At 45.5% G+C, this 144,179-nt stretch overlaps 1 protein-coding gene across 4 annotated transcripts; it reads left to right on the top strand.

Moving 5' to 3' along the window:
* Positions 1 to 34,069: 34,069 nt before the first annotated feature.
* On the top strand, positions 34,070 to 110,312 carry SLC4A1 (solute carrier family 4 member 1 (Diego blood group)). Of its 4 annotated transcripts, XM_069751493.1 has the most exons (22): positions 34,154 to 34,251; positions 41,336 to 41,424; positions 44,191 to 44,272; positions 45,934 to 45,985; positions 46,370 to 46,467; positions 58,476 to 58,555; positions 66,046 to 66,226; positions 66,300 to 66,435; positions 66,712 to 66,799; positions 67,147 to 67,213; positions 67,456 to 67,640; positions 67,802 to 68,000; positions 68,635 to 68,838; positions 79,094 to 79,242; positions 79,360 to 79,554; positions 80,000 to 80,167; positions 95,213 to 95,302; positions 95,384 to 95,559; positions 95,904 to 96,145; positions 100,215 to 100,384; positions 102,168 to 102,341; positions 109,172 to 109,991. In XM_069751493.1, exons 2-22 carry the CDS (start codon positions 41,407 to 41,409, stop codon positions 109,250 to 109,252), a joined length of 2,835 nt encoding a protein of 944 aa, XP_069607594.1. In that variant the 5' UTR covers positions 34,154 to 34,251; positions 41,336 to 41,406; the 3' UTR covers positions 109,253 to 109,991. The 4 variants fall into 4 exon arrangements, with proteins under 4 accessions (XP_069607590.1, XP_069607594.1, XP_069607592.1 ...); XM_069751489.1 differs by lacking the exons at positions 45,934 to 45,985; positions 46,370 to 46,467 and having other exon boundaries at positions 34,070 to 34,251; positions 109,172 to 110,312; XM_069751491.1 differs by lacking the exons at positions 34,154 to 34,251; positions 41,336 to 41,424; positions 44,191 to 44,272; positions 45,934 to 45,985; positions 46,370 to 46,467 and adding an exon at positions 54,819 to 54,858 and having other exon boundaries at positions 109,172 to 110,312.
* Positions 110,313 to 144,179: the final 33,867 nt, after the last annotated feature.

The following is a 144,179-nucleotide window of genomic DNA, read 5'->3' as shown; positions in this document are numbered from 1 at the left end:
GGGGCCGATTCATTAATTCTGTCTTGTTCACTTTGTCAATCTGAACGTGCAGCAGATTTTTGCATTGGTCAGGCGGTATGATGGATTCGTTACATGACACTGCCTATTAGTCCCATTGCACTAGTAGTTAACAACAGTTTTAACACGCAGTGCCAAATTTGAGATAAGGCTACTTTCACACTAGCGTTGTTAGCTGCACGTCGCAATGCGTCGTTTAGGAGAAAAACCGCATCCTAACATTAGCGACACATTGCGACATATGGCCACACATCGCAACCGTCGCACGACGGTTGCGTCGTGTTTTGGCGGACCGTCGGCACAAAAAAGGTACATGTAACGTTTTTTGCGCGTCATGTCCGCCATTTTCGACTGCGCATGCGTGGCCAAAACTCCGCCCCCTCCTCCCCGGACCTTACAATGGGGCAGCGGAAGCGTCGTAAGACTGCTTCCGCTGCCCACGTCAGGCATTATTTTCACAACGCGCGTCGGTACGTTGGGCCGACGCATAGCGACGGCCCCGTGCCAAAGCTAGTGTGAAAGCAGCCTAACTCCCACTTTCCAAACAAGCCCCATTCCTTCCACTAGGTTGCGCCCTTTCATGGAGCCAAGTGCCTAAAACACATAAAACTCTTACAAAGCAGGACCCCAAATATGCAGCCTATGCTTCGGCTGAATATATATAAAGTTTTTTTCTTCCCAGGATGCTTCTTAGGCCTCTTTTCAGACATCAGTATCATTGGTACGTGTGGTGACAGTTTCCACATGTACCGGAGACACTGACACACGTAGACACATTCAAGTGAATGGGTCTGTGTAGATGTCAGTGTGTTTCCATGGACCGTGTGTCTGTAGGCAAAACATGCTTACATGTCCAGTGTTTTACAGCAACACGGGCCGCAAAACGTCCAGCACACGTGCACTCTGATGACACACGGATGACATCTGTGTGTCATCAGTACCACACGTGCCAGCACCTGGGAAGCAGCAGTAGAGTTAGCGCTGTTCCTCAGTGCCAGATGCTGAAGGCTGTTCTCATCATTCTCCCCTGCTCTGCCAGCAATAAGCGTGAGCAGGGGAGAATGATGAGAGTTATATTCAACTGATAACAGCGAGAGCAAGTGGTGGCTGATGGGACTATTACTCTCATAAGCCTACATCTGCTGCCGCTATTAACAGTGAGAGCAGGAGCAGCTGATGGGAGTATTCATCAACTGCCGCCTGCACTATACAGTAAATAAATAAAACTGGCCTGGGTTCCCCTGTATTTTTGATAATCAGCCAGGCAAAACTGACAGCTTCAGGCTGCAAACCTCCACTGTCAGCGTTAGCAAGGCTGGTTATTAAGAATAGAGAGGTCCCCATGCTGTTTTTTTTTCTAATTATTTCAATAATTTTAAAAATGGTGTGGGGTTCCCCCATTGTTGAAAACCAGTCAAGCTAAAGCAGACAGATGGGGCTAGTATTCTCAGGCTAGTAAGGGGACATGGATATTGGTACCCTCAAGCCTAAAAATATAGGCCCGCAGCCCCCAGCAAAGACACGTCTATTAGACACTCCAATTCTGGTGTTTTGCCCGGCCCTTCCCACTTGCCCTGTAGTGGTGGCAAGTGGAGTTCATATTTGAGGGGCTGACGTCACCTTTGTATTGTCCGGTAATAAAAAGGGAATAGAGTGCACCTCCATATTCAAAACCGGTTGTTACTTACCGGTAATAGGATTTTACAGAGTCCACGACAGCACCCTACGAGAGAGAGGATCCACTGTTATGGCTGGCAATCAGGCAACACAGCGTGCAGTAATCAGCGCACATGCAGAGATCTGGCAATAACCAAAAACAATAGGACGAGCTCTGAGACGTGGAATCTCTGTAGACTGCAGTACCTGATCTATCCTCACACAACTATAAGCAGCAGTGGATTGCGCCTATAACTACCTATGCAACTCAACACTGCCTGAGGAGCTGACTAGCCTGCAGATAGAAATACAAGCCTGACTTACCTCAGAGAAATACCCCAAAGGAATAGGCAGCCCCCCACATATAATGACTGTTAGCAAGATGAAAAGACAAACGTAGAAATGAAATAGATTCAGCAAAGTGAGGCCCGATATTCTAGACAGAGCGAGGATAGCAAAGAGAACTATGCAGTCTACAAAAAACCCTAAAACGAAAACCACGCAAAGGGGCAAAAAGACCCACCGTGCCGAACTAACAGCACGGCGGTGCACCCCTTTGCTTCTCAGAGCTTCCAGCAAAAGATAATAGCAAGCTGGACAGAAAAAACAGAAAACAAACTAGAAGCACTTATCTAGCAGAGCAGCAGGCCCAAGGAAAGATGCAGTAGCTCAGATCCAACACTGGAACATTGACAAGGAGCAAGGAAGACAGACTCAGGTGGAGCTAAATAGCAAGGCAGCCAACGAGCTCACCAAAACACCTGAGGGAGGAAGCCCAGAGACTGCAATACCACTTGTGACCACAGAAGTGAACTCAGCCACAGAATTCACAACAGTACCCCCCCCTTGAGGAGGGGTCACCGAACCCTCACCAGAACCCCCAGGCCGACCAGGATGAGCCACATGAAAGGCACGAACAAGATCTGGGGCATGGACATCAGAGGCAAAAACCCAGGAATTATCTTCCTGAGCATAACCCTTCCATTTGACCAGATACTGGAGTTTCCGTCTAGAGACACGAGAATCCAAAATCTTCTCCACAATATACTCCAATTCCCCCTCCACCAAAACAGGGGCAGGAGGCTCCACAGATGGAACCATAGGTGCCACGTATCTCCTCAACAACGACCTATGGAATACATTATGTATGGAAAAGGAGTCTGGGAGGGTCAGACGAAAAGACACCGGATTGAGAATCTCAGAAATCCTATACGGACCAATAAAACGAGGTTTAAATTTAGGAGAGGAAACCTTCATAGGAATATGACGAGAAGATAACCAAACCAGATCCCCAACACGAAGTCGGGGTCCCACACGGCGTCTGCGATTAGCGAAAAGCTGAGCCTTCTCCTGGGACAAGGTCAAATTGTCCACTACCTGAGTCCAGATCTGCTGCAACCTGTCCACCACAGAATCCACACCAGGACAGTCCGAAGACTCAACCTGTCCTGAAGAGAAACGAGGATGGAACCCAGAATTGCAGAAAAATGGAGAGACCAAGGTAGCCGAGCTGGCCCGATTATTAAGGGCGAACTCAGCCAACGGCAAAAATGACACCCAATCATCCTGGTCAGCGGAAACAAAACATCTCAGATATGTTTCCAAGGTCTGATTGGTTCGTTCGGTCTGGCCATTAGTCTGAGGATGGAAGGCCGAGGAAAAAGATAGGTCAATGCCCATCCTACCACAAAAGGCTCGCCAGAACCTCGAGACAAACTGGGAACCTCTGTCAGAAACAATATTCTCAGGAATGCCATGTAAACGAACCACATGCTGAAAGAACAAAGGCACCAAATCAGAGGAGGAAGGCAATTTAACCAAGGGCACCAGATGGACCATTTTAGAAAAGCGATCACAGACCACCCAAATGACCGACATTTTTTGAGAAACGGGAAGGTCAGAAATGAAATCCATCGAAATATGTGTCCAAGGCCTCTTCGGGACCGGCAAGGGCAAAAGCAACCCACTGGCACGTGAACAGCAGGGCTTAGCCCTAGCACAAATTCCACAGGACTGCACAAAAGCACGCACATCCCGTGACAGAGATGGCCACCAGAAGGATCTAGCAACCAACTCCCTGGTACCAAAGATTCCTGGATGACCGGCCAGCACCGAACAATGAAGTTCAGAGATAACTTTACTAGTCCACCTATCAGGGACGAACAGTTTCTCGGCCGGACAACGATCAGGTTTATTAGCCTGAAATTTCTGCAACACTCTCCGCAAATCAGGGGAGATGGCAGACACAATGACTCCTTCCTTGAGGATACTCGCCGGCTCAGATAACCCCGGAGAATCGGGCACAAAACTCCTAGACAGAGCATCCGCCTTCACATTTTTAGAGCCCGGAAGGTATGAAATCACAAAATCAAAACGAGCAAAAAATAACGACCAACGGGCCTGTCTAGGATTCAAGCGCTTGGCAGACTCAAGATAAGTAAGGTTCTTATGATCAGTCAAAACCACCACGCGATGCTTAGCACCCTCAAGCCAATGACGCTACTCCTCGAATGCCCACTTCATGGCCAGCAACTCTCGGTTGCCCACATCATAATTACGCTCAGCAGCAGAAAATTTCCTGGAAAAGAAAGCACATGGTTTGAACACTGAGCAACCAGAACCTCTCTGTGACAAAACCGCCCCTGCACCAATCTCAGAAGCATCAACCTCGACCTGGAACGGAAGAGAAACATCAGGTTGACACAACACAGGGGCACAGCAAAAACGACGCTTCAACTCCTGAAAAGCTTCCATGGCAGCAGAAGACCAATTAACCAAATCAGCACCCTTCTTGGTCAAATCGGTCAATGGTCTGGCAATGCTAGAAAAATTACAGATGAAGCGACGATAAAAATTAGCAAAGCCCAGGAATTTCTGCAGACTTTTCAGAGATGTCGGCTGAGTCCAATCCTGGATGGCCTGAACCTTAACCGGATCCATCTCGATAGTAGAAGGGGAAAAGATGAACCCCAAAAATGAAACTTTCTGCACACCGAAGAGACACTTTGATCCCTTCACGAACAAGGAATTAGCACGCAGTACCTGGAAAACCATTCTGACTTGCTTCACATGAGACTCCCAATCATCTGAGAAGATCAAAATGTCATCCAAGTAAACAATCAAGAATTTATCCAGATACTCACGGAAAATGTCATGCATAAAAGACTGAAAAACAGATGGAGCATTGGCAAGTCCGAACGGCATCACCAGATACTCAAAATGACCCTCGGGCGTATTAAATGCCGTTTTCCATTCATCTCCCTGCCTGATTCTCACCAGATTATACGCACCACGAAGATCAATCTTAGTAAACCAACTAGCCCCCTTAATCCGAGCAAACAAGTCAGATATCAATGGCAAGGGATACTGAAACTTAACAGTGATCTTATTAAGAAGGCGGTAATCAATACACGGTCTTAGCGAACCATCCTTCTTGGCTACAAAAAAGAACCCTGCTCCCAATGGTGACGACGATGGGCGAATATGTCCCTTCTCCAGGGACTCCTTCACATAACTGCGCATAGCGGTGTGTTCAGGTACGGACAAATTAAATAAACGACCCTTAGGGAATTTACTACCAGGAATCAAATCGATAGCACAATCACAATTCCTATGCGGAGGTAGGGCATCAGACTTGGACTCTTCAAATACATCCTGAAAGTCCGACAAGAACTCTGGGATGTCAGAAGGAATGGATGACGAAATAGACAAAAATGGAACATCACCATGTACTCCCTGACAACCCCAGCTGGTTACCGACATAGAGTTCCAATCCAATACTGGATTATGGGTTTGTAGCCATGGCAACCCCAACACGACCACATCATGCAAATTATGCAGTACCAGAAAGCGAATAACTTCCTGATGTGCAGGAGCCATGCACATGGTCAGCTGGGCCCAGTACTGAGGCTTATTTTTGGCCAAAGGTGTAGCATCAATTCCTCTCAACGGAATAGGACACCGCAAAGGCTCCAAGAAAAATCCACAACGTTTAGCATAATCCAAATCCATCAGATTCAGGGCAGCGCCTGAATCCACAAACGCCATGACAGAATATGATGACAAAGAGCACATTAAGGTAATGGACAAAAGGAATTTGGACTGTACAGTACCAATAACGGCAGAGCTATCGAACCGCCTAGTGCGTTTAGGACAATTAGAAATAGCATGAGTAGAATCACCACAATAGAAACACAGTCTGTTCAGACGTCTGTGTTCGTGCCGTTCTACTTTAGTCATAGTCCTGTCGCACTGCATAGACTCAGGCTTACTCTCAGACAATACCGCCAGATGGTGCACAGATTTACGCTCGCGCAAGCGACGACCGATCTGAATGGCCAAGGACATAGACTCATTCAAACCAGCAGGCATAGGAAATCCCACCATTACATCCTTAAGAGCTTCAGAGAGACCCTTTCTGAACAAAGCCGCTAGTGCAGATTCATTCCACAGAGTGAGTACTGACCATTTCCTAAATTTCTGACAATATACTTCTACATCATCCTGACCCTGGCATAAAGCCAGCAGATTTTTCTCAGCTTGATCCACTGAATTAGGCTCATCGTAAAGCAATCCCAGCGCCTGGAAAAATGCATCAACATTACTCAATGCAGAATCTCCTGGTGCAAGAGAAAACGCCCAGTCCTGTGGGTCGCCGCGCAAAAAAGAAATAATAATCAAAACCTGTTGAATAGGATTACCAGAAGAATGAGGTTTCAAGGCCAAAAATAGCTTACAATTATTTCTGAAGCTCAGGAACTTAGTTCTGTCACCAAAAAACAAATCAGGAATCGGAATTCTTGGTTCTAGCATCGATTTCTGATCAATAGTATCTTGAATCTTTTGTACATTTACAACGAGATTATCCATTGAGGAGCACAGAGCCTGAATATCCATGTCCACAGCTGTGTCCTGAAGCACTCTAATGTCTAGGGGAAAAAAAAGACTGAAGACAGAGCTAAGAAAAAAAAATGATGTCAGGATTTTTTTTTTCCCTCTATTGGAAATCATTGGAGTGGCTCCTTGTACTGTTATGGCTGGCAATCAGGCAACACAGCGTGCAGTAATCAGCGCACATGCAGAGATCTGGCAATAACCAAAAACAATAGGACGAGCTCTGAGACGTGGAATCTCTGTAGACTGCAGTACCTGATCTATCCTCACACAACTATAAGCAGCAGTGGATTGCGCCTATAACTACCTATGCAACTCGACACTGCCTGAGGAGCTGACTAGCCTGCAGATAGAAATACAAGCCTGACTTACCTCAGAGAAATACCCCAAAGGAATAGGCAGCCCCCCACATATAATGACTGTTAGCAAGATGAAAAGACAAACGTAGAAATGAAATAGATTCAGCAAAGTGAGGCCCGATATTCTAGACAGAGCGAGGATAGCAAAGAGAACTATGCAGTCTACAAAAAACCCTAAAACGAAAACCACGCAAAGGGGCAAAAAGACCCACCGTGCCGAACTAACAGCACGGCGGTGCACCCCTTTGCTTCTCAGAGCTTCCAGCAAAAGATAATAGCAAGCTGGACAGAAAAAACAGAAAACAAACTAGAAGCACTTATCTAGCAGAGCAGCAGGCCCAAGGAAAGATGCAGTAGCTCAGATCCAACACTGGAACATTGACAAGGAGCAAGGAAGACAGACTCAGGTGGAGCTAAATAGCAAGGCAGCCAACGAGCTCACCAAAACACCTGAGGGAGGAAGCCCAGAGACTGCAATACCACTTGTGACCACAGAAGTGAACTCAGCCACAGAATTCACAACAATCCACCCACCATCAGGACAGGAACCTACAGGTTAAAAAGGGGCGGTCCCCCTCGCCTCCTCAGTTTGTGTTTCAGAGTATAAGGGACACCGCCGTCGAATTAGTACATAATAATTTCCACTTAAACAATACTAAGTACCATCACCCCTGCAGAGTGAAATCTAAAAAGCACACCTTCCGATAGAGTGCAGGAATCCAGTGATTAAATACAGGAGGGAATGTGTGGGTGCTGTCGTGGACTCTGTAAAATTCTATTACCGGTAAGTAACAACCGGTTTTCCTATCGCCACGACAGCACCTTACGAGAGACTTTCAGAGACTCTTCACCTGGGAGGGACCACAGCACTAAGTACTGATCGCCCAAAGTCTAGGCTGGAATTAGATGATAGATCAAGACGGTAGTGCTTATAAAAGGTGGAAGGAGATTACCACGTTGCCGCTTTACAAATTATGTCAATGGAGACATCCGCTTTCTCCGCCCAGGATGAAGCTATAGCTCAAGTGGAGTGGGCTTTGATGCCTTTTGGTGGCGCTTCCCCCTTGGCAGAATAGGCAAGACATATCGCATTTCTGATCCATCTGGCGATAGAACATTCGAACCCCTCCTTTGAGTCTGGAAAGAAACAAACAGAGCCCTACTCTGCCTCCAGCTTTGTGTTTTATCTAGATAATCTAATGCCGCTCTTCTAACATCTAGAGTATCACACTTCTGCCGCTGTAACTGGATTATCGTAAAAGGATGGCAAATATATTTCCTGGCTTCTATGGAATCTAGAAGCTACCTTTGGTAAATATGCTGGGTCTGGTTTGAAAACAATTTTATCTTGAAAGACCACTAGATACGGAGGGTCCACTGATAACGCCTGGATATCACTTACCCGTCTAGCAGAAGTTAAGGCTAACAAAAGAGCTGTCTTTAGGGTCAGAACCTTAAAGGGGACCTGTCACCCCCAAAATCGAGGGTGAGCTAAGCCCACCGGCATCAGAGGCTTATCTAAAGCATCCTGTAATGCTGTAGATAAGCCACCGATGTATCCTAAAAGATAAGAAAAAGAGGTTAGATTATACTCACCTGGGCAGGAGGTCCGATCCGGTGGGCGTCGTGGTCCAGTCCGGGGCCTCCCATCTTCATAGGATGACGTCCTCTTCTGGTCTTCATGCTGCAGCTCTCGCGCAGGCGTACTTTGTCTGCACTGTTGAGGGCAGAGCAAAGTACTGCAGTGCGCAGGCGCCGGGAAAGGTCAGAGAGGCCAGAATGCTTTAGATAAGCCCTGATGCTGGTGGGCTTAGCTCACCCTTGATTTTGGGGATGACAGGTTCCCTTTAATTGAGGCAGAGCCTAACGGCTCCAAGGAAGGCTGTGTTAATGCATCTAACACTAAGTTCAAATCCCATGGCGGCAATCTAGCAATATGAACTGGGTTACTACTCTCAGTAGCTCTAATAAATCTAGAGACCCATTTATTTCCCGCCACGTTGCTGTTATATAAAGCTCCTAAAGCTGAGACCTGAACTCTAAGGGTATTCACTGCCAACCCCAATTCTCGGCCCTTCTGCAAGAATTCCAGAATTGCCTAAATCGGAACATGATCTGTTAGGGGATGTTGATGGAACGTTAGAAATTTTTTCCAGACTTTAGAGTAAATCTTAGTAATGACTTCTTTCTGGCTACCTAACAAGGTAGAAATCAAGGCCTCTGAAAATCCTCTCCGCCTTAGTAACTCCCTCTCAAAATTCCACGCCGTCAAATGGAGACCCTCCACATTGGGATGACGGAATGGACCTTGAGAAAGAAGCCCCGGGCTCAAGGGCAATACCCAAGGGTCGGTTACTGACATTGCTCTGAGTAGAGAAAACCATGGCCTCTTGGGCCAGAAGGGGGCGATTGGAACTACCCTCACCTTCTCCTCCCTGATCTTCCTGAGAACTAGAGGAATCAAGCACTTTGGGGGAAATGCATACGCTAGGGGAAAATCCCAACGAACTTGAAGAGAGTCTACTATGAATGGCCTGTCCACTACCTGAAGTGATGCAAACTTCCCGACCTGCCTGTTTCTCCTTGTGGCAAACAGATCTATAACCGGCAAACCCCACAAACTGACTATCTGTTTGAATATTTGTTGGTCTAGAGACCATTCCCCCTGGTGTAGGCAATGACGGCTGAGAAAATCTGCTTCCACATTGTGTTCCCCTCTTATGAGGAGTGCTGATAGAGAAAGGAAGTGAGTCTCGGCTAAGGTGAGTATGTCTGCAGTGATGGACATCAGAGATTGTGATCTTGTCCCCCCCTGATGGTTGAGGTAGGCTACCACTGTCATGTTGTCGGTCTGTACCCGTACATGTGAACTCAGCAGGGATGGTAGAAACTGAAGGAGTGTATATTTGACTGCTGTGAGTTCCTTTAAATTTGAAGAACCTTGGGTTTCTAGGACTGACCACCGCCCTTGTGCCAGAACGTTCCCCATGTGAGCTCTCCATCCTACTGGGCTGGCATTGGTCGTGAATGTGTTGCCCGGATTTATTCCCCACTGCACCCCTTTTGACAAATGGCAAATGTCCAGCCACCACTTCAGGTCGCAGAGAGTGGCGGCTGACAATCTGAATCTTCCACTTAGGTGACCTTGAAGTTTTCTGTCTGCCTCGAGGATCTCGAACTGTAACACACGAGTGTGAGATTGAGCCCACCGAACGGCCGGTATGCATGATGTCAATGACCCTAGTAAGTACATTGCCTCTCTAAAAGTTAGATTTGGATTTCTTCTTACTGCTATGATCTTGTGAATAATCCTTAGTTTTTTTGTCCTCCGGTAGGAAACATAATTGATCTTCTGAGTCTAGAAGAATGCCGAGGAAAATCTGGCGCGTTGAGGGTTCTAGCTTTTATTTCTTTAGATTGATCAACCAAGGTCCAGCAGGGATGATATTATACAGTTTAGGCAGGCTCTACATTGGATAACCGAATTTCCTATTATTAGAAAATCGTCCAAGTAGGGTATAACCAGGGTATCCCGTTCCCTGATATAGGCCATTACCCCTGCAATTATTTTAGTAAATACTCTTGGGGCCATAGACAGCCCAAATGGCATTGCCGTAAACTGAAAGTGTCTGACCTGATAGATTAGCCGCACAGCCACTCTGAGGTATTGCTGGTGATCCTTGTAAATAGGTAGATGGTAGTACGCATCCTTTAGATCCAGCACTGTCATGTAACACCTGGGAAATAGAAGTTTAGCTGCCGACCTGATGGACTCCATCTTAAAGGCATGATATTGTAGAAATTTATTCAATTTCCGCAAGTTTATGATGGTCCTAAAAGACCCATCAGGCTTGGAAATTAAAAATAAAGGAGAATAAAACCCCTCCCTTTCTTGATCCTTTGTTACTTCTACAATAATTTCCTTCTCCCTTAACTGCTGAATTTCCCTTTCTAGGGCCTGCTGTTGATCTGGAGAATTAAAAGTTGTTGATACATAGAAGTTCGGAGGTACATTCCGAAATTCCAATTTTAGCCCTGATGCAACTGTACCCAAGATCCAACTATTGGACGTTATCTTGGCCCATTGGTCAAAAAAATATTTTAATCTACCCCCTCACTGGGAGGTCTGGTTTATCGGTAGTTGCGTCTACGTCTTGATGATGAAGAGCCACTGAAGTATGCACCTTTCTTCTTTGGCTGCGGCGGTTCCCAATCCCGGTCTGAATAAGTCTTCCGGAAGGGCATACGTCTCCTGAAGGCATTTCTGAAAGTAGGATTAAACGCTTTAGAACATCCCTTCTTTCTATCCTCTGCCTTCGCAAGGATATCATCCAGCATGGGGCCAAATAAGTACTCACCCCTGCATGGAATTGTACACAATTTTGCCCTAGCTTGAGCATCAGCCTTCCAGGTCTTAAGCCAGAGTGCCCGCCAGGCAGCATTCGAGAGGCCTGCCGATCTGGCTGCTAGTTTTAAAGAGTCTACTGATGCATCTGCCAGATATGCTACACCTTCACAGATCTGAGATAGAGAATCAAGCAGTTTGTCTCTAGGGATCTTAGCTTCTAGCTGCTCCTCCAGTTCACCCACCCAGACCATAACAGACCTGGCAGTGCAGGTGCTAGCGATTGCAGGTTTAAAGGCTCCAGACGATGACTCCCAAACCTTCTTCAAGAACATGTCCGCCTTCTTGTCGGATGGATCTTTAAGAAGGCCTACATCTTCCAGGGGTAGAGTGGCTGACTTTGATGTGGAAGCCACAGCTGCGTCCACCTTAGGGACCTTTACCCATTCAGCTAGTACTTCGTCATCAAAGGGGTATCTCCTTTTTGAGGATGATGGCAAGAACCCCTTATCTTGTTTATCCCATTCACGTCTAATAAGATCTTTAACTGTCTCAACAACTGGAAATGATTTACGATTTTTCTGACACAGACCCGCAAACATGATGTCTTGTGTTGATCTGTTCCTTATTATCTGCAACCCCCATGGTCGTGTGAACTGTGTTAACTAATATGTCCATATTCTCTACAGGGAAGCATGGTCTACCCTCCTCATCTAAGGAGGATGGCGATGAGGATCCTGAACATTCATCCCGCTGATCTCCTAAAGATGGGCTGGAATCTGAAGTTAAGCCAACACTAGGTTTTCCATGCCGTCTGCTTTTAAGGGAGCATTTAATCCCATCCCTGATAACTGCTCCTATGTCAGATGTACGGAGGGGAGCCTCTTCTTCTAAAGTTTGGCATATACAAGTGTGACAAAGCTTTTTAACATAGCTGTCTGGCAAAGGTACGGTGCATAAAGCACACTGCTTGTGTTTAGTTTTGGTTGCTTTTTTGACCTACAACAAAGCACAAAAACATGACAATTCAGCTACTAGGTGCACATCACACACTCACCCAAAGCTGTTCAATGGAGTACCGGTTCCGGAGGAGGTGAATCACCACGTGACGCTGGGATACTCGAGTGCTGCCGCCCCCGTACCACACCGCTGCCGCTTCTCAAGCGGCTACTACCACTGCTTTTTATGTGCTGCTCGAGCACCTCCACCTGTAGGTGCTCTGCGTCCCCCACAGAGGACATCTTGCTGCACGCTTTCCGCAGCCCCGGCTCCCTCCTAAGAAGGCCAGCCATGCCTCCTCCCCTGCCTCCCCCGGAAGTACCTGTGATCCACTTCCGGGTCACGAGCGCTTTGCCTTCCGCTCCTGGATGAGACGCCTGGATCACCAGCGCTGTGCTTGCGCGACCCAGGGCGGCATTCCCCGTGCCCTGGATTGCGACATCCATGTGTCCAGCTGAGGAGGGGTCTGCGTGCAGGACACCTCCCGACGCTGCTTCCAGTGCCCCCGTCTCTGCCGTTCCCACAGACACCGCGCAGAGGCTGATGGACCTGGGTAAGATCTTAACCTATATTCACAAAAAATTGCTCCACAACATGTGAACTAAAGCCCCTTCCATATGAGGGGTATAGTACCATCACAATAAATCTATCTCACATTAGCGTGACCACAAATAATGGATCTCCACTACGGTACTAATATAAACCAATATTTTATTAAAGAAACTGTGTCATAAAAGATGTATACAACATCAGTACTACATGCAAATAAGGGTACGGAAATCCAAAACAAGGGACTATTATGCCTTAGGTACTTTTAAAAGGTAATTTGGCTGATTGATGATAAGCATAGGGTACAAAATATTCGCCACTGAACAATACTAGATCATATGTAATGGTACAGGTTCATACATCCAACTAGTGTGCACATAATGAGACCCAAAGCCATATTTGCACTCAATAAATGGATAAACAATTGTGCCCTACCTCTTTGTAACACCTATACATAAAGATAATTACGGTATATGTTCAGTGCGAAGCGGTTGATTATAATTTAATTACCTTGCATACAGCCAGATGAAAGTACCTCGGCGTCCCTCTGCCCCGACGCGCGTTTCGCAATGCTTCTTCGGGAGGAGTCAAATTACCTTTTAAAAGTACCTAAGGCATAATAGTCCCTTGTTTTGGATTTCCGTACCCTTATTAGCATGTAGTACTGATGTTGAATACATATTTTATGACACAGTTTCTTTAATAAAATATTGCTTTATATTAGTACCGTAGTGGAGATCCATTATTTGTGGTCACGCTAATATAAGATCTTAACCTGTCTGTTCCCATCTAGGACAGGAACCCAAACTGAGGAGGCGAGGGGGACCGCCCCTCTTTAACCTGTAGGTTCCTGTCCTGATGGTGGGCGGATCGCCTCTCTCGTAGGGTGCTGTCGTGGCGATAGGAAAACACAATATATATGGAGCAGGGTGCCACACCATGCTTGGGAGAATAGCATGAAAAGACGAGACACTGCCATAATGGGCAGTCAATATGAAAAGAAGAGGTGCGGGGCAGAGCCCACACGTATCGCTATACAAGAAATCTTCATCTGGGAAAGTATAATTTTATATTTTTATGTGTTTGGGGTTTTGTAAGTTCCAGTGTTCCAATAAAATCATACATTTTATACTATTTATATTACTGAATTAGGTGTGCACACCAATCTTGCTTCTTTTCTTTGTATTGTCCGGTGACATAAAGCCCTCCGGGTTAGTAATGGAATGGAGTATATAAGACACCTATCTTTTACTAAAATCCTATAGTTACAGTGTAAATAAACACACAGCAAGTATAAAGTATTTTATCTAATATATAAAGCTGAGTGTGTGTGTGTGTGTGTGTGTGTGTGTGTGTGTGTGTGTGTGTGTGTGTGTGTGTGTGTGTGTGTGTGTGTGTGTGTGTGTGTGTGTGTGTGTGTGTCTGGGATTGGCATCTGCACCATCGCAGCTGCAGCCACAAAATTTTGCACAGTCACACGTCTGGACCCTGAGAGCTATGTTGTGAGGCAAAATTTTAACCCCGCGCTTTCCAATTCACCAAACAGAGCAGAGGACAGATATAAAGTTGGGTCAAAACCCCTGTGGGAGCTGTAATGGCCAGAATTATGGTTGTCACCCAGCTTTTCCTAGAGACAGAGACAGATACCTATTTATGTCATTATATATTTCCCTATTTGGGATCTATAGATACAGTACAGACCAAAAGTTTGGACACACCTTCTCATTTAAAGATTTTTCTGTATTTTCCTGACTTTGAAAATTGTACATTCACACTGAAGGCATCAAAACTATGAATTAACACATGTGGAATTATATACGTAACAAAAAAGTGTGAAACAACTGAAAATATGCCTTATATTCTAGGTTCTTCAAAGTAGCCACCTTTTGCTTTGATGACTGCTTTGCCCACTCTTGGCATTCTCTTGATGAGCTTCTAGAGGTAGTCACCGGGAATGGTTTTCACTTCACAGGTGTGCCCTGTCAGGTTTAATAAGTGGGATTTCTTGCCTTATAAATGGGATTGGGACCATCAGTTGTGTTGTGCAGAAGTCTGGTGGATACACAGCTGATAGTCCTACTGAATAGACAGTTAGAATTTGTATTATGGCAAGAAAAAAGCAGCTAAGTAAAGAAAAATGAGTGGCCATCATTACTTTAAGAAATGAAGGTCAGTCAGTCCGAAAAATTGGGAAAACTTTGAATGTCCCCAAGTGCAGTGGCAAAAACTATCAAGAACTAGAAAGAAACTGGCTCACATGAGGACCGCCCCAGGAAAGGAAGACCAAGAGTCACCTCTGATTCTGAGGATAAGTTTATCCAAGTCACCAGCCTCAGAAATCGCAGGTTAACAGCAGCTCAGATTAGAGACCAGGTCAATGCCGCACAGAGTTCTAGCAGCAGACACCTCTCTACAACAACTGTTAAGAGGAGACTTTGTGCAGCAGGCCTTCATGGTAAAATAGCTGCTAGAAAACCACTGCTAAGGACAGGCAACAAGCAGAAGAGACTTGTTTGGGCTAAAGAACACAACTAATGGACATAAGACTGGTTTCACACTTGTGTTTCAAAACGCATGCGTTTAAAAAAAACGCATGGTGAAAAAACGCATGTAAACGCGTGCAAACACTGCGTTTTTTTGACGCATGCGTTTTTGCATGTGGTGAAAAAAACGCGGCGTTTTGATGTGTTTACATGCGTTTTTTCATGCGTTTGCGTTTTTTAAACGCATGCTCAGAAATGTGTGACAGCTGCCAATCATCAAAATAAAGTAAAAAACCCACTATAAACAGAAATAGTTAGGGTTAGGGGTAGGGTTAGGGGTAGGGATCATAACCCTAACCCTAAAGGGATCCTAACCCTACCCCTAACCCTAAGCCTAAAGGGATCCTAACCCTAAAGGGATTAGGGTTAGGGGTAGGGTTAGGATCCCTTTAGGGTTAGGAGTAGGGTTAGGGTTAGGATCCCTTTAGGGTTAGGGGTAGGGTTAGGATCCCTTTAGGGTTAGGGTTAGGATCCCTTTAGGGTTAGGGTTAGGATCCCTTTATCACCTTTATGGTGGGGGGTGTGTTGTGAATTCTGTGGCTGAATTCACTCCTGTGGTCACAAGTGGTACTGCAGCTTCTGAGCTTCCTCCCTCAGGTGTTCTGGTGAGCTCGTTAACTGCTTCATTACTTAACTCCGCCTGATGCTGCTATCCTTGCTCCTTGCCAATGTTTCAGTGTTGGATCTGAGCTTCTCCTGATTGTTCCTGTGACCTGCTGCTCTGTATAGCTAAGTGCTTTTTGCTTTTTTGTTGCTTTTTTTCTGTCCAGCTTGTCTTTTGTTTTGCTGGAAGCTCTGAGACGCAAAGGGTGTACCGCCGTGCCGTTAGTTCGGCACGGTGGGTTTTTTTTTGCCCCCTTTGCGTGGTTTTGCTCTAGGGTTTTTTGTAGACTGCAAAGTTCACTTTACTGTCCTCGCTCTGTCCTAGAATATCGGGCCCCACTTTGCTGAATCTATTTCATCCCTACGTTTTGTCTTTTCATCTTACTCACAGTCATTATATGTGGGGGGCTGCCTTTTCCTTTGGGGAATTTCTCTGGGGCAAGTCAGGCCTATTTTTCTATCTTCAGGCTAGCTAGTTTCTTAGGCTGTGCCGAGTTGCCTAGGTAGTTGTTAGGCGCAATCCACAACCGCTTTTAGTTGTGTTTAGGATAGGATCAGGTGTGCAGTCTACAGAGTTTCCACGTCTCAGAGCTCGTTCTTGTATTTTTGGGTATTTGTCAGATCACTGTGTGCGCTCTGATCGCTAAGCACACTGTGTTTCTGGATTGCCTTCATAACACCTGTCATTAGCAAACATAACAGTACAAGGAGCCTAACTAATGATTCTCAATAGAGGGAAAGAAAAAGTTCTGACATCATTTTTTTTTTTTTTTCTGCTCTGTGTTCACTTTTTTTTTTTCCCCTAGACATTTGGGTGATTCTGGACACAGGTGTGGACATGGATATTCAGGGTCTGTGCTCTTCAATGGATAATCTCGTTATAAATGTACAAAAAATTCAAGATACTATTGATCAGAAATCTATGTTAGAACCAAGAATTCCTATTCCTGATTTGTTTTTTGGAGATAGAACTAAGTTTCTAAGTTTCAAAAATAATTGTAAGCTATTTCTGGCCTTGAAACCTCATTCTTCTGGTAATCCTATTCAACAGGTTTTGATTATTATTTCTTTTTTGCGCGGCGACCCTCAAGACTGGGCATTTTCTCTTGCGCCAGGAGACCCTGCATTGAGTAGTGTCGATGCGTTTTTCCTGGCGCTCGGATTGCTGTACGATGAGCCTAATTCAGTGGATCAGGCTGAGAAAAATTTGCTGGCTTTGTGCCAGGGTCAGGATGATATAGAAGTATATTGTCAGAAATTTAGGAAATGGTCAGTACTCACTCAGTGGAATGAATCTGCGCTGGCAGCTTTGTTCAGAAAGGGTCTCTCTGAGGCTCTTAAGGATGTCATGGTGGGATTTCCTATGCCTGCTGGTTTGAATGAGTCTTTGTCTTTGGCCATTCAGATCGGTCGACGCTTGCGCGAGCGTAAATCTGTGCACCATTTGGCGGTACTGCCTGAGGTTAAACCTGAGCCTATGCAGTGCGATAGGACTATGACTAGAGTTGAACGGCAGGAATACAGACGTCTGAATGGTCTGTGTTTCTACTGTGGTGATTCCACTCATGCTATTTCTGATTGTCCTAAGCGCACTAAGCGGTCCGCTAGGTCTGCCGTCATTGGTACTGTACAGTCCAAATTCCTTCTGTCCATTACCTTGATATGCTCTTTGTCGTCGTTTTCTGTCATGGCGTTTGTGGATTCGGGCGCTGCCCTGAATCTGATGGATTTGGATTATGCTAAACGTTGTGGGTTTTTCTTGGAGCCTTTGCGGTGTCCTATTCCATTGAGAGGAATTGATGCTACACCTTTGGCCAAGAATAAACCTCAATACTGGGCCCAGCTGACCATGTGCATGGCTCCTGCACATCAGGAAGTTATTCGCTTTCTGGTGTTGCATAATCTGCATGATGTGGTGGTGTTGGGGTTGCCATGGCTACAAACCCATAATCCAGTATTGGATTGGAATTCCATGTCGGTATCCAGCTGGGGTTGTCAGGGGGTACATGGTGATGTTCCATTTTTGTCGATTTCGTCATCCACCCCTTCTGAGGTCCCAGAGTTCTTGTCTGATTATCAGGATGTATTTGAAGAGCCCAAGTCCGATGCTCTACCTCCGCATAGGGATTGTGATTGTGCTATCAATTTGATTCCTGGTAGTAAATTCCCTAAAGGTCGATTATTTAATTTATCCGTGCCCGAACACGCCGCTATGCGCAGTTATGTGAAGGAATCCCTGGAGAAGGGACATATTTGCCCATCGTCATCACCACTGGGAGCAGGGTTCTTCTTTGTAGCCAAGAAGGATGGTTCGCTGAGACCGTGTATTGATTACCGCCTTCTTAATAAGATCACTGTTAAATTTCAGTATCCCTTGCCATTGTTATCTGACTTGTTTGCTCGGATTAAGGGGGCTAGTTGGTTCACTAAGATAGATCTTCGTGGTGCGTATAATCTGGTGAGAATCAGGCAAGGAGATGAATGGAAAACTGCATTCAATACGCCCGAGGGTCATTTTGAGTATCTAGTGATGCCGTTCGGACTTGCCAATGCTCCATCTGTGTTTCAGTCTTTTATGCATGACATCTTCCGTGAGTATCTGGATAAATTCCTGATTGTTTACTTGGATGACATTTTGATCTTCTCAGATGATTGGGAGTCTCATGTGAAGCAGGTCAGAATGGTTTTTCAGGTCCTGCGTGCTAACTCTTTGTTTGTGAAGGGATCAAAGTGTCTCTTCGGTGTGCAGAAAGTTTCATTTTTGGGGTTCATCTTTACCCCTTCTACTATCGAGATGGATCCAGTTAAGGTCCAAGCCATCCAGGATTGGATTCAGCCGACATCTCTGAAAAGTCTGCAAAAGTTCCTGGGCTTTGCTAATTTTTATCGTCGCTTCATCTGTAATTTTTCTAGCATTGCCAAACCATTGACCGATTTGACCAAGAAGGGTGCTGATTTGGTTAATTGGTCTTCTGCTGCTGTGGAAGCTTTTCAGGAGTTGAAGCGTCGTTTTTGTTCTGCCCCTGTGTTGTGTCAGCCAGATGTTTCTCTTCCGTTCCAGGTCGAGGTTGATGCTTCTGAGATTGGAGCAGGGGCGGTTTTGTCACAGAGAGGTTCTGATTGCTCAGTGATGAAACCATGTGCTTTCTTTTCCAGGAAGTTTTCGCCCGCTGAGCGTAATTATGATGTGGGCAATCGAGAGTTGCTGGCCATGAAGTGGGCATTCGAGGAGTGGCGTCATTGGCTTGAAGGAGCTAAGCATCGCGTGGTGGTATTGACTGATCATAAGAACTTGACTTATCTCGAGTCTGCCAAGCGCTTGAATCCTAGACAGGCCCGTTGGTCGTTATTTTTTGCCCGCTTCGACTTTGTGATTTCGTACCTTCCGGGCTCTAAAAATGTGAAGGCGGATGCTCTGTCTAGGAGTTTTGTGGCCGACTCTCCGGGTTTATCTGAGCCAGCGGGTATCCTCAAGGAAGGAGTCATTGTGTCTGCCATCTCCCCTGATTTGCGGCGGGTGCTGAAAAAATTTCAGGCGAATAAACCTGATCGTTGTCCAGCAGAGAAACTGTTCGTCCCTGATAGGTGGACTAATAAACTTATCTCTGAACTTCATTGTTCGGTGTTGGCTGGTCATCCTGGAATCTTTGGTACCAGAGAGTTAGTGGCTAGATCCTTCTGGTGGCCATCTCTGTCACGGGATGTACGTACTTTTGTGCAGTCCTGTGGGATTTGTGCTAGGGCTAAGCCCTGCTGTTCTCGTGCCAGTGGGTTGCTTTTGCCCTTGCCGGTCCCAAAGAGGCCTTGGACACATATTTCGATGGATTTCATTTCTGACCTTCCCGTTTCTCAGAAGATGTCAGTCATTTGGGTGGTCTGTGATCGCTTTTCTAAAATGGTCCATCTGGTGCCCTTGGCTAAATTGCCTTCCTCCTCTGATTTGGTACCTTTGTTCTTTCAGCATGTGGTTCGGTTGCATGGCATTCCTGAGAATATTGTTTCTGACAGAGGTTCCCAGTTTGTTTCAAGGTTTTGGCGAGCCTTTTGTGGTAGGATGGGCATTGACCTATCCTTTTCCTCGGCTTTCCATCCTCAGACTAATGGCCAGACCGAACGAACCAATCAGACCTTGGAAACATATCTGAGATGTTTTGTTTCTGCAGACCAGGATGATTGGGTGTCCTTTTTGCCGTTGGCTGAGTTCGCCCTTAATAATCGGGCCAGCTCGGCTACCTTGGTTTCTCCATTTTTTTGCAATTCTGGGTTCCATCCTCGTTTCTCTTCAGGACAGGTTGAGTCTTCGGACTGTCCTGGTGTGGATTCTGTGGTGGATAGGTTGCAGCAGATCTGGACTCAGGTAGTGGACAATTTGATCTTGTCCCAGGAGAAAGCTCAACTTTTCGCTAATCGCAGACGCCGTGTGGGTCCCCGACTTCGTGTTGGGGATCTGGTTTGGTTATCTTCTCGTCATATTCCTATGAAGGTTTCCTCTCCTAAATTTAAACCTCGTTTTATTGGTCCGTATAGGATTTCTGAGGTTCTCAATCCTGTGTCTTTTCGTTTGACCCTCCCAGACTCCTTTTCCATACATAATGTATTCCATAGGTCGTTGTTGCGGAGATACGTGGCACCTATGGTTCCATCTGTTGAGCCTCCTGCCCCGGTTTTGGTGGAGGGGGAATTGGAGTATATTGTGGAGAAGATTTTGGATTCTCGTGTTTCTAGACGGAAACTCCAGTATCTGGTTAAATGGAAGGGTTATGCTCAGGAAGATAATTCCTGGGTTTTTGCCTCTGATGTTCATGCTTCCGATATTGTTCGTGCCTTTCATGCGGCTCATCCTGGTCGGCCTGGGGGCTCTGGTGAGGGTTCGGTGACCCCTCCTCAAGGGGGGGGTACTGTTGTGAATTCTGTGGCTGAATTCACTCCTGTGGTCACAAGTGGTACTGCAGCTTCTGAGCTTCCTCGCTCAGGTGTTCTGGTGAGCTCGTTAACTGCTTCATTACTTAACTCCGCCTGATGCTGCTATCCTTGCTCCTTGCCAATGTTTCAGTGTTGGATCTGAGCTTCTCCTGATTGTTCCTGTGACCTGCTGCTCTGTATAGCTAAGTGCTTTTTGCTTTTTTGTTGCTTTTTTTCTGTCCAGCTTGTCTTTTGTTTTGCTGGAAGCTCTGAGACGCAAAGGGTGTACCGCCGCACCGTTAGTTCGGCACGGTGGGGTTTTTTTTGCCCCCTTTGCGTGGTTTTGCTTTAGGGTTTTTTGTAGACTGCAAAGTTCGCTTTACTGTCCTCGCTCTGTCCTAGAATATCGGGCCCCACTTTGCTGAATCTATTTCATCCCTACGTTTTGTCTTTTCATCTTACTCACAGTCATTATATGTGGGGGGCTGCCTTTTCCTTTGGGGAATTTCTCTGGGGCAAGTCAGGCCTATTTTTCTATCTTCAGGCTAGCTAGTTTCTTAGGCTGTGCCGAGTTGCCTAGGTAGTTGTTAGGCGCAATCCACAGCCGCTTTTAGTTGTGTTTAGGATAGGATCAGGTGTGCAGTCTACAGAGTTTCCACGTCTCAGAGCTCGTTCTTGTATTTTTGGGTATTTGTCAGATCACTGTGTGCGCTATGATCGCTAAGCACACTGTGTTTCTGGATTGCCTTCATAACACCTGTCATTAGCAAACATAACAGTGGTGGCATATCTGTGTGTTTTCTGTTTTTTTAAAATTAAAAACGCATGCGTTTTTAACGCAAACAAACGCATGTGCTTAAAAACGCATGCGTTTACATAGACATCAATAGTTTTTTTTGCCGCGAAAAAACGCATTCGCTTTTTTGCGGCAAAAAAACGCCGCAAAAATTACTACATGTTGCATTTCTGCAACACAACGCATGCGTTTTTTCTCTGCATGCGTTGTGTTGCAGAAATGCAACATGTAGTAATTTTTGCGGCGTTTTTTTGCCGCAAAAAAGCGAATGCGTTTTTTCGCGGCAAAAAAAACTCTTCAAAAACGCTTCAAAACGCATGCAAAAAAACGCATGCGTTGCAAAACGCGTCAAAACGCATGCAAAAAAACGCATGCGTTTTTAATGTTAAATATAGGGGAAAAAACGCATGTGTTTTTTTGCGTTTTTTACTAAAAAAACGCAAAAAAAAAAATGCAAATGTGAAACCAGCCTTAGACCAGTGAAATCTGCGATTTGATCTGATGAGTCCAAATTTGAGATCTTTGGTTCCAATTACCGTGTCTTTATGCGACACAGAAAAGGTGAATGGATGGACTCTACCTGCCTGGTTCCCACCGTGAAGCATGGAGGAGGAGGTGTGATGGTGTGGGGGTGCTATGCTGGTGACACTGTTGGGGATTTATTCAAAATTGAAGGCATACTGAACCAGCATGGCTACCACAGCATCTTGCAGCGGCATGCCATTTCATCTGGTTTGCGTTTAGTTGGACCATAATTTATTTTTTAACAGGACAAAGACCTCAAACCCACCTCCAGGCTGTGTAAGGGCTATTTGATCAAGAAGGAGAGTGATGGGGAGCTACGCGAGATGACCTGGCCTCCACAGTCACCAGATCTGAGCCCAATCGAGAAGGTTTGGGGTGAGCTGGACTGCAGAGTGAAGGCAAAAGGGCCAACAAGTGCTAAGCATCTCTGGGAACTCCTTCAAGATTGTTGGAAGACCATTCCCAGTGACTACCTCTTGAAGCTCATCAAGAGAATTCCGAGAGTGTGCAAAGCAGTCATCAAAGCAAAAGGTGGCTACTTTGAAGAACCTAGAATATAAGACATGTTTTCAGTTGTTTCACACTTTTTGTTAAGTATATAATTCCACATGTGTTAATTCATAGTTTTGATGCCCTCAGTGTGAATGTACAATTTTCATAGTCATGAAAATACAGAAAAATCTTTAAATGAGAAGGTGTGTCCAAACTTTTGGTCTGTACTGTATATCTGGAGCAGAAAACAAAAAGGTTCATTTTGCTTGGAGGAACCGCTTTGTCATTGATTTCAAAAGACACCATGTAATGCTTCATTTCCCCTGTAGAGGCGCTGTGGAGGAATTGAACACCTGTTGTCTTATTTCTCTATCTAATTTATAAATCTGAATGTGTGCGTGTGTATGTGTGTATGTCTGGGATTGGCATCTGCACCGTCGCAGCTACAGCGACAAAATTTTACACAGTCACACGTCTGGACCCCGAGAGCGTCTTAGGCTATGTTGTGAGGCGAAATTTTAACCCCGCGCTTTCCAATTCACCAAACAATTTTGCCCCTACCTACATAATGGGGAAAAAGTGTAAGGAAAAGTGTTGGAGGCAAATTGACAGCTGCCAGATGTGAACAAGGGGGACTTAAAGAATGAGAGCAATGGCGCCAAAGAGTATATACCGTACAGTTGCTAAGGTGGGGCCCCGACATGGGATACTCACCACACACAGGGATATGAACACGCACACAAAATGCGCCACACACTACCACGTGCTTGAACACATATACCACCCTCAGCACGCATTTCACCACACATACAGCAACCTCGCCACATAAAAGTCGAATCACAAAAGTCACCACTGAAAACTCGCCACGCGTAAAATTCGCCACATGCAAAACTCGCCACATGCAAAACTAGGCTCACGTAAAACTCGCCACACGTGCTAAACTCACCTCATGGAAAACTCGCCACAGGCAAAACTTGCACACGCGGAACAATTACCACATGCACAAAAGTTGCAACACATGCAAAAGTTGTCTCACACAAAACTTGCACATAATCAAAACGCACCACACATAAAACTCGCCACGCGCAAAACTCGCCATGCGCAAAACTTGCTGCACACAACTTGCTACACTAACCTGTCACATGCAACTCGACACACAAAAAGTTGCTACACGCATGTCGCCACACAAAACTCATCTCACAAAAGTCGCTACATGCATGTCGCCACACGCAACTCAACACACATAACTTGACACATGAAACTCGCCCTAAAACACACACAAGTCTGGTATTATCCTTCAAAAATAAAAATCTGATGAATAAGCAGACAAACTACAAGAGCAACAAATGTACCATATAGGAAATACGGCAGCTGTCAGTCACATGACCTGTCTATTATGTGTATGTGTGAGCTAATATATACTGCCACGGGGAGGGCTTCCTGTTGGCTGGGGATTTATCAGGCTGCCAAATTAGCTTACAAATACTGAGGCAAAAATACTGATGAAATAACGTGTGAATGAGGTCTAATACAGGAGGAGATGACATACAGGTACATACTATATACAGGGGAGATGACACACAGGTATATACTATATGCAAGAGCAGATGACACACAGGTATATACTATATATAGGAGGAGATGACTTACAGGTATATACTATATACAGGAGTATAGCACAACAAAAAGGGAAACTCTAAATACAAAGATACCCAATCAAGAGTATCTTAAGGAAAATGTAAATGTATTAAACACTAAAATCTGATATATATAAAATATAGCAGAGTACAGCTAACCAAGCAGGACAGGAAGGTACACATCCATGACATGAATCATGATAATAGAGCGTACTATATGGCACTATTTGTAATACCAAATATGTAATGAGAATATAAGCTCACTATTAAAAGCCATATCAAATAATAAATCAGGCTATTAAGTACCATACATAGATATACAAAAAGGGAATAGTATATACCATTGCTATAGGCAGTCCATATATAACCTCCTATGGCCAAAGGGAGGTATTATTTAAAGTCTACATATAATCAAATGCAAAGTGCAGAGGAGTGCTGAGCAAGGAATATGCAAAGTGCAAGAAGGACGCTATTAAGCTAAAGTGCATATCCAGTGCAAAAAATTAGTTAATGGGCAGAATTACCTACATGTGGTGAGAGACCTGAGACCCCAGCCTGCCGCCTCAACGTGCGTTTCGCCAATCTTCGTCTTCGTCACGCCTCCTGACGAAGATCGGCGAAACGCGCGTGCTATAACTAACCACAGATATTTATTATGCCCAGGCAATGCCGGGCTCTTCAGCTAGTTTGAAATAAAACACAACACACTTTTCCATTTTTATCTAAAAATAACAAACACAGTTATACTCACCTAACGCCTAAGGGTATGTATCCACGGGACGGATTACATCCGGATTAGCTGCGGATTGAACGCTGCGTACATCCGCAGCGTCCAGATGTTACAGCATAGTGGAGGGGATTTTATGAAATCCCGTCTCCAGTATGCGTGCGATCACGCATCCGGCGGCCCTGCGTTTACGGACATGCGGCTAGAACGCAGCATGTCCGTTTACTTTGCGGCGACGCTCCGTCGCCGCAAGGTAAATCACAGGGCCCTATGTATGGGGTGCAGCGAATCCAGATGTGTGCAATGAACACATCTGGAATCACCGCATGTACAGAAGGGGCGGCGCTTTGGGCGGAGCGGGTTTTCCGCTCCATCCAAAGTGCCATCAATCCGGAACGTGGACACAGGGCCTAATTCCACTGAATCTCTTGTCTCCTGTAATAAAATAAAAATAAAAAAACAACAATATCCCTCTGACGTTTTATCACATGCTATAATCTATGTCTGGGGATTAATAGTTTTCAATCTGGTGAATGAGCGGCTGTGAGCACAGCATCATTCACCAGCAGTGACAACATTGAGGTTATCTCCGGTCACTGAGGCTGCGTTCCCAGCTGGGCTGAACTGCAGTGACCTCAGTACCGTGAGGAAAAGTCATTGAGTTCACTGCAGTTCAGCTCAGTGAGTTCACCGCAGAAATTCTCATGGTGATCAGCGGTGAACTCACAACCTTGCTACCTGTACCGCTGCTTCTGTTGAGCCAGTACGTGTGGTACTAATGCGGCACATGGGCAGCACACAGTTGCCAGACGAGTGCCGCAAATATTACACACACACACGGACAGCTCTGGTACCAGAAATATCAGAACGTGTGAAACCGGCCTTAGGTGTTTTAGTATACAGTAATAGATAACATTTTTGGTTTTAAATCTTCCAGACCATATGCTGGATCATACTGATCAACATTACACCCCCAATTATTTCACAATTCTGGGCAAATTAGCTACTTAAATAGCCTCCACTGTAGTGCAGTACCAGACACAACCTATTAAAGAATCATAGAATCATATAATCATAGAATGATAGAGTTGGAAGTGACCTCCTCGGTCATCTGGTCCAACCCCCTGCTCAATGCAGGATTCACTAAATCATGCCAGACAGATGTCTGTCCAGCCTCTGTTTGAAAACTTCCATGGAAGGAGAACTCGCCACCTCTCGTGGCAGCCTGTTCCACTCATTGATGACCATCACTGTCAAAAAGTTTTTTGTAATAACTAATCTGTGTCTCCTCCCATTCAGTTTCATCCCATTGCTTCTAGTCTTTCCTTGTGCAAATGAGAATAAAGATGAGCCTTCTACAATGTGACAGCCCTTGAGATATTTGTAGACAGCTATTAAGTCTCCTCTCAGTCTTCTTTTTTGCAAGCTAAACATTCCCAAATCCTGTAACTGTTCCTCATAGGACATGATTTGTAGACCGGTCACCATTCTGGTCATTCTTCTCTGAACTTGCTCCAGTTTGTTGATGTCTTTTTTTAAAATGTGGTGCCCAAAACTGGACACAGTATTCCAAGTGAGGTCTGACCAAAGAGGAGTAATGACTTCAATAATGACTTCACGTGATCTAGACTGTATGCTTCTGTTAATACATCCCAGAATTGCATTTGCCCTGTTTGCTGCTGCATCACACTGTTGACTCATGTACAGTTTATGATCTATTAGTATGCCCAAGTCTTTTTCACATGTGCTGTTGCTTAGCCCTATTCCTCCCATTCTGCAAATGCTTTTTTCATTTTTATTGCCCAGATGTAGTACTTTGCTTTTTTCCTTGTTAAAAAACATTCTGTTAGTTGCTGCCCACTTCTCCAGTTTTTTTTATATATTTTTGAATCATCTCTCTCTTCTCTAGTATTAGCTATCTCCACTAGCTTTGTGTCATCAGCAAATTTAATCAGTGTACCCTCAATTTATTCACCTAAATCATTGATAAAGATGTTGAACAATACAGGGCCCAGGACATAACCCTGTGGTACCCCACTTGAGACATTCTTCCAACTGGATGTGCAGCCATTTACGACCACTCTTTGGGTCCAATCACTAAGCCAGTTATGAATCCACCTAACAGTTGCCTTGTCCATTCCATACAGTAATTTTTCAATAAGGATGGTGTCAGATACTTTGTCAAATGCTTTGCTGAAGTCAAGATATACTATATCTACAACATTTCCCTGATCCACCCAGTCAGTGATTCTGTCATAGAAGGAAATTAAGTTAGTCTGACATGACGTATTAGTTATAAACCCATGCCGACTCTGGTTAATCACTTCATTCTTATCCAGCTACTTACATACATGTTGTTTAATAATTTGTTCAAAGATCTTTCCTGAAATGGAAGCCTATATTTCACTGGGTCCACCTTCTTCCCCTTTTTGAAGATAGGAACAACATTTGCTCTTCTCCAGTCTTCTGGGACTTCCCCTATTCTCCAGGAGTGGTGCTGTTTCTGTGGAAAGCAAAAAGTAATATTTCTGTTTCTACATCTCATACAGACCCCTTTAAAACATTACCTTTTAATAATTAATTTTTTGACAGTTTTAGTCTTTGCTCCCCAGATCACAGAACTGCAGATAATACTATAAAGCTATAAAAATAAAGAAAAAAATTTTTTTTTTACTCATTCTCACCAGGACCAGCCCTGAGTCTCTGCTGCTGTTATTTTCTATATCTATGACATCATTTTAACAGCGCCACAGCCAATCAGTGAGGCTGCAGTTAGTGTAAAAAACAGCCAAACAGCCAATGACACTGGGAGCAGCGGTGGAGATCGTGTGCTGGACCTGGTGAAGGTGAGCTAATTGAGCTTTTTTAAAGTCAATCTTTACTTTACTCACCCTCCCCAGATCCAGCACAAAATCTACACCTCTGCTCCCAGAGTTCAGACTGTGCTGAAGCCAATCAGTGAGCTCAAGTTGACTTCACAAGCCACTCAGAGCCCCTGAGCTCACTGATTGGCTGTGGTGCAGTTATAATGATGTCATAGCTGAAGACAATAACAGCGGCAGAGACTTAAGGCTGGACCTGGGGAGGAAGAGTGAAGCACGTTTATTTATTTTTTTTACACTAATCTCAGCCTGGGAATAAGGTATCCAAAACCAGAAAACCCCTTTGACATGGCACAAGGAATACGTTGTTATGTAGCTGTTAATATTAAGAGCTTTGATTAATATTAATAGATTTTGGCCTCCTATGCATATGAAGATGATGACATCCTTTAAGAAATATTGGTTGGCGGCACGTTCCTATTATTCTGTGTGATTGGCATGGAAGGAGCGCGACTCTACAGCATTTCTTTTAGGATGACGGCAGGGAGGAGCTGCACGAACTGAAGCAGCAGAAACAGCTTAGTCACGTAACAGCAGGAGGACCGAGTGTTATATCAGCAAATGACAGATGCCGCCATATTCAATAGCATCACATCAAGAGAAGCAGGAGGGGACGGTGAATATCGCCTTTCCACAATGTCAGCGCATTTTTTTTTAAATCACCCTTACCTTAACCCTTTCCTTTAGATACATACTGGGCCCTAATGTCCTAGGCAAAATGAGCAATATTGCTGTGCCTTCCAGGGTAATGAAAGAATCATGTCTGTTTTTGCATCTACTTCACAAGAAGCTCGTCCTTTGTTGATTTTGATTATTAAAGTATTTTTGCACCATTCTTATTCATGAAACCTAAGCCCATGTCAAATTTTTACAAAAAAATTATTTTGATAAACGACTTGGGTTTGGATATGATTGGGATATTTTATTATCAGTTTTATTTATTTTTATTCAGATTTTTTTAATTATACTTTTATTTATTCATTTATTATTTAAGAGGGATCCTCAAAAGTTTAGAGAAGCCTTTTTTTATGCTTTCATATTTTTTTCTACTTCTTTCTTTTATTATTACTTTATAGTCCGCTATTTTATTCTATTCTATACTTTTTTTTTTGCAATATTTTTTGGGGCTTCTATCAAACTAAAGAAGCCCTGTGGACACTTGTAGGCTCTGTTCACACTCGTGTCTGGATATTCAGCTTGTCCATTTGTTTTTAGGAACAGACCAATGGAATTAATGGCCTAGATGGCTAAATTACAAAACTAATGCAATGAATAAAAGAAACCCCATCGATTATTATTACCTGGGTTCCGTTGTGTATCTGTTTTCAGTATGGAAGAGAGTATGGTGTATTTCTTCCGTTTTAGAAAAATTACAGCAAATGGAAACCAGTCATACCCTTATAATAGTCAGTGGGGTCCATCTGCTCTCATTTTAGTTATGTTATGGATCCGTTTCAGATCTCAATTCCATTTATCTGGTCCCAAAAACGTACACACACGTAATGTAGCCAAACACCCAGGCTCGGACTGGCCCATAGTAGAGCAGGAGAATCCTCCGGTAGGCCCCTGTGAAGGACTGCGGTGTTATTATACTTGAATCACAATTTGCAGAGAAAGATATCATCTAGTCATTCATTAAACAAGCTAGTCTAATTAATATTACATAGAAGCAATAGGAAATTTGTGCTAGGGTCATGTTATTTTTGCATGTAGCTGAACAGTGGGCCGAAGAATCAATATTATAGGTGGGCCTTTGCCCACCCAGTCTAACACGGCATATATGTTAAGAGAAGACCAAAACATGGCATGATCAATGCCTTACAAGGGGCTTATTGTAGCCCCTCCAGCATAGTCATGTGACTCTACCCCTGGTGAAATTGTGATTGCTCCGCCAGTCTATACACAGCTGTCATATGAGCACTGTATGGGCTCATGCATATGACCGATTATCTTGGATGAGTGCTATCCATGGTTTTCATGGACAGCACTAGTACCCATGAAATTCTAAGGGGCTGTGCACATGTCCTATTTTTTCCACGAACTGAGTGGTTTGCGTAAAAAAAAGTCAGAGGAATATCCAATTTTGATCAGGGTAGCAGATCAAAATTGGCAATGCAAGTCTATGGGTCCATGGAAATAATCGGACCGCAATTGGATATCCGATTTTCATGGACTGACAGAATGAAAATGGAGGAGAACCTTTTTTGTTCCTCTCCACGTCTGAGAAGAATTGATGCCACTCTGATCAAAGTCGGATCAGGATATTCGGACTATTTTTCTCGGAAGTGGAGAATCGGTGGTGTGACCCTAGTCTATATATGAGAGATTGGGAAGTCAGGAACCATAAAATACTATAGTTTCTTTCTCTTCTAGGTATCTGACAGTCAGACACTCAGTCCGAGGCTGCATGATCTCCCGTGCAACAGTCCTACAACGCCCCAGAAACACTGTGCTGTAGAATAAAGGTCAGTTACTGCCAGCCGTAAGCGGGTGTATGGCCCGTTATTAAAGTGGTTGTGCCAAGAAAAACAACACTGAGACCCCCACCCATCAGAAAAATTAAAAGGGTCTGGGTTGGTTCCAGAAACAGCACCACCTTTGGCTGTATCTGGAATTGCAGCTCAGCCCCATGAACTAAAATATTTGAATACCAGACACAACCTTCCGGATAAGAGTTTCAGAAATCAGTGCAGACGCTTATTTCTAATATCAGACAACCCCATTATCTAGTTTATGCTGAAAGTTCCCCTGAACTGCAGTACATTGGATGGCTACGTCATTGCTAGACTTTCCTGAGCCCATGGCAAAGATTCCATTTGCTGCCCTAGCCTTGTATTCAAAAGCCTCACACAAGGCAGAGTGGCCTGTCGGAATTGCCTGGCACCATGCCCCCTGTACGGTTAGGATGCACAAAACTGGTGGCAGACAGGCTACCATTGAACTCTGCCACTCAATTTGGGCAATAAGCAGAGTCACTACGTATCCTCTAATATTTGGATGTTCCTAAGGAGTGGGTAGTGCACTGGGTACCTTTGATACTAACTTTATTAACCAGCACCCCAGGAATACCATTTTATAAGTGTACCTGTCACACATACGCCCTAAATTATGTTTTCTTTTATTAATAGTCAGACCTGTTTATTTTGACAATGACGTCTAATGTTCAGCTGTATATGATAGAAGGAAGCCATAACTCAGCTGTAAACCAGGCTTCGCTCAGGGTCAGGCAGCTGCTGGTAAAGCTGAAGGCAATATGGTCAAAATAAAGGAAGTTATTCCATCTTTACTGAACTTGTGTCCAAACCTTTAAAGACCTTAACAGCGTTTTCTAGTTTAGAAAACTCATCGTCGAATGCTGTATTAGTACAGACGTGTTCCCGATGCATTTTTGCCACATGGTAAAAACATGGCAATTTTACAGCTTTTTTTTTTTTTAATCATGGAGGAAAAAATTTGCATCAAAAATGTAATATGTGAACAAGGTCTTATGGTAGAGGCGCAATAGATCTGTCATTTCCATACATCATTTATTTCAATATGGGCTGTGTAATGCTTCATTTCTCCTGTGGTGGCGCTGCAGTCACTGCCAGGTTTCACCAGAGACTGCGGCTGATAACTGCAGACCCCATAAGCAGGTGAGTCAGAATATTTGCAGAGAATACGTGCAACAATAAAACAAAAAAACTAAAAAAAAAGTAGATTTTAGATAGTGGAGAATTCCATTATCTACTTAATTGCATTACAAGTAAGAAATCAGTCTGATATATACAAAGTCTCTGCTCATTTATTAATATTCTTTGCAGGAATATGTCAATAATTGAAACAAGCAAGACTACAATAATGAACCCCGACATGCTGGATGCGGAACCAGGCTGCAGAGCTGACATTCAACCTGAAGCTGGGACAATGAGACACTGGAAGATACTGGTTAGTAGACATCTAGACCGAGTTTTGTGGAATAGTGAATGGGTTAAATGGATTGAAGAAGGATAGAAAAAGTCTGCTTTTTTTCCCTCAAAACAGCGCCATTCTTGGGCTGTGCTAGGTATTACATTAGTGTGAGTAAGGGCAACGGCAGATGAGAATGAAAAATTCCAACATGTACATGATCATATACAGCTTCCTAGGTTTTGTAATAGAAAACAATGTGCAAAAGTCGGATGGTCCGTGTGGGATCCAATTTTTTTCAAGCCCCCATAGACTTGAATGTGTGAGTCTTATCTGAGACTCGGATGAAAGTACTGCATACTGCAAGTTCTTTCTCAGAAAAAAAAATTGTTCATCTGAACAGCCCTATTGAATAACATGGGTCAGTGTGCTATCTAATTAACAACTGGATATAACACGTCCGATTGATACGGTGGTCTGCATCAGCCCATAAGCTGAGATGCTTTTCTACACACAGCCCATGGACAAGAGTTGTACTAATTCTGGAAATAAAGCAGACCCTTTTTTACTCCTGGATATCCCATACTATACTGATTTACATATAATGAAAACCTGGAGCCTAGAGAAGATGTGGAAAGCTGCATGTATTAAAATGAGATTTATCTTACCTCATCTGTTCTGGTTTTCAGGCTCTGCTTTTACGGCCTTATCATGGTTGATAAGTTGTCCATGAGATTCATTGTATAGAAGGCTATAAAGTAGAGACATCTAGTATCCAACATGCAAAATATTATGGAAGACAAAATCATTATTATGAATCCCACTAAGTCTTGGTTCTGACTCCGTATAAAGAGGTTCTTGAATTCTATGATCATCTTCATTCATCTTGTTACTGTTGACTCCATAATTTCCATCCCCTTTCTGCTGAGCGCCTCCTCATCTCCATCTAGCTTTCTGCTGATTGCCCCCTTGTCTCCATCCCTCTTGTGGCTGGTGGTATCTTGCTCTCATCTTTGTTGCTGCAAATAGCTACTTGCTTTCATCACTCTCCTTATCTTTATCAATGCTGTGGCTGGTAAACCCCTAGTCTCAATCCTTCTTATTGTTGGCTCCTTGGTCTCCATCCTTTTTTTATTAGTGGACCTCTGGTTTCCATCCTCATTGTTGTGGCCTCTATACTTTCTCTTGCTGATGTCTATCGTCTCCATTTCTCTTTTGGTAGTAGGTACCTCACTAGTCTCCACCCTTGTGGCTGGTTGACCCCTGGACTTAATCTTTCTAGTTGTTGGGGTCTGCCTTGTCTCCATTCTTCTAGTTGCAAGTAGTCCCCTGGTCTGCAGCCTACTTGTTATTGGAGGCACCCTGGTCTTCTTCCTTCATTTTGGCTTCCTGGTCTCCTTCCTTCTAGTTCCTGGTGACTCCATTGTCTACATTCTTCTAGGTCCTTGTGGCCCCCTGGTCTCCATCCGATTTGTTGCTGGTGGCTCCCTTGTCTTCATCTTTCTTGGTTTATTCTAATAAATTGAACCTTCTTATAATCACTAATAAGATTAATTTCATTCTGGTCATTTGCGCTTGATACAGGAGTTAATGTTTCATTTGGTCAAGGGTTCCATTGTTTGATCTCCTTATATTCATGAGATGAAAATACTTGTGAGGTGATCTAGAAAATGATCCAGCTCTGTATTATAGGGCGTACAGAGAGTGGATGTGTGCACAGGTGATCAGAAACAATAGCCAGATCTATAATTCATGATCTGTTTCAGTAGAAAGAAATCCTAAATGTTAAAGGTTCAGCTCTGTTTCATTGCCAGGGCTATGAAGATGGAGTGTAAGTGTGTGGAGAAAGCCGGGATAAATACAGAGCCAGGAGGGCCATGTTCTAGGGGGCAATAGATGTTATTAGAGATCAAATGTGTTATGTAGAAGTAAAATCATCCTAAGAAATAGATTTTGAATGGATTTTAAATTATCTTAAGAATGTTGGATTTAAAAAAAAAAGGATTGAAGACCTGAAAGATAAAAAACAACTTATGACATCCCTGTGCACATAAAAGTATAGCAGACCGAAATGTTAAGGACAATGAAGACCTTGTGTTTAGGCCCCAACCATTTGTGGGATCATTATTGGTCAATGAGGCTGTAATTGCCGTACTAGATTCCTAGAGACCCTCAAAATTAAGTACTTCCACCCCAAAATACATTATGTTAAGAGAGCCTCAATTTTAAGTAGAAGGCATTGGGAACTAGAGCACAGAAGAGGAGGGGCGAAGAGGTGGAGGTTTGAGGGAGCTGTGTGTATGGGGAGATAAGGCAAATTTTTGGCAGAGGGAGGAGGCTTAGTGACTTTGGTGACTCAGGGTTTTGGAAGAAACAGTTGGTCCCAGGAGAGCAAGACCCGAAGCGGGACAGGACCCTGCAAAGACTGGTTATCCAGGTAAGTTCCAAATGGGGAGTCCTGGGATATCAAGAGATAAATAGCTATAAATGATTATTATGTCAGAAAAGTATAACTATATATGATGAATTATTGAATGGATGATCTGGTCTGTGGGGTTTGAGATTGGACGTGAACCATAAATTCAAAGAAACATTGAAATCTAAATAACCTTGACCAAATCTCTTAAAAAAATTGGTCATAGACTGCTGAGCTCTGGATCTGTGTATAATGTGCATATATTTAGTCAATATTTAAGAAAATCCCATCTGAGCAGTCCATGAACCTCACGATTTGGGAAAGCTACTTGGGAGAGTGGTTATACATTTACAATTAATTGCATCCATGCTTGTCCATTGGTATTCTTAGTAGATAAAAAAAAACCTGTCACATTCAGTATCAATGAAGAAGAACATTTATAGCATGTATGACAACACCAACCAATTGCATGAATTCCCATTGGTTGTAGTATTATTTAGTACTAGACATAAGACTATTGATAATGGTTTTCCCACCTAACCATTGATGACGAGTCAACTAGGGGGGCACCAATAGCTGGGACTTCTATATAATAATTCCTCAGGTTTGTGGCACCTTCTACATGCAACTAAGCACTGTGCCCAGATCTGAAGCAAGGCGCCATGGTCCCTTCATTTTAGGTGTTAGTATTAGGTCCAGCAGATGGACCTCCAATAATCAGACAATGATGTTGAGAAACCAGTAGATGACATTTTATGTAACATGATCACATGGTTATTAGGATAATGATGATTGTGTTAATTACATGTTGGACCATGTGTCATTGAGAATGTTTGCCGCTCTAATTTGAATAATGCACCCATCACACATAGGTCTCCTCTCTCCACCTAACGTTTCTCCTCCCATATCTGCTGACCTTGCTCACGGAACATAGATTCTGCTTAGTGACTTGATCAGAGATACTGTTGGTATGCAATGTCTGTGCCCGGGTGATAGCAGCAGATCTGGGCATGTTTATATGTCAGGGTTGAGGGGTTAGGGGCTATTATTCTAAAATACTACTCATGACTAGAGAATATACAGTACAGACCAAAAGTTTGGACACACTTTCTCATTTAAAGATTTTTCTGTATTTTCATGACTATGAAAATTGTACATTCACACTGAAGGCATCAAAACTATGAATCCATGTGGAGTTATATACTTAACAAAAAAGTGTGAAACAACTGAAATTATGTCTTATATTCTAGGTTCTTCAAAGTAGCCACCTTTTGCTTTGATGACTGCTTTTCACACACTTGGCATTCTCTTGATGAGCTTCAAGAGGTAGTCACCATTCCCGGTGACTTTCACTTCACAGGTGTGCCCTGTCAGGTTTAATATGTGGGATTTCTTGGCTTACAAATGGGGTTGGGACCATCAGTTGTGTTGTGCTGAAGTCTGGTGGATACACAGCTGATAGTCCTACTGAATAGACTGTTAGAATTTGTATTATGGCAAGAAAAAAGCAGCTAGGTAAAGAAAAACGAGTGGCCATCATTACTTTGAGAAATGAAGGTCAGTCAGTCCGAAAAATTGTGCAAACTTTGAAAGTGACCCCAAGTGCAGTGGCAAAAACCATCAAGCGCTACATAGAAACTGGCTCACATGAGGACCACCCCAGGAAAGGAAGACCAAGAGTCACATCTGCTTCTGAGGATAAATTTATCCGAGTCACCAGCCTCAGAAATCGCAGGTTAACAGCAGCTCAGATTAGAGACCAGGTCAATGCCACACAGAATTCTAGCAGTAGACACATCTCTACAACAACTGTTAAGAGGAGACTTTGTGCAGCAGGCTTTCATGGTAAAATAGCTGCTAGGAAACTACTGCTAAGGACAGACAGCAAGCAGAAGAAACGTGTTTGGGCTAAAGAACACAAGGAATGGACATTAGACCAGTTGAAATCTGTGCTTTGGTCTGATGAGTCCAAATTTGAGATCTTTGGTTCCAACCACCGTGTCTTTGTGCAACGCAGAAAAGGTGAACGGAAGGACTCTACATGCTTGGTTCCCACCGTGAAGCATGGAGGAGGAGGTGTAATGTTGTGGGGGTGCTTTGCTGGTGACACTGTTGGGGATTTATTCAAAATTGAAGGCATACTTAACCAGCATGGCTACCACAGCATCTTGCAGCGGCATGCTATTCCATCCGGTTTGCGTTTAGTTGGACCATCATTTATTTTTCAACAGGACAATGACCCCAAACACACCTCCAAGCTGTGTAAGGGCTATTTGACCAAGAAAGAGAGTGATGGGGTGCTAAGCCAGATGACCTGGCCTCCACAGTCACCAGAACTGAACCCAATCGAGATGGTTTGGGGTGAGCTGGACCGCAGAGTGAAGGCAAAAGGGCCAACAAGTGCTAAGCATCTCTGGGAACTCCTTCAAGATTGTTGGAAGACCATTCCCGGTGACTACCTCTTGAAGCTCATCAAGAGAATGCCAAGAGTGTGCAAAGCAGTCATCAAAGCAAAAGGTGGCTACTTTGAAGAACCTAGAATATAAGACATAATTTCAGTTTTTTCACACTTTGTTGTTAAGTGTATAATTCCACATGTGTTAATTCATAGTTTTGATGCCTTCAGTGTGAATGTACAATTTTCATAGTCATGAAAATACAGAAAAATCTTTAAATGACAAGGTATGTCCTAACTTTGGTCTGTACGGCAGATGAAAATTCTCCATCAATTATACAATCATATTTGCTGCAAATGGAATCAATACCTTGTAAACTACCTGGCCGTTACCTCTTGCCAAGCCAGCTGTTGGCTATCTACCAGGTGTCATTTTAACAAGTCCAGAAGGGACAACTCATGTTGTAGGGCTGCACTACTGGAAGGAAAGTCTTTGGCCAAGAGTAGATAAAAATGTTTTTATTACTACGACACATTTCAGTGGCACACTGGCATGTTTTTCTCAAGTGAAAAAAAAAAACAAAATGTCCAAAACACATTTTTTTCACTTGAGAAAGACACCAATAAAGTGTTAAAAAAAGTTTTATTTACCACAACATGTTTCATCTAGTATTGGCCAAAGAGCTTCCTTCCAGCAGTGCAGCCTTACAACGTGAATTGTCCCTTGTGGCCTAAAATCTCTTGGAGGATCTAGCTCCCTAGCTATGGGCCTGCAGCAGCTGACACTTCACATTTACTCATGAGCAATACACTAGTCTGTCTAGTGAAATGATTCTTAAGGATTGTTTCATGATCATGTTGACCCGTCTAATGAGACTGCTAAACAACCATGGATCAGCTTGCTTGTGGCCAACCATCAGTCATTCAATGGCCATGGATGGCCAATGTAAATGCCTTCTTTCATATTAGAGCAAGTTGAGCTAACCCGCGGGACAGCCACTATCTTATGTCTATGGGCATCTGCTGACTCTCTTGAAAAATGATGGCAGAGAAGAGGATCGGGCATGTTGATTTTCATAGTTCCATCTCTTGTTCTCAGGGGTGTGTAGCAGTCACATATTCCACTTTGCCCATTCAAAATACATGAACACGTCAGAACAGTGGGGGAAGGGGTTGGGAAGAATAGATGTTTGTCGAACAAGTATCCAGCCAGCAACTATTCAAAATGCATGGGCTGCTTTAGGGTCCTTATAGGGAGGTCAACACCAGGAAAATGCACCTTATAATGTACTTAAAGCTCCAACTTGATAATTAAATTATGTAAAATAGAACCAGGGGAATGTCCAAGTGGTTAATCCTTAGCAAGTCAAGTGGTCATAGTCAATTTCTAAGCATTTTTTTTATTGAGACAGTTATGTGTCAAGGTGCTGCAAATAGCCGCTAATAACCATAGTTGACTTGTTTCTGTCTCACAGTAAAACAAGGTCTGAATGGGTCCATAGAAGCAGATACTGAAGGGGTTTCCTATGACCTCATGGATTATTCTGAACCAAGATATTTCAGATGTTGAATTCAGATGGTGACGAAGGTAGAGGATGAGTAGAGGCAATGCTAGGGTTCATCTCGATGCCTCAGTTGGGTGTGGTGGGGATTCCTCTGCCATCCTTATCTTTGGTGTCACGTAGTAGGGAGTTCCCCATTACGAGATCGTCTTATCGGCTGTAACAGAGCGGTCTTGGAGAAAGACGTCCAGTAGTGGACGTGAAGAAAACATGAAAAAAAAAGTTATCTCCTTATGCTGCTGTACAAAAAAATATGTATGACATGAGGAATCCCTTACTAGAATATGGGAAAAACAACATGACCCAGTGTAGATGTGACAGGAGCCAGATGTATTCCAAGTGTTGGATATCGGTCGGATGTCTCTCACACATCCAAACCAGATCTCCACTTTGCACTGACAAGGGGCAGTACCGCGAAATACAGTGTCTGCAAATTGAGATTCTGGTTTGGCTATTATCCTAAGTCATGTGACAAGGCTCGTTAAAGGGTCGACATTGACTTGTAGTATTGCTACTTCCAATAGGTGGCACTAAAGTTCTAGTTGTCTTCCTCTCTAAAGAGACAATTTGCATAATTAGCATATTTCCCAGAGGAATATTGCGGCTTTAAGTCTCCTCATCTTGACATGCTTAGCAAGTCAATCTCCGCAAGGAGAATCGATACTTCTTGGATATAAGTGTTGGATCATTACATTCAGAATTTCAGATCAAAATTTAGTTGGACCTGTTCATATTTGCACACCAGTTCACATATATAATTAATCTACATATATAATTTGTAGAGAAATATGGTGCGCACTCAGCGTTGATGAGTGGGTGCACGTTGAACTTGGAGAACCAAGTAGTAGATTTGTAGAAAATGAACCGCACTCAAATGAAGGATTTCAGTCTGATGCTGGGTTATTTAACACAATAGTTCACCATAGTGTTGGATAAGGGGATAGAAAAGAGACAAGTAGTGTTAGGCCGGGGTCACACTTGCGAGTGTGATGCATAAAACTCAGGCGAGTCTTTCGTATCAATACCCGGCACTGTCGCGGGCACTCAGGACCAAGTATGCGGCTGCACAGAAATACATGCAGCCGCACACTCCGGTCCCGAGTGCCCGCGACAGTGCCGGGTATTGATGCGAGTTCTCGCCTCACACTCGCAAGTGTGACCCGGGCCTTGGCTATACTGTATAATTCAGCACTCACTCTTATACTGATCTTGAGTTACTACTTGAGTTAGGCTATGTGCACACATTCCGGATTTTTTGCATTTTTTGGCATTTTTTTCGGCAGTTTTCCACTAAAAAAACGCTTACATTAAGCATCCCATCAAGTTTAATAAATTCTGCAATTTTTGTGCCCATGTTGCATTTTTTCCCCGCAAAAATAAAGCATCGCGGGGAAAAATGCAGAATGTTCATTAATTTTGTGGATTTTTTGCGTATTTGCCGCTATATTATTACATTGGGAACCTCCGGAAAAAAAATCAGAAAAAAAAAAATGCGCAAAAAACGGGATAAAAACGCAAGCGGATTTCCTGCGAAAGTAGTCCGGATTTGCTGAGGAAAATTCTGCAAACTTTCCTGGACGTGTGCACCAAGCCTTAGGCCGGTTTCACACGTCAGTGGCTCCGGTACGTGAGGTGACAGTTTCCTCACGTACCGGAGACACTGACTCACGTAGACACATTGAAATCAATGTGTCTCTGCATATGTCAGCGTGTTTTCACGGACCGTGTGTCCGTGTGCAAAACACGGAGACATGTCAGTGTTCGTGGGAGCGCATGGATTACACGGACCCATTAAAGTCAATGGGTCCGTGTAAAACATGTATCGCACACAGACGCTGTCCGTGTACAGTCCGTGTGCCGTGCAGGAGACAGCGCTACAGTAAGCGCTGTCACCCCCACGTGGTGCTGAAGCCGCCATTCATATCTTCTCTCCAGCAGCGTTCGCTGGAAAGAAGATATGAAAAATCCTTTTTTTTTTTTTTCGTGTTTTAAATAAAGATCCCTGTCCCCACCCCCCTCCCACCCCCTGTGCGCCCACCCGCTGTTAATAAAATACTCACCCGGCTCCCTCGCAGCGTCCTGTCCTCACCGCAGCTTCTCCTGTATGAGCGGTCACGTGGTGCCGCCCATTACAGTCATGAATATGCGGCTCCACCCCTATGGGTGAGCTATGCAGCTCTACTGCAGTGAATGTTGATGAGCTGCAACAAAACCTGTTTGCAGATGTGATGCTGATTCTGAAAGAAAAAAAGCTGATGACAAGTTTACTAATTACTTTCAATTACAACTAGCAGAATTGTGATTGATGCTCCGAAGTATAAAAATGTGATGCGACTCACGATCAGCACAAGATCAGAAATATACTGTATTTTAAAAGTTATGATCCTAATAATTATTCAGATTACTATATAACTATTATAACTATAAATTAATTTACAGGTTAATAGTGTTCTAAAGTTCTCCAGCCACAACACTGAAAACACGGCTGCCGGTAGGAAATTACCTTTATTAATTCCTCTCGGCATTCTCCTCTGGATTTCAGTCATAGGGGTGTGGCTTTAGTCAATGCTCAATACACAGTGAGCGGAAGCTGTAACCATGCCCTGGCCCTGACTGACAGCCGACTCTACAATGCATCAGTGCTGAGCTGGCTGTGAGACATTGCTGGGATGTGGTTACAGCTGCTGCTCACTATGTACTGAGCGGTGACTGAAGCTGCGCAGGCTGCACCTCTATGACTGAAAGCTGGAGACTGCTGGGAGCAATAAAGCTAATTTCCTCACAGTGTTTGGGCCTTCAGTGTGACGAATGCAGTGCTTTACTACGTTATTAACTCCATATCTGCAGGTTAATAGCAATTTATTAAACTTTAGGTCGTACTTTCCCTAAATATGTTTTCTGTCTCTGTCTACCATTATAGCCTATATGTTAATTCTATCCACACCATATCCCACAATGATAAGTTACAGAGGAGCGAGGACATAATAATAAGGACACCAAGGTTAGGCTGAAGTAAGACTCACAGCTAATTGAAAAATCAATGGTATATGGTAGATCCGACTTGTAAGATTGAGTAAAGGGTTAATTGAGTGATCAGGAAGAGATGTACACGGTATATTTTGCTAACACCATTGTCTTACCCAAATAGGTCCCAGGCCTTGTGTTATGGTCACCACTCATTGGATACTGGAGCGGGCAGGGAAATAACCAGTGGACAGAATGACGTCTAAAGGAGAGGTAAGAAAAGTCAGGTCTTCACTGTCCAAGTCAACAGAAATGAAGGACCCGACTCCTTATTGCATGTTCAGCTTGAATAGATCTCAAATAGTGGCTTTTTAATTAGCAACAAATTTGGTGATTTGGGCCTTTGTTTAAAATTGCCCTTGGTTGTTTAGCTAACTTTACAACAATGTGGCTTATTCAGATGTTTTAGACCGATTCCTCAAATTTGACTATTCAAAAGGTTCCAACATTTTTACATAACTGTACTCCATGTACTCCAGTTCCCCCGGAGTTTATATTATTATAAATATATATATATATATATATATATATATATATATATATATATATATATATATATATATATATATATATATATATATATATATATATATATTATTTTTTTCACACTCCAAAAATTTTTGTTCACATTTTGCAGAATACAGCACATCTTGCTCCAAAAAGGTGTAAAAACAGTTAAACATGAAAAAAGATTGCACACAATATTCATGAAGCACGTGCACTATTTTTTAAGATTTTCATGCAAAAAATGGCAACAAAAACCACAAAACAAAAAAAGTGACAAAAAATGCATGTAAAGAATCAGTGGCCAAAGGGTATTTCCCAAAAACATACTGTATATACAGTGCCTTGCGAAAGTATTCGGCCACCTGGAACTTTTCAACCTTTTCCCACATATCATGCTTCAAACATAAAGATACCAAATGTAAATTTTTGGTGAAGAATCAACAACAAGTGGAGCACAATTGTAAAGTTGAACGAAATGTATTGGTTATATTAAATTTTTGTGGAAAATCAAAACTGAAAAGTGGGGTGTTCAATATTATTCGGCCCCTTTACTTTCAGTGCAGCAAACTCACTCCAGAAGTTCATTGTGGATCTCTGAATGATCCAATGTTGTTGTAAATGCCTAATGATGATAAATATAATCCACCTGTGTGTAATCAAGTCTCCGTATAAATGCACCTGCTCTGTGATAGTCTCAGGGTTCTGTTTCAAGCACAGAGAGCATCTTGAAGACCAAGGAACACAACAGGCAGGTCCGTGTTACTGTTGTGGAGAAGTTTAAAGCTGGATTTGGATACAAAATGATTTCCAAAACTTTAAACATCCCAAGAAGCACTGTGCAAGCGATCATATTGAAATGGAAGGAGTATCATACCACTGCAAATCTACCAAGACCCGGTTTGTCCCTCTAAACTTTCATCTCAAACAAGGAGAAGACTGATCAGAGATGCAGCCAAGAGGCTCATGATCACTCTGGATGAACTACAGCTGAGGTGGGACAGTCTGTCCATAGGACAACAATCAGTCATACACTGCACAAATCTGGCCTTTATGGAAGAGTGGCAAATAGAAAGCCATTTCTCAAAGATATCCATAAAAGTGTTGTTTAAAGTGTGCAACAAGCCACCAGGGAGACACACCAAACATGTGGAAGAAGGTGATCTAGTCAGATGAAACCAAAATTGAACTTTTTGGCAACAATGGCAAACGATATGCTTGGCGTAAAGGCAACACAGCTCATCACCCTGAACACACCATCCCCACTGTCAAACATGGTGGTAGCAGCATCATGGTTTGGGCAAGCTTTTCTTCAGCGGGGACAGGGAAGATGGTTAAAATTGATGGGAAGATGGATGGAGCCAAATACAGGACTATTCTTGAAGAAAACCTGTTGGAGTCTGCAAAAGACCTGAGACTGGGATGGAGATTTGTCTTCCAACAAGACAATGATCCCAAACATAAAGCAAAATCTACAGTGGAATGGTTCACAAATAAACGTATCCAGGTGTTAGAATGGCCAAGTCAAAGTCCAGACCTCAATCCAATCGAGAATCTGTGGAAAGAGCTGAAAACTGCTGTTCACAAACGATCTCCATCAAACCTCACTGAGCTCGAGCTGTTTGCCAAGGAAGAATGGGCAAGAATGTCAGTCTCTCGATGTACAAAACTGATAGAGACATACCCCAAGTGACTTGCAGCTGTAATCGCAGCAAAAGGTGGCACAACAAAGTATTAAGTTAAAGGGGCTGAATAATATTGCACGCTCAGTTTTCAGTTTTTGAATTTCCACAAAAATTTAAAATAACCAATACATTTCGTTCAACTTCACAATTGTGTTCCACTTGTTGATTCTCCACCAAAAATTTTCATTTGGTATCTTTATGTTTGAAGCATGATATGTGGGAAAAGGTTAAAAAGTTCCAGAGGGCCGAATACTTTCGCAAGGCACTGTATATGCACCTGGAGTGTAGCCATAATCACACTATACACTCTTTGGACACACAGGAAGACATATTGCACATGGTGTGTTGTAGGAGGCTCTTACAGATTTTATGTCGGGGCCCAGGAATTTCAGGATAGATCTCTATGTATCATCTGTTGTCCAGTGTTGGCCAATGAGTTGACCCCTGGACCTGACCCAAGAACATGTCACATCTACACATAGTAAACGACAGGGGTAACTATAGTGAGTGCAGTTATGGTCGGGTCCTGGAGCCTAAGGAAGTCTTAAAAGGTCCCTGTGACTCATAAAAAGATGAATACTAGCGAAAACCCATGATAGTCGGGGGTCTTGTTGGAGATTTCACATTGCAGCTGATGAGCACCAATTATACCACTGTAGTCAGCCTTTACTAGATCTATAGAAACCACAGCCTCAGGCCTGTAACATGGGGGGGGGGGGGGGGTAAGAATTCTTCCAATACAGAATTATTGTTTGGGTTACACTTTTTTAATTATGTTGTTGTCTTTAAGTTCAACTATGATAAAGACTTGGAAGAAGCACTGGATACTGCAGGCTTCGATGATCCAGAGGAAACCTTAGGCAGTGGAGATCGTAAGTAACAAGCACATTTACAATTACATACAGACAGAAATCCAAATAAAATATACTGGTTTTTTGAAAAAAACTATTTAAAAGAGATTGTCCACCCTTGATTACAATTTTTTTTCTGGTGCCATTTCATATACTTTTCTAGTGTTTTGAGCTCTCTTTTTGTAACAGAGATCCAAAATCAATGCACATATGAAGCAGTAAATGATATTCTGGTTTCCAGCAGCCACCACTAGGGGGAGCACTGCATACTATTGTATTATAGAACTCTTTGTATTATCTTATGCAGTAGGCTCCTGAGCTCCCTCTAGTGGTGGCTGCTGCCAACCAGAACTGTACATGTTCCACGGCTGCTTATATAGTCTATAGTGCGCCAATGGATACCTGGTGGGTACGGAAATCAAGCCTTGTATGTTAGTAATGGGACACCCCAGCATCTAAAGGAAGCACTTGTGACAATGACACTTTAAACTTGTCTTGATTTTTGAGTCACTTTCCTAACATATATTTGTAGAGGTTTCCCATATCCTTCAAGAGATTTTCAACTTTAGACATTTTTAGCTTAATCACAGGAAATTATTCATTTCCGATAGGTGGCGGTTGGGTTAGTCTGACCCTAACTTATCGGAAAAAGTGGGAATCCCAGATTCTCAAGCAAGCTGCTTTGCAGATTCCATTACTCCCATAGACTTCAGTGGAGAAAGACTTCTTATATGGATGCTTGTTCTTGCCATCGATTAGAGGGGTAACATGCCTTCAATGTCTAAGAAGCATCAATCCTTTCAGTGCAGCATTGTAGGTGCTGTAAATTAACATCTGTATAGTCTTTGATGCATCTTTGCTTTTTTGGATTTTATGAATAAAAGTCCATAAAAGACCTAGCAAAGAGAAAAGGAAAAAAATTAGGGGAATCCATTTCATTTTTCGTCACCTCTCCTGACATGTCCATTTTAGTGAATAATTGTATTCCCAAGAAAATAAGTATCCTGGCGCATATTATCTTTGTTCCCTGTTATTCCTTCAAGAAATGTATGAAGAAATTGACAACTGGGTGTTACCAATCGCCTTGTCAAAGGGGTGTATCCCTGCCAAGTCTGATGTCTCAGCATTGATTGGACGGTGTGAGACTGTATGGACACGCCCCAGCTGGTAATACCCAGGTATAGTTGTCATAGTCATCAACAACACAACACAGAATTATAACAAAAGATGTTCTACAAATGATATTTGCTAAAATAGTCATGTCAGCAGAGCAGACTGTTCTTTTCATGCTGTATCTTTGGATGCTTGAAGAAACCAAGACAAATTTAGCATATCCATATGGATGTAAAAATGGCAGCACATAACGTTTTATCCCATAGGGCTCCTTCACACATCTGAAAAGGACCCATCAGTTTTTAATATCAAAATTATATTATTTCTGTACTGCAGTAAGACCATCAGTACAATACACTAGAAAGTAGATCAATGCAGAGGAGCCATATATTCTATGTTACCAATATTGGTAGAGCCAGACTCAAGAAGAACCCCAAAAATGGAAGTCTGCCACCTTGATTGACTTTGTTGTCAGGACTGTCTGAGGCCATAAGGGTATGATATTATAGAAGACGGTCAGTGGTTCTCAGGAACAGGAGATATTATAGCATAGTCTTTGCTTTGTGTAGGACAAAGTCAACAGGAGGAGAAGAAGAAGTCAAAACTTTACAAATTCATTAGGTGAGTTTGCATGACAATTTTAGGACTAACCATGACAAAATATTCCTCTAGTCACAAGCCACTCACCAATTCTTGGTGAATCATTGATACCAATGTCCCCTAAACTAGGATCCATGGTTGTCTACAATGGACGACTCCTACACCCCACTCCCAAGTAATGTCATAATTACCTGTGTAATTTTTACCATATTGGCCACCCATAGTGATCATGCCCAACAGAACTAAGATACTTCCCTCAATCCTAATCTGAGTAGAATGTATGTAATACAATCCAAAGAATCATATGCCTTAAAATGGTTTAAAAAAAAACAGATTGGGGGGTCCAAACGCAACAAAATGAGATATTACAATCCCCTGCTCTCCTCCTGCGAGTCTGTTTTTCAGACGGTCAATAGATTGGAGGATCCGAGGATCATATAATCTGGAAAGGAGGAGGCAGAAGGAAGACAGAGGGAAGGGAGGACGATACCGTGGGAGAAGAAGTAGGTGACTTCTATCATTTGGTCTTCTGTCCAGAGTTCAGGTTGAGTCACTTATTGCTTGGCAGTGAGCAGTGAGCCTCAGCTTTAATTAGCATAACATAAGCAGATAGCGCTTATTTTGAGTCACTACCACATCTCACACTGCTATCACAACTACCTTTAGGTTCCAATTTTAATAGGATTGTAGCTCATTGTTAGATGCTCCTAGGCCTTCAACCCATGGTTCTGCCTCTTATTAGTGTAAAATTACATTGGTAAATGGGTTATGTATGCACCAGTAAGAAGAATCCTAAATTGCAGCATATGTCCTATGAATATACAAGCCACTGACTTATTGAGAAGATCCTAGAAACATGACCTGGGCACACTATAGGCCCAGGGGCAGGATTCAAAATTAACGGTTTACAGAGTAGATGGGTAATCTTAGTGTACTTTAGGTAGCAATTGAGTTGCATAAAGCCTGGCAAAAAGCAAAGCCAATAAATACATTGAGTACCCCAATCTGGTACAAGTCGGAAGCCTTCACTAGGGCAAAGCCATGAAAGATGCTGCAGGAGCCACCACAACCAAATCTGGGCTGGAGAATAGGATCAATCATTTGGTGATGGCGGAACATTATCTCATATCTAGGACCATTCATGAAGCCACTAGATATGGAATACAGATCTGTTATTTATCAGATGCCTATTTCTATTGGTTATAAGTTGCTTAAAGCTGTCAACAAAACCAGACTCCAGTTTTTGGAGGAATCTGCTCGGATTCTGATCCTTTTCGAACACCAAACCCTCAATCTGACCAGACAAAGTGATGGATACTTCTGATATCCCCATTATCATGGACTTATTCCATGCTGACTCTATGAAGGAGATGTGTAGCTTCAAAACTTACTTCAATGTTTGTCAAGATGGAAGCAGCAGAAATTGCCATAAAAAAAATCTTCTATACTCACGTTTGGGTTGGTCACAGCTTGAATCGGTGGCCAATATAACAACTTGTTTTTGAGTTTCTCTTCCGATTATTACAATATTCCCACCCATACATTATTCACTTAGTTATCAGTCTGGATGAGGTGGAAGGTAAAAGTAGATTGAGGGTCTTGCTATATCGTGTACCTCTATCCTAAAGCCTCCTTGCGTCTCAGCGTATAACCTCCATATTCTACAGATTAGGGATTTGACACCCAGAAATGTCTACTGGCTCTTCGTGCCTCAGACTTCTTATTAGGAATACAGAGGTTTCCCACGTCCCATCAGATTCCCTATTATAGAGATCTTTGTCCCCAGAAGCGATGTAGGAGGCGAGTCCTCGGAGCTGTAAGGCTGTGTTCACACTGGTGGGATTCTGCAGTGAAATCTAACCATAGTCTGCATCCAATAAATATGCACAGGATTTCCACAGCCCGTGTAATGCAGAATTTATTCACTGATTTTGTGGCGCGGCTGCAGAATAAAAAAAATTCAGAAATAAGTTGCATGCTAATTTTAAGCGTTTTCTGCACAGAAATAAAAGAATTGGCCGCATTGAATGACGACGAGCCTAATACTCCTGTGGCTCAGAAAAAGTGAAAACTGCAAATCAGCAGCAGAAATCTGAGGATCAGCAGGGATTACGGATTTATCCCCCCACAACTCAGCCTCAGTGACCATTACAGAGCTCCTCCTAGGCTACTTTCACACTAGCATTAACTGCAATCCGTCACAATGCGTCGTTTTGCAGAAAAAACGCATCCTGCAAAAGTGCTTGCAGGATGCGTTTTTTACCCATAGACTTGTATTGACGACGCATTGCGACGGATTGCCACACGACGCATCCGTCGTACGACGGATGCGTCGTGCTTTGGCGGACCGTCGGGAGCAAAAAACTCTACATGTAACGTTTTTTGCTCCTGACGGACCGCTTTTTCCAACCGCGCATGCGCAGCCAGAACTCTGCCCCCACCTCCCCGCACCTCACAATGGGGCAGCGGATGTGCCGGATAAATGCATCCGCTGCCTCCGTTGTGCAGTGCGTTAAACGCTAGCATCGGAATCTCTGCCCGACGCATTGCGACGGGGAGATTCCGACGCTAGTGTGAAAGTAGCCTTATTAACGTCCATGTAAACTCGGGAACAGCGCCCCCTATAGGTCATTTCATTGAAAAGTGCTCAAGTTGTGTATATTGTTTATTGCTACAATGAGTATTAGGAAACTGAGGACTAGCAGAACAAATATGGCCTCGGTCCACCAGCTTATGAGATGTGGTGTGTATACAGCATATATACTACACATATATCCAGCACGTTCCCCCACTTATATGCTGTATACGTATACACATAGTCTGTTTATACAGAGCACATCATAATCCAATGGTTTTATGAGCCGCCTGCAGGTAACAGGACAAGTGGAATGGTCGCCCAGGGCCGAGCTCAGGTGACCCGATCACTTACCTATCCTTCTCCCAATCCATTTATCAGGGCTCCAAGGGTAATCAATATAATACGTCACAATGGCAGCTGCACGGACAGGTATGTTATATCAGGGGCAGACATGTAGCCTGTGAAGCTGCACAGTAAAAGAAGTTGCATATGGCCCCAACCAGTGCGCTGGGTAGCCTCTGCCCCCCAAGGGGAGAGATTAAAGTTCGCCCACTTGGACCCAACGCCATCCGTAAAACGGGGCTTTCAAACGTCTCATCTGAATGGAGCAGAGGTCGAGCATGTTCACCCCCCTCCATTCATTCTCAGTGGGACCACAAAACATCGCCACACTCCGACCATCCACACTTCTCACACATGGGGCCTATCTTCCAATGTAATATACAATCGTGATGCTGCTAACATAGGCAATGGCGCAGACAAATTGAACTCGGTGTAAGGATTCATCCTATGGCTGCTGCAAGGGTTAAATGCCCTTTAAGGTTTCTGCACCCATAAATTAAAATTGGTTTAGTGCATTTTTTTCTTTTTTTTTAGAAAAAAAAGCAGCATAAAAAAAATTCCCCCAAAACTCACCGTGGGAACATAGCCTTACTACTTATTTCGGCCTTCACTTGTTGGGAGCTATACTAACCTTATACAAGAAGCCGTGCACGGCCATTAGCAATAAGTCATTCCATTACACTGCGTTTCTAATAATCCATTTGAAAGCTGCTGAGACTTCAACCAGGGGGGCCCAAAAGGTCCTTCTGCCCCCACGTGGGGAGAGCAGAACTACAGTTATGAGGTCCGGGTACAGATTCTGTATTGGGGCCCAGGAGCTTCACATCTTAGCGTATTTCTATGGCGGATGGGTCTCCACTGTCATTCTGCCCCTCAGTGTGTTCCCGTATTACACAAGATGAAATTACACAAAGTGACAAGCTTGTGGATGCCTCAGACTTTAGTTTCTAGCCCAGTGTCTGTTCCATGCATGGTCATGGGTGGAGTTCAGGCATGTGGGCTCTGGTGTCATCAATTAATGCAGATTGCTGAAAATGCAATATTTGCTTAAGGCTGTGTTCACACATAGCGGCCAAAACTGCCTGCAGCTAAAAGCTTTCATTATTAGTGGCCACTTGGCTATTTCAGCTGTTAACAAGAAGCTGCATTTTTTTTTGCAAATGTTGGCCATCGCCATGTTTGCATGGTTCCTGGCTGCATGCAGATGCAATGTGTGACTGCAGCACTTAGGCCAGTGCTTCCATGAGTAATGACCGCCTGAGAAAACCCACTGTGATACGGGGGTGCGTTATATGTGTATATATAATCTAGCAACTGCAAAAAGAAAGCCTCAGCACATCGCATTCAAAATGTCGCTGTGGGATCTCAGATTTAGGCCTCGTGCAGATAACAATTTTTTTATTTTTTGCGTATGAGAAAAAAAGTATCATTTTTAATCAATGCGCTGTTTCTGATTTTCAGCCATCTTTGGTCCTTATGCCCATTTTTACAATTAGTGTAACATCATTTTTTTCTCATATCCAAAATAAAGAAACGGACACCCCCACTCGAGTGGTCTTTGTTGTCCTTTCTCATTCTCGAGTCCTCTACCAGGGCTCTGTGCAGGATCTTATCTGTTCCCAGCATTGCGCATTTCTGGACAGAGAGCTCAGATGTTGCTCCTGGGATCTGTTGTAGCCATTTTCCCAACTTAGGGGTCACTGCTCCAAGTGCTCCTATCACCACTGGAATCACTGTTGCCTTCACCTTCCACATCTTCTCCAGTTCTTCTTTGAGGCCCTGGTATTTCTCCAGCTTTTTCTGATGTTGCTGTCACTTGGCACTGCCACATCTATTATTATTGCTGTCTTCTGATCCTTGTCTACTATATCACTGTCTGGTTGGTTAGCCAACACCTGCTTATCCGTCTTGATCTTGAAGTCCCACAGGATTTTAGCCCTTTCATTCTCCACCACTTTTTCTGGGGTCTTCCACTTGGACTTAGGGGGACTTAGCTCATATGCTGTGCAGATCTTCCTATATACAATTCCCGCTACTTGGTTGTAGCGTTCGGTATATGTTGTTCCTGCTTGCATTTTGCAACCTGCCACTATGTGTTGGACGGTTTCTGATGTTTCTTCGCATAGTCTGTGGAGCATCCACCGGGGCCTAGGGATACTCGGTACCGGGCCGGTTCTTAAAGGGATGTGTCACGGTGGCAGTGACCCAGTCCGTGGCATTGGGCATCCAATAAAAGGGGTAGCAGTAAGTGGGAAATAAAGTTTGTAAAGTTTGTTTGTGACGCTACTTGTGGTATTGGTGTACAGGAGACCTGCAATCTGCTGTCCACCGGTTTCTGCCTTGCGGCATGAAGTAACCCCCACAATCTCGGTCTTCCGGCTACCGATATCTGCGCTTCAGCGTGGAGGAAGCTCAGTCGCAGCTTCCATCCAGCTCTTTACTTTCCTGCGCTCCACTTCCCCTTTCAGTCTCCTACTGACTGCTCTGTTCTCATTCCTTCAAGGAGCTGCAGCACTTCACGTGGCTGCACGGCCCCAGCTTTCTTCTCAGACTCCGTCTGCTTCCACTCTGCTCTGTCAGACTCCTCTCTCTGTCTCTCCCTCCGACAGAATGACTAACTCTTCCTCCAGACCAGAATATATATTATCTAGGGAAGCTCCCCTGAAACCAGGTTCAGAGCTCCCCCTTCTGGCCTGGAGTCCGAACAGTGTTGTATGTGCTGAATACCTGATAAAGGGATCGTTCCTCACTTCCAGGCATGACATCACTCTCCCTGTTAGGAAAGCAATGCCACTGTAACAACCGGTTACCTGGGGTGTTACATCTGCACCTTGTGTCTTGTCTTGTGTGGTAGATTCCTGCTTCAATGGATCTGGTACTTAGTGCTTGCTCTTGTGCCACTATGATTAGTGCCTCTGTGTTGTCTCGGAGTCCTTGCATGTTGCTGCTTTCCTTGTCTCCTCTTCATGGTCACCGTATCCCTGTGGGATGCCGAGGTACTTGTAGCATGTCTGTACATCTGCTATGTGCCCTGCTGGTAATTCCACTCCATCAGTCTTGACTACCTTGCCTCTCTTTATTACCAACTGGCTGCACTTCTCCAGTCCGAAGGACATCCTGATGTTTTGGCTGTAGATCTTTGTCAGGTGGATCAGTGAATTGATGTCTCGTTCATTTTTTGCATATAGCTTGATATCATCCATGTAGAGGAGGTGGCTGATGGTGCTTCCACTCTTGAACTGTAATTATCTGAGGGGATTCAAGCCTATGCAGAACAGCAATGGGGACAGTGCATCACCTTGGTATATGCCGCATTTGATGGTCACTTGCGCTAGTTGTCTTGAGTTGACTTCCAATGTTGTTCTCCATAGCCCCATTGAGTTTCTGAGGAAGGTTTTTAATTTCCTGTTGACACTGTAGAGAGCCAAGCATTCACAGATCCATATGTGTGACACTGAGTCATAAGCTTTCCTGTAGTCAATCCAGGCTGTGCTGAGATTGGTCTGTCTGGACCTTGAGTCTTGAGCGACTCCTCTATCTACTAGGAGCCGGTGCTTAGAGTCTCTGGTGTTGGCCCCAATGCCTTTCTGAGCTGGATTTATATACTGGTTCATATGTCTCTGTAGCTTGGTGGCTATGATGCCTGACAGGAGTTTCCATGTTGTTGTTATGCAGGTTATTGGGCGGTAGTTGTATGGAACTGTTCCTTTGTGAGGATCCTTCATGATCAGCACTGTTCTACCTTGTGTTAGCCAAGCTGGGTGGTGGCCTGCTTCTAGCAGTTGGTTCATTTGCTTTTTAATTTCTTTAGCCAGTAGGTGTGGATCATGTCTGGGCCACGTCCTGTCCAGTTCTTCATGTTCTTGACCGGCTGTTGGATGTCTGCTTCTGTAATTGTGACTGGTTCTTGCTCTAGGGGGTTGTTGTGTTTCTTTCTCAGATCTTGCAGCCATATTGCACTGGTGTTGTGTGTTTTTTTCCTTCTCTCATGTGTTCCTCTATTATTGTTCAGTCTCTGCTATTGGTGGAGTTGTTGCCTTTGTGCTGTTGCTCTGTAGTTGGAAGTACACCTTAGGCTACGTTCACATTAGCGTTGTGCGGGGCAGCGTTGGGCGCAGCCACGGCGACGCATGCGTCATGCGCCCCTATATTTAACATGGGGGGCGCATGGACATGCGTTGTCTTGCGTTTTGTGATGCATGCGCCATTTTGGCGCAACTGTCAGGGTGCAGAGGATGCTGCATGATGCAGTTTTTTCATTTTTGCAAAAATGAACGCATGCGTCACAAAAAGCTGCGTTGTGCATGCGTTTTTGCATGCGTTGTGTGTTGCGTCGCCGACGCTGCCCTGCACAATGCTAATGTGAACGTAGCCTTAGATGGTTCTTTGGAGAATAGGGCATTTATCTTCTTGGCCTCAGCTTCTCTAGTGTATCTCCCTAGTCTTCCAGCGAGTGCTGTAAGCCTTTGTTTAGCAGTCTCTAGGGCTTCAGTTGGGGTCAGGCCTTTGTGTTTGAGTTATGGTGGTGGTAGGTATTGATGCAAGTGCTCTATTGGCATCTTCTAGCATACTGTCTGGTGGTGTTTCTTTGCTAAGCCTTGGCAGTCGATCTTTAGTATTGATAGTATTTACTTTATCTAAGATCTTTTGTTTCAGATCAGCTGCAGGGCTCTGTAGGTGCAGGAGTGGATAAGGATTTTCAGGGGGTTACACATGTTGTTCTTCCAGGTCTTCATGTGGGGTGGATCTGCAGTGCAGTTGGTCCATCTCAAGTTGTGATAATAGCTATACCTATACAGACTTGTGATCAGCCCCATAGGGCACATACCCGTTATGGTCTATCAGTTAAAACACGCATAGAACATGGAAGTGAAAAACTGACGTCTGAATGAGGCTCTATGTTAGGGCTCCTTCAAAGTGGATTTGTTGTGCTAATCCCAAAATTTGGCTTGCAGGCTTCACTGTTGAACACTTCTTGTAAAATTTACACTGGGGCTCCGACAAATTTGACCACAACATAGGTTGGAGAGAACCAAAAATCTGTCTTTGGCAGTGTAATGAAGGTGAATCAGGGTACTTTGCAACCCCTTAGGTGACTGCGACTAGCAAGTTGCACACAGATGGAACTAGTTTAATTTTCTTGAAACTTGCCTGTACCCTAGGGGTTGCAATGTGATCCCATTTACCTGGATTATTATGCCATGTAGCAGCGGTACAGAACATTGTTTTGCTACCTAGCACCAGCCTTAAAACCACAGCAACCAAGGGTTAGCGTTACCTTATTGAATATGCAATGTAATTTATAGTGCAATATCTCTCATGCCAAAGGGCTCTATCCATCCACCCGTCCATCTATCCAACTATCTACCTGTCCATCTTTCCGTCTATCTACCCTCCCATCTATCTATTATCTATCTATCCCTCGTCTACCCATCCATCTATCTTCCTGTCCATCTATCCATCCATCTATATGTCCATCTACCTGTCCATCTTTCCATCTATCTACCCATCCATCTATCTATTATCTATCTATCCCTCCATCTACCAATCCATCTGCCCATCCATTTACCCCTCCATCTACCCCTGAATCTACCTGTCCATCTATCCACCCATCTATATGTCCATCTACCCGTCCATCTTTGCATCTATCTACCTGTCCATCTACCCATCCATCTGTGTGTCCATCTATCTATTATCTATCTATTCCTTTATCTCTCTATCTAGGCATTTAATGAAGGGTAAAGCAGTGAAACGCCACCACTTTATCACGCGTGTTTACAGTCAGCAGGGTGAATTGCTGAGTAATTTAGTGTAAACAGTGGCTGGATGAGTGACAGCATTACCCGGTATTGAGAAAACTCTGTGACGTGCGCCGATAGGTCAGGGTATGGAAGGAGAAGGGGTGTCACCGAATAAAAGACGCAAAGTGTCACCCTGTCTTCTTCGTCCCATCGCCCCTGAGGATGCAGAACAGGTGAGATTAGGATGTCAGTTAATTCTTGGCAATTGTTTCTCTGGTCTTAGCTCATAGGCTGCATTCTAATAATTATGGATAGGTTCACTATGCAATGTACCTGGGGTCAGCGAGGAAGAATCTGCTTCTATCTATCTAGAGATAGAAAAATAATAGCAGCACTTTTCGTGCAAAGCCCCCAAGGTAATTACCAAAATCTCTTACATGCAAAAACTCTAAAATATTGGGTCTGCACTCCAAAGCCAGATGATGAAGAATTGGACTTTAATCAGTCCAGGAGACATTTCTGGCTTTCTCAAGTGTCTGTCTATCTACAATTGTGTGTAATTGGAAACTTTTGGCTTGAGTTTATGCTGTCACTCATCCAGCCTAAGTCCTGTCAAATATAACGCTTTTTGGTTTTTTTTAAAGCGCGCCACAAGGTTTATTGCCATCCGGTTTATTTTAACCGAAAAAGTTTTATCTTTTTTTCAATACCCCAGATTTTGCATTACAAACTGCACCCATTATTAAATAGATCTTTTGAACTTGATGAGGCTGGTATGTTCATTCTGAAAATCCATATCACAATGGCTGTGTGATCTCTTTTGAAAGTTTTCCCACCTGATATCAGAATGAGTTCAGCTGCACCAATAAAATGCTAATCTAAACACTGGGATTATACAGTCATCTTGACGTAGATTCTCAAAGTAAGCACACCAGCATCATTAGGCTTATGAGATCTATTTAATAATGTATAGAGCTAGTGTTGAGAAATCTGAAGACAGATTTACTTAAAGGCTTTTCGATGACTTCTTCATAATTCCGTGCTTCCATCCATCTATTTCACAGTCGTCCTCTAGTCTGACAATTTTTTAAAGGTTTTCCAAGATTATTAGACACATCCAATCCCTTTAAGAAGCCTGAACATTTTTTTTTCTACAGTCATGCTAAAATACATAAGGAAGGAGTGTGTCATTTAAAGGGACAGTACACCTTAAGATTATCCATTCTCCTGTCCTGCTGATCAATTGATATACAGTTGATCCTCTGTACTGTATCGTGGATCACCAGTCACACGACTACTACAAGTCACTGTCAATGGCTCGGGCAATGGCCAAGTGGGAAAACCTCTGTGGGCAGATCTGTTTCTGCCTTTCAGGACTCATCAGCTCGCAGCAGAAACTTAGCGCCACGTATTTCGATTTCCTTAGAAGAACTTGTCAGTAAGGTAGTGAGAATTCTGCCAATCTTTTAACTACTTCTGCATTGTCTTCCTGTTGCCACAGTGGAACTACAAGTCTCATCATAGCTATAGTTAGAAGTAGTTCACGTTCAGACTTCTGCTTCCTCCTTAAAGAGAATTTCTCACTCAAGATATTTTTAACCTATCCACAAGAAAAATGTAAAGTTTTCTGTAAACCCGGCTGCTAGGATCCCAATAACCAGAAGAACAAGGGTCCTGTGTCCTCGTTTCCTTTACCACCAACCCATCCAAATCCATACTCATTGTGGTTGGGTGTTGAGAGGAAGGAGGACTCAAAACCCTGATTCTGTGGACAAGTAAGGGTCCTATTTGAGGGACCCCAAGGGTTCATACATTTATCCTGTTTCCATTCATGGGAAATCCCACGTCTATGGGAGTTTAGGACAGAGCCAAGGGTGCTGTACACATCAGGGTCACATTGATTGTTACCAGGGCCGGTTTTAGACAAAGTGGGGCCCTAGGCGAAAGTTTAAAGTGGGGCCCAAATGCTGACATATTGCCTTATCACACAGAAACATTTTGGTTGTATTTTGGTTGTATTTGCATTCGCTGAGTTCAGACTGTTAAATGAGAGTGATCGACAATATTGAAGTCGTTCAACGCTTGTTTCCCGGCCTCTTTACACCGCCTGAGGAAGAATAATGGGCACAGAACAATCTCTAGTAGATTAATCTGTCCACATACAGTGTCATGTTATCAGCAGCATATCTGCAGTTTTCATTGGGCGATGTGCTGCTGAGACCAATGATTTATGTTCTGGCATAAACAATCTAATCACTTGTTGAATAGGCAGCATTTTGCTCGTTTAGTATAATGTGCCCCATAGTCCTCCATATAGTACAATACACCCCATAGTCCTCCATATAGTACAATGCAACCGCCACAGGAGTATATTGCAGCCCCACAGAAGTAAAATAAAGGCCCCACAGGAGTATAATGCAGCCCTCACAGGAATATAATGCAGCCCTCACAGGAATATAATGCAGCCCCACAGGAGTATAATGCAGCTCCATCGAGTATAATGCAGCCCCATAGAATATATTGCAGACCCACAGGAGTATAATACAGTCCCATAGGAGTATAATGCAGCCCACACAGGGGTATAATGCAGCCCCATAGAGTATAATGCAGCCCCATAGGAGTTTAATGCAGCCCCATAGGAGTATAATGCAGCCCCATAGGTGTATAATGCAGTCCCACAGGTGTATAATACCGCCCCACAGGAGTATAATGCAACCCCATAGAATATAAAGCAGCCCCGCAGGAGTATAATGCAGTCCCTCACAGGAGTATAATGCAGCCTCATAGGAGTATAATGCAACCCCCCATAGAGTATAATGCAGTCCCATAGGAGTATAATGCACACCCCCCATAGACTATAATGCAGCCCCATAGGAGTATAATGCCCCATAGAGTATAATGCAGCTCCGCATAGAGTATAATGCAGCAGCCCTACAGGATTATAATGCAGCTCCCCTAAAGTATAATGCAGCCCACAGGAGTACAATGCAGCCCCACTGGAGTATAATGCAGATTTATAGAATATAATGCAGCCCTGCAGGAGTATAGTACAGCACCATAGGAGTATAATTCAGCCCCATAGAGGTATAATGCAGCTCCCCACAGAGTTTAATGCAGCCTCAGAGGAGTATAATGCACCCCCCTTAGAGTATAACGCAGCCCCATAGGAGTATAATGCAGCCCCCCATATAATATAATGCAGCCCCTCATAGATTATAATGCAGCCCCATACAAGTAAAATGCAGCTCCCTCATAGAGTATAATGCAGCCCCATATTACTCTAGTATTAAGGCCACCAAGTACTCTCTGATTTAAAAAATAAATAAATACATACTCACCTCTTCCCGTTCCCCGCTGCAGCGTGTTTCCTCACCTCAACAGCTCTACTGCCCGGCACAGCGTGTTGCGCAATGAAGTTATGTCATCGTGCCCGCTGGGGGATGATGGGAGAGGGAGCACCACGTGACAGTCTCACCTCCATCATTGCTTTCAACTGTATTGGCATCTAAGATACAGTTGTGCGATGCAGAGGGGGTGCTGGCACCGGACCCCATTGAATCATGGGCCCCATAACGACCACGTGGTCTGCTGCTATTAGCAGCACACCACTGGCTGGGGGCTCCTGGAGTAAAGGGGGCCCTAGGCAGATGCCTAGTCTGCCTGCCCCTAACGTCGACCCTGATTGTAACGTACCCAAGGGTTCTGCTCTCTAACATGTGCTTCTTCAGGGGGCTGTGACACTACTACTCCCAGCATTCTGTAGCAGCCATAGTAGATTTGAATACCACTTTGATTGTGCTCAATCATTTGATAGCAAAGTTATATAATCATATAACTGTGTCTTTTCTAGATTCCATCTCTGAAACTCCTGCCCCACTCTTCCCTCCTGCAGCTCCATCCTATATCCCACCCAGACGTGACGTTGACGAGGTGAGACCTTTCTAACCTGTTATAATTGATGCCTTTTACCATGTCCACTATTTAACAGAAATGTGTTTATTTCACCTCAACAAATGCAAAATGTGCTGTAATCCATTTCCCAGCATAATGCATTGCCCTGTATGGACATAGAATGACAACATTCTGATTACCTTCTGCCACCACTAGGGGGAGCTGAGGATGTGAGTTATAAAAATAAATCAATGATAACATAGTAAACTCTTCTACTCCCCCTAGTGGTGGCTGCATGCTGCCTGAATTTTATCTTTTACCTCAGCTAAATGACAAACTCAAGTCAGCTACATCCAGCAAACCCATATTAATTTTCTAATAATGACATTGTATATTTCTCAGTTGTATGCTTATTACCTTGCAGGGCTTTTCTATATTAATGTCATGATTCTCAAAGCCTCCCGTCACATTCATGAAGGGTGTGTGCAGGAATGGCAGCATGTGTTTACAGATAACATAGCTCCTTGCAGAGTCGTTAGTTGTTCTCAAGTCACGAGCCGGGCCAAGCTGCCTCCCGTCTGCGGGCACCAGCAGTATTTGAGTCTTGTTCTTCTTAGTAGAACTTTTTTAAAGTTAAAATCCGTTTCTTTTGCCTGTTAGAAATGTACAGATGTAACAGAGTTGAGTTTGTCATTTGGAGCAAATCATGTGACTTTGTGTCATCCTCAGTGATTTTCCATAGGACTGCAGGTCGACCTAGAGTTATCTCTGAGAACAGAAGGAGCGGTTCAAGGTGGAAGCCTTGATCTGACTTCATCTACCATTGATATCCAGATTAAATTGGCTAGAGACCACCAGACCCCCTCAGAGACTAATTGGCGACCTCCGATGCTACATTCTGACTACATTGATATAAATGGCTTTTCTATGGGGGTCACTTTTAATGAAATGATCCTTATAAATGACTAACCCAGCACTGCTACATCTGACTTACATTTTGTGCTGAAGTAAGGCTAAAATATCATGTATTAAAGATTTTTGGATCTTTGGCCCTGCAGCTGTAAAGTTACTGTATTTAAGAGGAGCAGCAAACATTGTTCTGATGTTCTGATCTTGTGGCAGGCAGTGACCTGTGTAATTTGTAGGGGTATTCACTTACTAAGCCTAGCAAACACTGAAACATTCTTTCCTCCAAACTGTCACCACTGGAAGTAGATGAACCACAAAATTATTAGGTCCCCTAGGAAGAAAGTTAGAAAAACTATACATGGGGGTCTGTGTAAAAAATAGAGTCCGCACTACGTAGCATGACAAAAAGTTGAAAATATTTATTCCATGCCCAGTATACAGTGTGTCCGTAAAGTCATGGTGCACTTTTGAGCAGTCACTGGAAAGCAACAAAAGACAATAGAAATGTGAAAGCTGCTCCAAATAAAAGAAAAACTCTCCCAGTTTCATGCCTATTCAGTGCAGTTCGATGTGGGCTCCATTTGTTGCCCTACACACATCTAAACGATAGTGAAGTTCTTGCCACACACGGGTAAGGACGTCTGGTGTAACAGAGTGAATAACGTCTGTGATTCTTTGTTTTAAGTGATTAATGTCGTTGAGACGTTCAACGTACACATGTTGCTTCACATAACCACAAAAGTAAAAGTCTAAGGGCGTCAGATCCAGGGATCGTGGTGGCCATGGCTTGGCAGAACCCCTGCCTATCCACTACCTGGGGAATGTTCCATCCAGAAACTCACGAACAAGGGTGGCGTAGTGTGGAGGAGCGCGGTCCTGTTGAAAGATGACACCTTCTGGAAATTGTGACATTGCATACAATTCCAACATGTCAAGATACGTGTTTGCCGTCACAGACCGCTCCGTGAAAAAAATGGGCCTATCACGGGGTTTCTCCACCAAACTGCAGGTTTCCTTCAACTGCTTATCCCACTGATTAATGTTATTCCTATGTGGTGGCGCTTCGTTATAAACGCACCGATATTCACGTAGCATTTTGGTCACGGATTCCAATTTAGCGAGCCACAGAACACACTGAACTTTCCTCTGTACCATCCACATCTCCACTGGCATGGAAAACCGCACAGCTGGCATAAGCGTGTGGTTGCACGATGTCACAGACCTGGCAGTGTATTAATCAGAGTTCAGTTTATCAGGGGTTAATCTGACTGGGGGCTCAGCAACCGCTTAAATGTGTTTGTGTTGTTTGATTGGTTCCTGTTATCTCTCCTCATGAACAGGTCTGATATGATTGGGCCAGAGAAAAGGCGCCAAAATGTAAACTATAAATAGATCCTGTGACTGGTCAAAAGTGCACCATGACTTTACGGACACACTATATATAGTACAGTAGTGATTTGTATACTTTGGGCATGGAATAAATCTTTTCTTTTTTTTTTTGTCAAGCTACATAGCTCGGCCCCTATTTCTTCCATATTATCGTTATCCAAGATCTGGAGGATTGTACCCATACTCGAGATTGTCGCTGCTTTACTTTTATCTATCTATCTATCTATCTATCTATCTATCTATCTATCTATCTATCTATCTATCTATCTATCTATCTATCTATCTATCTACAGTATCTATCTATCTATCTATCTATCTATCTATTATCTATCTATCTTTCTATCTATGTATCTCTCATGTCTATCTATCTATCTATCTATCTATCTATCTATCTATCTATCTATCTATCTATCTATCTATCTATCTATCTATCTACCTCTGTCTATATATTTATCTCATATCTATCTATCTATCTATCTATCTATCTATCTATCTATCTATCTATCTATCTATCTATCTATCTATCTATCTATTATCTATCTATCTTTCTATCTATGTATCTCTCATGTCTATCTATCTGTCTATCTATCTATCTATCTATCTATCTATCTATCTATCTATCTATCTATCTATCTATCTATCTATCTATCTATTATCTATCAATGATTGATAATCAATCTATCTATCTATTTATCTATTTCATATCTATCTATCCATTTATCTATTTATCTATCTATCATCTATCTATCTATCCATCTATCTATTTATCTATTTGTCTAGATGTAAAAATAAAGTAAAGCAGCACCAAGCTCAAGAGTATGGGTGCGATCATCCAGATCCACCGCCTCCTGAATTATATATATATATATATCTATAATATAACGCTGGGAGCGTCACTCTGTCCGAAGCCTTTATAGACTGCGCAAGCGCCGGCGCAGTCTGGGCCTCACAGAGTAACGCTCCCAGGAGATCGCGGTATGCGTAAACACTGAACGTACACCGCGATCTCCACCGGAGAGTCAGGGACCGCCAGGAGGGTAAGTATATTCACCTGTCCCCCGTTCCAGCGCTGCGTGCGGCTCCGTCTCCCGGGTCCTCTGCTGTGACGTTCCCAGTTCAGAGGGCGCGATTACGCGCTTAATGCGCGCCGGCACCGCCCTCTGACTGAACAGTCACAGCCAGAGGAGCCAGAAGATGGCGGCGCGCAGCGCTGGAATGGGACAGACAGATGAGTATAGCAAGTGCTGGGGGCCTGAGCTAGCGGTGACTCCGGCACCTGACCCCCACAGCGCGCCGGTGTCCCCGCCTGCTCAGGCCCCCAGCACTCGGCGCCCAGCGACCATAGGTGAGTATGGTATTTTTTTTTTTTATATATATATGGCAGCAGCATACGGGGCATATATAATGGAGCATCTTATGGGGGGCATATAATACAATGGTGGCGCAGGATGGGAGCAGCACATGACAGAACGGGGGCGCAGGGTGGGAGCAGCACATGACAGAACGGGCGCAGGATGGCAGCAGCACATGACAGAACGGGCGCAGGATGGCAGCAGCACATGACAGAACGGGTGCAGGATGGTAGCAGCACATGACAGAACGGGGGCGCAGGATAGGAGCAGCACATGACAGAACGGGCGCAGGATGGCAGCAGCACATGACAGAACGGAGGGCGCAGGATGGCAGCAGCACATGACAGAACGGGTGCAGGATGGTAGCAGCACATGACAGAACGGGGCACAGGATAGGAGCAGCACATGACAGAACGGGCGCAGGATGGCAGCAGCACATGACAGAACCGGCGCAGGATGGTAGCAGCACATGACAGAACGGGGGCGCAGGATGGCAGCAGCACATGACAGAACGGGCGCAGGATGGTAGCAGCACATGACAGAACTGGAGCGCAGGATGGGAGCAGCACATGACAGAATGGGCGCAGGATGGTAGCAGCACATGACAGAACGGGGGCGCAGGATGGCAGCAGCACATGACAGAAAGGGGGCGCAAGATGGGAGCAGCACATGACAGAACAGGGGCGCAGGATGGGAGCAGCACATGACAGAACGGGGGCGCAGGATGGTAGCAGCACATGACAGAACGGGGGCGCAGGATGGCAGCAGCACATGACAGAATGGGGGCGCAAGATGGGAGCAGCACATGACAGAACAGGGGCGCAGGATGGGGGCAGCACATGACAGAACGGGGGTGCAGGATGGGAGCAGCACATGACAGAACGGGGGCGCAGGATGGCAGCAGCACATGACAGAACGGGGGCGCAGGATGGGAGCAGCACATGACAGAACGGGGGGCGCAGGATGGGAGCAGCACATGACAGAACAGGGGCGCAGGATGGGAGCAGCACATGACAGAACAGGGGCGCAGGATGGGAGCAGCACATGACAGAATGGGGGCGCAAGATGGGAGCAGCACATGACAGAACGGGGGCGCAGGATGGGAACAGCACATGACAGAACGGGCGCACGATGGCAGCAGCACATGACAAAACGGGCGCAGGATGGGAGCAGCACATGACAGAACGGGGGCGCAGGATGGCAGCAGCACATGACAGAACCGGCGCAGGATGGGAGCAGCACATGACAGAACGGGGGCGCAGGATGGGAGCAGTACCCTGACAGAACGGGGGCGCAGGATGGGAGCAGCACATGACAGAACGGGGGCGCAGGATGGCAGCAGCACATGACAGAACAGGGGCGCAGGATGGGAGCAGCACATGACAGAATGGGGGCACAGGATGGGAGCAGCACATGACAGGATGGGTGCAGCACATGTCACAATGGGGGCGCAGGATGGGAGCAGCACATGACAGAATGGGGGCGCAGGATGGGTGCAACACATGACAGAATGGGGGCGCAAGATGGGTGCATAACATGTCAGAATGGAGGCGCAGGATGGGTGCAGAACATGTCAGAATGGGGGCGCAGGATGGGAGCAGCACATGTCACAATGGGGGCGCAGGATGGAAGCAGCACATGACAGAATGGGGGCGCAGGATGGGTGCAACACATGACAGAATGGGGGCGCAAGATGGGTGCAACACATGGCAGGATGGGGGCGCAGGATGGGTGCAGCACATGACAGGATGGGGACGCAGGATGGAGCAGCACATGTCAGAATGGGGGTGCAGGATGGGAGCAGCACATGTCAGAATGGGGGTGCAGGATGGGTGCAGCACATGTCAGGATGGGGACGCAGGATGGAGCAGCTCATGACAGGATGGGGATGCAGGATGGAGCAGCACATACCAGGATGGAGACCATATACCAATATAGATGCTAGCCACCCGGGCGTAGAACGGGTTCAATAGCTAGTATATATATAATACTAGTGAGAGAGAGAAGAGAGCAGTGCCATCCTTCTGCTCTGGTCAAGTCTGGTATTGCAGTATTTACACAGCTCCAATATCTCACAAGCCATAGACATTATAGGGGGCGCTGTCTCTGGGAAACACTGACTGTTTCTTCTAATTACCCGTATCCCTTTAAAATACAGTACCTCCATTTGATGCACATCATGAATATTGGAGTTTTGATAAAAAGCAGCAGAGAAGCCATTTATTTTTTTCTTCTAAAATAATAAAATGTCCACTCAGTACTTGTCCTTGAGTCATTTTCCACTCTTTAGTTGTAAAATTCCACCAAGCTGAGGTTTTTTTTTTTACAGCTGTTTATTTTAACCATTTACATCTACCATTACATCTCCCATAGAGAAGGTCATTCGGCTTTCCCATATTCCTGAATGGCAATTTTGACAAGTTATGCAAGCAATCTTAAGGGAGCAGAGGATAGATATAAAGTTGGGTCACAACCCCTGTGGGAGCTGTAATGGCCAGAATTTTGGTTGTCACCCAGCTTTTCCTAGAGACAGATTGATAGGAATGGGATATACCTATTTATGTCATTATATATTTCCCTATTTGGGATCTATAGATATATCAGGAGCAGGAAACAAAAAGGTTAATTTTGCTTGGAGGAACCGCTTTCTCATTGATTTCAAAAGACACCATGTAATGCTTCATGTCCCCTGTAGAGGCGCTGTGGAGGAATTGAACACCTGTTGTCTTATTTCTTTATAGAATATATATGATTGCAGGGGGTCCTACAGTGTGACACCCTGCCAAAATGTGTTTTTTTTTTCAGAACTATACTAACAAATGGGCATTAATCCTTTTGATAAAATTTAGAAGAGTTAGAGTGACTGATCCGGCTCGTGTCCTCAAACCCACCCGCATTATCACACATGGCAGTGCAGAACAGACTGATTTTCAGGTTTAGCCAGAATTATCTGTGCTTTCTTACCCCCCTCCTACTTTTTCCAACACTACTTTGACTCTTGCGATAAAACAGTACTTCTCCTAGCAATGTCTTCCACAATTTCCGGGGGACACAAGTCCTTACCCATCTCTCCGTCCTGATACCTGAGGTTTTATGGGTAAGATATGCAGCGACAAGGTGGAGGGCGGGAGTGGAATGCTGAAGCGAGTGCGGCGTGTGCCGTAATGGCTTTATATAGACAAGTCATGTTGATATATACACAATGGCCGGGGATGTTTCTGGTAGTTATATATATTGTCTATATACAGATATAAAAGCTCGCTGTGTACTGTATGTACGCTAAACACAAGCTGAACTGCTTCTGATCGTTTAGATCTACTTGTAAATGAGATAATGTGCCGTAATTTCATGTAATACTGTATATTTTTATTTCTTTACATCAGATATAGCAGCGTAGAATTTACATTTTGCATGGTTTAGATAATCCATTAGCTTTGCCATCCGTCCTATGAAAAGCTACAAATAACCCCCGAAATCCAAAATTGTCCGTGACAAAGGACCAGCTCAACCCTGCTACATCTGGATGCAGCCACACGTCTTCAGTGTAACATGACACTATATCATTAGAGAAGGTTCACAACTTTCTCTCTTTCAGAGATGACCTGACAACGCACTAATTTTTCTTGTCACTTTTTGTAGGACTTATCTATGAGGTGATTATTTTTGTCTGTACCCATGGGGGGTAATTTCGTAGGTCAAATGCCTACATTAGTGAACGCCATTAAACTGATGGGTTAGCTTCTAATCAGTTCCACTATGGTGACCTCAATGTGTGTAGCTAATGATGAGTGTCCTTCACTTGGTCCCATGACTATCCCTTTTTCATTGTGGTTCTTTGCTATAGATTGTTCCAACTTTTTGACCTTCCCTTTCCACCAGACCTACGTGGAGTTACAGGAGTTGGTCATGGACCATACCAATGAACTGCATTGGGTGGAGGCAGCCCGTTGGCTAAAGACTGAAGAAGACTTCCAGGATGATCTAAAGTGTTGGGGAAAACCTCAGCTCTCCTACCTCACCTTCACAAGCCTCCTGGAGTTACGACAGGCTTTAAAAAATGGTAAGGGCTTCTACACTATGGAATATGTTGGATTACAATGGTTCTCTCTTATCTAACCGTTTATTTACCTTAGGAACAGTAATTCTTGACCTGGCCGAAAAGACTCTACCTGGAATATCTAGCCAAGTCATTGACCAACTTATTTATGAAGGACATGTTCGACCTGAGAACAGAGAAGAGGTCTTGAGGGCACTTCTACTGCGACACAGGTATTGCCCAGTTGTCTTATCATATTTCCTCTATGTATTATGTAGAGTCATGAACAAGTAGATACAGGTCTGTCTTAACTCAAACTCAGGGCTCAAAGTCACACTCCCATTTATGATAGCCAGTACAGCTGACTGCTGAGGGCAACTCAGTGTGTCACCAAACCACATGATCTCTTATAAAGCCGCCAAATATAGTTTTCATTATTTGTAAATTAAAGTTAATTCATAAATTCCCAAGAAATGTATACATGATAATAAAAGTCTTCATTTCTACAGCCACGCTGATGGAGAAAAATTAAAAGAGGACCCCGAGAGTGGACAACCTCTCCTACATCAGCTACAAATGAAACCTCTCTCAGAGAAGGCAAGAAATGGTTCCGTAAATCTGAACAGTAATGTAAAATCTGTAACAGCTTTCCAACCCACCTATCAGGTCCCAATCATAATACTGGTGTGTACCTATGTGGCAGAGAGGCCTTTAGATGGGAAGAGGTTGCAAGGGTCACAGAAAGTATATTGAGGGGAAACCCATCATCAGGCCCTTCTGTCTTGAGTGGCAAACTTGGCAATACAATGGGACCCCATCTCTGTCAGTTACACCACTGATGCCACCCCTTGATCAGCTTATGCAGTCTGGTTGTATAATAGTTCTTGTTTTTTATACTTTTAATGAGATGTATATTTCTTACAATGCACCCTCAAACCCAATAGGAACCTCTCACGGGAAATTTAACAGAGCGTGTACCAGAAAATGCTGAAGCCTCTGTGGTTTTGGTGGGTAAGTAAAACTGTCTAGGTGGGTTCTTCTATCATTGATTTTTGCTGAAGAAATTTGTTATCACATATATGGTTAATTCTTGGTTTTATGTCTCTTTTTCACCATCTTTCATTGACCACATTACCAATCCTTCTTTTAGGCTCCTATACCTCTACTCGTCTTATCATTCCTTTTTTGTAGACCCTTCCAATTTGCCATGCTTGCCATCCCATCTTCTCTCTCACCATGTTCCAACTCCACAGGTAGTGCACATTTCCTGGAGATCCCCACACTGTGTTTTGTTCGTCTGAAAGAAGCTGTTCTCCTTGAGTCAGTCATTGAGGTTGCTCTGCCTATCAGGTTCCTTTTCATTATCCTTGGACCTAGAGATACCTACAAGAGTTACCATGAAGTTGGAAGAGCTGTGTCCAGCATGATGGCTGAAAGAGTGAGTAACACTATAAATGGGATGCATATCTGGAAGTTGTCTCTATAAATTGGTATGGGCAATGCAGAATATGGGAATCTGAAAAAAAACCAATTGTTCTAATTGCAATCTTTGATTTCTTTTTCATTGCTGATCTTGGTTTCCTAAATATGCTTCCTCAGGTCTTCCGAACTGATATGTACTTGGCTGGTGGGCGCCAGGATATCTTGAAATCCCTGGATGACTTCTTAGATTGTTGTATAGTCCTGCCCCCCTGTGATGCTACCAATGAGCAGTTACTTAAGGACCTTCTACCAGTCCAACAGAACCTGCTGAGGAAGAGGTATCAAGAAATCAAAGTGGTTCCAGGTGGACACAAAGGTAAAGCTCACATGTTGCCAGCATGACATTATCACATATATATTATCACACTAATAACGGATGAATTAAATCAGTTCATCCACTTTTAATACGGCGGAAACCTTTTATTATTAATTTTTGGGTTTTTCCACTTTCCAATGGAGGACGTTTAAAGAGCAGCAATCATTTTAACTTTTCTTTAAAACAAACCAAGAAGACTCATGAAAATAAGCTGTATAATATATTTTAATAGGGAAATATGCTTCTTTCTCCTCCTGGACTGATCACCTGTCTCCAGTGGTACGGATTTTCTTATTACTCAGTTATGGTGCTCATAAAGTTCTATGGAGATCTTTAGCTGTCTACCAGGAGAACTTGCATCAGAATGCCTGCCTCTAGTTCCTCCCTCCATAGAAGTTTAAAAGCACCAACGGTCATCTCCAATTTCTGTCATTGGAAAATCTGTCTTCAATAAATACAGATTTTTCCCATGAATTGAGAGAAAAAGATCAATCCAGTTGGAGAATTTCTCTGATAAGATATATTACAAAGTTGCTTATCCTCCTGCGCACCATTGATTTAAGAAATAAATCTTAAAACAGTGGTCGCTCTATTAGTTGTCTGCTATTAATCTATCATTCTGTGTATTCCATAGATGAAAAGCTTAAAGCAGAACCACCTGAAGATCCTTTACGAAGAACCGGAAAGCCATTTGGGGGCCTTGTGCGTGACGTCAAACGGCGTTACCCAAAGTATCTCAGCGACATCCGAGATGCTCTTAGTCCACAGTGCTTGGCCGCTGTCATCTTCATCTACTTTGCTGCCCTCTCTCCGGCTATTACATTTGGTGGTCTGATGGGTGAGTACCTACCAACATTGGGAAATACTTATGATTATAAAGTCAACTAGATGGTGGCCCGATTCTAACGCATCGGGTATTCTAGAATATGCATGTCCACATAGTATATTGCCCAGCCACGTAGTATATTGCCCAGCCACGTAGTATATTGCCCAGCCACGTAGTATTTTGCCCAGTCACGTAGTATATTGCCCAGTGACGTAGTATATTGCCCAGCGACGTAGTATTCAGCACAGAGCTACGTAGTATATTGCCCAGTCACGTAGTATATTGCCCAGCCACGTAGTATATTGCCCAGTCACGTAGTATATTGCCCAGCCACGTAGTATATTGCCCAGTCACGTAGTATATTGCCCAGCCACGTAGTATATTGTCCAGTCACGGACAATATACTACTGCTAAGTCTTCTGGGTAAGTTCGCAATGCATCTCTGGAAACGGAAGATGGCAGCCGGCGTGAGCGGCTCAGTGGACAACGGAGGTTGAGTATAGCAGGTTGTTTGTTTTTTTATTATTTTTAACATTACATCTTTTTACTATTGATGCTGCCTATAGCAGCGGATACGGAGTGCGTTACCGGTGGCATAACGCGGTCCGTTACTGCTGGCATTAACCCTGTGTGAGTGATTACTGGAGGGGAGTATGGAGCGGGCACTGACTGCGGGGAGTATGGAGCAGGCGCCGGGGACACTGACTGCGGGGAGCGGTGAGTATGGAGCGGAGCGCCGGGGACACTGACTGCGGGGAGTATGGAGCGGAGCACCGGGGACACTGACTGCGGGGAGTATGGAGCAGAGCTCCGGGGACACTGACTGCGGGGAGCGGGGAGTATGGAGGGGAGCGCCGGGGACACTGACTGCAGGGAGTATGGAGTGGGCGGCGGGCACTGTGACTGTAAGGGAGGGACTAATCGGACTGTGCCCGTCGCTGATTGGTCGCGGCAGCCATGACAGGCAGCTGCCGAGACCAATCAGCGACGCGGGATTTCCGTTACGGAAGTTGAGGACAGAAAGACGGAAGTTCCCCTTAGACCAGGGGTCCCCAACCTATAGCTCGGGAGCCACATGTGGCTCGTTGTCCCATGAATTGAGGCTCGCGGCTGTCTGTCAGCTTGGTGCATTAGCTCCAGTTCTAGTAAACAGGTATGAAGAGCAAATCTGAAAATGATGAATTTTGTGAATAGCCCTGCACAGAAGAGCAGATCTGGACGCTCATATAATGATCTTAGGGGTTTTGAGATGATATAAGTATGGTACGCTGGAGACAAGATGATACCACCTGTCAGAGATGTGTGAAGCCGGATGTGACAGTGTCTTGGGAGTGCTTTATAGGAGAAAACTGAATGGGGGTATTGTGGGAACCCCTGGATCTTTGTATACTGCTTTGGCGTGATTTTTGTGGAAAAGCTTTGGTTACCATTATGCCTGTAATGGGGGCTTTGGTTGCCACTATTGTGAGGGGGGCGGGAGCTGAATGTGGCTCGCGACCCTTTCTCAAGGCTGGATGTGGCTCCCGACCCTCTCTCAGAGCTGAATGTGGCTCTCAAGGTCAGAAACGTTCGGGACCTCTGCCTTAGACAATTATATATATATATAGATTTGCTGCCTAACAGCTATACCGACCTTTGCTCTGATTTTAATCATTGTCCTTTTGATTCCTAAATACAAGATTTTGCAACTCTCTAAACTATCTTCATTATTCATTAATATTTTCTTACCATTTTGCCGCAGAATCTGTCACAGAGCTTAGAGCAGAGCTCAGTTAGATTTAACAGCACTCTCAGCTCTGCCTCCCTTCTGTTAGTCTTAGAGATATAAGTAGCGATGTAGAGGGGAGGCTTATTGTAGATCACTGTGAAGACAGGGAATGCATCAAGTTATTAAGTAAGAACAGCTCTGGTTAGCGCATAATCCATCATCAGCTATAGAAGGGGAAATCATCCCAGGAATGAAGCTGGACTGAGGAATCTAGTGAAGATCGCAGCATTCTGATCACCCAGATCCAGCCTATATTACTGGGAGACACTCCCACAACAAAAAAAAGTCTATAACTAAGATCTTAGCTGCAAACTACCTATAAGGGAGGGGGATCTGTAATTGAAAGAAGTAATGAAAATTACAGGCTGAAACATAATGCAACTTTTTTTTAGCTAAAAGTAGCCACGAACGTATGTAAAGGTCCTGATTACTATGTCAAAAAAACCGAAAGTCTTTACTTAAGTAAACTCATTATAAGGAATGTCACCAGGTTTTTTCTATCTCATCTGAAAACAATAAAATGTAGGGGCAGCTTATTGCGGTTTTGATAAAATCCCTGTTTTATCTGCTGGAAATCTACCAGTTCTCTGAATTCTGCTCTGTATAACCCCACTAGTCTTCTAGTGATGACCTGCTGCTAATAAAACAGAGATGTAATCAAAACTAAAGCAAGCATCCCAGTAAGTCACACATCACTAGATTCCGGGTCTGTCCCCACACTATGCTGCTGTAAAATTAGGTGGCAAAATCCTGTTGACAGATTCACTTTAAGAGGTTGTCCACCGCATATGACCTATTAGTTAAAAGGGTCCCCCAACAATAAGGTGATTACAGGTGCCCTGCTGGTGGAAACTCCAGCAATTAGCTGTAATCTCGAGAGGTGTGTGGCTTCAAGTGTTCGTGTACCCTGCAGAGCCTCTAGAGGAGAAATAAAGTATTACATACTTCCTATTGGAACCAAAGGGACATTCAGTGGTGTGAAAAAGTCCTTGCCCCCTTTGTGATTTTTTGTTCTTTTGCATATTTGTCACACTTAAATCTTTCAGATCACCAAACAATTTTAAATATTAGACAAAGATAACACAAGTAATCACGAAATGCAGTTTTTAAATGAAGGTCTTTATTATTAGGGGAAAAAGAAATCTAAATCTATGTGGAAAAGTGATTGCCCCGAAACCTAATAACTGGTTGGGTCACTCTTAGCTGCAACAACTGCAATGAGTATATGACAACTCTCTGTAGGAATTTTGGCCCAATCATCTTTGCAGAATTGTTGTAATTCAGCCACATTGGAGGGTTTCTGAGCATGAACGGCCTTTTTAAGGTCATGCCACAGCATCTCAATCGGATTAAGGTCAGGACTAGGCCACTCCAAAGTCTTAATTTTGCTTTTCTTTAGCGATTCAGAGATGGGCTTGCTGGTATGTTTTGAACAATTGTCCTGCTGCTTAACCCAAGTGCACTTCAGCTTGAGGTTGCAAACAGATAGCCATATATTCTCCTTCAGGATTTTTTGGTAGACAGCAGAATTCATGGCTTCATCTACCACAGCAAGTCTTCCAGGTCCTGAAGCAGCAAAACAATCCCAGACCATCACACTACCACCACCATATTTTACTGTTGATATGATGTTCCTGTTCTGAAATGCTGTGTTACTTCTACGACAGATTTAATGGGACATACACCTTCTAAAAAGTTCAACTTTTGTCATGTTAGTTCACTGAGTATTCTCCCAAAAGTCTTGGGTGTCATCAAGATGTATTGTGGCAAAACTGAGTCAAACTTTTATATTCTTATTGCTCAGCAGTGGTTTTCCTCTAAGAACTCTGCCTTGCAGGCCATTTTTTCCCAGACTCTTTCTTATGTTGGAGTCATGAACACTGACCTCAACTGAGGCTAGTGAGGCCAGCAGTTCTTTGGATGTTGTTGTGTTGTCCTTTGTGACCTTTTGGATGGGTCGTCGCTGTCCTCTTGGGGTAATTTTGGTCGGCCGGCCACCCATGGGAAGGTTCAACACTGTTCCATGTTTTCACCATTTGTGGATAATGACTCTCACTGTGGTTCGCTGGAGTCCCAATATTGAGAAATGGCTTCATAACCTTTTTCAGACTGATATATCTCGAGTACTTTGTTTCTCATTTGCTCCAGAATTTCTTTGGATCGTGGCATGATGTTTAGCTTTTCCGAACGTTTTGGTCTACTTCACTCAGTCAGGCATGTCCTATTTAAGTGATTTCTTGATTGGGAACAGGTGTGGTAGTAATCAGGCTTGTGTAAGGCTATGAAATTAGAACCCAATTACCCAAAGATGTGATAAACCACAGTAAATTTATGTTTTAAGGTGGGGGGGGGGGGCAATCACTTTTTAACAAAGGTTTGGATTTCTTTTTCCCTTAAAGGGAACTTGTCACCCCCCCAGGACGTTTTTAAGTAAAAGAGCCACCTTCTGCAGCACTAAAGCTGCATTCTGTGAAGGTGGCTCTTATGTTTCTGATCCCTAGTAACACTGCAATATTGACTTTTATAAATTACGCCCCATACCTGTATTGAGTCCCAGAGGTATGGTGTCTTCCCCCTGTTTCAGCCGCCTCCCAGCCTTCCATCATCCCCCTCCTTTGTCTGTGCTCCGCCTCCTGTGTTGCTGTTACATGCCCGGCGCCTGCACTGTCTAACAGTTCTCGGGCATGCGCAGTGCGCGCTGCCCAGGAACTGACATCAGGCTATCGAGCCTGTGTGTTGCGGAGGCCCCAGATCCTGCCGCGAGATTTTGGCACTATCTTCAATAGAGCTCGGTGACCCGCTCCACTGCACAGGCACCAGATCATACATCATAACACACTGCGGGGTGGGATCTGGGGTCTCCACAACACGCAGGCGTGATAGCCTGATGTCAGTTCCTGGGCAGCGCACACTGTGCATGCCCGAGAACTGTTGGCACAGCGCAAGCGCCAGGCATGTAACAGCAACACAGGAGTCGGCGCACAGACGCAAGAGGGGGATGTTGGACGGCTGAGAGGCAACTGCAACAGGGGGGAGACACCATACCTCTGGGACTCAATACAGGTATGGGGCGCAATTTATAAAAGTGAATATTTCAGTGTTACTAGGGATCAGAAACATAAGAGCCACCTTCACAGAAAGCAGCCTCAGTGCTGCTGAAGGTGGCTCTTTCGCTTAAAAACACCCTGGGGGGGAAAGGGGGGGTGTGACAAGTTCCCTTTAATAATACAGAACTTCATTTAACCCCTTCGCGACATGCGCCGTACTAGTACTGCGCTGCCGGCACTGCATTTGTGCCAGCAGCAGTACTAGTACGGCGCACCGATCACCGCGGTCTCGCGCTGAGCGCCGCGGTGATCGGGTGCGAGTGTCAGCTGTATATGACAGCTGACACCCCGCAGCAATGCCCACGATCGGCGGTAGCGCCGATCGCGGGCATTTAACCCCTCTGATGCCGCTGTCAGTAGTGACAGCGGCATAGAGGGGGATCGCACAGGGACGGGGGCTCCCTGCGCTCTCCCACCGGAGAAACGCGATGAGATCGCGTTGCTCCGGTGACCCGGAAGGAGTCCCCGGATCCAAGATGGCCGCCGGACTCCTTCCGGGTCATGAAATGACTTGGCTAGCCGGCGCCTGCTGAGAGTTGCTGAGAGCAGGCGCCGGAAAGCCACCTAAGCTTGTCTGTCAGATCGTTGATCTGACAGAGTGCTATGCACACTGTCAGATCAATGATCTGATCTAATACAGTGATGTCCCACCCTGGGACAATGGTAGAAAGTAAAAAAAAAAAAAAATAGAATGTATAAAAAAAATTAAAAAAAATCGCCAAATAAAGAAAAAATTTTTTTCCCAGTAAATCCATTTATTTATGTAAATTAAAAAAAAAACAATAAAAGTACACATATTTGGTATCGCCGCGTCCGTAACGACCCGCTCTATAAAACTATCCCACTAGTTAACCCCTTCAGTGAACACCGCAAAAAAAAAAAAAAAACAAGGCAAAAAACATTGCTTTATTATCATACAGGCGAACAAAAAGTGAAATAACACGCAATCAAAACGACGGATATAAATAACCATGGTACCGCTGAAAACGTCATCTTGTCCCGCAAAAAAAAAGCCACCATACAGCGTCAGCAGCAGAAAAATAAAAAAGTTATAGCTCTCAGAATAAAGCAATGCAAAAACAATTATTTTTTTATATAAAATAGTTTTTATTGTGTAAAAGCGCCAAAACATAAAAAAATGATATAAATGAGGTATCGCTGTAATCGTACTGACCTGAAGAATAAAGCTTCTTTATCAATTTTACCACACGTGGAATGGTATAAACGCCCCCCCTAAAAGAATTTCAGGAATTGCTGTTTTTTGTTCATTCCGCCTCATAAAAATCGGAATAAAAAGCGATCAAAAAATGTCATCTGCCCGAAAATGTTACCAATAAAAATGTCAACTCGTCCCGCAAAAAACAAGATCTCACATGACTCTGTGGGCCAAAATATGGATAAATTATAGCTCTCAAAATGTGGTGATGCAAAAACTATTTTTTGCAATAAAAAGCGTCTTTTAGTGTGTGACAGCTGCCAACCCTAAAAATCCGCCAAAAAACCGCTATAAAAGTAAATCAAACCCCCCTTCATCACCCCCTTAGTTAGGGAAAAATAATAAAATGTAAAAAATGTATTTATTTCCATTTTCCCATTAGGGTTAGGGCTAGGGTTAGGACTAGGGTTAGGGCTAGGGTTAGGGTTGGGGTTGGGGTTAGGGTTACCATTGGGATTAGGGTTAGGGGTGTGTTTGGATTAGGGTTTCAGTTAGAATTGGGGGGTTTCCACTGTTTAGACACATCAGGGGCTCTCCAAACGCGACATGGCGTCCGATCTCAATTCCAGCCAATTCTGCTTTGAAAAACTAAAACACTGCTCCTTCCCTTCCGAGTTCTCCTGTGCGCCCAAACAGTGGTTCCCCCCAACATATGGGGTATCAGCGTTCTCAGGACAAGTTGGACAACAACTTTTGGGGTCCAATTTGTCCTGTTACCCTTGGGAAAAAAAAAACCTGGGGGCTAAAATATCATTTTCGTGGAAAAAATATATATTTTTTATTTTCACGGCTCTGCGTTATAAACTGTAGTGAAACACTTGTTGGTTCAAAGTTCTCACAACACATCTAGATAAGTTCCTTGGGGGGTCTAGTTTCCAATATGGGGTCACTTGTGGGGGGTTTCTACTGTTTAGGTACATCAGTGGCTCTGCAAATCAACATGATGCCTGCAGACCAATCCATCTAAGTCTGCATTTCAAACGGCGCTCCTTCCCTTCCGAGCTCTGCCGTGCACCCAAACAGTGGTTCCCCCCAACATATGGGGTATCAGCATTCTCAGGACAAGTTTGACAACAACTTTTGGGGTCTAATTTGTCCTGTTACCCTTGGGAAAATAAAAACGTGGGGGCTAAAATATCATTTTCGTGGAAAAAAAAATATTTTTTATTTTCACGGCTCTGCGTTATAAACTGTAGTGAAACACTTGTTGGTTCAAAGCTCTCACAATACATCTAGGTAAGTTCCTTGGGGGGTCTAGTTTCCAATATGGGGTCACTTGTGGGGGGTTTCTACTGTTTAGGTACATCAGGGGCTCTGCAAATGCAACATGACACCTGCAGACCAATCCATCTAAGTCTGCATTTCAAACGGCGCTCCTTCCCTTCCGAGCTCTGCCATGCACTCAAACGGTGGTTCCCCCCAACATATGGGGTATCAGCGTACTCAGGACAAATTGGACAATAACTTTTGTGGTCCAATTTCTCCTGTTACCCTTGGCTAAAACATCATTTTGTGGAAAGAAAAAATGATTTTTTAATTTTCACACCGCTACATTCTAAACTTTAGTGAAACAATTGGGGGTTAAAAGTGCTCACCACACATCTAGATAAGTTGCTTAGGGGGTCTTCTTTCCACAATGGGGTCACTTGTGGGGGGTTTCCACTGTTAAGGCACGTCAGGGGCTCTCCAAATGCGACATGGGTTCCGATCTCAATTCCAGCCAATTTTGCATTGAAAAGTCAAATGGCGCTCCTTCCCTTCCGAGCTCTGCCATGCGCTCAAACAGTGGTTTATCCCCTTATATGAAGTATCGGCGTACTCAGGACAAATTGCACAACAACTTTTGGGGTCCAATTTATCCTGTTACCCTTGGGGAAAAAAAATTGGGGGCAAAAAGATCATTTTTTGTGAAAATTAATAAGAATTTTTTTTTACGGCTCTATATTACAAACTTCTGTGAAGCACGTGGAGGTTCAAAGTGCTCACCACACATCTAGATTAGTTCCTTAGAGGGTCTACTTTCCAAAATGGTGTCACTTGTGGGGGTTTCCACTGTTTAGGCACGTCAGGGGCTCTCCAATCGTGACATGGGCTCCGATCTCAATTCCAGCAAATCTTGCATTGGAAAGTCAAATGGCGCTCCTTCCCTTCCGAGCTCTGCCATGTGCCCAAACAGTGGTTTACCCCCACATATGGGGTATCGGAGTACTCAGGACAAATTGTACAACGACTTTTGTGGTCCAATTTCTCCTGTTACCCTTGGTAAAATGAAACAAATTGGACCTGAAGTAAAAATGTTGTGAAAAAAAAGTTAAATGTTAATTTTTTTTTAAACGTTCAAAAAATTCCTGTGAAGCACCTGAAGGGTTAATAAACTTTTTGAATGTGGTTTTGAGTACCTTGAGGGGTGCAGTTTTTAGAATGGTGTCACTTTTGGGCATTTTCTGTCATATAGACCCCTCAAAGTCACTTCAAGTGTGAGGTGGTCCGTAAAAAAAATGGTTTTGCAAATTTTGTTGCAAAAATGAGAAATCGCTGGTCAACTTTTAACCCTTATAACTCCCTAACAAAAAAAAATTATGTTTCCAAAATTGTGCTGATGTACAGCAGACATGTGGGAAATGTTGTTTATTAACTATATTGTGTGATATAACTCTCTAATTTAAGGGCATAAAAACTAAAAGTTTGAAAATTGCTAATATTTCATAATTTCTGACAAATTTTTGTTTTTTTCACAAATAAATGCAAGTCATATCGAAGAAGTTTTACCACTTTCATGAAGTACAATATGTCACGAGAAAACAATGTCAGAATCATCAAGATCCGTTGAAGCGTTTCAGAGTTATGACCTCATAAAGTGACAGTGGTCAGAATTGTAAAAATTGGCCCTGTCACTTAGGTGAAAACAGGCTTTGGGGTGAAGGGGTTAAAACTGCATTTTGTGCTTACTTATGTTATCTTTGTCTAATATTTACATTTGTTTGGTGATCTAAAACATTTAAAGGCACCGTCACACTCAGCGACGCTGCAGCGATATAGACAACAAGCCGATCGCTGGAGCGTCGCTGTTTAGGTCGCTGTAGAGACGTCAAACACAGTAACTCCAGAACGATGCAGGAGCGATCCAGTGACGTAACGGCGACTCATTTATCGTTCTCGCTGGTTGTTAGCTCCATGTAAAACATTGCTGGCATCGTTGCTTTTGATGTCAAACATGACGAATCACGCCGACCTGACGACGAAATAAAGTTCTGGACTTCTCCGACCAGCGATGTCACAGCGGGATCCAGATCGCTGCTGCGTGTCAAACACAACGAGATCGCTATCCAGGACGCTGCAACGTCACGGATCGTTGTCGTTCTCGTTGCAAAGTTGCTGAGTGTGACGGTACCTTAAGTGTGACAATCATGCAAAAAATAGGAAGTCAGGAAGGGGCAAACACTTTTTCACACAGCTGTAAATCATGAGCTTAGGTGCAACAATCTAATTACAATGCTGACTGAGGTAGTATAATGCAATTTTACTCTTATCTTCCTTGATGCAAATGAACTTTACTGAGTAAATCAACTTTTAATTATTTATTTATCTTTTTTTTACCTAAATGAGGCAGCAACTGCACATACAATGGGATGAATGTTGTTCCCAAACGCCAAAGACCTGCAAATATCTGTTGGGTAATATCGTTTTAAAGCTGTTCGCCTGCCGCACTGAAAGCCTGGCTACCGGGAGGAAATTAAGTTTTTTCCTCCCAGCTGCCTTTGCTCAGTTCATTGTAAGTGACAGCTGTAGCCACTCCCCGACACTGCCTGACAGCCGGTTCTACACTGGTCCACTGCTGTGCTGGCTGTCAGTCGGTATTGGGGCCTCTATGACTGAAAGCTGGATGCTGCCGGGAGGAAACAATTTCCTCCTGGTAGCCGGGCTTTCAGTGCGACTATTAACCTGTAGATTAACCTCATATCTGCAGGTTAATAGCATTTGGGGACATTGCAGGTTCCGCTTAAAGTTTACTTTCTTAATGATGAAAAATGAATGTGTTTAGTTTGTCGACTGTAAAGTTCCTGACAGATTCCCTATAACATCTAGAGATTTGTAGCATCTCTACAGCATAATAGTGTAGACTTGGATATTTCAGACAAAAAACAAATGGTAACATACATTTCACTTATGCCTTAGCTCAGAAGACCGATAACTGGATGGGGGTCCCCGAACTGATGGTCTCCACTGCCATCCAAGGTATTGTCTTCTGTCTCTTGGGAGCCCAACCTCTGCTCATTCTTGGATTTTCTGGACCTCTTCTGGTGTTTGAAGAAGCTTTTTATAAAGTAAGTTATGATTCACACCTTTGATAAATTTGTACCTTGTATGTACCGTCATGTCACCTGCCAAATTTACTTGTATTTGATGCTTTAAGAAGAAAGCTATACTGTCTTGTTTTTCAGTTCTGTAAAAGCCAAGAGATTGAATACATTGTGGCACGTGTGTGGATCGGATTCTGGTTGATTCTCCTTGTCATCATAATAGTGGCCATTGAAGGCAGCTTCCTGGTCCGCTTCATATCCCGATTCACACAGGAGATCTTTGCCTTTCTTATTTCACTTATCTTTATCTACGAGACATTTGCCAATTTGGCCAAGGTGAGCTTTAAAGTTTACAGAGCTAAACTGGTTTTGTACTATTTCAGACCCAAGAAACGTATTTTAAATGATTTGAAAGAATTAGATATTACCATGATCCTGATGAATTATTGATGAAGCACCAAATCCTAATTAAATTGGGAACTTGATGTCTATTTCCAATGCAAATTAAGAGGCCGGGAGGCAGCAGCTTTAACAGAAAGCTTCTCCACTCTTCCTTCTATAATGCTGATCAATGCGTACTAGGTTATGTTCCTCAGTCAGGCTAAGTTCCATCTAAAGTCCAAAGGGCAGAGGGAGTTCTCCAGAGAGAAGGACACTTTTTTAAGCTTGACAATTATTAGATGGGAGATTTTGTTTTCTAATAGGCTAGATGATAGTGACAACTCCTTTGTAAGAATATATTTTGCATTGATAATTTTAAATAATTTTATTTGTTTTCCAGATTTTCATAGCACATCCTCTCATGGCCCATTACAATGCATCGAGTGTCCATAATACAGAATTACCTCAGCCAAACACAGCTCTGCTATCGCTGGTGCTGATGTCTGGAGCTTTCTTCATCGCCTACTTCTTGCGTCAATTCAAAAACAGCAGCTTCTTTCCTGGAAAGGTAACGTTGTTGTGGTACTGTACAATTACAACATGCCCTAGAATGTAATTTTTAAATCATTGCGTGCTATATTTTGAAAATGAAATCAGTCCCAAGCTTAGAAGTCTCAAAGATAATAACCAAAATGGACCAACTGGTTGAGGCATATCAGTTATTCTGATGAAAGAGAACAGGACACTTATTCATCGTTAAGTGGAGTTACACAAGGGAGAATACGACAGGAGAAAGACTTGGATGTTTTGGTTCAATAAGCTGAGCAGCAGTACTCAATGTCAAGCAGCAGCCACAAAAGCAAATAATTTAATAGGGTGCATAGAAGGAGAGAGAAAAACCTGTGATCCTAGTGTTTTAAAAACCCTCTTTAAATCCTTGAATATAGGATTTAGTTTTGGGCTCTGCATTCTAATAAGAATAGTAGAAATCTAGAGTCCATTTAAAGCCAGGCCAAGCCAGGTCCATTCTTGGTCCGATTTATACGACTGTCTGACTGTGCCCTTATAATGAGAGGTTAAAACCATTGTACTTGTTTAGCTTAGAAAAAATATGCCTTTATGGTGATATAACTTAGATGTGTGGTCAATACAAAGAACTGGAATAACTTACCGTATATACTCGAGTATAAGCCGAGATTTTCAGCCCAAATTTTTGGGCTGAAAGTGCCCCCCTCGGCTTATACTCGAGTCACGGTAGCGGTGGGGTCGGCGGGTGAGGGGGTGAGGGCGCTGAGGCATACTTACCTAGTCCCAGCGATCCTCGCGCTGTCCCTGCCGTCCCACGGGCTTCTGTGCTGCAGTTCTTCCCCTCTTCAGCGGTCACGTGGGACCGCTCATTACAGAAATGAATAAGCGGCTCCACCTCCCATAGGGGCGGAGCCGCTTATTCATTCCTCTAATCAGCGGTGCCGGTGACCGCTGATAGAGAAAGAAGCTGCAGCGCCGAAGACAGGAGGGGACAGCGCGAGGATCGCCAGGACTAGGTGAGTATGTTATATTCACCTGTCCTCGTTCCAGCCGCCGGGCGCCGATCCATCTTCCCGGCCGGCGCCTCCATCTTCCCGGCGTCTCTGCTCTCTGACTGTTCAGGCAGAGGGCGCGATGACGCATATAGTGTGCGCGGCGCCCTCTGCCTGATCAGTCAGAGCAGAGACGCCGGGAAGATGGAGGCGCCGGAACGAGACGCCGGGAGCTGCAATCAAGGGAGGTGAGTATGTGTTTTTTTTTCTTTATTGCGGCAGCGGCGGCACAAATTTATGTGGAACATCTATGGGGCACAATGAACGGTGCAGAGCACCGTATATGGCACAGCACAGCTATGGGGCACAGTGAACGGTGCAGAGCACCGTATATGGCACAGCACAGCTATGGGGCACAGTGAACGGTGCAGAGCACCGTATATGGCACATCTATGGGGCACAGTGAACGGTGCAGAGCACCGTATATGGCACATCTATGGGGCACAGTGAACGGTGCAGAGCACCGTATATGGCACATCTATGGGGCACAGTGAACGGTGCAGAGCACCGTATATGGCACATCTATGGGGCACAGTGAACGGTGCAGAGCACCGTATATGGCACAGCACAGCTATGGGGCACAGTGAACGGTGCAGAGCACCGTATATGGCACATCTATGGGGCACAGTGAACGGTGCAGAGCACCGTATATGGCACATCTATGGGGCACAGTGAACGGTGCAGAGCACCGTATATGGCACATCTATGGGGCACAGTGAACGGTGCAGAGCACCGTATATGGCACAGCACAGCTATGGGGCACAGTGAACGGTGCAGAGCACCGTATATGGCACAGCACAGCTATGGGGCACAATGAACGGTGCAGAGCACCGTATATGGCACAGCACAGCTATGGGGCACAGTGAACGGTGCAGAGCACCGTATATGGCACAGCACAGCTATGGGGCACAGTGAACGGTGCAGAGCACCGTATATGGCACAGCACAGCTATGTATGGGGCACAGTGACCGGTGCAGAGCACCGTATATGGCACAGCACAGCTATGGGGCACAGTGAACGGTGCAGAGCACCGTATATGGCACAGCACAGCTATGGGGCACAGTGAACGGTGCAGAGCACCGTATATGGCACAGCACAGCTATGTATGGGGCACAGTGACCGGTGCAGAGCACCGTATATGGCACAGCACAGCTATGGGGCACAGTGAACGGTGCAGAGCACCGTATATGGCACAGCACAGCTATGTATGGGGCACAGTGAACGGTGCAGAGCACCGTATATGGCACAGCACAGCTATGGGGCACAGTGAACGGTGCAGAGCACCGTATATGGCACAGCTATGGGGCACAGTGAACGGTGCAGAGCACCGTATATGGCACATCTATGGGGCACAGTGAACGGTGCAGAGCACTATATGGTTCACACCTATGGGGAAATATGAACGGTGCAGAGCACTATATGGCACAGCTATGGGGAAATAATGATCTATTTTTATTTTTGAAATTCACCGGTAAATGCTGCATTTCCACCCTAGGCTTATACTCGAGTCAATAAGTTTTCCCAGTTTTTTGTGGCAAAATTAGGGGGGTCGGCTTATACTCGGGTCGGCTTATACTCGAGTATATACGGTATTCCTTTCATGGATTTTGGAAAAAAAATAGGGGGTATTCACTACATGTGGAGGAAAGGTGATTCTGGCATTTAAATAGGAAAGGGTTCTTTAAAGTTAGGGTAGCCAGACTGTGGAATGCCTGATCACCTGAAATGGCAGATACTGTATCAGGAATTTAAAAAAGGGTTGGATGCTTTTTTAATAACTAATGGTAATAAATAATCTAGCAACAAATAGATAATTGGTCAAAAAAAGCTTGAACTTTATGAACCTTTGTCTTTTTTTTCAATCTCTTTTGTATGATAACAAGTTTGTGGCCATAGCCATAAGAAGGCTGAACTTCACATGAGGGCAGAAATTAAAGGGAATAGGGTTGAGCGACCTTGACCTTTTTAGAGTCGAGCCGTGTTTCGCGAAACCCGACTATCTTAGAAGTCGAGTCGAGTGGAATCGGCCGATTATCGCGAAAAGTCGGGTATCGCCCGAAACACGAAACCCAATGCAAGTCAATGGGGGAGCATAGTCGGCAGTGAGTGGAGGCCAGGAAAACACCTACACTGCCCATTTTAATGGCAAAAACATCCATTCTTGTTAAAGAAGCTTGTCAATCGTAATTTACCTTATAATAATTGGAAGGCATTTGAAATTGGGGGTCATTTGGCTAAAGTTGTGGGGGGTAGGGCTGGTTCAAGTAATTAGTGGGCCCAGTAAATCTGGACCACGTCACGGCAGTGGAGCAGGGAGAGGTAAGTATTTCAACTTTGCAAGTGCTGTGATCCTGAGCAAGCAGGGGGGGCCCACTCGTTGGCATTGGCACTGGCACAGGGCCCCTCAAAGTACAGCGGTGTGTTTGCACGGCGGGGGCGCCTCCCACCGGCAGCAACACTTTTGCGTACTATGAGAGGCCCTGTGCCAGTGACGTCGCCAACTAGTATTCCTCCCCCCACCTGATGAAGGAACCTGCACTTTCATCTGCACCTTCCTCTTTGTCCCCGTGTAAGGTGGTATGGTATGCGTGAAGAGGAACCTGACTTTCAGCAGGGTCACAATCTTGCTGTGTAGCGTGCACGGGGAATTTTGCGTTATGGGTCAATGTACCAGCAGACTCATCTATCACTGGCTGGGCAATGGGCAGGATGAGGAGGAAACACAGATATAGGCCCAAAGAATAAAGTGGGCTAAATGCAGTTCAAAATTGGTAACACAGGACTAACCAGGGGGCATTGCAGTGGAGGACAACTGGAATGAGAGGCTGACACAGAGAGTAGGCCCAAATCAGTAAGTAGTCGACATGCAGTTCAAAATTGGCAACCGTAGTAAACAGGCGGCCCAGCTTTGTTCAGTTGAGGAGAACAGCAAGGAGTGGCAGACACCGATAGTAGGCCCCAACCCAACTAGTAGGCCAAATGCAGTCTAACATTAACAACTACTTAACAAGAGCCTGAAAATGGAATTTCAGGACAGGAAACCAGGAGAACAGCAAGGAGTGGCAGACACCGATAGTAGGCCCCAAACCAACTAGTACGCCAAATGCAGTTGTTCCATTTAACTACAATTTAATGAGAGCCTGAAGATAGAAGTTCAGGAAAGGCAACCTGGAGAACACCTTGGAGTGTAACACACCATCTCTCTACACCCCATACCCAATTTGTAGGCCTAATGCAGTGTAGTTTTCAACAACTACTAAACGAGAGTCGGAAGATCGAAGCAATGTGGACGAAACCTGGGGAACACCTTGGAGTGTAACACACCGTCTCTCTACACCCCATACCCAATTTGTAGGCCTAATGCAGTGTAGTTTTCAACAACTACTAAACGAGAGTCGGAAGACCGAAGCAATGTGGACGAAACCTGGGGAACACCTTGGAGTGTAACACACCGTCTCTCTACACCCCATACCCAATTTGTAGGCCTAATGCAGTGTAGTTTTCTACAACTACTAAACGAGAGTCGGAAGACCGAAGCAATGTGGACGAAACCTGGGGAACACCTTGGAGTGGAACACACCATCTCTCTACACCCCATACCCAATTTGTAGGCCTAATGCAGTGTAGTTTTCTACAACTACTAAACGAGAGCATGAAGATCGAAGCAATGGAGAGGAAACCTGGGGAACACCTTGGAGTGGAACACACCATCTCTCTACACCCCATACCCAATTTGTAGGCCTAATGCAGCGTAGTTTCCAACAACTACTAAACGAGAGCATAAAGATCGAAGCTCAGGAAAGGCAACCTGGAGAACACCTTGGAGTGGAACACACCATCTCTCTACACCCCATACCCAATTTGTAGGCCTAATGCAGCGTAGTTTCCAACAACTACTAAACGAGAGCATGAAGATCGAAGCAATGGAGAGGAAACCTGGGGAACACCTTGGAGTGGAACACACCATCTCTCTACACCCCATACCCAATTTGTAGGCCTAATGCAGCGTAGTTTCCAACAACTACTAAATGAGAGCATGAAGATCGAAGCAATGGCGATGAAACCTGGGGAACACCTTGGAGTGGAACACACCATCTCTCTACACCCCATACCCAATTTGTAGGCCTAATGCAGCGTAGTTTCCAACAACTACTAAACGAGAGCATGAAGATTGAAGCTCAGGAAAGGCAACCTGGAGAACACCTTGGAGTGGAACACACCATCTCTCTACACCCCATACCCAATTTGTAGGACTAATGCAGCGTAGTTTCTAACAACTACTAAACGAGAGCATGAAGATTGAAGCTCAGGAAAGGCTACCTGGAGAACACCTTGGAGTGGAACACACCATCTCTCTACACCCCATACCCAATTTGTAGGCCTAATGCAGCGTAGTTTCCAACAACTACTAAACGAGAGCATGAAGATTGAAGCAATGGAAAGGAAACCTGGGGAACACCTTGGAGTGTATCACACCATCTCTCTACACCCCATACCCAATTTGTAGGCCTAATGCAGCGTAGTTTCCAACAACTACTAAACGAGAGCATGAAGATTGAAGCAATGGAGAGGAAAACTGGGGAACACCTTGGAGTGTAACACACCATCTCTCTACACCCCATACCCAATTTGTAGGCCTAATGCAGCGTAGTTTCCAACAACTACTAAACGAGAGCATGAAGATTGAAGCAATGGAGAGGAAACCTGGGGAACACCTTGGGGAGGCAGACACCGTTAGTAGGCCCTACCAAAGTTGTACACCCAATGCAGTTTTAAAATTCCTAGAGGCTGAAAACAAGACTATTGACGCTCAGCTTTTTTCAAAGGAACACAGCTGAATTGAGTGGCGCAGACAGACACAGGTAGTAGGACTCAAACCAAAAATGTGGCTCACTGCAGCAGAAAAAAGTTACAGGGGTACACAAGCTGCAGTGCTCTGGGCAGTGGAGGACAATTTCAATAGTGAACCGCAGACAGACTTTGTACGCCTACTATTAAAAAAAGGATGCTCTATGCAATTATAAATAGGTTCCAGGGGTACACGGGCAGCAGTGGTGTGGTCAGTGGAGGCCTAGTGGAAGGAGTGACCGCAGACAGGCATCGAAGGCCTAAAATAATAACACATGGCTGTAGGCAATTTTAAATTGGTTCCAGGGGAACACGGGCAGCAGTGGCCTGGTCAGTGTAGTAGGAGTAGAAAGAACGGACCGCAGACAGGCATCGAAGGCCTAAAATAAAAAAATTGGGCTGGCTGTAGGCAATTTTAAATTGGTTCCAGGGGTACACGGGCAGCAGTGGTGTGGTCAGTGGAGGCATATTGTAAGGAGTGACCGCAGACAGGCATCGAAGGCCTAAAATAATAACACATGGCTGTAGGCAATTTTAAATTGGTTCCAGGGGTACACGGGCAGCAGTGGTGTGGTCAGTGGAGGCATAGTGGAAGGAGTGACCGCAGACAGGCTTCGAAGGCCTAACATAACAAAAATGTCAATACAATGGTATTGTCAGTGGCAGGCATTGAAGGATGTCAGCGCATAGACTAAACATTGGTGGAGCTGTGAGATAATTTTTCAAGTGGTAGAGCACTGTTTGAGCTGGGGGGGGGGGGAACTGTCTTGTGCCGGCGGTACAGGCCCAGGGCCCCTCATATTACAACGGTGTGTCTGACGGGTGCGCACCACCACCGCCAGAGACACTTTATTGTACTAGGAGGGACCCAGTGGCAGTGCCATCGACCAAAAGCGGGCACACCCACCTCTTCAGACAAACAGCACTCTCACGGGTGCTGGCACCAAGTGTCGATACCACGGCCCCGTGTGGGGAGTTTGGCCATTTAGTGAGGTGTAAACATGTCGTATGCTGGACAATCAGGTGCAGAAAATTACGAGATTGGAAAAGTCATTCAGAATAGTCCACAGGCAAGACCTTTTCATAGGAAAGCTAGGTGTCAGCCGGGCAAGGTGGGGCAAAAGATTTCGAAATCCAGTTGTGGTTCATTTTAATGAAGGCTAGATCATCTACATTTTGGGTAGCCAGACGAGTCCTTTTTTCTGTTAGTATGGAACCTGCAGCACTGAATACTCTTTCTGATAGGACACTAGCTGCCGGGCAAGCAAGCTCCTGCAATGCATATTCTGCCAATTCTGGCCAGGTGTCTAATTTTGATGCCCAGTAATCAAATGGGAATGACGGTTGAGGGAGAACATCGATAAGGGATGAAAAATAGTTTGTAACCATACTGGACAAATGTTGTCTCCTGTCACTTTGAATTGATGCTGCAGTACCTGTCCTGTCTGCGGTCATAGCAAAATCACTCCACAACCTGGTCAGAAAACCCCTCTGGCCAACGCCACTTCTGATTTCTGCCCCTCTAACTCCTCTGGTCTGCTGGCCCCTGCAGCTCGTGTGAGAACGATCACGGGCGCTGTGTGCAGGGAATGCCAGAAGCAAACGGTCAACAAGAGTTGATTGTTTGGATGCTAATATTAGTTCCAAGTTCTCATGTGGCATTATATTTTGCAATTTGCCTTTATAGCGAGGATCAAGGAGGCAGGCCAACCAGTAATCGTCATCGTTCATCATTTTAGTTATGCGTGTGTCCCTTTTGAGGATACGTAAGGCATAATCCGCCATGTGGGCCAAAGTTCCAGTTCTCAAATCTGCGGTTGTGCTTGGTTGAGGGGCAGTTTCAGGCAAATCCACGTCACTTGTGTCCCTCCAAAAACCAGAACCCGGCCTTGCCGCGCCAACAATTTCCAGTGGCCCCGGAAAAGCTTCCTCATTAAAAATATAATCATCCCCATCATCCTCCTCGTCCTCCTCTTCGCCCGCTAACTCGTCCTGTACACTGCCCTGGCCAGACAATGGCTGACTGTCATCAAGGCTTTCCTCTTCCTCAGCTGCAGACGCCTGATCCTTTATGTGCGTCAAACTTTGCATCAGCAGACGCATTAGGGGGATGCTCATGCTTATTATGGTGTTGTCTGCACTAACCAGCCGTGTGCATTCTTCAAAACACTGAAGGACTTGACACATGTCTTGAATCTTCGACCACTGCACACCTGACAACTCCATGTCTGCCATCCTACTGCCTTCCCGTGTATGTGTATCCTCCCACAAAAACATAACAGCCCGCCTCTGTTCGCACAGTCTCTGAAGCATGTGCAGTGTTGAGTTCCACTTTGTTGCAACGTCTATGATTAGGCGATGCTGGGGAAGGTTCAAAGAACGCTGATAGGTCTGCATACGGCTGGAGTGTACGGGCGAACGGCGGATATGTGAGCAAAGTCTACGCACTTTGAGGAGCAGGTCGGATAACCCCGGATAACTTTTCAGGAAGCACTGCACCACCAGGTTTAAGGTGTGAGCCAGGCAAGGAATGTGTTTCAGTTGGGAAAGGGAGATGGCAGCCATGAAATTCCTTCCGTTATCACTCACTACCTTGCCTGCCTCAAGATCTACAGTGCCCAGCCACGACTGCGTTTCTTTCTGCAAGAACTCGGACAGAACTTCCGCGGTGTGTCTGTTGTCGCCCAAACACTTCATAGCCAATACAGCCTGCTGACGTTTGCCAGTAGCTGCCCCATAATGGGAGACCTGGTGTGCAACAGTGGCAGCTGCGGATGGAATGGTTGTGCGACTGCGGTCTGTGGACGAGCTCTCGCTTCTGCAGGAGGACGAAGAGGAGGAGGAGGGGGTGCGAACGGCTACAGCCAACTGTTTCCTAGACCGTGGGCTAGGCAGAACTGTCCCAAACTTGCTGTCCCCTGTGGACCCTGCATCCACAACATTCACCCAGTGTGCCGTGATGGACACGTAACGTCCCTGGCCATGCCTACTGGTCCATGCATCTGTTGTCAGGTGCACCTTTGTGCTCACAGATTGCCTGAGTACATGGACGATGCGCTCTTTAACATGCTGGTGGAGGGCTGGGATGGCTTTTCTGGAAAAAAAGTGTCGACTGGGTAGCTCGTAGCGTGGTACAGCGTAGTCCATCAGGGCTTTGAAAGCTTCGCTTTCAACTAACCGGTAGGGCATCATCTCTAACGAGATTAGTCTAGCTATGTGGGCGTTCAAACCCTGTGTACGCGGATGCGAGGCTAAGTACTTCCTTTTTCTAACCATAGTCTCATGTAGGGTGAGCTGGACTGGAGAGCTGGAGATCGTGGAACTAGCGGGGGTGCCGGTGGACATGGCAGACTGAGAGACGGTGGGAGATGGTATTGTTGCCGCCGGTGCCCTAGATGCAGTGTTTCCTACAACGAAACTGGTGATTCCCTGACCCTGACTGCTTTGGCCTGGCAAAGAAACCTGCACAGATACTGCAGGTGGTGCGGAAAATGGTGGCCCTACACTGCCGGAAGGGATGTTGCGTTGCTGACTAGCTTCATTGGCCGAGGGTGCTACAACCTTAAGGGACGTTTGGTAGTTAGTCCAGGCTTGCAAATGCATGGTGGTTAAATGTCTATGCATGCAACTTGTATTGAGACTTTTCAGATTCTGTCCTCTGCTTAAGGTAGTTGAACATTTTTGACAGATGACTTTGCGCTGATCAATTGGATGTTGTTTAAAAAAATGCCAGACTGCACTCTTTCTAGCATCGGATACCTTTTCAGGCATTGCAGACTGAGCTTTAACCGGATGGCCACGCTGTCCTCCAACACGTTTTGGCTTTGCCACGCATTTTGGGCAAGATACGGGCCCGGCAGATGGAACCTGTTGCGATGTTGATGCCTGCTGCGGCCCCTCCTCCTCCGCTTCAGAACTGCTGCCGCCTGCACCCTGTTCCCCCAATGGCTGCCAATCGGGGTCAAGAACTGGGTCATCTATTACCTCTTCTTGTAGCTCGTGTGCAACTTCGTCTGTGTCACCGTGTCGGTCGGTGGTATAGCGTTCGTGATGGGGCAACATAGTCTCATCAGGGTCTGATTCTTGATCATTACCCTGCGAGGGCAATGTTGTGGTCTGAGTCAAAGGACCAGCATAGTAGTCTGGCTGTGGCTGTGCATCAGTGCACTCCATGTCAGATTCAACTTGTAATGGGCATGGACTGTTAACTGCTTCACTTTCTAAGCCAGGGACGGTATGTGTAAAGAGCTCCATGGAGTAACCCGTTGTGTCGCCTGCTGCATTCTTCTCTGTTGTTGTTTTTGCTGAAGAGGACAAGGAAGCGACTTGTCCCTGACCGTGAACATCCACTAACGACGCGTTGCTTTGACATTTACCAGTTTCACGAGAGGAGGCAAAAGAGCTAGAGGCTGAGTCAGCAAGATAAGCCAAAACTTGCTCTTGCTGCTCCGGCTTTAAAAGCGGTTTTCCTACTCCCAGAAAAGGGAGCGTTCGAGGCCTTGTGTAGCCAGACGACGAACCTGGCTCCACAGCTCCAGACTTAGGTGCAATATTTTTTTTCCCACGACCAGCTGATGCTCCACCACTACCACTACCCTCATTACCAGCTGACAATGAACGCCCCCGGCCACGACCTCTTCCACCAGACTTCCTCATTGTTTTAAAAACGTAACCAAACTAACGGTATTTGTTGCTGTCACACAACTTACACGGTGAGCTATAACTTCAGTATGATTTAGCTACCCCTTTACAGGTGAGTGAGACCACAACGAAAATCAGGCACAATGTTACACACTCTGTTGTTGGTGGCAACAAATGAGAGAGATGCCACACACGCAGGACTGTCACTGAAGCACAAATGTAAATATTAATCTCCCACTGATTTGATTTTTTTTTTTTTTTCAGGGAGACTTTAGGAAAAAAAAATAATAGAATAAAATGATTTTTTCAGGAAGAATTTAGAAACCAAATAAAATAAAATGATTTTTTCAGGGAGAATTTAGAAAAGAAATAAAACAAAAAAAGGCTTTCTATGGCCCACTGAGTGAGAGATGACGCACACAGGAGTCAGGAGTGGCACACAAGCCCAGAGGCCAATATTTATCTCCCACTGATTGATGTAGTGATTTTTTCAGGTAGATTTTGGAACCCAAATCAAGCTAAAAAAATAATAGGCTTTCTATGGCCCACAATTGGAGAGAGAGAGAGAGATGGCACACCCAGGAGTCAAGACTGGCACACAAGCAGAAAGGGCAATATTAATCTCCCACTGATTTGATTTTTTTTTTTTTTTCCAGGGAGACTTTAGAAAAAAAATAATAATAAAAAAAAATGATTTTTTCAGGAAGAATTTAGAAACCTAATAAAATAAAATGATTTTTTCAGGGAGAATTTATAAAACAAATAAAACAAAAAATAGGCTTTCTATGGCCCACTGAGTGAGAGATGACGCACACAGGAGTCAGGACTGGCACACAAGCCCAGAGGCCAATATTTATCTCCCACTGATTGATTTATTGATTTTTTCAGGTAGAATTTAGAACCCAAATCAACCAAAAAAATAAATAGGCTTTCTATGGCCCACTATTTGTGAGAGAGATGGCACGCTCAGGACTGGCACACAAGCCCAGAGGCCAATATTAATCTCCCACTTTTTTTTTTTTTCAGGGAAAATTTATAAACCCAATAAAAAAAATAATAAATAGGCTTTCTATGGCCCACTATCTGAGAGAGAGAGATGGCACGCTTAGGACTGGCACACAAGCCCAAAGGCCAATATTAATCTCCCTTTTTTTTTTCAGGGAGAATTTATAAAACAAAAAAAAAATAAATAAATAGGCTTTCTATGGCCCACTATTTGTGAGAGAGATGGCACGCTCAGGACTGGCACACAAGCCCAGAGGCCAATATTAATCTCCCACTTTTTTTTTTTTTCCAGGGAAAATTTATAAACCCAATAAAAAAAATAATAAATAGGCTTTCTATGGCCCACTATCTGAGAGAGAGAGATGGCACGCTTAGGACTGGCACACAAGCCCAAAGGCCAATATTAATCTCCCTTTTTTTTTTCAGGGAGAATTTATAAAACAAAAAAAAATAAAAATAAATAGGCTTTCTATGGCCCACTATTTGTGAGAGAGATGGCACGCTCAGGACTGGCACACAAGCCCAGAGGCCAATATTAATCTCCCACTTTTTTTTTTTTTTCCAGGGAAAATTTATAAACCCAATAAAAAAAATAATAAATAGGCTTTCTATGGCCCACTATCTGAGAGAGAAGATGGCACGCTTTGGACTGGCACACAAGCCCAAATGCCAATATTAATCTCCCTTTTTTTTTTCAGGGAGAATTTATAAAACCAAAAAAAATAAATAAATAGGCTTTCTATGGCCCACTATTTGTGAGAGAGATGGCACGCTCAGGACTGGCACACAAGCCCAGAGGCCAATATTAATCTCCCACTTTTTTTTTTTTTCCAGGGAAAATTTATAAACCCAATAAAAAAAATAATAAATAGGCTTTCTATGGCCCACTATCTGAGAGAGAGAGATGGCACGCTTAGGACTGGCACACAAGCCCAAAGGCCAATATTAATCTCCCTTTTTTTTTTCAGGGAGAATTTATAAAACCAAAAAAAATAAATAAATAGGCTTTCTATGGCCCACTATTTGTGAGAGAGATGGCACGCTCAGGACTGGCACACAAGCCCAGAGGCCAATATTAATCTCCCACTTTTTTTTTTTTTTCCAGGGAAAATTTATTAACCCAATAAAAAAAATAATAAATAGGCTTTCTATGGCCCACTATCTGAGAGAGAGAGATGGCACGCTTAGGACTGGCACACAAGCCCAAAGGCCAATATTAATCTCCCTTTTTTTTTTCAGGGAGAATTTATAAAACAAAAAAAAAAAAAAATAAATAGGCTTTCTATGGCCCACTATTTGTGAGAGAGATGGCACGCTCAGGACTGGCACACAAGCCCAGAGGCCAATATTAATCTCCCACTTTTTTTTTTTTTTCCAGGGAAAATTTATAAACCCAATAAAAAAAATAATAAATAGGCTTTCTATGGCCCACTATCTGAGAGAGAGAGATGGCACGCTTAGGACTGGCACACAAGCCCAAAGGCCAATATTAATCTCCCACTGATTGATTTATTGATTTTTTCAGGTAGAATTTAGAACCCAAATAAAGCAACAAAAAAAAAATAGGCTTTCTATGGCCCACTGAGTGAGTGATGATGCACACAGGAGTCAGGAGTGGCACACAAGCCCTGAGGCCAATATTTTTCTCCCACTGATTGATGTAGTGATTTTTTCAGGTAGATTTTAGAACTCAAATCAAGCAAAAAAAATAAATAGGCTTTCTATGGCCCACTGACTGAGAGGTGGCACACACAGTAGTCAAGAGTGGCACACAAGCCCTGAGGCCAATATTTTTCTCCCACTGATTGATGTAGTGATTTTTTCAGGTAGATTTTATAACCCAAATCAAGCAAAAAAATAAATAGGCTTTCTATGGCCCACTGAGTGAGAGATGGCACAGACAGGGATGGCACTCTAGCAGAAATGTCAATCTTAATCTCCCACAAAAAAAAAACAAACAAAAAAAAAAACAGGGAGTGTCCAACAATTACTATCTCCCTGCAGTAATCTCAGCCAGGTATGGCAGGCAGCAATAAGGAGTGGACTGATGCACAAATTAAATAAAAAGTGTGGACAAACAAAAAAGATAGCTGTGCAGAAAGGAAGGAACAAGAGGATTTGTGCTTTGAAAAAAGCAGTTGGTTTGCACAGCGGTGTACACACAGCAATGCAGCTATCAGGGAGCCTTCTAGGGCAGCCCAATGAGCTACAGCGCTGAGGGAAAAAAAAAATGTAGCTTCCACTGTCCCTGCACACCGAAGGTGGTGTTGGGCAGTGGAAATCGCTACAGCACTAGCGGTTTGGTGGTTAATGGACCCTGCCTAACGCTATCCCTGCTTCTGACGAAGCGGCAGCAACCTCTCCCTAAGCTCAGATCAGCAGCAGTAACATGGCGGTCGGCGGGAACGCCCCTTTATAGCCCCTGTGACGCCGCAGACAGCAAGCCAATCACTGCAATGCCCTTCTCTAAGATGGTGGGGACCAGGACCTATGTCATCACGCTGCCCACACTCTGCGTTTACCTTCATTGGCTGAGAAATGGCGCTTTTCGCGTCATTGAAACGCGACTTTGGCGCGAAAGTCGCGTACCGCATGGCCGACCCCGCACAGGGGTCGGATCGGGTTTCATGAAACCCGACTTTGCCAAAAGTCGGCGACTTTTGAAAATGAACGACCCGTTTCGCTCAACCCTAAAAGGGAAGCTTTTGGGTCGGATAACGCTATTAACCTCAGGGCTAATCTTCAGGTTACTAGAGTTGGGAAAGCACCTGGCCAGCACATCGAAAGTGCGGTACCCTGGAGAAAATGGATGTTATTCCTCCCATGAGCTGCTGGCTTTCAGTCATACAGGCATGCCAACACAGCTGCAGTCATCATTCACAGCACTGTGAGCACTGGCTATAAGAATCTCACAGCATTTGACTTACAGCCAGCTCTACAGCGTGTATGTGCAGAGTAAGCTGTCAGTCACAGTCCCACGGAGTGCTTACAGCCGCTTCTCACAGTGCTGTGAATGGTGACTGTAGCTGTGCTGGCACACCTGTATGACTGAAAGCCGGCAGCTGCTGGGAGGAATACCGTTCAATTTCTCCCGAGAGCTACACTTTCAGTACGGCTGTAGGGCACTTTGCTAATGCTATTAACCTGCAAATTAACTCCATATCTATAGGTTAATAGCGTTATTCGACGTTACAGGTTCCCTTTAAGTCTTCAACAGATTTTCGGTCTTGGTTTTCAAATTTTTGAAGTGGAGTTACTGGTTCCGTCTCTGTAAGCTTCACTATGACTGTAGAATTCCCTCTTCTATACGTGTCATAAACCCCTCATTTAAGATAACACTAGTGTCAGGCTAGACAACATCAAGTAATAAAATAATGCACCTTAACAATGTAATAAAAAATTATAGAAAAATGAAACATCAATGGATACTGATTGGGACAGATAGTTGTTTTTTTTTCATATACTAACGTGCTATGATGGCAAGACCAAGATAGATGTTGTGGGAATTCCACCCTTAACCCTCAATAATTGTTTTCCAGCTCCGTCGTATAATTGGAGATTTTGGCGTTCCCATTGCAATCCTTATTATGGTTTCGGCCGACTTTTTTATTGAGGATACGTACACAAAGGTCAGTATATTCCTACTAATATACCAGATTATATCTGTCATTTTCATATACACTAATTACATATGCCTCATCCATTTCCAGAAACTCGCACTCCCCAAAGGTATTAGCGTCTCCCTTCCCGCAAACCGGAGTTGGTTCATTTCACCCATGGGGCTAAACCCAGAAGTTAAGCCTTTCCCTGTCTGGATGATGTTTGCGTGTGGGGTCCCAGCAATATTGGTCTTCATCCTGATCTTTATGGAATCCCAGATTACTACGTAAGGATTCTCTATAATTAGTTGTGATATTGTCATTTCATTTTACTTATATTTCTACATAAATGGCTATGACAATCTTTTATGCACAATTTATAAATAAAAATTTGCATTTTTTCCCAACAGAAATGACACCAATCTTGTCTGGTATTGCAGTTCAGCCCTATTTACTTGAAGGGAGCTGAGCTGCACTACCAGACACAGCCCATTGCCAAAGTGGCGCTGTTTATGGTCTAAGAAATAACTCTACCCATGGATGAAATGTTATCATTATTTCTGCCCATGGATGAAATGTTATCATATATATATTCCCTGTGTTCAGATGCTGACTTTACTCTGTCCTTCAGGCTCATCGTCAGCAAACCAGAAAGAAAAGCTGTGAAAGGTTCTGGATTTCACTTGGACCTTCTGTTGATTGTGGGCATGGGGGGCATATGTGCCCTCTTTGGAATGCCCTGGCTCAGTGCAACCACAGTCCGTACAGTCAGCCATGCCAATGCTCTCACTGTCATGTCCAAGGGAGGAAAACCTCAAATAGAGCGCGTTATTGAGCAACGAGTCAGTGGTCTCTTGGTGGCTGTTCTCGTGGGTACGTATAAGACTGAATGATGTCTTTATGCCTCAATGGGGGAGATTTAGGAAACTGTCAAAACGAAAAACTATTTTTATTGTCAATAGCAACCAATCACAGTGCACCTTGCATTTCTCATGGTGCTTTTAAAAATGAAAGCTGTGCTGCTATTGGTTGCTATTGCATTGCTATGGGCTATTGGTTGCTATGGGCATCTTCCCCATATATTTAGTTATTTTACTCAGTGCTGAAATGGTACTGAAACTTAGGAAATAAGAATCAGAATATCTAGTACATCGCAAAGGTCCCAATGGAGAATCTGTAATGGGCCCCCACCTTACATGCGCCATTTACTATACCATTGGTTTATGACACTATTGGGCCCCATCAGGCACCAGGGCTGAGACCGCTGCATGGTAGATATCCCATGTGATATTAAAGGGGTTCTCCATGAATAGAAAAGAAAATACAGAAATAAAATAACATTATAAATTCCAAAATGCCTCTAAACTATGAACCAACCCATTGGGTGGGGGTGGGGGCGGAGGGAATGCCTCTCATGAAGGGGGAGGGAGCCATATCGGTGTCATTCCAACAATGTCATCACTTTGTCTCTCGGCAGTCACGTGACTAATATGTCAGACGGCCATATTTTCGGTTCGAGTGCCATCCAATAAAACGTCAGATTGCACTTGGACCAATGTTAGTTTATGGTGCCGCGCACATGTCCGATTCTTTTTTTTCTTCTCGGACTGAGTCTGTTCAAGAAAAAGTATGCATGATTAGCATCCGTAAATCGTATCGCACTGGGCCATGCAAGTCAGTGGGTCCACCAAAAAAATAGGACCACAGATCTGAGTGCGGTATGATTTTCTCAGACTGACAGAATGGAGAAGATGGAGACTTTGTTTTCGCATCTTCTCATCATCTGAGAGAACCGGGTCACACTCTGATCAAACTCTGATCTGTGTGTGATAAGATTTTCTCTGCTGGGAGAAAATACGGTCATGTGATTCTATAGAGTTTTTCAGCATTGGGAGTCAGAAAACCTTATGAACTTGCCATATGTGTCCTCGCCCTTGAGAGCTTGGTAACGAGGGGCTACTGAACACCACGGTGGGTTAGGTAACCATTCTGTCTTGCTCAGGGTATCTGGATACAGCAGTAGGATAGTCAGTTAAATGTTTTCCCTGATTAGGAAGGACCTAGCTAGAACTTTATTTCCAGGAGTCTAGGTTGGACAACCCCAGTAATGGTGACCACCATCTTCCTGCACCCACACATCAGATCATCATGGTCTTGAGTCACTAGCTACATATAGTGGAACTGATTGTTATGATGGACGCGGCAGGTACTGAATGAAGAGCTCATTAGATATATAGTCAGGTGAATGCTTCAGTTGTGGCATAGAAATATATGTAATGCTGCACGTATAAAGAAAACCTGTGTTAACCTTTTAATTACATGTCCGCAGTCCCATCCTCATAATGCCATAAATCACATCCTGCTTGTAGCTACAAAGTGTGACGTCCAGTCCTCATATTCCATTGCTACTGACAACAAACAAGATGAGCTGACATTGACCCTGGGGGTATTCAGCTATAGCGAATGTGCAGCGCCAGGGATGGGGGAGGATGTGGAAAAATGGGTCAGGCATTGAAAGGAAGGACGCAAGGAGTATGAGATACATAGAGGACACACATACTGTACAGGAAATGGAGGAGAGGTTTGAGGTCATGCAGTGTAACAAGTACGGTAATTATCTATGAAAGATGGCACTGACACTGCAGAAAAAAAAATCTGAAGTAATTTGATATTTTCAACACCCCAAGCCCGTATAGGACTGTAATATTCCATTATATGCTCCATCGCTATATGTGTACACGTATTGGGGGCTGGTCAAGGTTTGTGGGCTCATTCCCCTATATTTTTGAAAAGGAGAATTCTATAGAAATTGGGAACCTGCTGTACAGTGGGTACAGAAATTATTCATACCCCTAAATTTGTCACTCTTTGCTTCATTGCAGCCATTTGGTAAATTCAAAAAAAGTTCATTTTTTTCTCATTAATTAATTAACTCTGCACCCCATCTTGACTGAAAAAAACAGAAATGTAGAAATTTTTGTGAATTTAATTAAAAAAGAAAAACTGAAATATCACATGGTTATAAGTATTCAGACCCTTTGATCAGACATTCATATTTAAGTCACATGCTGTCCATTTCCTTGTGATCCTCCTTGAGATGGTTCTACTCTTTCATTGGAGTCCAGCTGTGTTTAATTAAACTTTTAGGACTTGATTTGGAAAGGCACACACCTATCTATATAAGACCTCACAGCTCACAGTGCATGTCAGACCAAATGAGAATCATGAGGTCAAAGGAACTGGCCAAGGAGCTCAGAGACAAAATTGTGGCAAGGTGCAGATCTGGCCAAGGTTACAACAGAATTTCTGCAGTACTCAAGGTTCCTAAGAGCACAGTGGCCTCCATAATCCTTAAATGGAAGAAGTTTAGGACCACCAGAAGTCTTCCTAGACCTGGCCATCCAGCCAAACTGGGCAATCATGGGAGAAGAGCCTTGGTGAGAGAGGTAAAGAAGAACCCCAAAGTTGCACAAAGTAAACTGTCACTGCAGCCCTCCACCAGTCAGGCCTTTATGGCAGAGTGGCCTGACGGAAGTGTCTCCTCAGTGCAATACATATGAAAGCCCTCATAGAGTTTGCTAAAAAACACATGAAGGACTCCCAGACTATGAGAAATAAGATTCTCTGGTCTTATGAGACAAAGATAGACCTTTTGATGATAATTCTAAGCGGTATTTGTGGAGAAAACCAGGCACTGCTCATCACCTGCCCAATACAATCCCAACAGTGAAACATGGTGGTGGCAGCATCATATTATGGGGGTGTTTTTCAGCTGCAGGGACAAGATGACTGGTTGTCATTGACAGAAACATGAATGTGGCCAAGCACAGAGATATCCTAGATCAAAACCTCTTCCAGAGTGCTCTGGACCTCAGGCTTGGCCAAAGGTGCACCTTCCAACAAGGCAATGACCCTAAGCACACAGCTAAAATAACAAAGGAGTGGCTTCAGAACAACTCGGTGAAAATTCTTGACTGGCCCAGCCAGAGCCCTGACCTAAACCCAATTGAACATCTCTGGAGAGACCTGAAAATGGCTGTCCACCAACGTTCACCATCCAACCTGACAGAACTGGAGAGGATCGGCAAAGAAGAATGGCAGAGGATCCCCAAATCCAGGTGAGAAAAACTTGTTGCATCATTCCCAAGAAGACTCATGGCTGTACTAGCTCAAAAGGGTGCTTCTACTCAATGCTGAGCAAAGGGTCAGAATACTTATGACCATGTGATATTTTAGTTTTTCTTTTTTTTATACAGATTATTTGCAAAACTTATTACATTTCTGTTTTTCTTACAGTCAAGATGGGGTGCAGAGTGAAAAAAATGAACGTTTTTGAATTTACCAAATGGCTGCAATGAAACAAAGAGTGAAAAATTTAAAGGGGTCTGAATACTTTCAGTACCCACTGTATATAAGAAAGTTCTATCCAATAGCACAATCCAATCACAGCACATTGTAAGGACTGGGTTCAGATTGCATAATGAAAACCTGTTCATTGCGGGCCACCAGGGGCCAGTCACCCTATTGCTCAAGCTTAAATCAGTTATAATCGGATTAATAAAAACATGTTATTTTCCAAAATGAATGCCACACCTTTTCATAGGTAATATGTGGTATTACAGCTTGGTCACATACACTTTACTGGAGCTGAGCTGCAGTATTGGACAAAACCTGTAGACAGGTGTGGTGCTGCTTCTAGTAGAATGGCCATGTTTTTTGGAATCTTATAAAACCCCTTTATTTTGGCCTTGATATGTATGATGGGCCTGGAGCACTAAAAATAAGGCGCATCAGAAGATGAGATCTCAAGTCTCTTTAGTTTCATGTATATTTCTATACTAGAATGGGAGATGGTTTAAGAGACCATCGTAATCCCATGTATGAATGTGATATCTGGTGAGGTGATGAGAGAATTTTCATCTATACGTATGTCTCTTTCCAGGTGTCTCCATATTGATGGAGCCAGTTCTGTCCCTCATCCCGCTGGCTGTTTTATTTGGCATTTTCCTGTACATGGGGGTCACCTCACTGAATGGAATACAGCTTTTTGACCGGATCCTACTCACCCTGAAGCCACCAAAATATCATCCTAAGGAACCCTATGTAACACGGGTGAGTAGTACCAGGAGAAAAACGTAATCTTCGAGATTTGAATAGTGGACGTCCTTGTGATTAATTGGAAGAGACTTGTGCTAAATTGGAGGTCCCTCTTACAGATTTTACATTGAGGTATAGGTGCTTCCTGTGATGCTTTTGGCTATGGCAGGTCTTAGTAAAAAAAAAAAAAAAGGTCATGGAAGCAGATGGAGGAAGTAGCAATGACATGGGAAAAGAAGCAAGTAAAATTAAAGAGGAATGGTCAATTGCAATAAATATGTTTGTTTTTTTCCCATGGTGTAAATGCTGCTGCTTCTTCTTCTGAACATGATATTTTTTATTCTCGCTCCTCCTTGTTCCTGAGATATCGCCCTGAATGTAAAGCTAGTCTTTTATCTAATGCATCTGATCCTCATCAAAAGTCCCAATAGATTTGAGGACCACACCTAGTTAGCTATCCTGAAGGATGACACCGGAGAGATCACACAGAATCCCACCGCTGCCACCACATGTGATGAACCCGGCCATCACCACCCCTTCCGACATTGCTATTTCGTCAGATGGATCACATATTGCGGTCTCCTCTTCAACGTGATGTTCTGAACCCCATTGAGACACAGATGGTCAGCTTGGTACAGCTTTACACAGACGCCTCCTGTCCATTCGGACCCAGGGAGGCACAGGGAGTGAGATAATATGGCCCACACAGTCACTGATGTGGCACCACACTCACAACCCTGACAGGCTGAGAGGCCCCTTTCACTAGCATCAGTGAAGCAGAGCGCTGCCAACCCAGTAGGACTGCCACAAGTTCTTCATTAGATATAAGCCCAGTCCTTTAATGCAGTTATATCGGGCCAGACACCAGCCCCGATAGCATGGAAAGTTAAGCCGAGAAATGGACGTGTGATTTGTGGATTGAGATAAAAAAGTAGCCTAAGGTCAAATTATATATTTAATCGCCTTATGTGCACACTAGAAAATGCACGATACACACAATGGTTATACATATACAATGGTCAGAAATGCAAAAACAAGAGTGGAACGACAAAGCTATAAGCAGACGGATCATGTCAATTACCCGGTGATGTTCGATCATGTGTGCACTGGGCAGCAGGGCATAGGCTGCCAGCTGGCTCCTAGGTCCTTCAAAACACGTTACCCGACATGGCCCCCTTCCAGCCCTCTGGGCTGAACCTAAATCCCCTCCCCTTGCCTCTTCAGATAAAAACTCCAAATCCTAAGATGGGTCATAATTCCTTAATAGATGGTCCTAGGGAGGTAGTTTTGGCACCATTGGATGCGGCCGGGCCCCTGCTTTCAGTTAAGACCAAAAACACCTTTGCTATCTGGCTTCTACTAGCTGGTCTGTGTATCTCCATACCCCTGGGTGCTAGAATGGTCCGCGACCCAGGCGGGCATTCGCCATGTTCTGGGCATCTCAGAAATATACACGATGTATGGCTAGGATGTATAATATCTCCATAATTCCTTATGAAATTATGTTTCTGGAATGTTCTAGGAGGTGTCTGCAGCAAGACTCTATATTGCAAGCAAGCCTTTATCCTGCTTTGACCTTGTCAAGGTGTAACATCTGTCACTCAGAACCCAGGACCCCAGTGCTGCAGTGCTAACCACTGAGCCACTGTGCTGCCCTCATATTCAGTTCCCCTGCAGCGCCATCCCAGGGAAAATAAAGCATTACACAGTTCCCTTATAATTAATGGACCGCGGGTGTAAATCAGGTACATGCCATTGTATAGACATTGAAAATTATATGTTTTATTTTTCTTTGCAGGTTAAGACTTGGCGTATGCATGTATTCACCCTAGTGCAGTCGATCTGCCTGATTGCTTTGTTTGCTGTGATGTTCACTCCTGCCTCCCTGGCACTTCCCTTCGTCCTCATCCTCACTGTGCCTGTCCGCCTGTTCTTGTTGCCTCACATTTTCACAAGCCTGGAGCTCAAATGTGTAAGTATTCAAGAAAGCCATATAATGAGCAAACTGGATTAAAGATATCCGCCGATGTTACAAATGATTAGTGGGCTTCCACCTACTGCAGGTACATGGTGCCACCCTGAACAATACTTTCTACAGTGACCCTATGTAAACCAATATGATGGGGGGCCTCTAAGACAGCTAGACAAATGTGTGTTGCACAAAACTGCAAATAGATTGTAGCCCATTAAAACTCGTTTTTTTTGTTAGTACCATAATGTTGGAGCTCTTTCATACTGACAAAATATGGTCACCATATTGATCCTGCCTGGTGTCAGTGTAAGGAGATGGACATACTGCCCACGTTCCCCCTTGATGACACAAGTATTGTTATGGTGTATAATCTGAATTAGGTTTTTAGCTGGACTGTTAATTGTATATTTTTTGTATAGTTGCGGGACTTAAGGTACCTTCACACTCAGCGACGCTGCAGCGATACCGACAACGATGTCGATCGCTGCAGCGTCGCTGTTTGGTCGCTGGAGAGCTGTCACACAGACAGCTCTCCAGCGACCAACGATGCCGGTAACCAGGGTAAACATCGGGTTACTAAGCGCAGGGCCGCGCTTAGTAACCCGATGTTTACCCTGGTTACCAGCGTAAAAGTAAAAAAAAAAAAACACTACATACTTACCTTCCGCTGTCTGTTCCCGGCGCTGTGCTTTCCTGCACTGACTGTGAGCACAGCAGAGCAGAAGCACAGTGGGGGACAGACAGCGGAATGTAAGTATGTAGTGTTTGTTTTTTTTAACTTTTATGCTGGTAACCAGGGTAAACATCGGGTTACTAAGCGCAGCCCTGCGCTTAGTAACCCGATGTTTACCCTGGTTACCGGCATCGTTGGTCGCTGGAGAGCTGTCTGTGTGACAGCTCTCCAGCGACCAAACAGCGACGCTGCAGCGATCGTCACTGGATCTGGTACTGTGTGCAAGCGGGTGGGCTCAATCAGTGTCACTGGTGCATTGCCGCAGTGGCGGAGGTCGCCGCACGGCTCCGCTCCGTTAGGGCGGTAGGACCCACTACGAGTTTTGGCGTGACGTGGCCGTGGGCATCATACAGTCTGATCAGAATTTTACACTAAGAACCTCATGTTAGGTTATATAAATTTTTGCCTAGAGGCTTTAGATCAACGTATGATTTTTGGAGGTGCGGTCCGTTCTCTTTTTTTCAGCATAAACATACTTCTGACCACATTCCAACTAGACTTCTGTTCTCACTCAATTCACTTGTATTGGGCAAGGGCTGCTCATGTCTAGTCCGACTGTAACAAGGTGTATGCATATCGCACATGACCACCCACTCCTAGCACTGAAGAATCCTGACAGTGAGCATTGTGAGGATTCACAAGTCTGCAGTCACATAGACTTTCATTCCAAACCTGGACAACCCCTTTAACCCCTTAGCGACCGCCGATACGCCTTTTAACGGCGGCCGCTAAGGGTACTTAAACCACAGCGCCGTTAATTAACGGCGCTGTGGAAAAAGTCCATAGCGCCCCCCAGAGGCCGATTTTCTCCGGGGTCTCGGCTGCCGAGGGTAGCCGAGACCCCAGAGAACATGATTCGGGGGGGTTTTAACCCTCCCCGCATTTGCGATCGCCGGTAATTAACCGTTTACCGGCGATCGCAAAAAAAACAAAAACAAAAAAAAAAGCGATCTCTTTTTAATTTCTCTGTCCTCCGATGTGATCGCACATCGGAGGACAGAGAAAAGCGGTCCCAGGTGGCCCCCCAATACTCACCTAGCTCCCCCGATGCTCCTCGTGTCTCCCGGTGGGCGCCGCCATCTTCAAAATGGCGGGCGCATGCGCAGTGCGCCCGCCGGCCGGCACCGGGAGAATCTTTGGGGTCTCGGCTGCCGGGGGTAGCCGAGACCCCAAAGAGCATGATCGGGGTCGGTATTACCGACCCCTGTTTTGCGATCGCCGGTAATTAACTGTTTACCGGCAACCGCAAAAAAAAAAAAAAAAAAAAAGTAAAGTGTAATTCTCTGTCCTCTGATGTGATCGCACATCAGAGGACAGAGAAATAGGGGGATTCGGGGACCCTAGCATACTCACCTAGGTCCCTGGATCCTCTTGCTGCTCCTCCTGGCCGCCGGCAGAAGAACATGGCGGACGCATGCCCAGTGCGCCCGCCATCTGTCTCCATCTGCCGGCCGGCAGGAGAACAGCAGTTGGGGCTAAAATTAGGGTTAGGGGTAGGGTTAGGGTTAGGGGTAGGGTTAGGGGTAGGGTTAGGGGTAGGGTTAGGGTTAGGGTTAGGGGTAGGGTTAGGGGTAGGGCTAGGGTTAGGGCTAGGGGTAGGGGTAGGGTTAGGGCTAGGGTTAGGGCTAGGGTTAGGGCTAGGGTTAGGGCTAGGGGTAGGGTTAGGGCTAGGGTTAGGGCTAGGGTTAGGGCTAGGGTTGGGGCTAAATTTAGGGTTAGGGTTGGGGCTAAATTTAGGGTTAGGGTTGGGGCTAAATTTAGGGTTAGGCTTCTTTCACACTTACGTCGGTACGGGGCCGTCGCAATGCGTCGGCCCGACATACCGACGCACGTTGTGAAAATTGTGCACAACGTGGGCAGCAGCTGTAGTTTTTCAACGCATCCGCTGCCCAATGTATGTCCTGGGGCGGAGTTACGGCCACGCATGCGCGGTCAGAAATGGCGGATGCGACGTACAAAAAAACGTTTCATTGAACGTTTTTTTGTGCCGACGCTCCGCCAAAACACAACTGATCCAGTGCACGACGGACGCGACGTGTGGCCATCCGTCACGATCCGTCGGCAATACAAGTCTATGGGCAAAAAACGCATCCTGCGGGCACATTTGCAGGATCCGTTTCTTGTCCAAAACGACGGATTGCGACGGAATGCCAAACGACGCAAGTGTGAAAGTAGCCTTAGGGCTAGGGTTAGGGTTGGGGCTAAAGTTAGGGTTAGAGCTGGGATTAGGGTTAGGGTTTGGATTAGGGTTGGTATTAGGGTTAGGGTTGGCATTAGGGTTACGCTTGGGATTAGGGTTAGGTTTGGGATTAGGGTTAGGGTTGTGATTGGGGGTGTATTGGGATTAGGGTTAGGTTTGAGGTTAGGGTTGAGATTAGGATTATGGGTGTGTTGGATTTAGGGTTTTGATTAGGGTTATGGTTAGGGTTGACATTAGGGTTGTTTTGGGGTAAGGGTTGTGATTATGGTTAGGGTTAGTGATTAGGATTATGGATCAGGTTGGGATTTGGGTTAGGGGTGTGTTGGGGTTAGGGTTGGAGCTAGAATTGGGGGGTTTCCACTGTTTAGGTACATCAGGGGGTCTCCAAACACGACAGCCAATTTTGCGCTCAAAAAGTCAAATGGTGCTCCCTCCCTTCTGAGCTCTGCCGTGCACCCAAACAGTGGGTTACCCCCACATATGGGGCATCAGCGTACTCGGGATAAATTGGACAACAACTTCTGGGGTCCAATTTCTCTTGTTACCCTTGTGAAAATAAAAACTTGGGGGCTACAAAATCTTTTTTGTGAAAAAAAAAATATTTTTTATTTTCACGACTCTGCATTCTAAACTTCTGTGAAGCAATTGGGCATTCAAAGTTCTCACCACACATCTAGATAAGTTCCTTGGGGGTCTAGTTTCCAAAATGGGGTCACTTGTGGGGGGTTACTACAGTTTAGGTACATCAGGGGCTCTGCAATCGCAACATAATGCCCACAGACCATTCTATCAAAGTCTGCATTCCAAAAAGGCGCTCCTTCCCTTCTGAGCTCTGCCGTGCGCCCAAACAGTGGTTTACCCCCACATATGGGGCATCAGCGTACTCGGGATAAATTGGACAACAACTTCTGGGGTCCAATTTCTCTTGTTACCCTTGTGAAAATAAAAACTTGGGGGCTACAATATCTTTTTTGTGAAAAAAAAATATTTTTTATTTTCACGACTCTGCATTCTAAACTTCTGTGAAGCAATTGGGCATTCAAAGTTCTCACCACACATCTAGATAAGTTCCTTGGGGGGTCTAGTTTCCAAAATGGGGTCACTTGTGGGGGGTTACCACAGTTTAGGTACATCAGGGGCTCTGCAATCGCAACATAATGCCCACAGACCATTCTATCAAAGTCTGCATTCCAAAAAGGCGCTCCTTCCCTTCCGAGCTCTGCCGTGCGCCCAAACAGTGGTTTACCCCCACATATGGGGCATCAGCGTACTCGGGATAAATTGGACAACAACTTCTGGGGTCCAATTTCTCTTGTTACCCTTGTGAAAATAAAAACTTGGGGGCTACAATATCTTTTTTGTGAAAAAAAAAATATTTTTTATTTTCACGACTCTGCATTCTAAACTTCTGTGAAGCACTTGGGCATTCAAAGTTCTCACCACACATCTAGATAAGTTCCTTGGGGGGTCTAGTTTCCAAAATGGGGTCACTTGTGGAGGGTTTCTACTGGTTAGGTACATCAGGGGCTCTGCAAACGCAACATAATACCCGCAGACCATTCTATCAAAGTCTGCATTCCAAAACGGCGCTCCTTCCTTCCGAGCTCTGCCGTGCGCCCAAACAGTGGTTTACCCCCACATATAGGGTACCAGCATACTCAGGACAAATTGGACAACAACTTTTGGGGTCCAATTTCTCTTGTTACCCTAGTGAAACTAAAAACTTGGGGGCTAAAAAAATCTTTTTTTTGGAAAAAAAAAATATTTTTTATTTTCACGGCTCTGCATTATAAACTTCTGTGAAGCACTTGGGTATTCAAGGTTCTCACCACACATCTAGATAAGTTCCATGGGGGGTCTAGTTTCCAAAATGGGGTCACTTGTGGGGGATTTCTACTGTTTAGGCACATCAGGGGCTCTACAAACGCGACATGGCGTCCGATCTCAATTCCAGCCAATTCTACATTGAAAAAGTAAAACGGCACTTTCTCTTCTAAGCTCTGCGGTGCGCCCTAACAGTTGTTTACCCCCACATATTGGGTATCAGCGTACTCAGGAGAAATTGCACAACAACTTTTGTGGTCTAATTTCTCCTGTTACCCTTGTGAAAATAAAAATTTGTGGGCAAAAAGATCATTTTTGTAGAAAAAATGCGATTTTTTTTTTTCACGGCTCTACGTTATAAATTTCTGTGAAGCACATGGGGGTTCAAAGTGCTCGCCACACATCTAGATAAGTTCCTTAAGGGGTCTAGTTTTCAAAATGGTGTCACTTGTGGGGGGTTTCCACTGTTTAGGCACATCAGGGGCTCTCCAAACGCGACATGGCGTCCAATCTCAATTCCAGCCAATTCAACATTGAAAAAGTAAAACGGCGCTCCTTCACTTCCAAGCTCTGCGGTGCGCCCAAACAGTGGTTTACCCTCACATATGGGGTATCGACGTATTCAGGAGAAATCGCACAACAACTTTTGTGGTCTAATTTCTCCTGTTACCCTTGTGAAAATAAGAATTTGTGGGCGAAAAGATCATTTTTGTGTAAACAAAAGCGATTTTTTATTTTCACGGCTCTACGTTATATACTTCTGTGAAGCACTTGGGGGTTCAAAATGCTCACCACACATCTAGATAAGTTCCTTAAGGGGTCTAGTTTCCAAAATGGTGTCACTTGTGGGGAGTTTCCACTGTTTAGGCACATCAGGGGCTCTCTAAACGTGACATGGCGTCCGATCTCAATGCCAGCCAATTCTGCATTGAAAAAGTCAAACGGCGCTCCTTCACTTCTAAGTTCTGCGGTGCGCCCAAAAAGTGGTTTACCCCCACATATGGGGTATTGGCGTATTCAGGAGAAATTGCATAACAAAATTTATGGTTACGTTTCTGTTTTTACACTTGTGAAAATAAAAAAAATGGTTCTGAATTAAGATGTTTGCAAAAAAAAGTTATATGTTCATTTTTTCCTTCCACATTGTTTCAGTTCCTGTGAAGCACGTAAAGGGTTAATAAACTTCTTGAATGTGGTTTTGAGAACCTTGAGGGGTGTAGTTTTTAGAATGGTGTCACACTTCATTATTTTCTATCATATAGACCCCTCAAAATGACTTCAAATGTGATGTGGTCCCTAAAAAAAAATGGTGTTGTAAAAATGAGAAATTGCTGGTCAACTTTTAACCCTTATAACTCCCTAACAAAAAAAAATTTTGTTTCCAAAATTGTGCTGATGTAAAGTAGACATGTGGGAAATGTTATTTATTAACTATTTTTCGTGACATATCTCTCTGATTTAAGGGCATAAAAATACAAAGTTTGAAAATTGCTAAATTTTAAAAATTTTCGCCATATTTCCGTTTTTTTCATAAATAATCGCAAGTAATATCGAAGAAATGTTACCACTAACATGAAGTACAATAGGTCACGAAAAAACAATCTCAGAATCAGCGGGATCCGTTGAAGCGTTCCAGAGTTATAACCTCATAAAGTGACAGTGGTCAGAATTGTAAAAATTGGCCTGGTCATTAAGTACCAAATTGGCTCTGTCACTAAGGGGTTAATATACATTTTGGGGGTAGCAGACTCCCAAACAAAGAAATATATAAAATGAATTCTAGGATTCTGCAAAGTGGTCACAAAATCGGAAAAACATGGCTTCTTTTTTTTTTTTTTTTCGAAAACAGCTCCATACCTGCCTACAGGTTGTGCTTGGTATTGTAGTTCCATTAAAGTGAATGAGACGGAGTTGGGATACCAGTCACATCCCATAGAGTTCTTTTTTAAAGAAAGCAGGCATGGTTTTTCTACCCCTGCACAACTCCTTTAAGTAGTTGGTGTTGTTACCCAGCTCCACAGTAGGATCCCTATTAATTTATTAAATGTCTACCATCGATATTACTCTTTTCAGCTGGATTCAGATGACGCTTCTGTCAACCTGGAAGAAGAAGACGGTCAAGATGTCTATAATGAAGTCCAGATGCCTGTCTAACCGAGTGCTATGTCTTGAGCCAGAGTAATGCTGCCATCACCTATAGCCATTTTCTAAAAGACCATCCTTAGAGCCCACGGGATCATGTAACACAAGTATTGAGAACCTTGAGGAGTTCTCCGTCCATAGCTATGCAACTTTTTGACCGGGATTTTTTAAATATGTTTTATTATGCACTATTTTCATATGTGACTATGAAAAAAAAAAGGGGCAAAAGAACCTGTAATTTTAGATTTTTACAAATTATTGTTTTTATTTTCTTATTGAGAACTCTTTATTAATTTATATGGAAAACCTAGCCAAGTTCTTTCCGAAACATCGCCGCTCTATAGACTGCTTCTGGTATTTTACCCAAGCTCCATGTAAATAATTGGATGTGTTGCCATACCAGGCATGTCCTAAATACAAGAGTGGCGCTGTTTCTGAAAGAAAAGAGCTAGTTTTTTTATTATTTGCTTTTATTTTTTACTATTATTATTTTTTTTTAAATCCCTCTTAGAATCCTATTGCTTATTTTAATGCTGCTTTTCATTTAAAGGCACACTGGGCACAACGTATACATGGGGTTATGCCTAATGCGGAGCCTCAGAGGGTGAAGCATGACACAGGAAGGCGAAAACCCCCTTTAGCCATTATTACGCCTGGTATATATGTATCATTTGTCTCCAGTGCTCCTTTAAGGTTAATGTGCTTTGCTTTAAAAAAAAAAAAAAAAAATAAATAAATAATAATATACAAATCTGTAAATATGCTTAAAATATTATTTTTCAATATAATTATTAAAATATTCCCCTCAAGAACAAAATCCTGTTTAATTATGCACTGAAGATGCCGTAGTGTTTTAAAACTGATCATGATAAAATAGGACATTTTTATTTGGACGTAAGGAATGTGCCTTTTGAATAAACTGAAATGATTTTTTTTGTATTATTTTCATATCTATTTTTTCGTAAGAGAAATGTTTTTTTTGTGGCAGTTTGATGCTTTGCAGAACTGGATATTATAATATCTGAGAAAAAAAAAAGTAATTTTATACAAATAATAAAATATTTGACTTACACCTGTATGTTCTACTTCCATTTATTAAAAAAAAAAGATCTGGTAAACCAGGCAGGGCTGACAAAATGGGCACTCGCCTAGGGCTCTCATTTCTTTAGGGGGGTCTCAAGGAGAACACTTGAATTAACATTTAAAATCCTTCTAAGCTCTATGATTAACGGGAATCACTATACGCACATGAGGACAATTGCTGAGATTTGTTTGACGGACAATCCACTGACTGCTTTTGAGGATCTTTGTGACTACTGGAAATAAGAGTGACCACTGGAGACCATAAGGGTTCCTTAAGATGTCCGATTTTCTCACGTACGAGAAAAATGGACTTATTATTGTAAAACACTGATCAGAGTGTGGTCTGAGTATCATCAGTTTTTCTCCTTCGCCTCATTGGGGGACACAGACCGTGGGTGTATGCTGCTGCCAATAGGAGGCTGACACTAAGTGATACAAAAAAAGTTAGCTCCTCCCCTGCAGTATACACCCTCCTGCTGGCTCTCAGCTCCTCCCCTGCAGTATACACCCTCCTGCTGGCTCTCAGCTCCTCCCCTGCAGTATACACCCTCCTGCTGGCTCTCAGCTCCTCCCCTGCAGTATACACCCTCCTGCTGGCTCTCAGCTCCTCCCCTGCAGTATACACCCTCCTGCTGGCTCTCAGCTCCTCCCCTGCAGTATACACCCTCCTGCTGGCTCTCAGCTCCTCCCCTGCAGTATACACCCTCCTGCTGGCTCTCGGCTCCTCCCCTGCAGTATACACCCTCCTGCTGGCTCTCAGCTCCTTCCCTGCAGTATACACCCTCCTGCTGGCTCTCAGCTCCTCCCCTGCAGTATACACCCTCCTGCTGGCTCTCAGCTCCTTCCCTGCAGTATACACCCTCCTGCTGGCTCTCAGCTCCTCCCCTGCAGTATATACCCTCCTGCCGGCTCTCGGCTCCTCCCCTGCAGTATACACCCTCCTGCCGGCTCTCAGCTCCTCCCCTGCAGTATACACCCTCCTGCCGGCTCTCAGCTCCTCCCCTGCAGTATACACCCTCCTGCTGGCTCTCAGCTCCTCCCCTGCAGTATACACCCTCCTGCTGGCTCTCAGCTCCTCCCCTGCAGTATACATCCTCCTGCTGGCTCTCGGCTCCTCCCCTGCAGTATATACCCTCCTGCTGGCTCTCAGCTCCTTCCCTGCAGTATACACCCTCCTGCTGGCTCTCAGCTCCTCCCCTGCAGTATACACCCTCCTGCTGGCTCTCCGCTCCTCTCCTGCAGTATACACCCTCCTGCTGGCTCTCAGCTCCTCCCCCGCAGTATACACCCTCCTGCTGGCTCTCGGCTCCTCCCCTGCAGTATACACCCTCCTGCTGGCTCTCGGCTCCTCCCCTGCAGTATGCACCCTCCTGCTGGCTCTCAGCTCCTCCCCTGCAGTATACACCCTCCTGCTGGCTCTCAGCTCCTCCCCTGCAGTATACACCCTCCTGCTGGCTCTCCGCTCCTCCCCTGCAGTATACACCCTCCTGCTGGCTCTCCGCTCCTCCCCTGCAGTATACACCCTCCTGCTGGCTCTCAGCTCCTCCCCTGCAGTATACACCCTCCTGCTGGCTCTCCGCTCCTCCCCTGCAGTATGCACCCTCCTGCTGGCTCTCAGCTCCTCCCCTGCAGTATATACCCTCCTGCTGGCTCTCAGCTCCTCCCCTGCAGTATACACCCTCCTGCTGGCTCTCAGCTCCTCCCCTGCAGTATACACCCTCCTGCTGGCTCTCAGCTCCTCCCCTGCAGTATACACCCTCCTGCTGGCTCTCAGCTCCTCCCCTGCAGTATACACCCTCCTGCTGGCTCTCAGCTCCTCCCCTGCAGTATACACCCTCCTGCTGGCTCTCAGCTCCTCCCCTGCAGTATACACCCTCCTGCTGGCTCTCGGCTCCTCCCCTGCAGTATACACCCTCCTGCTGGCTCTCAGCTCCTCCCCTGCAGTATACACCCTCCTGCCGGCTCTCGGCTCCTCCCCTGCAGTATACACCCTCCTGCCGGCTCTCAGCTCCTCCCCTGCAGTATACACCCTCCTGCTGGCTCTCAGCTCCTCCCCTGCAGTATACACCCTCCTGCTGGCTCTCAGCTCCTCCCCTGCAGTATACATCCTCCTGCTGGCTCTCGGCTCCTCCCCTGCAGTATATACCCTCCTGCTGGCTCTCAGCTCCTTCCCTGCAGTATACACCCTCCTGCTGGCTCTCAGCTCCTCCCCTGCAGTATACACCCTCCTGCTGGCTCTCCGCTCCTCTCCTGCAGTATACACCCTCCTGCTGGCTCTCAGCTCCTCCCCTGCAGTATACACCCTCCTGCTGGCTCTCGGCTCCTCCCCCGCAGTATACACCCTCCTGCTGGCTCTCAGCTCCTCCCCCGCAGTATACACCCTCCTGCTGGCTCTCGGCTCCTCCCCTGCAGTATACACCCTCCTGCTGGCTCTCGGCTCCTCCCCTGCAGTATGCACCCTCCTGCTGGCTCTCAGCTCCTCCCCTGCAGTATACACCCTCCTGCTGGCTCTCCGCTCCTCCCCTGCAGTATACACCCTCCTGCTGGCTCTCCGCTCCTCCCCTGCAGTATACATCCTCCTGCTGGCTCTCAGCTCCTCCCCTGCAGTATACACCCTCCTGCTGGCTCTCAGCTCCTTCCCTGCAGTATACACCCTCCTGCTGGCTCTCAGCTCCTCCCCTGCAGTATACACCCTCCTGCTGGCTCTCAGCTCCTCCCCTGCAGTATACACCCTCCTGCTGGCTCTCAGCTCCTCCCCTGCAGTATACACCCTCCTGCTGGCTCTCCGCTCCTCCCCTGCAGTATGCACCCTCCTGCTGGCTCTCAGCTCCTCCCCTGCAGTATACACCCTCCTGCTGGCTCTCAGCTCCTCCCCTGCAGTATACACCCTCCTGCTGGCTCTCAGCTCCTCCCCTGCAGTATACACCCTCCTGCTGGCTCTCAGCTCCTCCCCTGCAGTATATACCCTCCTGCTGGCTCTCAGCTCCTCCCCTGCAGTATACACCCTCCTGCTGGCTCTAAGCTCCTCCCCTGCAGTATATACCCTCCTGCTGGCTCTCAGCTCCTCCCCTGCAGTATAAACCCTCCTGCTGGCTCTCAGCTCCTCCCCTGCAGTATACACCCTCCTGCTGGCTCTCAGCTCCTCCCCTGCAGTATACACCCTCCTGCTGGCTCTCAGCTCCTTCCCTGCAGTATACACCCTCCTGCTGGCTCTCGGCTCCTCCCCTGCAGTATACTCCCTCCTGCTGGCTCTCGGCTCCTCCCCTGCAGTATACAACCTCCTGCTGGCTCTCAGCTCCTCCCCTGCAGTATACACCCTCCTGCTGGCTCTCAGCTCCTCCCCTGCAGTATACACCCTCCTGCTGGCTCTCAGCTCCTCCCCTGCAGTATACACCCTCCTGCTGGCTCTCGGCTCCTCCCCTGCAGTATACAACCTCCTGCTGGCTCTCAGCTCCTCCCCTGCAGTATACACCCTCCTGCTGGCTCTCAGCTCCTCCCCTGCAGTATACACCCTCCTGCTGGCTCTCAGCTCCTCCCCTGCAGTATACACCCTCCTGCCGGCTCTCAGCTCCTCCCCTGCAGTATACACCCTCCTGCTGGCTCTCAGCTCCTCCCCTGCAGTATACACCCTCCTGCTGGCTCTCAGCTCCTCCCCTGCAGTATACACCCTCCTGCTGGCTCTCAGCTCCTCCCCTGCAGTATACACCCTCCTGCTGGCTCTCAGCTCCTCCCCTGCAGTATACACCCTCCTGCTGGCTCTCGGCTCCTCCCCTGCAGTATACACCCTCCTGCTGGCTCTCAGCTCCTCCCCTGCAGTATACACCCCCCTGCTGGCTCTCAGCTCCTCCCCTGCAGTATACACCCTCCTGCTGGCTCTCAGCTCCTCCCCTGCAGTATACACCTTCCTGCTGGCTCTCAGCTCCTCCCCTGCAGTATACACACTCCTGCTGGCTCTCGGCTCCTCCCCTGCAGTATACACCCTCCTGCTGGCTCTCGGCTCCTCCCCTGCAGTATACACCCTCCTGCTGGCTCTCGGCTCCTCCCCCTGCAGTATACACCCTCCTGCTGGCTCTCGGCTCCTCCCCTGCAGTATACACCCTCCTGCTGGCTCTCAGCTCCTCCCCTGCAGTATACACCCTCCTGCTGGCTCTCGGCTCCTCCCCTGCAGTATACACCCTCCTGCTGGCTCTCGGCTCCTCCCCTGCAGTATACGCCCTCCTGCTGGCTCTCGGCTCCTCCCCTGCAGTATACACCCTCCTGCTGGCTCTCAGCTCCTCCCCTGCAGTATACACCCTCCTGCTGGCTCTCGGCTCCTCCCCTGCAGTATACGCCCTCCTGCTGGCTCTCGGCTCCTCCCCTGCAGTATACACCCTCCTGCTGGCTCTCAGCTCCTCCCCTGCAGTATACACCCTCCTGCTGGCTCTCGGCTAACCAGTTCTTGCTTAGTGTCTGTAGGAGGCACACGGGTCTGTTTCAGACCCCAACGTTTTTATTTTATTGTTTACTTTTCTGTAAATTTTTATTTTTTAATTAACGGAGTGAAGGGGGCGACGGTTCCTTTCAAGGTTCCGATCTCCCCCGAACCATCAACAGGCGAGCACGGCGAGTATACCTCCCCGTACCCTCTCCTGCGACGTGGGAAGCCATGCCTGAGCTCACTTCAGGGGCGACGGTTCCTTTCATGGTCCCGATCTCCCCACACCAGCAGCAGGCGACCACATGGAGTGTCGCCTCCATGTATCCTCTCCTGGAGCCAGGCCTAATGCCGGACAACTGGCCCTGTCCACCCGGACTGAACTCCGTGGATGTACAGAGGCCCCTCTCTATGGCGTCCGAGCAGCCCCCACTGTCCCACCACTGTGAAAGCGGATGGCACAAGGAGGCGGACGGGTCCTCTCCACCTCCCTAACAAACGGATGATGGATTGAGGTATATCCCTGCACCGTCCACGCTGCACAGAACAGCGCTGAAACCCACATCCGCGGCGGCTCCATGCCGGGACGCGCATCAATGGTGAGTGGATCCATCTTCAGAGGGATATCCACATGCTGACAGGCAGCCTCAGCCACTTCCCTGTGGCCCACCTCTCTGAGGTAACGCTCTGGATGGCTGCAAAAATTTAGTCCCCGGCTTCGGCCGATTTGTAGGCCGCATCCTGGAAGTCTTGCCTGGAACGCCCCGCTGGTGTCGCCCGCTGGCTACAGAAATTTAGGCCCCGTCTTGGGCCTATTCAACATCGTGTCTGTGGCTCCGCCCCCCAAATTGGCGCTTCTCGCTCTCTGCGAGATTTTATCAACTCTGCAGCTCCCGGTGGCCATCTTGGTCCACCCGGCCAGCTCACACTGGGGTGACAGTATTTTTGCATTAAAGGGGCACATCGACTCTACATCAGTACCCGGGTAAGGAGGTACCTGGTCTTAAAGGCACACGACTAGTAGTCCCTGGTCTTAAAGGCACATGACCAGTATTTCCTGGTCTTAAAGGCATATGGCCAGTATTCCCGGTCTTAAAGGCGCATGACCAGTATTCCCTGGTCTTAAAGGCGCATGACCAGTATTCTCTGGTCTTAAAGGTGCATGACCAGTATTCCCTGGTCTCAAAGGCGCATGACCAGTATTCCCTGGTCTTAAAGGCGCATAACCAGTATTCTCTGGTCTTAAAGGCGCATGACCAGTATTCTCTGGTCTTAAAGGCGCATGACCAGTATTCTCTGGTCTTAACCCCTTACCGGCATCGAACGTACTATACCGTCCGATGCCGGCTCCCCTGCTTTGATGCAGGGCTCCGCGGTGAGCCTGCACCAAAGCCGGGACATGTCAGCTGTTTTGACGATGCTGAAGTTGGTTTCTTATTCGTTCAGTTTCTTATTCGGGCTGAAGTTGGTTTCTTATTCAGCAGTTTCTTATTCGGCTATTTTTTATTTTCTGTTTTTTTCAGGTTTTGGTATAAAAATAAACCATTCTGAGTATATAATAATATGCGGTCATGTGTCCTTTTGTGAATACACTTAAAAACATATACAAAATTTAGAAGGCTGGCACAAAAATGGGCATCAAAGTGGGCACTGAGGTATGGTATTGAAGGGGTTAAATGCCTTTGTGCCACTGATTTAACACCTGATTTACATATTTACTGATGCCCCACATGAAATGCATGTCACTCTAGCCTGGCACAAATGGGTTCTGGGCATCAAAACTGGCATCAAAGTGGGCAGAGAACCAATTTTCACACATGCGAATAAGTAACAGCTATTTTTAAGGGGTTAAATGCCTTTGTGCCACTAATCTAACACCTGATTAACATACCTAATGATGCCCCACATGAAATCCATGTCACTCCAGCCTGGCACAAATGGGTTCTGGGCATCAGAACTGGCATCAAAGGGGGCAAATTGCACATTTTCACAGATTTGAATAAGTAACAGCTATTTTTAAGGGGTTAAATAGCTTTGTGCCACTGATCTAACACCTGATTTACATACCTACTGATGCCCCACATGAAATGCATGTCACTCCAGCCTGGCACAAATGGGTTCTGGGCATCAGAACTGGCATCAAAGTGGGCAAATCACCCATTTTCACAGATTTGAATAAGTAACAGCTATTTTTAAGGGGTTAAATGCCTTTGTGCCACTGATATAACACCTGATTTACATACCTACTGATGCCCCACATGAAATCCATGTCACTCCAGCCTGGCACAAATGGGTTCTGGGCATCAAAACTGGCATCAAAGTACTCAAATCACCCATTTTCATAGATTTGAATAAGTAACAGCTATTTTTGAGGGGTTAAATGCCTTTGTGCCACTGATCTAACACCTGATTTACATACCTACTGATGCCCCACATGAAATCCATGTCACTGCAGCCTGGCACAAATGGGTTCTGGGCATCAAAACTGGCATCAAAGGGGGCAAATCGCCCATTTTCACAGATTTGAATAAGTAACAGCTATTTTTAAGGGGTTAAATAGCTTTGTGCCACTGATCTAACACCTGATTTACATACCTACTGATGCCCCACATGAAATGCATGTCACTCCAGCCTGGCACAAATGGGTTCTGGGCATCAGAACTGGCATCAAAGTGGGCAAATCACCCATTTTCACAGATTTGAATAAGTAACAGCTATTTTTAAGGGGTTAAATGCCTTTGTGCCACTAATCTAACACCTGATTTACATACCTACTGATGCCCCACATGAAATCCATGTCACTCCAGCCTGGCACAAATGGGTTCTGGGCATCAAAACTGGCATCAAAGTACTCAAATCACCCATTTTCATAGATTTGAATAAGTAACAGCTATTTTTGAGGGGTTAAATGCCTTTGTGCCACTGATATAACACCTGATTTACATACCTACTGATGCCCCACATGAAATCCATGTCACTGCAGCCTGGCACAAATGGGTTCTGGGCATCAAAACTGGCATCAAAGGGGGCAAATCGCCCATTTTCACAGATTTGAATAAGTAACAGCTATTTTTAAGGGGTTAAATAGCTTTGTGCCACTGATCTAACACCTGATTTACATACCTACTGATGCCCCACATGAAATCCATGTCACTCCAGCCTGGCATCATTAGGTATGTTAATCAGGTGTTAGATTAGTGGCACAAAGGCATTTAACCCCTTAAAAATAGCTGTTACTTATTCAAATCTGTGAAAATGGGTGATTTGTCCGCTTTGATGCCAGTTTTGATACCCAGAACCCATTTGTGCCAGGCTGGAGTGACATGAATTTCATGTGGGGCATCAGTAGGTATGTAAATCAGGTGTTAGATCAGTGGCACAAAGGCATTTAACCCCTCAAAAATAGCTGTTACTTATTCAAATCTGTGAAAATGGGCGATTTGACCATTTTGATGCCAGTTTTGATACCCAGAACCCATTTGTGCCAGGCTGGAGTGACATGGATTTCATGTGGGGCATCAGTAGGTATGTAAATCAGGTGTTAGATCAGTGGCACAAAGGCATTTAACCCCTCAAAAATAGCTGTTACTTATTCAAATCTGTGAAAATGGGCGATTTGACCATTTTGATGCCAGTTCTGATGCCCAGAATCCATTTGTGCCAGGCTGGAGTGACATGGATTTCATGTGGGGCATCAGTAGGTATGTAAATCAGGTGTTAGATCAGTGGCACAAAGGCATTTAACCCCTCAAAAATAGCTGTTACTTATTCAAATCTGTGAAAATGGGCGATTTGACCATTTTGATGCCAGTTCTGATGCCCAGAACCCATTTGTGCCAGGCTGGAGTGACATGGATTTCATGTGGGGCATCAGTAGGTATGTAAATCAGGTTTTAGATCAGTGGCACAAAGGCATTTAACCCCTCAAAAATAGCTGTTACTTATTCAAATCTGTGAAAATGGGTGATTTGTCCGCTTTGATGCCAGTTTTGATACCCAGAACCCATTTGTGCCAGGCTGGAGTGACATGAATTTCATGTGGGGCATCAGTAGGTATGTAAATCAGGTGTTAGATCAGTGGCACAAAGGCATTTAACCCCTCAAAAATAGCTGTTACTTATTCAAATCTGTGAAAATGGGCGATTTGACCATTTTGATGCCAGTTTTGATACCCAGAACCCATTTGTGCCAGGCTGGAGTGACATGGATTTCATGTGGGGCATCAGTAGGTATGTAAATCAGGTGTTAGATCAGTGGCACAAAGGCATTTAACCCCTCAAAAATAGCTGTTACTTATTCAAATCTGTGAAAATGGGCGATTTGACCATTTTGATGCCAGTTCTGATGCCCAGAATCCATTTGTGCCAGGCTGGAGTGACATGGATTTCATGTGGGGCATCAGTAGGTATGTAAATCAGGTGTTAGATCAGTGGCACAAAGGCATTTAACCCCTCAAAAATAGCTGTTACTTATTCAAATCTGTGAAAATGGGCGATTTGACCATTTTGATGCCAGTTCTGATGCCCAGAACCCATTTGTGCCAGGCTGGAGTGACATGGATTTCATGTGGGGCATCAGTAGGTATGTAAATCAGGTTTTAGATCAGTGGCACAAAGGCATTTAACCCCTCAAAAATAGCTGTTACTTATTCAAATCTGTGAAAATGGGCGATTTGCCCCCTTTGATGCCAGTTTTGATGCCCAGAACCCATTTGTGCCAGGCTGCAGTGACATGGATTTCATGTGGGGCATCAGTAGGTATGTAAATCAGGTGTTAGATTAGTGGCACAAAGGCATTTAACCCCTTAAAAATAGCTGTTACTTATTCAAATCTATGAAAATGGGTGATTTGAGTACTTTGATGCCAGTTTTGATGCCCAGAACCCATTTGTGCCAGGCTGGAGTGACATGGATTTCATGTGGGGCATCAGTAGGTATGTAAATCAGGTGTTAGATCAGTGGCACAAAGGCATTTAACCCCTCAAAAATAGCTGTTACTTATTCAAATCTGTGAAAATGGGCGATTTGACCATTTTGATGCCAGTTTTGATACCCAGAACCCATTTGTGCCAGGCTGGAGTGACATGGATTTCATGTGGGGCATCAGTAGGTATGTAAATCAGGTGTTAGATCAGTGGCACAAAGGCATTTAACCCCTCAAAAATAGCTGTTACTTATTCAAATCTGTGAAAATGGGCGATTTGACCATTTTGATGCCAGTTCTGATGCCCAGAATCCATTTGTGCCAGGCTGGAGTGACATGGATTTCATGTGGGGCATCAGTAGGTATGTAAATCAGGTGTTAGATCAGTGGCACAAAGGCATTTAACCCCTCAAAAATAGCTGTTACTTATTCAAATCTGTGAAAATGGGCGATTTGACCATTTTGATGCCAGTTCTGATGCCCAGAACCCATTTGTGCCAGGCTGGAGTGACATGGATTTCATGTGGGGCATCAGTAGGTATGTAAATCAGGTTTTAGATCAGTGGCACAAAGGCATTTAACCCCTCAAAAATAGCTGTTACTTATTCAAATCTGTGAAAATGGGCGATTTGCCCCCTTTGATGCCAGTTTTGATGCCCAGAACCCATTTGTGCCAGGCTGCAGTGACATGGATTTCATGTGGGGCATCAGTAGGTATGTAAATCAGGTGTTAGATCAGTGGCACAAAGGCATTTAACCCCTTAAAAATAGCTGTTACTTATTCAAATCTATGAAAATGGGTGATTTGAGTACTTTGATGCCAGTTTTGATGCCCAGAACCCATTTGTGCCAGGCTGGAGTGACATGGATTTCATGTGGGGCATCAGTAGGTATGTAAATCAGGTGTTAGATTAGTGGCACAAAGGCATTTAACCCCTTAAAAATAGCTGTTACTTATTCAAATCTGTGAAAATGTGCAATTTGCCCACTTTGATGCCAGTTCTGATGCCCAGAACCCATTTGTGCCAGGCTGGAGTGACATGGATTTCATGTGGGGCATCAGTAGGTATGTAAATCAGGTGTTATATCAGTGGCACAAAGGCATTTAACCCCTTAAAAATAGCTGTTACTTATTCAAATCTGTGAAAATGGGTGATTTGCCCACTTTGATGCCAGTTCTGATGCCCAGAACCCATTTGTGCCAGGCTGCAGTGACATGGATTTCATGTGGGGCATCAGTAGGTATGTAAATCAGGTGTTAGATCAGTGGCACAAAGGCATTTAACCCCTCAAAAATAGCTGTTACTTATTCAAATCTGTGAAAATGGGCGATTTGCCCCCTTTGATGCCAGTTTTGATGCCCAGAACCCATTTGTGCCAGGCTGCAGTGACATGGATTTCATGTGGGGCATCAGTAGGTATGTAAATCAGGTGTTAGATTAGTGGCACAAAGGCATTTAACCCCTTAAAAATAGCTGTTACTTATTCAAATCTATGAAAATGGGTGATTTGAGTACTTTGATGCCAGTTTTGATGCCCAGAACCCATTTGTGCCAGGCTGGAGTGACATGGATTTCATGTGGGGCATCAGTAGGTATGTAAATCAGGTGTTAGATTAGTGGCACAAAGGCATTTAACCCCTTAAAAATAGCTGTTACTTATTCAAATCTGTGAAAATGTGCAATTTGCCCACTTTGATGCCAGTTCTGATGCCCAGAACCCATTTGTGCCAGGCTGGAGTGACATGGATTTCATGTGGGGCATCAGTAGGTATGTAAATCAGGTGTTATATCAGTGGCACAAAGGCATTTAACCCCTTAAAAATAGCTGTTACTTATTCAAATCTGTGAAAATGGGTGATTTGCCCACTTTGATGCCAGTTCTGATGCACAGAACCCATTTGTGCCAGGCTGCAGTGACATGGATTTCATGTGGGGCATCAGTAGGTATGTAAATCAGGTGTTAGATCAGTGGCACAAAGGCATTTAACCCCTTAAAAATTGCTGTTACTTATTCAAATCTATGAAAATGGGTGATTTGAGTACTTTGATGCCAGTTTTCATGCCCAAACCCCATTTGTGCCAGGCTGGATTGACATGCATTTAATGAGGGGCATCAGTAGGTATGTAAATCAGGTGTTAAATCAGTGGCACAAAGGCATTTAACCCCTTAAAAATAGCTGTTACTTATTCAAATCTGTGAAAATGGGCGATTTGCCCCCTTTGATGCTCGTTTTGATGCCCAGAACCCATTTGTGCCAGGCTGAAGTGATTTGACTTTGATGTGGGGCATCACTAGGTATGTAAATCAGGTGTTATATCAGTGGCACAAAGGCATTTAACCCCTTAAAAATAGCTGTTACTTATTCAAATCTGTGACAATGGGTGATTTGCCCACTTTGATGCCAGTTCTGATGCCCAGAACCCATTTGTGCCAGGCTGGAGTGACATGGATTTCATGTGGGGCATCAGTAGGTATGTAAATCAGGTGTTAGATTAGTGGCACAAAGGCATTTAACCCCTCAAAAATAGCTGTTACTTATTCAAATCTGTGAAAATGTGCAATTTGCCCACTTTGATGCCAGTTCTGATGCCCAGAACCCATTTGTGCCAGGCTGGAGTGACATGGATTTCATGTGGGGCATCAGTAGGTATGTAAATCAGGTGTTAGATCAGTGGCACAAAGGCATTTAACCCCTTAAAAATAGCTGTTACTTATTCAAATCTGTGAAAATGTGCAATTTGCCCACTTTGATGCCAGTTCTGATGCCCAGAACCCATTTGTGCCAGGCTGGAGTGACATGGATTTCATGTGGGGCATCATTAGGTATGTTAATCAGGTGTTAGATTAGTGGCACAGAGGCATTTAACCCCTTAAAAATAGCTGTTACTTATTCGCATGTGTGAAAATTGGTTCTCTGCCCACTTTGATGCCAGTTTTGATGCCCAGAACCCATTTGTGCCAGGCTAGAGTGACATGCATTTCATGTGGGGCATCAGTAAATATGTAAATCAGGTGTTAAATCAGTGGCACAAAGGCATTTAACCCCTTCAATACCATACCTCAGTGCCCACTTTGATGCCCATTTTTGTGCCAGCCTTCTAAATTTTGTATCTGTTTTTAAGTGTATTCACAAAAGGACACATGACCGCATATTATTATATACTCAGAATGGTTTATTTTTATACCAAAACCTGAAAAAAAACAGAAAATAAAAAATAGCCGAATAAGAAACTGCTGACTAAGAAACCAACTTCAGCCCGAATAAGAAACTGAACGAATAAGAAACCAACTTCAGCATCGTGCTGTTTTGACCAGCTGACGTGTGCCCGTAATAGGCGCAGGCAGAATCGCGATCTGCCCGCACCTATTAACTAGTTAAATGCCGCTGTCAAACACAGACAGCGGCATCTAACTACCGCTTCCGGAGGCTATTGAAGCATGGCAAAAGTAAAAAAAAAAAAAATTTTAAAAAATGTGAAAAAAATAAAAAAAACATAAAAGTTTAAATCACCCCCCTTTCGCCCCAATCAAAATAAATCAATAAAAAAATCAAATCTACGCATATTTGGTATCGCCGCGCTCAGAATCGCCCGATCTATCAATTAAAAAAAAGTATTAACCTGATCGCTAAACAGCGTAGCGGGAAAAAATTCGAAACGCCAGAATTACGTTTTTTTTGGTCGCCGCGACATTGCATTAAAATGCAATAACGGGCGATCAAAAGAACGTATCTGCACCGAAATGCTATCATTAAAAACGTCATCTCGGCACGCAAAAAGTAAGCCCTCAACCGACCCCAGATCATGAAAAATGGAGACGCTACGAGTATCGGAAAATGGCGCAATTTTTTTTTTTTTTGGCAAAGTTTGGAATTTTTTTTCACCACTTAGATAAAAAATAACCTAGTCATGTTAGGTGTCTATGAACTCGTACTGACCTGGAGAATCATAATGGCTGGTCAGTTTTAGCATTTAGTGAACCTAGCAAAAAAGCCAAACAAAAAACCAATGTGGGATTGCACTTTTTTTGCAATTTCACCGCACTTGGAATTTTTTTCCCGTTTTCCAGTACACGACATGCTAAAACCAATGATGTCGTTCAAAAGTACAACTCGTCCCGCAAAAAATAAGCCCTCACATGGCCAAATTGACGGAAAAATAAAAAAGTTATGGCTCTGGGAAGGAGGGGAGCGAAAAACGAACACGGAAAAATGAAAAATCCCCCGGTCATGAAGGGGTTAAAGGTGCATGACCAGTATTCTCTGGTCTTAAAGGTGCATGACCAGGATTCTCTGGTCTTAAAGGTGCATGACCAGGATTCTCTGGTCTTAAAGGTGCATGACCAGGATTCTCTGGTCTTAAAGGTGCATGACCAGGATTCTCTGGTCTTAAAGGTGCATGACCAGTATTCCCTGGTCTTAAAGGTGCATGACCAGTATTCCCTGGTCTTAAAGGTGCATGACCAGTATTCCCTGGTCTTAAAGGTGCATGACCAGTATTCCCTGGTCTTAAAGGTGCATGACCAGTATTCCCTGGTCTTAAAGGTGCATGACCAGTATTCCCTGGTCTTAAAGGCGCATGACCAGTATTCTCTGGTCTTAAAGGTGCATGACCAGTATTCTCTGGTCTTAAAGGCGCATGACCAGTATTCCCCGATCTTAAAGGCGCATGACCAGTATTCCCCGGTCTTAAAGGCGCATGACCAGTATTCCCTGGTCTTAAAGGCGTATGACCAGTATTTCCTGGTCTTAAAGGTGCATGACCAGTATTCCCTGGTCTTAAAGGCGCTTGATTAATCCGAGGAGCCCTCCGCCGCCGACCCCAGCTTTATCCTCTAGTTCCCCTCAGTGGACTTCTTCACTGACCAATCCATGGTTCTCTGACCAAGAGATTGAATCCCTCTGTGTACCCTCTGTGTTTGGAGTGCTCGCAGGACCAATATACATGGTCCCTATCCTACATGGGAGCCGTCGGCTGGCAGGGGCCGCAAGTATTCTAGAAACGTGCAGGCGTCTAGAAACATACAGGCATCTAGAAAACGGAAGTTTTTCGTTTCCTGCTCCCTCACCAATGATTTGATGACAACAAGGCTCTGAATATGGATTGGATATTGCCTGAGCTTGCCAGAGCTTCAGAGACTAAACTCCCTCGAGAGCATTTGCCATTCAATTCGGATAAGCGATTCACTGGACAGAAGCCTCTACGTGGGATGCCATGCCTGGCCTGCTTTTTAAGGGAGACGGGTCCTTTAAAGGGCACCAATCTCCCCACACCATCAACAGACGAGCACACGGACTGTCGTCTCCATGTTTCCTCTTCTGCATCCAGGCCTAAGGCCAGACAACCTGTCCTGTCCACCCGGAGACCTGAACTCTGTGGACATATAGAGGCACCCTTTTTGGCGTACGAGCTCCCCCCTCTGCATCACCACTATTTAGCGGAAGATGCAAGAAGGCGGACAATTCCTCTCCACTTCCCTGTTAAGAGGTTGATGGATCGAGGGTTCCTAATTTTTATCTCTGCACCGTGAAAAGAGGAGATGGCAAGAGACTATGACCTGCTGGATGCAGCCGCACATTCTGCCATGGGGCAGATTAACCGGGTAGAATCTCCTGTGGTATACCTACCAGTATCCCTACCTAATAGGTCATCAATTAAAAATACCACGGACTGTCAGATAGCAGATCTGGTTCGTTCCGTCTTGCGGCTTCGGGTCCAGCGCTCTATCCTCCCTAGCGGCCGCATGGATTGCTAGAGCAATGGTCTCCTGGCTGGAGACCTTTAACTACCTTGATTCACACCAGCAACAACTGGCCAATCAAATCCTTTGAGCGGGAGTCTGACAAAGGATTGTATAAGGATTGTCCAGCACAGTCTAGATCTAAGGGATCTTGGTTCCAAACAGGGGAACGAAAAGTAAGATCGACCCTGGACCTCAAACTTCTAACAACCTTTGACATGGTCCTCCTTCTTTGGATGGAGTTCCTCCGCTCAGCCATTACTTCAACAGAAAAAGGTGCAGTTTCCGGCATCCATCGACATTCGGGTTGCTTGCCCTCTGCAAAAATTCCTTCGCCTTTCCATTCGTCAACAGCATTTTCAAGTCACAGCCTTGTCCTTCGGCCTTGCTTCCGCACCCAGAGTGTTCGCTCGGGTCATGGCGGATGTCATGTTTCTCTTGCACTCTAGAGGCGTGCTCGTCCTGCCCTGTTTGGTCTGTCTAGTCACCCTTCCAGGACTACGCTGAGTCGTCTATATCTCTTGCGATACCTTCTCTCCTGGGCTGGCAGCTACACTAAAGGTACCTTCACACATAACGATATTGTTAACGATATCGTTGCTTTTTGTGACGTAGCAACGATATCGTTAATGAAATCGTTATGTGTGACAGCGACCAACGATCAGGCCCCTGCTGGGAGATCGTTGGTCGCTGAATAAAGTCCAGAACTTTATTTAGTCGCTGGACTCCTGCTGACATCGCTGGATCGGCGTGTGTCACACCGATCCAGCGATGTCTTCACTGGTAACCAGGGTAAACATCGGGTAACTAAGCGCAGGGCCGCGCTTAGTAACCCGATGTTTACCCTGGTTACCATCCTAAAAGTAAAAAAAACAAACACTACATACTTACCTACAGCCGTCTGTCCTCCAGCGCTGTGCTCTGCACTCCTCCTGTACTGGCTGTGAGCGTCGGTCAGCCGGAAAGCAGAGCGGTGACGTCACCGCTCTGCTTTCCGACCGCTGTGCTCACAGCCAGTACAGGAGGAGTGCAGAGCACAGCGCTGGACGACAGACGGCTGTAGGTAAGTATGTAGTGTTTGGTTTCTTTTACTTTTAGGATGGTAACCAGGGTAAACATCGGGTTACTAAGCGCGGCCCTGCGCTTAGTTACCCGATGTTTACCCTGGTTACCGGCATCGTTGGTCGCTGGAGAGCTGTCTGTGTGACAGCTCTCCAGCGACCAAACAGCGACGCTGCAGCGATCCGGATCGTTGTCGGTATCGCTGCAGCGTCGCTTAATGTGAAGGGGCCTTTAGACAAGTTCTCCTCATTTCCAGCCCAGCAGATATCCTTTCTGAGGATGATCCTGCACACTTCTAGAAGGATGGTAATTCTTCCTCGAGACAAGGTCATGGCCCTTCAACAGGGAGCTCGCGCAAGGAGAGTTCTGAGGACTTGATTACTCACCCCCTCATTTCATTCGATTTACTAAGAGAGTTCTGAGGAAAAATGGTAACGACAATGGAAGCGGTTTCCTTAGCTCCGCTCGTTTTCAGCAAGTCAAACAGACTTTCAGACAATAGTCTCTGAGCTTCTTCATCCAGGGCCTTTCTCCCGGTTCAATGGTTATTAGTAACTACCAATGCCAGTCTTCTTCTCCCCATCATTGTTCTGGAGATCCGAACAGTAGTCTTACAGCAGGTCGACTGCCTTCTGGCAGGTCACCCTATCCGAATTCAATTGGATAATGCCACGGCGGTGCCTTATGTCAGTCATCTAGCAGGTACCCACAGTCAGGCGCCATGACCGAGGTACCTCACTTTCTCTGATGGGCCGAAGTCCATTATTCGGTGATCTCGGCAGTATATATCCCAGAAGTAGAACTCTGAACGGCAAACAAATTCAGCCGTCAGGGTTCCGCCTCAAGTCAGTGGGAACTTCACCCCGAAGTCTTCCATCAGATCTGTCCTTACTGGAGCTCTCCAGTTGTAGGTGGGATGACATCCAGACTGAAGGCCAATGTACTTGAGTTCGTGGTTCGGGCTCGAGATCCAAAAGCCATCGCTCTCCATGCTCTGGTTCTGCCGTGGTACAAGTTTCCATAACTCCCCTTCCACTGCTTCCGAAAGCCTTTCGGAAGCAGAAGGGGGCCCCAGTGATCCTCAGAGATCCGCACTGACCACGTCAGTTTTTTGTTTGCGGAGCTAGTATCTTCTCGCCTTATCGCAGCACAACTGCAAGTAGGGACTTTCTCACAGGGAGTTTTCACACGTAGTTCTTCCCTATCGCATACCGTTAGATCATTGGGACCTTATTATTCCTAGGAGCCTTACAGTAGGCTCCTTTTTCATCCGGGCAGACTTTACTATCAGGGAAAGTCGTCCCGTTCTCCTCTGCGATATTCTCACTCTGACGAGTCTTCGGAGCTAGCTTCTCTGCTCTTTCAGACTTTTTTCCCTTATTACCTTCGAGGCAAGGTTGTCCTCAGGCCATCTCCATCCCTTGTTACCAAGGTGGTACTGTATTACCACTGTTATGAGGGCATAGTTCTTCCCTCATCTCTTTTGGCTCCAGTCCACAAAATGGAATAAGATCCCCCATATTCTGGACGAAGTGAGTGCTCTGAGTAGGTATGTCTTGAGGACGGCGTCCTCTGAAGGTTGGACGTTTTATTTGGGCTTCCTGACGGTAGAGGAAGGCTTCCTGACATTTTCAGGAAGGGTTTAGCCGTTTCATCGACCATGATAACATGGTGAATTCTTTTCACCATCCAGGAGTCCTTCCGTGCTAGATGTCAGCCTATCTCCCTGTCTATCAAGGGTTCTAGGCACCAGGCGTCGGCAAGGCACGCCTGCAAGCTTGCGGATTCGTCCAGTCCGCATGCATTCTTGAAGCACTATAATTCCCACACTTCCACAGATGTGAGTCTGGGCAGGCGGACTCTGCAGGCCGCGGTGGCGCACTTGTAAGTAGCGGTTACACAGGGCCTGATCTATTGTTGTCCCCACCCAGGGACTGCTTTGGGACGTCCCACGGTCTGTGTCCCCCAATGAGGCGAAGGAGAAATAGGGATTTTTGTGTACTCACCGTAAAATCCTTTTCTCCGAGCCATTCATTGGGGGACACAGCTCCCACCCTGTTATTAGCTTATGCTTGTTTTTTATAATATGACATGCTATACGCTCATATATTGTTATTGATCTCCTACTGCTTTTGCACCGGACTGGTTAGCTGAGAGCCAGCAGGAGGGTGTATACTGCAGGGCAGGAGCTAACTTTTTTTGTATCACTTAGTGTCAGCCTCCTATTGGCAGCAGCACACACCCACGGTCTGTGTCCCCCAATGAATGGCTCGGAGAAAAGGATTTTACGGTGAGTACACAAAAATCCCTATTTCTCGGACATGGAGAAAAAAAAATTGTTCGGCTTCTTCTTTTTGACAATTTGTGAAAAATCGTAACTTACTTGGATTACATCCGAATACGGTCCGTTTTCTTTTCACGGATCCATAGACTTGCATTACCGAATCAAACTATGATATGTCTCCAAGCTTTTCCAGCGACAGCTCCGTCTGTGAAACATCACAGACATGTGAATGGCCCTATAGACTATCACAGGTACGAGGGCTATCTGTGGAAACCATGGCTAGCACTCGTACATGATAATTGGACATCTGATTGAGGCCTAACATGCAGCACCAAAGCTATAACACATGCCCTGGTGCCTGCTGCTGACTACGCCTCTGGGTGGTACAGTGACACTGATCCCTCTATTGGGTCCTCCCCACATTGAGCATGGTAACCGCATGCCACTATACAATCCATCCACACCGATGTCATCGATTCTGGTTTTACAGGATTTGATTTAGGCACGTTATTTTTCCGCATTACTTGTTCTGCTGGGCTTTTTTAAATGTTGTGATTCTTAAAGGGGTTGTCCAGGCAAATAATTATGACGACCTATTATTCGGATAGGCCTTCATCACTATCAGAGTGCTGGGGATCAAACACCTGGCAGAGTCCTTTCTGTATACAGAAGTTTTAGTATCACAATCCCATTTGTTTTGGCTCTGTATGTCTCTCAGTACCTGGTTTTCTGTAGTGTTATCCTGCTGCCCTCCAGAGGGCGCTGCACCGGCCCAGTAGTGCGTGCTCTTGTATGGGCTTTACTTTCCAAGCAGAGTGAGCAAAGACTTCAAGGGATGGCAAAAAATCAGCAGCAAATCAGCAACAAAAACGCACAAAATCCGCACAAAAAACACGACAAATCCGCACCAGCGTTTTATGCCTAGAGATGCAGAATCCGCACCACAAATTCCTACGCCTAATCCGAAACGTGTGCACATAGCTTATGGAGAACACCGAAAAGGGTGATATGTACCAGGACAACATTAACCATGCCAGTTACTAAAATATGATAACCTTTATTAAATACAAGTTAGCCTGACAAAGCATTCGGGTTTTGGTGGGTGAGACTACTCTCTACTTACATTTGCTACCTCTTATTCCCCTGTGGATTATACTAGTTTTTATTTATCGACCCTCTTGCACACAACAATAGGAGTTAATTAATACAGTCATGACCGAAAGTGTTGGCACCCTTGAAATTGCTCCAGAAAATTAAGTATTTCTCTCAGGAAATTAATGCAATTACAAATGTTTTGTTATGCAAATTGCCTCTTCTGAGAAAAAGAGGACTTAAACTCTATAGCGCCACCTGTTGGAAGTAGCGATCCTACAAGTCACAATCAACTCTTTAACGAGTCGTGCAATATGACTTAGGATAAAAGCCAAATCAATATCTCAATTCGCAGACATGGTGTTTCGGGCTGTTGGCCCTCGTCAGTGCGAAGCATGAGAACTGATTTGGCTAGGTGAGAGGCTCTGGACTGGGGTCTAAGGGGTATCGTTTCTCCTTATGGAGAGTGACATACCATCTCTGGCTTGTCAAGGTAAGGAGGCTTATTGTTTAATTCCATTGTGTGACAGAGGCAAATTGGACATAATTTTACACTAAACCCCCAAAATGAGCCAGACAAAATTGTTGGCACCCTCAACTTAATATTTGGTTGCACACCCTTTGGAATAAATAACTGCAATCAATCTCTTCCTATAACCATCAATAAGCTTCTTACACCTCTCTACTGGAATTTTGGACCACTCTCCTTTTGCAAACTGCTCCAGGTCCCTGATATTTGAAGGGTGCCTTCTCCCAACAGCAATTTTAAGATCTCTCCACAGGTGTTCAATGGGATTTAGATCTTGATTCATTGCTGGCCACTTCAGAACTCTTCAGCATTTTGTTTCCATCTATTTCTGGGTGCTTCTTGTATGTATGTATGTAAGTATGTTTGGGGTCATTCTCCTGCTGGAAGGCCCATGACCTAGGGCGCAAATGGAGCGCCCGCCAGGGCCTAGGGGTACTTGGTACCGGGGCCAGTCATCATTGGGTGGTCACGGTGGCAGTGACCCAGTCCGTGGCCCTAGGCGTCCAAATTAAAGGAAAGGTCTTTAAAGGGGTTTTTAGGAATAAGAATGTTCGTGACGCCACCTGTGGTATTCGGTCAGGGATGACCGACGCTGCTTAAATGGGTCCACTGGGGTGATGTTGTGGCAGCAGGGATGATATGGCTTCCCACAGGTGAAGCTGGGTCCCCAGGGCTCCCGATGTAGTAGATAAAGATGGTGTAGTAAGAAACAGAGGACACAAGGTTGCAGTCTCTTTACCTCTTTACTGATGTAAGGCAGCCACAGTCCAGGGTACGGATCACAGGCAGGGCTGCCACTAGAAATTTCGGGGCCCCATACTGGCAAAATTTTCGGGGCCCCCTTGAGACTCCGCCCAGGCTCCACCCCAGCCCCGCCTCCAGGCTCCACCCCAGCCCCGCCTCCAGGCTCCACCCCTCGAACTGTCCACAGTCCCACCTCTCTCTCTTGGAAAAACTCCACTTCTCACCTATCACACATTGACAGTTCCCATCACCAGATCACACATATAGCCGGCAGCTTTTGTTTTGGCCAAAATATTTTTTAAGCCGCCACCATAACAAGGTAGACACTTTTGGCCGGGCCCTACTCTGCTGTAACCTATTAAATATTTGTTAAAATATGCAATACAATTTAGGTATATTTTTATTTATTTTTCAATTTTTAAAAGGAAGGAAGGAACAAATACCACAACACCATGACCAGATGACATATTACCACCACAGTGATCGAATAATATCACATAAAAGGAACAAATACCACAACACCATGACCAGACCACATATTACCACCACAGGGATCGAATAATATCACATACAAGGAACAAATACCACAACACCATGTCCAGACCACATATTACCACCACATATTATTATTATTATTATTATTATACATTTTTATAGCGCCATTTATTCCATGGCGCTTTACATGTGAATACAGGGCAAATATAGACAAATACATTAAACATGAGCAGATAACAAGGCACACGAGTACATAAGGAGGGAGGACCCTGCCCGCGAGGGCTCACAGTCTGCAGGGGGTGGGTGAGGATACACTAGGAGAGGGAAGAGCTGGCTGTGCGGCTGTTCAGTAGGTTGAGGATCACTGCAGGCTGTAGGCTTGTCGGAAGAGATGAGTCTTCAGGTTCTTTTTGAAGGTTTCTATGGTAGGCGCAAGTCTGATGTGTTGGGGTAGAGAGTTCCAGAGTATGGGGGAAGCACGGGAGAAGTCTTGGATGCGGTTATGGGAAGAAGAGATGAGAGGGGAGTAGAGAAGGAGGTCTTGGGAGGATCGGAGGTCGCGTGTAGGTAGGTACCGGGAGACCATGTCACAGATGTATGGAGGAGACAGGTTGTGGATGGCTTTGTATGTCAGTGTGAGGGTTTTGAACTGGAGTCTCTGGGCGATAGGAAGCCAGTGAAGGGCTTGACACAGGGGAGAGGCTGGGGAATAGCGGGGGGACAGGTGGATTAGTCGGGCAGCAGAGTGTAGGATGGATTGGAGTGGTGCCAGAGTGCTAGAGGGGAGTCCAGAGAGTAGGAGGTTGCAGTAGTCGAGGCGGGAGATGATAAGGGCATGCACTAGCGTTTTTGCAGTGTTGCGGTCAAGGAAAGCACGGATCCGGGAAATATTTTTGAGTTTGAGACGACAGGAGGAGGCAAGGGCTTGGATATGTGGCTTGAAAGAGAGGGCAGAGTCGAGGATCACCCCGAGGCACCGGGCGTGTGGGACTGGGGATAGTGAGCAGCCATTGACATTGATGGATAGGTCTGGTGGAGGGGTAGAGTGAGATGGGGGAAAGATGATGAATTCTGTTTTGTCCATGTTCAGTTGTAGAAAGCGAGCAGAAAAGAAGGCTGAAATGGCAGACAGACAGTGCGGGATTTTGGTAAGCAAGGAGGAGAGGTCAGGTCCGGAGAGGTAGATCTGCGTGTCGTCAGCGTAGAGATGGTACTGCATACCGTGGGATTCTATGAGCTGTCCCAGGCCGAAAGTGTAGATGGAGAAGAGTAGGGGTCCTAGAACAGAGCCTTGAGGAACACCGACTGACAAGGGGCGAAGTGAGGAGGTGGTGTGGGGGAGGGAGACACTGAATGTTCGGTCTGTCAGATATGACGAGATCCAGGAAAGGGCCAAGTCTGTGATGCCAAGGGATGAGAGGATTTGTAGCAAAAGGGAGTGGTCTACAGTGTCAAAGGCAGAAGACAAGTCCAGGAGAAGGAGGACAGAGTAGTGTCGCTTGCTCCTGGCAGTTAGTAGGTCATTGGTGACTTTAGTTAGGGCAGTTTCAGTTGAGTGATGGAAACGGAAGCCTGATTGTAACCGATCAAAGAGGGAGCAGGAGGAGAAGTGGGAGGACAGTTCAAGATGGACGTGTTGCTCCAGCAATTTGGAGGCATAAGGGAGAAGCGATATTGGGCGATAGCTAGACACAGAGGATGGGTCGAGGGAGGGCTTTTTGAGGATGGGTGTGATCTTGGCATGCTTGAAGGATGAGGGAAAGACACCTGTTGTGAGTGAGAGGTTGAAGAGGTGCGTTAGGGTTGGGATGAAGACCGTGGAAAGGTTAGGGATGAGGTGGGATGGGAGCGGGTCAAGCGTGCAGGTGGTGAGGTGTGATCTTGACAGGAGGGTGGAGAGCTGATCTTCTGTCATGGTGGAGAAGCTGGTTTTGGAGGAGCAGGGGTGAGCAGCTAAGAGGGGCAGTGGGCGCTGTGGGCCAAAGCTTTCTCTGATCGTGTCGATCTTCTGTTTAAAGAAAGAGGCGAAGTCATCAGCAGAAATGAGGGGGGAGGGAGGAGGTGCGGGGAGACGGAGTAGAGAATTGAAAGTGTTGAAAAGCTGTTTAGGGTTGTGGGACAGGGAGGATATGAGAGATGAGAAGTAAGTTTGTTTTGCGGCAGTGAGCGCAGACTTGAAGCTGGCGAGGGACTGCTTGTATGCAGTGAAGTGGTCGGCAGAGTGGGATCGCTTCCATCTCCGCTCAGCAATCCTGGAAGCCCGTCTCAATTCTTTGGTCAGGCTGGTCAGCCAGGGCTGCCTGTTAATTGTACGAGTTTTACTATGCATGAGTGGGGTGGCCGAATCGAGTGTTGTTGTTATTGTGGTGTTATAAAAAGTGGCAGCAGCATCTGTGTCATGAAGGGAGGCTATGTCTGTGAGAGGGAGAAGGGACTCAGAGAGTGATTGTAAGTTGAGATGTTTGAGATTTCTGCGAGGGTGAGTGAGTTTGTGGAGTGGGGGTTGCACACTAGGAGAGGAGAGGGACGAGAATGTCAGTAGGTTGTGGTCAGACAGGGGGAGGGGTGTGTTAGTGAGGTTAGTAAGGGAGCAGAGGCGGGTGAAGATGAGGTCCAGCGTGTGGCCATCTTTGTGAGTGGCCTCAGAGGACCATTGAGTGAGGCCAAAGGAGGCAGTCAGTGATAAAAGTTTAGAGGTAGCTGAGGTGAAAGTGTCAATGGGGACATTGAAATCACCCATGATGATAGTGGGGATGTCAACAGAGAGGAAATGAAGTAGCCAGGTGGTGAAGTGGTCGAGAAAGGTGGAGATGGCTAGTTCTGGGGGGCGGTAGATGACAGCCAGCTGGAGGTTGGAGGGGGAATAGATGCGGACAGAGTGCACCTCAAACGAGGGAAGAGTAGCGGAGGGTGGTAGCGGGATTGGAGTGAAGGAGCAGGTGTCGGACAGGAGCAAGCCAACTCCTCCACCGCGTTTGTTGCTGGGGCGAGGGGTGTGAGAGAGGTGGAATCCGCCATAGGAGAGCGCAGCTGGAGAGGCCGAGTCAGAGGGGGTGAGCCAGGTTTCAGTGAGGCCGAGGAAGGAGAGTTTGTTGGTGATGAAGAGGTCATGGATAAATGGCAGTTTGTTGCAGATGGAGCGTGCGTTCCATAGTGCTCCAAGTAGGGGGAGCGGGGGAGTGGGGGCTGGATGAATGGGTATGAGGTTGTCGTGGTTGGGAAAACGTGCGGAGGATCGTGGCAGGGGGTTAGAAACGAGTGTGGGGATGAATTGGGGAGGGCCGGGATTTGGGGATATGTCACCAGCAATGAGGAGTAACAGACAGATCATTAGAAGGTGGGAGCAGGATAGGACATGATGCGGCCGTGTGTGTCTGGAGAAAAAGGATTGTATGTGGAGGAACAGTTCTGAGGAGAAGGTGAGATGGCTGGGGAGTATGGAGGAAGAAATGACTAGTTCCTTACTAGGAGGAGGGATTGCAGGAGATTGTAAGAAGGAAAGTAGTATGGGCGTGAAAGAGAAAAGAAACCGAAACATTGTAGTGGTTAGTAGTCTGTTACCTTCCAGTCAATTCCAGTCCAATTCAGTCTAATTCAGAATCATAATTAAAAAGATGTAATTTAAAAGATGGAAGTTAAAAGATGATTTGCAGCAGACTGAGTCTATAGCAGACTCCTGCATGTGAATATATCCCCAGTTAAGGGCAATCAGGTGTGAATGAGGGGGTGGCTGGGTATGGGAGACCAGATGTAGAGAGTTAAGCAAAGGTCATAAAGTGAGGGAGGGGTAAGACTGACCACTCAAAGAGATGCCAGGATCACACAATGAGAGACATGAAAACAGGTCGTGGAAACAAGCTCATAGGTGAGAAAGCATACTAAAAGGATTATATGTGCTGCACCAAGACACTCAGATCCAGGGGAAGCATAGAAAAGCCAGTGCAATATACAGAGACATTCAGAAGCCAGGGAGAGCTGGGTAAAGTCAGTGCATACCATGGAAAATCAATGCAGTATACAGAGATATTCTGGAGCCAGGGAGAGCTGGGTAAAGTCAGTGCATACCATGGAAAATCAATGCAGTATACAGAGATATTCTGGAGTCACATAGTGACTGAATACTACAATTCTGATCAGTAATTAAAAAAAAAGCACCATACTATCACCATAAGTGCCATTATACACAGGAGATCTGTAATTAGTAAGCAGTGTCTGTGTACAGATAATATAGTGATCACTAGTGAAATTATACACAGGAGCTCTGTATACAGTATACAGTGTATAGTGTCAGTGTATAGGTAACACACTGACTCACCAGTGACGTCTCTAGGTGAAGTCCTTCATCTTTCATCCAGCACAGACCGCCATCATTTCATCCAGCCAGGACTTCTCTCTGCAGGAAATAACACAGTTATCTCGAGCTCCGCTTGCAGAACACATTACTTAATTTTTCACAACTTCTACATTACACCACATGAAGAAGGCGACATAGTATCACTCTATACAGTAACAGGACCGCCCCCCATTTAAAACAGTATACTCAAAAAATAAAATAAATACATCACTGCAGTAATAATATCCCTAAATTAGCCCCTATGGTATTAATAATATCCCCCATCCTGGCCCTGTGTGTCTCATTCCTGGCGTCAGCCAGATGTTCTCCCATCCTGCCCTCATGAGTATCCATTCTGCCCCATATGATCTCCCCATCCTGCCCCATATGATCGCCCCATGTGATCTCTCCATCCGGTCCCATCTGTCTCCATCATATCCATCCTGCCCCATGATCCTGCACGCTCTGTCTCCAATTCTGCCCCCAGTGTCTCCAATCATGCCCCATGTCTCCATTCTGCCCCCTATGTCTCCAACCATGCCCCCATGTCTGCAATCCTGACACTTGTCTCCAATCATGCCCCCTGTGTCTCCATTCTGCCCCATCTGTCTCCAATCCTGCCCCATCTGTCTCCAGTCATGCCCCCATGTCTATCATCCTGCCCCGTGTCTCCAATCATGCCCCGTATCTTCATTCTGCCCCGTGTCTCGCATTCTGCCCCAATGTCCAGCATTCTGCCCCTGGGTCTCACAGTCTGCCCCTGTGTCCAGCATTCTGCCCCTGTCACTGTGTCCAGCATTCTGCCCCTGTCACTGTGTCCAGCATTCTGCCCCTGTCACTGTGTCCAGCATTCTGCCCCACTGTGTCCAGCATTTCTGCCCCTGTCACTGTCTCCAGCATTTTGCCCCTGTCACTGTCTCCAGCATTCTGCCCCACTGTCTCCAGCATTCTGCCCCACTGTCTCCAACATTCTGCCCCACTGTCTCCAACATTCTGCCCCACTGTCTCCAACATTCTGCCCCACTGTGTCCAGCATTCTGCCCCACTGTGTCCAGCATTCTGCCCCACTGTGTCCAGCATTCTGCCCCACTGTGTCCAGCATTTCTGCCCCACTGTGTCCAGCATTTCTGCCCCACTGTGTGTCCAGCATTCTGCCCCACTGTGTCCAGCATTTCTGCCCCTGTGTTTCCAGCATTCTGCCCCACTGTGTGTCCAGCATTTCTTCCCCTGTGTGTCCAGCATTCTGCCCCACTGTGTCCAGCATTTCTGCCCCTGTCACCGTCTCCAGCATTCTGCCCCTGTCACTGTCTCCAGCATTCTGCCCCACTGTCTCCAGCATTCTGCCCCACTGTCTCCAGCATTCTGCCCCACTGTCTCCAGCATTCTGCCCCACTGTCTCCAACATTCTGCCCCACTGTCTCCAACATTCTGCCCCACTGTCTCCAACATTCTGCCCCACTGTGTCCAGCATTCTGCCCCACTGTGTCCAGCATTTCTGCCCCACTGTGTCCAGCATTTCTGCCCCACTGTGTCCAGCATTTCTGCCCCACTGTGTCCAGCATTTCTGCCCCAATGTGTGTCCAGCATTCTGCCCCACTGTGTCCAGCATTTGTGCCCCTGTGTGTCCAGCATTCTGCCCCACTGTGTCCAGCATTTCTGCCCCTGTGTCCAGCATTCTGCCCCACTGTGTCCAGCATTTCTGCCCCACTGTGTCCAGCATTCTGCCCCACTGTGTGTCCAGCATTTCTGCCCCTGTGTGTCCAGCAATTCTGCCCCACTGTGTCCAGCATTCTGCCCCACTGTGTGTCCAGCATTCTGCCCCACTGTGTGTCCAGCATTCTGCCCCACTGTGTGTCCAGCATTCTGCCCCACTGTGTGTCCAGCATTCTGCCCCACTGTGTCCAGCATTCTGCCCCACTGTGTCCAGTATTCTTCTCCACTGTGTGTCCAGCATTCTGCCCCACTGTGTGTCCAGCATTCTGCCCCACTGTGTCCAGCATTCCTGCCCCACTGTGTGTCCAGCATTCTGCCCCACTGTGTCCAGCATTCTGCCCCACTGTGTCCAGCATTCTGCCCCACTGTGTCCAGCATTTCTGCCCCTGTGTGTCCAGCATTTCTGCCCCTGTGTGTCCAGCATTTCTGCCCCACTGTGTCCAGCATTCTGCCCCACTGTGTCCAGCATTTCTGCCCCACTGTGTCCAGCATTTCTGCCCCACTGTGTCCAGCATTTCTGCCCCTGTGTCCAGCATTCTGCCCCAGTGTCCAGCATTTCTGCCCCACTGTGTCCAGCATTCTGCCCCACTGTGTGTCCAGCGTTTCTGCCCCTGTGTGTCCAGCATTCTGCCCCACTGTGTCCAGCATTCTGCCCCACTGTGTGTCCAGCATTCTGCCCCACTGTGTGTCCAGCATTCTGCCCCACTGTGTGTCCAGCATTCTGCCCCACTGTGTGTCCAGCATTCTGCCCCACTGTGTGTCCAGCATTCTGCCCCACTGTGTCCAGCATTCTGCCCCACTGTGTCCAGTATTCTGCCCCACTGTGTGTCCAGCATTCTGCCCCACTGTGTGTCCAGCATTCTGCCCCACTGTGTGTCCAGCATTCTGCCCCACTGTGTCCAGCATTCTGCCCCACTGTGTCCAGCATTCTGCCCCACTGTGTCCAGCATTTCTGCCCCTGTGTGTCCAGCATTTCTGCCCCACTGTGTGTCCAGCATTCCTGCCCCACTGTGTTTCCAGCATTCTGCCCCACTGTGTGTCCAGCATTCTGCCCCACTGTGTCCAGCATTCTGCCCCACTGTGTCCAGCATTTCTGCCCCACTGTGTCCAGCATTTCTGCCCCACTGTGTCCAGCATTCCTGCCCCACTGTGTGTCCAGCATTCCTGCCCCACTGTGTGTCCAGCATTCTGCCCCACTGTGTCCAGCATTTCTGCCCCTGTGTGTCCAGCATTTCTGCCCCACTGTGTCCAGCATTTCTGCCCCACTGTGTCCAGCATTTCTGCCCCACTGTGTCCAGCATTCTGCCCCACTGTGTCCAGCATTCTGCCCCACTGTGTCCAGCATTCTGCCCCACTGTGTGTCCAGCATTCTGCCCCACTATGTGTCCAGCATTTCTGCCCCTGTGTGTCCAGCATTCTGCCCCACTGTGTCCAGCATTCTGCCCCACTGTGTGTCCAGCATTCTGCCCCACTGTGTGTCCAGCATTCTGCCCCACTGTGTGTCCAGCATTCTGCCCCACTGTGTCCAGCATTCTGCCCCACTGTGTCCAGTATTCTGCCCCACTGTGTGTCCAGCATTCTGCCCCACTGTGTGTCCAGCATTCTGCCCCACTGTGTGTCCAGCATTCTGCCCCACTGTGTCCAGCATTCTGCCCCACTGTGTCCAGCATTCTGCCCCACTGTGTCCAGCATTCTGCCCCACTGTGTCCAGCATTTCTGCCCCTGTGTGTCCAGCATTCCTGCCCCACTGTGTCCAGCATTCCTGCCCCACTGTGTGTCCAGCATTCTGCCCCACTGTGTCCAGCATTCTGCCCCACTGTGTCCAGCATTCTGCCCCACTGTGTCCAGCATTTCTGCCCCACTGTGTCCAGCATTTCTGCCCCTGTGTGTCCAGCATTCCTGCCCCACTGTGTGTCCAGCATTCCTGCCCCACTGTGTGTCCAGCATTCTGCCCCACTGTGTCCAGCATTCTGCCCCACTGTGTCCAGCATTTCTGCCCCTGTGTCCAGCATTTCTGCCCCACTGTGTCCAGCATTTCTGCCCCACTGTGTCCAGCATTTCTGCCCCACTGTGTCCAGCATTCTGCCCCACTGTGTCCAGCATTTCTGCCCCACTGTGTCCAGCATTCTGCCCCACTGTGTCCAGCATTCTGCCCCACTGTGTCCAGCATTTCTGCCCCACTGTGTCCAGCATTTCTGCCCCACTGTGTCCAGCATTCTGCCCCACTGTGTCCAGCATTTCTGCCCTACTGTGTCCAGTATTTCTGCCCCACTGTGTCCAGCATTTCTGCCTCACTGTGTCCAGCATTCTGCCCCTGTGTGTCCAGCATTCTGCCCCACTGTGTCCAGCATTTCTGCCCCACTGTGTCCAGCATTTCTGCCCCACTGTGTCCAGCATTTCTGCCCCTGTGTGTCCAGCATTCTGCCCCCCGGGCCCCCCTGGATGCCGCTCTCAGAAAAAAAAAAAACACGACTTCTTACCTGGCCATGCTCCAGCGCCGGGCGAAGATCCCCCCAGGCTCCACACAGACGCACTCGCCGGGCCCGGCGGCTGACAATGACGTCAGACGCCGGCGAGTGCGCACTGCGGCCGGGGCCCTATTCAGCTGCCAGCCTCAGACTGGCTGGCGGCTGTTAACTATTGACGTGCGGGCGCGGGCCCGCACGTCAATAGTGTGCCGCCCGCAGCGCCTGCAGGGGGGGCCCGGTGAGCAGATGAGATGGCGTATGGGGCCCCCTCTGCTCACCGGGCCCCATACGCCAGTCACGGCTGTCATGCCCTGATGGCGGCCCTGATCACAGGTGCTGGTGTGGTCCGGCCAGCTTGGAAGCGACTCAGGAATCCCCCTAGCCAGGTGGGGTTTGGAAGCCTTCCCTTCTGCGCTGTGTTGTAGTCCCTTGCTGCCTTAGGCTACTTTCACATTTCCGTCGGTGTGACAATCTGACTGCACTCTGATGTAATCTGAGCGCAGTCCAATAGTGACCGTGAGGACGGAAGACTGAGACAATCTGACTGCACTCTGATGAAATCTGAGCGCAGTCCTATAGTGACCGTGAGGACGGAAGACTGACAATCTGACTGCACTCTGATGAAATCTGAGCGCAGTCCTATAGTGACCGTGAGGACGGAAGACTGACAATCTGACTGCACTCTGATGAAATCTGAGCGCAGTCCTATAGTGACCGTGAGGACGGAAGAACCGGACAGAGAGTGGACCCTCTGGGTCACGGTACTGATACACCCAGGGGCGAGCGAACCCGAGAAGACAACCCCTATACAGGGATAGTTGGGGAGCAGGCCCGAGGGGAACAATACCGCAACAGCTGGCACCAAGAGGGATGGCTCTGGAAAGGACAGAAGGGAAGGACGGAAGTGGAGGAGAAATCCTGGGAATGAAAGTAAAAGGGAGAGGGGAGGAAGGGACGAACCAAGGGAGACAGGCTGGGAAAACGGAGGGAAGACAGGAGGAGAATGAGCCTGAGAAAACGGACCAGACTGGAGCAGAAAAGGATCTGAACCAGACAGGGCCAAACGAAGGTACAAACTGCACACAACAATCAGGCACCTCCATTATGGAGGCGAGGCCTGATATAGCCCAAAGAAGTACCTGATTGGAGGAGACAGGAGCAGGGAGGGTCCGAAATGGTTAACTGGAGGAAGAAGTGCACGCCTGCGTCCTAAGGCGCATGTGTGGAGCAGGTACAGGACGGGAGGGAAGAGGAGCGCGCACGCCACGCCGAAATCCCCAAGCAGCAGGAAGAGGACGCGGGGAACCGGCGCGACACTGAGAGCGGCGAGGAGAAATGGAGAGAGCGGGACTGATAGGAGAAGCGGCCGCAGCGTCAGAGGAGGCCGGTATGACAGTACTCCCCCTCCTAAGACTCCCCCCTCCGAGACTGGCTGTGAATCTTCTCAGAATCCGTGGAGCATTAACGTTCTCCCTAGGCTCCCACGACCTCTCCTCAGGACCAAACCCCTTCCAATCAATAAGATAGAAGACCCTTCCTCTAACCCTCTTCATGGCCAGAATATCCTTTACTTCAAAATCATTGTCAATGCTAAAGGGCTGAGGGGAGTCCATGGGTGCAGGAGAGAATCGATTAAGAATGAGAGGTTTCAAGAGCGAGACATGGAAGACGTTAGGGACTCGGAGAGAAGCCGGCAATCTCAATCTATAGGCCACGTTGTTAATACGTCCCAAAATCTCGAAGGGACCGATGTATCGAGGGCCCAACTTGTAGGAAGGAATCTTCAAGCGAATGTGTTTAGTCGAAAGCCAGACCTTGTCACCAGGATGATACGGTGGAAGATCCCTCCTCCTTTTGTCAGCGTGTCTCTTCATCTGGGATGCAGTCCGAACGAGAGCCTCCTTGGTCTCTCTCCAAATTTGGGAAAATTCAGAAGAAAAAGCGTCTGCTGCAGGCACTCCAGAAGGGGAAGACATAGGAAGAGGTATTCCCGGGTTCAGACCAGAAACCACAAAAAATGGAGATTTAGAAGTTGCCCCACTAGGATGATTATTATGGGCAAACTCAGCCCAAGGAAGAAGAGTTACCCAGTCATCATGATGAGCGTTGGTAAAATTGCGGAGGTAGGAGGTCAAGATTTGATTTATCCGTTCCACTTGCCCGTTGGTCTGAGGATGATAGGCGGAGGAGAAATCCAGCGAAATGCCCAAGAGCTTACAAAGTACTCTCCAGAACTTGGAGGCAAATTGGACCCCTCGATCCGACACAATTCGCTGAGGAAGTCCATGTAATCTGAAGATCTGATGGATGAAAATTCTTGCCAATTCTGGAGCCGAGGGTAATCCAGGCAATGGAACGAAATGGGCCATCTTGGAGAACCGATCCACCACCACCAGGATGGTTGTGCATCCAGAGGAACGAGGCAAATCTGTAACGAAATCCATAGCTATTTGTTGCCAAGGGGCCTCGGGAACGGGTAACGGATGCAGGAGACCAGAAGGTAGCTCTCTAGGTACTTTGTTTTTAGCACAAGTCATGCAGGAGGCCACAAAATCCGAAGTATCTTGTCGGAGACGGCCACCAATAGTACCGGGAGAGAAGAGCGAGAGTCTTCTTGGTGCCGACATGTCCAGCAACTTTGGAAGAATGTCCCCAATGCAATACCTCTGTTCTCTTGTCACACGAGACAAAAGTTCTGCCAGGGGGAACAGAGAGGAGGTTAGAGGGAGCCACCATGATGATTTTGGTAGGATCAATAATATGTGAAGGACCTTCTTCTGTCTTGGGAGATTGCAAGGAACGGGAAAGTGCATCCGCTTTAGAATTCTTATCTCCGGGTCGAAAATGAAGCTTAAAATCAAAACGAGAAAAGAACAAAGACCATCTGGCCTGTCTGGAATTAAGTCTTTGGGCGGATTGAATGTAAGCCAAGTTTTTGTGGTCTGTGAAAATTTTAAAGGGATGAATGGCCCCTTCCAAGAGATAACGCCACTCCTGTAGAGCCATCTTTATAGCTAGTAATTCTCGATCTCCAATTGAATAATTGCACTCCGCGGGCGAAAATGACTTCGAGAAGAACCCACAAGGAACCAGACGACCGGAGAGAGATCTTTGGGAGAGAGTTGCCCCAGCACCCGAAGAGGAGGCATCCACTTCAAGGATGAAAGGCCTGCTGGCCACAGGCCGATGCAGAACAGGAGCAGATGTGAAGGCCCTTTTTAGGGAGAGAAAGGCGTCTTCTGCCTCCGGAGGCCAAACATTGTGAACCGCTCCTTTCCGGGTAAGAGCGGCGAGAGGCTTGGTCACAGAAGAGAAATGCGGAATGAATTGTCTATAGTAGTTAGCGAAGCCCAAAAATCGTTGGATAGCCTTCACTCCAATAGGACGAGGCCACTTAAGTACAGCAGATAGTTTCTCGGGATCCATCTCCAACCCCATGTCAGAAATAATATATCCCAAGAAAGGCAAAGAAGTCTGTTCAAACAAACACTTCTCGATCTTTGCGTAGAGGCGATTCTCCCGAAGACGCTGTAGAACCAGACGAACACTTCTTCTGTGAGAGGACAAGTCGGGTGAAAAAATAAGGATGTCGTCAAGATACACCACCACACAAGAATACAGTAGATCACGGAAGATCTCATTCACAAATTCCTGGAAGACCGCTGGAGCGTTACAGAGACCAAAGGGCATGACCAGGTATTCATAGTGTATAAAGGCACAGATGATTGGCCTCGGGGAGACCAAAACATCCAACACCGCGGAGACACCATCACGTGTTTCTCAACGCAGTGATTCCAGAACACTGCCCCCATCCCTTATGGGAAATATGCAGATGCAGGTAAAGAAGCTGCGGAGACACCATCACGTGTTTCTCGACGCAAGCAGTGAATAGCCAGGCCTTTCCCCGGGAAGGAACAACCACGGAAAGGGCAGCATCCTATTAAGGAAAGCCACCTATGCCAAGCATGGTATCCATCCACAGACAGCTGTTTCGGGGTTTTTGCCCCTCATCAGTGTGGAGTAGGAATCTGGCTATTAGGAGCAGTGCCTAGTAAAA

The sequence above is a fragment of the Ranitomeya imitator genome, chromosome 2 (assembly GCF_032444005.1).
Source record: "Ranitomeya imitator isolate aRanImi1 chromosome 2, aRanImi1.pri, whole genome shotgun sequence".
NCBI lineage: Eukaryota > Metazoa > Chordata > Amphibia > Anura > Dendrobatidae > Ranitomeya > Ranitomeya imitator.
The sequence above is the reverse complement of the archived record's forward strand: the minus strand, read 5'-3'. Positions and strand labels throughout refer to the sequence as shown.

Excerpts from the sequence above, each read along its gene's own strand:
- SLC4A1 (XM_069751493.1), top strand. Across the intron at positions 68,839-79,093 it reads TACATTTGGTGGTCTGATGG|CTCAGAAGACCGATAACTGG; the intron begins GTGAGTACCTAC and ends CTTATGCCTTAG. Across the intron at positions 95,560-95,903 it reads ATGGAATCCCAGATTACTAC|GCTCATCGTCAGCAAACCAG; the intron begins GTAAGGATTCTC and ends TCTGTCCTTCAG.